This window comes from Plecotus auritus, assembly GCF_963455305.1.
Source record: "Plecotus auritus genome assembly, chromosome: 7".
In the NCBI taxonomy this organism is placed as follows: Eukaryota; Metazoa; Chordata; class Mammalia; order Chiroptera; family Vespertilionidae; genus Plecotus; species Plecotus auritus.
Window position 1 is genome coordinate 725,280 of NC_137774.1, and position 130,476 is coordinate 855,755.

At 64.2% G+C, this 130,476-nt stretch overlaps 12 protein-coding genes across 21 annotated transcripts; 6 read left to right on the plus strand and 6 right to left on the minus strand.

Annotated features, from left to right (window-relative positions):
• Positions 1-289: 289 nt before the first annotated feature.
• On the minus strand, positions 290-7,767 carry SLC25A10 (solute carrier family 25 member 10). 2 transcript variants are annotated; one of them, XR_013961250.1, is made up of 12 exons: positions 7,550-7,764; positions 5,197-5,316; positions 4,601-4,715; positions 4,469-4,517; positions 4,317-4,358; positions 3,384-3,427; positions 3,086-3,156; positions 2,718-2,810; positions 2,429-2,506; positions 1,325-1,381; positions 542-1,198; positions 291-413 (listed from the first exon to the last, which is right to left on the minus strand). XR_013961250.1 is itself a non-coding variant. In XM_080681238.1 (11 exons), the coding sequence occupies exons 1-11, from the start codon at positions 7,640-7,642 to the stop codon at positions 1,097-1,099; spliced, it is 864 nt and encodes a 287-aa protein (XP_080537364.1). In that variant the 5' UTR covers positions 7,643-7,767; the 3' UTR covers positions 290-1,096. The 2 variants fall into 2 exon arrangements, 1 of the variants encoding a protein (XP_080537364.1); XM_080681238.1 differs by having other exon boundaries at positions 290-1,198; positions 7,550-7,767.
• A 3,349-nt stretch (positions 7,768-11,116) lies between these two features.
• Positions 11,117-14,371, minus strand: MRPL12 (mitochondrial ribosomal protein L12). Its single transcript, XM_080681248.1, has 5 exons — positions 13,902-14,371; positions 13,108-13,294; positions 12,831-12,914; positions 11,595-11,732; positions 11,117-11,508 (listed from the first exon to the last, which is right to left on the minus strand). The coding sequence occupies exons 1-5, from the start codon at positions 13,973-13,975 to the stop codon at positions 11,392-11,394; spliced, it is 600 nt and encodes a 199-aa protein (XP_080537374.1). The 5' UTR covers positions 13,976-14,371; the 3' UTR covers positions 11,117-11,391.
• An 844-nt stretch (positions 14,372-15,215) lies between these two features.
• On the minus strand, positions 15,216-25,915 carry HGS (hepatocyte growth factor-regulated tyrosine kinase substrate). 2 transcript variants are annotated; one of them, XM_080681191.1, is made up of 22 exons: positions 25,794-25,915; positions 24,227-24,311; positions 23,931-24,006; positions 23,442-23,534; positions 22,055-22,178; positions 21,625-21,677; positions 21,243-21,311; positions 20,963-21,087; positions 20,088-20,166; positions 19,922-20,020; positions 19,704-19,799; positions 19,046-19,084; positions 18,834-18,977; positions 18,702-18,761; positions 18,080-18,290; positions 17,747-17,919; positions 17,533-17,673; positions 17,278-17,455; positions 16,509-16,642; positions 16,330-16,419; positions 16,074-16,163; positions 15,216-15,723 (listed from the first exon to the last, which is right to left on the minus strand). In XM_080681191.1, the coding sequence occupies exons 1-22, from the start codon at positions 25,828-25,830 to the stop codon at positions 15,613-15,615; spliced, it is 2,307 nt and encodes a 768-aa protein (XP_080537317.1). In that variant the 5' UTR covers positions 25,831-25,915; the 3' UTR covers positions 15,216-15,612. The 2 variants fall into 2 exon arrangements, with proteins under 2 accessions (XP_080537317.1, XP_080537316.1); XM_080681190.1 differs by having other exon boundaries at positions 18,080-18,293; positions 25,794-25,913.
• A 209-nt stretch (positions 25,916-26,124) lies between these two features.
• ARL16 (ARF like GTPase 16) lies at positions 26,125-28,845 on the plus strand (the record flags this gene model as incomplete). The annotated part of the gene is given in 6 exon segments (XM_080681242.1): positions 26,125-26,349; positions 26,351-26,392; positions 26,394-26,471; positions 26,890-27,003; positions 27,361-27,476; positions 27,630-28,845. Coding segments are annotated over 6 exon segments (747 nt in total). The 3' UTR covers positions 27,802-28,845.
• On the minus strand, positions 28,790-33,280 carry CCDC137 (coiled-coil domain containing 137). Its single transcript, XM_080681239.1, has 6 exons — positions 33,100-33,280; positions 32,657-32,790; positions 31,136-31,355; positions 30,322-30,404; positions 30,104-30,183; positions 28,790-29,970 (listed from the first exon to the last, which is right to left on the minus strand). The coding sequence occupies exons 1-6, from the start codon at positions 33,231-33,233 to the stop codon at positions 29,758-29,760; spliced, it is 864 nt and encodes a 287-aa protein (XP_080537365.1). The 5' UTR covers positions 33,234-33,280; the 3' UTR covers positions 28,790-29,757.
• On the plus strand, positions 33,258-35,584 carry OXLD1 (oxidoreductase like domain containing 1). The gene is made up of 2 exons (XM_080681262.1): positions 33,258-33,505; positions 34,349-35,584. The coding sequence occupies exons 1-2, from the start codon at positions 33,446-33,448 to the stop codon at positions 34,766-34,768; spliced, it is 480 nt and encodes a 159-aa protein (XP_080537388.1). The 5' UTR covers positions 33,258-33,445; the 3' UTR covers positions 34,769-35,584.
• On the plus strand, positions 34,778-40,364 carry PDE6G (phosphodiesterase 6G). 7 transcript variants are annotated; one of them, XM_080681276.1, is made up of 6 exons: positions 34,778-34,899; positions 35,603-35,726; positions 37,040-37,111; positions 37,398-37,603; positions 39,670-39,710; positions 40,051-40,360. In XM_080681276.1, exons 4-6 carry the CDS (start codon positions 37,458-37,460, stop codon positions 40,125-40,127), a joined length of 264 nt encoding a protein of 87 aa, XP_080537402.1. In that variant the 5' UTR covers positions 34,778-34,899; positions 35,603-35,726; positions 37,040-37,111; positions 37,398-37,457; the 3' UTR covers positions 40,128-40,360. The 7 variants fall into 7 exon arrangements, with proteins under 7 accessions (XP_080537402.1, XP_080537401.1, XP_080537400.1 ...); XM_080681275.1 differs by having other exon boundaries at positions 35,864-37,603; positions 40,051-40,363; XM_080681277.1 differs by lacking the exons at positions 34,778-34,899; positions 35,603-35,726 and adding an exon at positions 36,191-36,274.
• Positions 40,365-41,472: 1,108 nt separating this feature from the next.
• TSPAN10 (tetraspanin 10) lies at positions 41,473-44,112 on the minus strand (the record flags this gene model as incomplete). Its single annotated transcript, XM_080680864.1, has 3 exons — positions 44,000-44,112; positions 42,998-43,581; positions 41,473-41,827 (listed from the first exon to the last, which is right to left on the minus strand). Exons 1-3 carry the CDS (start codon positions 44,033-44,035, stop codon positions 41,473-41,475), a joined length of 975 nt encoding a protein of 324 aa, XP_080536990.1. The 5' UTR covers positions 44,036-44,112.
• Positions 44,113-48,173: 4,061 nt separating this feature from the next.
• On the plus strand, positions 48,174-80,000 carry NPLOC4 (NPL4 homolog, ubiquitin recognition factor). The gene is made up of 17 exons (XM_080681222.1): positions 48,174-48,354; positions 51,346-51,426; positions 57,478-57,590; positions 58,916-59,083; positions 60,467-60,515; positions 61,264-61,358; positions 63,024-63,147; positions 65,359-65,538; positions 68,099-68,185; positions 69,756-69,827; positions 70,095-70,221; positions 71,633-71,793; positions 75,321-75,392; positions 77,550-77,645; positions 77,804-77,920; positions 78,952-79,054; positions 79,309-80,000. The coding sequence occupies exons 1-17, from the start codon at positions 48,340-48,342 to the stop codon at positions 79,464-79,466; spliced, it is 1,818 nt and encodes a 605-aa protein (XP_080537348.1). The 5' UTR covers positions 48,174-48,339; the 3' UTR covers positions 79,467-80,000.
• Positions 80,001-83,871: 3,871 nt separating this feature from the next.
• On the plus strand, positions 83,872-89,853 carry FAAP100 (FA core complex associated protein 100). Its single transcript, XM_080681180.1, has 10 exons — positions 83,872-84,088; positions 84,247-84,365; positions 84,446-85,377; positions 86,223-86,379; positions 86,828-87,600; positions 87,723-87,859; positions 88,123-88,239; positions 88,492-88,578; positions 88,894-89,029; positions 89,439-89,853. Exons 1-9 carry the CDS (start codon positions 83,924-83,926, stop codon positions 89,023-89,025), a joined length of 2,619 nt encoding a protein of 872 aa, XP_080537306.1. The 5' UTR covers positions 83,872-83,923; the 3' UTR covers positions 89,026-89,029; positions 89,439-89,853.
• Positions 89,854-91,596: 1,743 nt separating this feature from the next.
• Positions 91,597-96,835, minus strand: FSCN2 (fascin actin-bundling protein 2, retinal; the record flags this gene model as incomplete). 2 transcript variants are annotated; one of them, XM_080681210.1, is made up of 5 exons in its annotated part: positions 91,597-91,802; positions 91,946-92,113; positions 92,437-92,558; positions 93,256-93,412; positions 96,010-96,835. In XM_080681210.1, the coding sequence occupies 5 exons, from the start codon at positions 96,833-96,835 to the stop codon at positions 91,597-91,599; spliced, it is 1,479 nt and encodes a 492-aa protein (XP_080537336.1). The 2 variants fall into 2 exon arrangements, with proteins under 2 accessions (XP_080537336.1, XP_080537335.1); XM_080681209.1 differs by having other exon boundaries at positions 91,946-92,108; positions 92,336-92,558.
• A 10,985-nt stretch (positions 96,836-107,820) lies between these two features.
• ACTG1 (actin gamma 1) lies at positions 107,821-110,604 on the plus strand. The gene is made up of 5 exons (XM_080681499.1): positions 107,821-107,964; positions 108,323-108,691; positions 108,971-109,409; positions 109,489-109,670; positions 109,761-110,604. The coding sequence occupies exons 2-5, from the start codon at positions 108,329-108,331 to the stop codon at positions 109,902-109,904; spliced, it is 1,128 nt and encodes a 375-aa protein (XP_080537625.1). The 5' UTR covers positions 107,821-107,964; positions 108,323-108,328; the 3' UTR covers positions 109,905-110,604.
• The last annotated feature ends 19,872 nt before the right edge of the window (positions 110,605-130,476 follow it).

Genomic DNA, 130,476 nt, shown 5'->3' on the forward strand with positions numbered 1-130,476 from the left:
CCCAACCCCATGCTGGTTTAGGGCTGCATCCCCACATCCCCAACCCCTCACCCACACCCCAGTCCCTCACCCACACCCCAATCCCTCACCCACACCCCAGTCCCTCACCCACACCAACCCCTCACCCACACCCCCAACCCCTCAGCCCACAGGCCTCAAGGCACCAGCCAGGGCTGGGCTTCCCACCCTGGGCCCCCCGTGAGTCTAGGCCTCCTGGGAGGGTGCAGGGGGCCCCGTTGCCCTTGAACAGCAAGGTGACCACAGACCAGCGGGCAGCCTGGACACAGGGACCGGATGAACCAGGGCAGCTCACTGTCCTTTATTGCCGTCCCTGCCACCCCTGCTGGGGGCGCAGCCCCGAGGCCGGGAGCCGAGGGATGGGGCCCCGGCTCGTTTGGGGAGAACAGGCCGCGCTGCAGCAGAGCCTGCGGGTTCTGGCTGACCAGCTGCTGGGGCCTCGGGGCACCGTGTGCAGGGAGGCCCCGAGGACCCCCCAGCCCGCCTCTGCCCGGGAGGGGGCGCAGCGCGGCCAGTGAGGGACGGCTCAGCCCAGGGACAGCAGGGGCCTCTGGGTGCTGCGTGTTGAAGCAGCGGGGGGTTGGCTGGTGTGGGAGGGGCACGGGGCCCCGCACTCGAGCCCGCGGCGCCCGTCCGTCCGCACCTGCGTGTGGTCCGCTGACCTCAGCTGTGGGCTCAGCTCGCTGTGCGCATCGTGGAGGCCGCAGCCCCGGGGCAAGGGTGCAGCGCCCGCTGTCCGAGGGACGTGCTGAGGGCCCCTGGGGCCAGAGGGCAGGGACCCCAGGAAACCGGACAGCCCAGCGCACCCACCTCGTGTTAACCGCCCGCTGGGGAGGGGAGCGGGGCCTGGACGCCTGCCTCTGCGTGTGGCCCGTGTGCAGGGCAGGGAGTGGGGGCGGGTGGGGGAGGTGCAGCTACGGGGTGGGGGCCACGCTGCTGGAAGGCGCTCTGACCAGGCAGGAGGCCAGGTGGCCAGCGGGGAGGAGGGGCGGCCGAGCCCGGTGGCAGGTGCGGGCTCAGGGCAGCGCAGGCCGCGTGGCCTCGGGAAGGAGCAGGCAGGGCCGGCGCTCCACGCCCCTCAGGACGGCACTTTGACGCCGAAGTGCTTGCGAAGCTGCTCCAGGAACACGAAGGTGAGCACGGTGTGCGGCATGAGGCGGATGCCGGCCGGCACGAGGCCCTGGGTGGGGGTGGGGGGGCGGAGTGAGGAGCTAGGGGACCCCAGCCCCCACCCACTGCGCGCCCCGACCCCCGGCACCACCACCCTCCCCACCACTGTGCCACCCGTGCCCCCGCTCGCCCGAACCTTGTAAAAGGCCAGCGGCCCGAGCTTCGCGGTCTCCATGGTGCAGTGCAGCACGCCCTGCGGGGGCGAGGGAGGCAGACGGAGCGCTCTTTCCGCGCGGGGCACCCCCTCCCACAGCCCGGCCACAGCGCCCCTTCCGCGCGGGGCACCCCCTCCCACAGTGCCCCTTCCGCGCGGAGCACCCCCTCCCACAGCGCCCCTTCCGCGCGGGGCACCCCCTCCCACAGTGCCCCTTCCGCGCGGAGCACCCCCTCCCACAGTGCCCCTTCCGCGCGGGGCACCCCCTCCCACAGCGCCCCTTCCGCACGGAGCACCCCCTCCCACAGCCCGGCCACAGCGCCCCTTCCGCACGGAGCACCCCCTCCCACAGCGCCCCTTCCGCGCGGAGCACCCCCTCCCACAGCCCGGCCACAGCGCCCCTTCCGCACGGAGCACCCCCTCCCACAGCCCGGCCACAGCGCCCCTTCCGCGCGGGGCACCCCCTCCCACAGCCCGGCCACAGCGCCCCTTCCGCGCGGAGCACCCCCTCCCACAGCCCGGCCACAGCGCCCCTTCTGCGCGGGGCACCCCCTCCCACAGCCCGGCCACAGCGCCCCTTCCGCGCGGAGCACCCCCTCCCACAGCCGGGCTGCAGGCCAACAGCTGCGTGCAGTGACCCGTGGCCAGTGCACAGCGCGGCCGGACTTTCAAACAGGGGACAACGTGTGAGCCAAAAGGTCACGGCTGCCCGGCCGACTGCTGATGCGGCAGAACCAGAGCCCTGAGGGCGGGGAGGGGGTGGGGGGGCGCCGACTGGGGTGGGGAGAGCGGGGGCAGGGCCGCAGGCACCTCGAAGACACAGAAGTGGGCACAGGCGGGTTGGGTGATGGCCATGGGCACCGTGGAGCCCAGGCCGTGCTCCCGGGTGGGCACCGGGCCCTGCCTGTCAGTACGTCAGACTCTGACTCAGGGCCACAGGGGGCCAGGGCTGCTTGGAGGCAGCGGGGCAGCAGCTGGGAGGGACCGGGGCGGGGGCGGGGGTGGGGGGGGGAGGAGAAGAACAGCTGTCGGCCACCCCAGGGCCAGGACCTGGGCACAGGGCAGGGACCCCCGGGCCCCGCTCACCTGGTACTCGCCCTTGGAATTCATCAGGCGGGTCTTCAGCACGTCCAGGGGCTGGCACAGGACCGTGGCGCATCCGCCCTGGGGGCGGGGGGGGAACGTCACCAACGGGTCGGCCACATACGATGCCTGGGTGCCCCTCAGCCCTGCCCAGACCCCTGGGAGGCGACCCGGGGCTGCAGGGGCACTGACCACTCCAGCCTGGGCCGGGGTGCCCTCTCCTGGCCTGGCACCCCCAGTCTGAGGGGGCCGTCCAGCGCCCCCGCCCTGCCCCGCCCCGCCCGGCACTCACGGCGATGAAGCTGGCGATGAAGTGCGTGAAGATGCCGTCCGACAGGTACCCCGTGCTCAGGACCAGCTGCTTTGCCTGATCGTAGCAGGACAGCTGTGGGGTGCAGGGAGGTCAGGGAATGCCGAGGGGGCCCACGGGGACACCACCCAGGTCACCCAGCACCTGCGGGCGTCACCTGGAGCACTGGAGCCGCTGGGCAGGTGGGACCCAGGCCGCGAGGGGCTGCCCACGGCCATCACCCGACCCGCCTGTGCCCACTTCCCAGTGCCCACCTGTGGCCCCACCTTCCTCTGTGGTCTCTGGGGGGGGCTAGGCAGGGCAGGACCCCGGAGGCTCCCCAAGCCCCCCTTCCCCCGTAGAAGGCCTACCTGGCCCACAGTGACCAGCATCCCCCGACTGGAGGCCATGGTTGCACCCGAGAACAGCTTCCTCAGACCCTCTGCGGGGGGAGAAGGTGGGGCACCGGCCACGTCCGTCAGGTTGCCCCAGCTCTGGACGATGCTGCCTTCCCCTCTGCCTCCGCGGGGCTCTGGGCTCCCGGCTGGGGCTGCCTGGCTCCTGCCCGGGTCCTGCTCCAGCTCCTGCCCCTGCCCCGGCCCCTGCCCCAGCCCCTGCCCCGGCCCAGCCCCGGCCCCAGCCCCTGCCCCACCAGGGCCTGCTCCTCACCTTCACGGGCCACGCGATACAGGCCGTCCAGGGCGTGGGCGTAGCTGCCGGGACACAGAACGGGCCCACGTGAGGCACCCCCGACCACAGCTCCCTGGGGGGGTTCCCCAGGACGAGCCCTGAGACCCTCAAGGAAGCATAGGGGAAGCCAAGGAGCCAGGGCCTGTTCCGGAGCTCAGAGCAGTCTCCTCCCTCGGGGACCTCGGCCCCAAGACTCCAGAGACCCACAGGAACACACCTGGGCACTGGCCCGGGAGCTGCCCGCCCTGAGGCTGGCCCTGCTGATACCAGGACAGGAGGACGGGGCGCCCTGGTCCCGTCACCAGGTCCCCTCCCGCACGCTCTGCCCGGCCGGAGGGTGCACAACAGGCTGGCTCGGAGCCACCTTCCCCCTGAGCTGACGCCCGTGACGGAATTCACCTGGGCGTCTGCCCACACACAGGCCTCAGCGCTGACAGTGCCTTAGACGTCATGAAACGGTGCTTTTATCACCAAAAAAAGTCCCAGCTCCTAACCCCTTTGAAAAGCCCAACGCAGCCCTGGCCGGTTTGGCTCAGTGGATAGAGCATCGGCCTGCGGACTGAAGGGTCCCAGGTTCGATTCTGGCCAAGGGCACATGCCCGGGTTGTAGGCTCGATCCCCAATAGGGGGCATGCAGGAGGCAGCCGATCAATGATTCTCTCTCATCATTGATGTTTCTCTCTCTCCCTCTCCCTTCCTCTCTGAAATCAATAAAGAAATATATTTTTAAAAAAAAAAAAAAAAGCCCAACGCAGGCTTCTAGGCCATCCTCCGGGGAACCATGGGCGAGGTGCCGACGGGAAGCAGACCGCCATCAGCCCTGGTCCCAGACCCCCCAGGAAAGCCCCAGCTGAGTCCCCGCACAGCGCCCACCAGCCACACCCCAAGGGCAGAACTCAGCCCACGACTCACTTCCGGCGCTGGCTCTGGGGCAGCTTCATGTCATTCTGCATCCTGAAACGAGGACGCGGCTCAGGGGGTGGCGGGGCTCCCTCGGCTTGCCCCACGGGCTCGGCCGGACCCATCGGGGGACAGCAGAGACCCTGACCTTAGGGGCCACTGACCTGACGTTGACCATGTCGGCGGGAGTCCCCACAAAGCCTCCGATGCAACCTGGCAACAGACGCAGACCCAGCACGTGACCCGCAGTGTCCCTGCTGCCCCGCGGCCCTCTAGCACCCCGCCGCCCCACTCACCGCTGACAGCACCCAGCAGCACCTTCTTGTAGAAGGGCAGGGGCCCCTCGCTGCCCTTGGCCACTCGGTCCCGCACTGTCTCGTAGATGGCGAACCGAGTCAGGGAGTAGGTCATCTGGGGGGGAGGGGCCGGCTCAGAGAGTGCAGGGGGAGGGGCAGGACAGGGCAGGCACCACGTGGACCCCTGGGCCCTCCCCACCAGCTGGCTGGGCACACGGGCATCACCCTGACCACGGGGACAACGAGGAGCCCTCCCAAGGCAGCACGGCCAACAGCTGGCTGAGCCCCTTTGCAACCCCTGCCCCTGCCCAGGCCTCAGTTTCCCCATCTGGAAGTGGCAGTGTCCAGCCGGCTGTGAGGGTGGGAGCAGCACACCCCACGCCCCACGCCCCGCGCCCACCCAGGGGCGCCAGCTCCCCAGGCCCTGGGGTTCCTCCCTCCTGAGCAGCCTCAAAAAGGAGAAAGCGGCTTCGATGCCCACGGGTGCCCACAGTGGGCAGGAGGCACAGCACGTCTGAGCCAGCCCTGCCCTCTGCCCCGTGGGCTGCTCAGCGCGTGGGCTCCGGGGCCCAGACCCGCGGGAGCCCGGCAGGCACCTGTCGGCACAGCGAGGCGCTCAGGCCGTTGTAAAGCGCCAGCACGCCGTCGGAGCGCACCACCTGCAGCGCCATGCCCGTCATGCGCATCCTCACCTCCTGCTGCGTCTGCAGGTGCACCTGCGGGGCAGGGACACACCGGCTGAGTCCTTTGCCACAGCCTACGCTGCTCCCCTCCCCGACACAACCCTGTGGGCCACAAGCTACCACCTCCCCGTGGAGAGACGGGAAACTGAGGCACAGGGGAGCAAAGGGGATGGCGCTGGGACACATGCCACGCCTGCCACCAACCTACTGTCTTACAAGCGACAGCCCCAGGGAGCTGGTGCACCCACCAGGCACGTGAGCGTCCTCTGGGCACCTGCTGTGGGTGGGGATCATCAGCCCCATTTTACAGACGAGGAGACCGAGGCAGGACCCAGCAGGGTGACTCCAGAGCCCCACTGTTCAGCCTACCTCACTTCTCAGGGGACAAGATTATGGGGACTCAGAAGCATGGGGCCTGGGAGAGGCAGGTGGGGCCCGGGCGGGGCAGAAGGGAAAGGCCGCCTCAGGCGGTCACACCCTGCGGGGCAGGGCCGGCGTGGGCAGGTCACGGAGCCGTGCCTGTTTCTCTCGTTGAGCTGTGAGGATGAAGGGACTCAGTGGGTACACCCTCCCCCCGCTTCAGGCTCTTCCCGGGGCGTCCGGGTGGTGGAGCAGCAAAGGTGGGGATGGAGAGGGCTTGTGCCCAGCTCAGGGACACAAGCCGTGTCCTCCTGCTGCCCGCGCCAAGCTGGGCAGGACAGTGGGCACTGGGCCTGCGGTCAGGGCGGCCACGCGGGCAGCGGCTCCCGTCCAGGCAGGAAGAGGCTGAGGATCAAGTCAGGACATGAGACAGAGAAAGATCCAGGAGCTTTAAAATCATTTCCCCAATGACCACGCTGAGAGGTAAAAACCGAGCCCGGGCCTCCTCCAAGGCCGGCCTCCACCCCTGGCACGAGGCCACATGCTCCCCGGGCTCATCCTGGCAGCAAAACAGCACCCGGGGGCGGGCGGGAAGGGCAAGGGGCAGAGATGCCCGAAGGGGCCTTGGACACTGGACGGGGGGCTAGGCCAGCCCGGGCTGGGAGGACTCTGCAGCCTTTGGAGGCTGTGCCTGCTCCTGGTCAGAGCCTGACCCTCGGGGGGGCCCCCTGTGGTAGGGGTGGGGACCCGCGTGGGCATCCAGAAAGCAAATAACCAGGGTGAGGGAGGGCTCTTCACTCCAAACCAAGGTGCACCTTCCAGCTCACCACCGTGCCCTCTGGTGGTCAGTGCACCCTCCAGGCCCGGGGGCGACTCCCAGGCCAGCCAGGTCTCAGGCCCGGCAACTGGGCTGCCAACCTCAGCTTCTGCTACCCGCAGGGCAGGCACCCTCAGGTCCCTGCTCACCTGATACTCGCCCTTGGAATTCATCAGGTGGCATTTTCACTAATGAGAGAGGCAATCCCCTCCCTTTCGGAGAAGGGCTGCTGAGAGAAGCATGCTCACAGGCAGGGGACGCCCGGGGTTGCCGGGTCAGCCCCGCCCCAGGAGTCCATTCCTCCCAGGGAGCCACGTGGGCACAGACAGCTGTGGGCACAGACAGCTGGGGGTGGGGGCGAGAAAGGGGGTGGCCGGGTGGCCGTCCCTTGCCCACAGCCCCACGTGACACGGTGACCATTCCCTGGGCGGCCTGCGGTTTGTGTCTCGGCCCTTTCTCCTTTGTTCTTTGTGGTGAGACAGGGCAGAAAACAACCCTCGTGGCTGGCCCTGGAGACAAGGAAGTTTTATCTTATTCTGCCCCATAAGCAGGGCAGCACCTGTGTGTACACGGGGCCACCCAGGCTCCCGCACCCGTGGGCACCGGCCAGGCACCCACCAGTCCAGGAGGAAGCAGCCCAAAGCGGGGGCGCCTGTGCCACTCGCCCAGGCCACATCCCTCCTTCCCCTCCCTCCGCCGTGCCAGGCCCCCGCCGGGCAGGGGGGGCAGCTGGGTCCGTGCCCTGGGTGCGCGGGAACCACCCCTCAACTGTCATCGGGAGGGACAACGTCCTCGGAGGAGCGGGGGGAACTGGCGCGGCGAGGCCAAGTGGCTGCCGAAGGTCACAGGTAGCGAAGCGCAGGGCTGGGAGGGACAGGCCTCCGGGGGCCGGGACACCGGGGCGCCCACCCCCCGCGGGGACAGGCCTGGGGCCTCCCTCCATCCCGCTCTCGGCGGCGTCGGCGGGCGGGGCAGCGAGCCCGTAGGCTGCGGTCCTCGGGGCAGGGCCAGGCCGGCCGGTGCCCGCGGGTGCGGGAGCCTGGGTGGCGCGGAGCCCGGCCCCGCTGCCGCCCGCCCGGCCGCCCTCACCTTGAGCAGGTCCAGCGGGTGCGTGCAGCAGGCGGCCCCGGACGAGGCCAAGCCCCCGAAGTACCAGCGCGACACGCGCGCCTCGGCCGCCATGCCCGCGGCAGCGCCGGTTGCCCGGCCTGACCCGACCCCGCCCGGACCCCGAGCCCGACCCGGACCGGCCGCGCCGCCCCAGCGCCGGGCTCAAAGCGCGTCTGCCACCCGCGCCCCGCGCAGCCAATACGCCCGCGCGGCGCGGGGCGGGACCGTATCCGGGGCGGGGCCGACGAGACCACGCCCCTGAGTCTTAAAGGGACCGCGGTCGCACGGACGGGCGGCGGAGCCGTGGATTCCATTGCCCCGTTCTGCAGGCCGCGCGGACTTCTGAGCCTGCTGCGTGGGCCGCCCCGATGCCCCCAGGTCCACCCCACGCCTAGGGCACGTGGCTCTGCCAGCCTCCGCCTCCGCAAGCACCCGCCCCGCAGGTTGGGGTCCTCCCTGGACACGTGCAGTTGCAAGAAGCAGCAGAATCCCCTGGGACCAGCCGTGGTTTCAGTAAAACTAGGGGCGAAAGGCAATTCCGAGACCAGACACCGCCTCAACCCGGACTTCCCAGCCAAGTCCGGCCTCAGGCCTCCCTCTGACCAGGCAGCCCCGGACTGGAGTCCTGGGAGACAGGCCCGGGTTCCAGGGCCAGGCTCGGGCCCCCAGGCGACCATCAGCAGGGTGCCTGCCCCAGCCTGGCCCAGGGGGAGGCACCCACCTGCCTGTAGGCTCCCACGCTCATCCACCCCCCAGCCAACAGTAGGAAGTGCAGGCGGGCCCCTAGCCCAGAGGGAAGCCCAAGTCCCCGGGCCACTTTCAGGCAGGATCTTGGGGACCCAGGCGTTCTCTGCCGGAGCAGCCTCCACTCAGAGGGGGCACAGCCAGACCCCTTCCCCAAGGCAGGACCTACTTGCTCGACCACTGCAGCCCCCAGCCCAAGGGAGAAGGGGGAGGGGCACTGGGGAAACCACTCCTGGTCCCCTGAACCCGCAAAGCCTGGCCTCATGGCCTCTGGGCACCAGCCAGTGTCCAGGATGTGAGCAAACCCGCCATTTATTGAACTGAAGTGGCCACTTGGGAGACTCTGGAGCCAGGTCTTCCGGAGCACCGCGGCCTCTGACCCTGAGGTCATCCGCTGGGAAGTGAAGAGCCGGATGGTGTCCGGCCCAGAGATGCTGGGATCCTGGGGGCAGGGGGAGGGGCAGGTTGGCCACAGGGCAGCTGCCGGGTCTGAAGGGGGAGGAGGGCTTAAGAAAGATGTCCGCGCGGAGGCGCTCAGCTGGTTGCTGGTTGGATTCCTGGTCAGGGCGTATATGGAAGGCAGCCCATCGGGGTTCCTCACGTTGATGCTTCCCTCTTTCCCTTCCTCTCTCTAAGCATGTCCTGGGGTGTGGATTTATTTTTAGAGATGTCAGATGCAAACTAGGTAAGAACACCACCCAGGGGCTCGCTGGGGGAGGAGGGAACCAGAGGGGAGGGTGGGGGCTCACAGGAAGCCCCACCAGGAAACGGAGTGGCTCTCACAGCTGACCCACAGGCTCGGAGATGACAAGCCAGAGCTGCCCTGGCCCGGAGGGGGCTGTGGGTGGATGCCCTTTGGCGCACCTACAGGGCCAGCCAGCGAATGCACAGGTGGGTGGGAGCAGTCAATGTTCCTCTCTAAATCAATGTTTAGCAAACAGAACACCAGAACGAACAGCCTGGGAGGCAGGAGACGTGGCCCCTGGCAGGTAACCCAGGGAAGTGAGGTGCCGGCCAGCCCACTCCCTGCCCCACACCTGCCCCATTCGCCGTGGGATCAGCCCCGGTGAGGTGCTCAGGCCCTGACTACGGAGAAGCAAACAAGCTGATGAGTAGGGGCCTCTGAAGTGGGAGTGAGAGACCTCCGGGGTCCCTCACGATGACAGCCCAGGAAGCAAGGGGCCAGGGCCCGAGGGGTGTGAGGGCTAGACTGGGTCCTGCCGGCAGGGACCCCCCAGTGCTCACTCTGGGGACCGTCCTCCAATTGGGAAGGGCTGGCAGGAGGCTCAGCAGCCTGGACACTTTAAGAATAAAAATGCAAAGAGCAGCATCTGAAATGCAGTTCCTGGAAAAGACCGGTCAGAATCCGGGAGGTGGGGAATGCGCTATGACTGCGGGTCAGGGACCGAGAACGGCCGAGCGGGCTGCTCAGATGGATCCCAGCCCGGGGCTGACGGGCAGCGACAGGCAAGTCTGAGGACAGGGCCGCCAGCCAGGCCGGGCTCTCGGGTGGGGCCTGGGGTCTGTTCTGGGGCATCTGCACTTTCTCCTGGAGCCCGGCAGGGAGGATGGAGCCACGTGGGTGGCCTGGCAGACACCAGGGTCCCTGGAACGGCCGGTGGGGGCAGGAAGCACGAGTCGGCTCCAGCTCCCTCTCAGCTGTGTGCCGTGACCTTTTCACCGGGCTGGGCGAAGAGCAGGAATGCTAATAATTCCTACTGGGATCTCATGGGGCACAGCTGGGGTGATGGGGCCTCTGCTTCATCCTGTGGCAGCTGTGTGGGCACCGGCGGGGAACTCGGGACCCACCCACAGATCCCCCTCCCAGCGCAGAGCCCAAGGCCAAGGCCAGGTGGCCCCAGGGCCAGGGCCATCCCTCGGAGCACAGGCCACAGGGGCCCCCAGGTCTGACACTGCTATCCGGCCACCTGCAGCACGTCCGGGGGGAGCCAGGAGGGTGGGCAGGACCCTGACTGTGAGGTCGGCTGCAGGGCACCAGGTAGACACAGGTGCTGGCCTCGCCTGGGGTACAGAAGGCACTTGGCTAGAGCGCCCCTGACTGCAGGGTCACTCCCTTTGAGCAGCTGCCACAGGATGAAGCAGAGGCCCCATCACCCCGGCTGTGCCCCTGCTTCCCTGGGAAAGTAGGACGAGGGTCCCTGAGCTCAGCCCACTTCCTTCCCCCAGCCCCCCAGAGGCAGGCAGCTCAGCAGGCCCTGCCCGGCCCGAGGTGGCCCAGCAGCCACTTCCGGGGGGGGGGGGGGAGGCACACCCAGAGATCTGCTGATGGAGAATCATTAACCCTGTGGGGCCGCCAGGGAAGCTCTTCCGGTCAGGGGCAGCCTTCCCGCCTCCTTAGACCTACAAGGTTCAGTGGGAGCACATGGGGGGGAGCCGGTCCCCGGGCTTGGGGACCACTGGGAACACCCACCCAGGAGCTGTCCCACCAGAGGCCCCTCTGGTCCCACAGAACTTGCAGGTCATTCTTCCAACAGGCAAAGGGGGGGGGGTCCCCGCCCTCCCACTCTGCCCAAGGCCCAGGGAGCTCCGGCCAAGGGCAGGGAAGGTAGGCTCCTGGGAGCAAGGCCCCACGCCGTCTTCACTCTGCGGCTGGCGCTCTCCAAGGGCCCAGGGCACAGCCTCACCCCTGCCGGCCGGGGCGGGAGCTGCACACCCAGCTCCTGGGTGAGGATCTGGTATCAGCCAGGCGGCTGCCGCTGGCCAGGCTGTGGGGTCTCAGGACCCAGATGATCGCCTGCAGACCCTCCCCTCCCGCTGCCCAGGACACAGAAGCAGCGCGCGCTCGGCCCAAACCATGTATTTTCTCAGCGGCCACCAGGGGGCGCGTGGTAAACCTGGGGGCGGTCCAGCGTCAGGCCCCGTGCCCACAGGCAGCGCTGCCCCCTGCCCACTCCGTAGGTCCATGCCTGTCCCAGGGCCCGGCTGCCGCGCAGTGGCGGGTGGATGTGGCCTTCTGCTCCGAGGAGGAGGCGCCGGGCAGCTGAGCCTGGGTGCTGGGCGGGGCGGCCGGGCCTCTCCCGGGTCCCAGGGACCCCTGTCCACAGTTCTCGGGGAGCCTACTCCAAGACCACGGTGCCCCCCACCGCCTCCAGCGCGGCCTTGATCTTCTCCGCCTCGGCCTTGGCGACGTTGGCTTTGATCTCCTGGGGCAGCGATTCCACCAGCTTCTTCGCCTGCCGAGAGCCAAGTCAACCAAGTCAAACGCCGCCCGCCCGGGCTCCCTGCACCCCGCCTGCCCGCAGGGGCTGCCCACACTCACCTGCACGAGGTTTATGCCCTGGATGTAGTTCTTGATCTCCTTGATCAGCTTCACCTTGTCCACGGGCTTCGCCTCCGTCAGGCGGACGGTGAAATGTGTCTGCTCCTTTTGCTTGGGGATGTCTTCCTCCTCCACCGCCTGGGGAGGGGGAGGGGGAGGGGCTGGGTGAGCAAGGAGCGGGGAGCAGGCACCTTTGCTCCTGGGCTGCGGGTCCTGCAACCCCAGAGGCAAGCCCCCCCCCGCCCCCCCGATTCTGGCAGGAGGGACGCCCAGCAGGCCGCCCTCCCACTCGGTGCCTCCCCTACCTAGTCCACTCCTGGGTCAGACTGCCTCCCTCCCCGGCCCCCAAAACTCATCCTTTTAAAACTGTAGCTTAGGAGACAAGGCAGAGCGACCCCAAAAGTGCTTTGTGGGCGAAACGACGTGATAGAGAAGCAGTGGGTTCCAACCCCACCAAGTGGCTGGCGGGGGCGGCGGAGCCCCCCGAGATGGGAGGAGTTGGGATCCGAGTCAAGGCCAATGCCCTCCGCTGTGCAAATGGCGCCTGGCTACCTGTGCTTTTGGAGGGGTGCGCAGGGCCCCGCGGAGAGAGGACAGGCCAGAGACCTGCCTCCAGCTTAAGGGAAGGAGACACAAAGGTGGCAAAGCCTTAGTTACTTCTAAGGCTGGTGAGGGTGTGATTATTTCTGCTGGTGGGTCACTTGAGATTTTAAAAGATGACGAATATTGAAAAACACACACATACAGAAAAGCAACAACAAAACCCCACAGATTAGCGTGTGGCTTCATGTCTGCTGGTTTCCTCGCAGACACCCAAACCCAAACCCGTGGAGCTGCCCACCACCTCCTCTCCAGCCTGGACACGCTCCCGGCCTCGTGCCTGGGAATGCCTTGCTCTCTCCCTCAACTCCTCACCCCTCCTCTCCTCACGGCCTTCCTTGAACCTGTAACCCTCCCCTCCCCCAAGCTTCTTCCCTACTTCCCCCCACAGAACTTAGGAAGCCCTACTATTCAACCTAACTTCTTTGTGTCCTTTTCCTCCCATCGGCTCAGGGTTCCCCTCCCCTGGAAACACGGTCCCCAGTGGGCAAGGAGGAGGCCCAGGGAGGCCGAGCAGAGCCTCAGCCGGAGGCACACAGAAGTGCGGGTGTGTTGACTGGTGCAGGACGGAGATGAGGAGGGACAAAGAGAGAAATCAGGACGTGAGGGAAGCTGGGAACTGGGCGCCTGGCTCACCTCGGGGGCTGCAGCGGCAGGGGCAGCAGCAGGCATGGCGCCACCCATGGGCATGAGCCCCACGTCCTGGATCTTGAGCGTTTTCTGCAGGGACAGAGGAGAGCAGTCTCAGAAGCTGGCGGTCACACACAAACACGCACAGGGACGAGGGACGAACCTGGCACATCCTTGCACCCAGGGAACACACTTTCCACAACGGACCAAACCCTCCCCCCCAAATACACCAGGAGCAAGACACAAGCCCCAGACCCCACTGCCCAGGCCCGGCCGGGGATACCTTCAGGAGCTCATTGAGGTCTGAGATCTCCAGGAGCGTGAGGCTGGCAATGTCCTGGACCAGCTGCTGGATCTTGGGGGGGTACTCCTTGGGGGCATTATCTAGGGGTGCACCGGCGAGGGCCTCTCCCCTTCGATGGCTGCTGCATCGCATCAGCCGCACGGTGCTGATGCGTGGAACCTGTTGCCTGGACCCCATGCAAACAGAGCTGTCAGCCCGGCACAGGGGGGTGACAGGCAGTCCAGGCAGGTGGGTGCCATGAACTCAGGTCTAGCCCCTCGGTCCCAACCCAGGTTCTCAGACTCCAGGGTCCACGTCGAGAGCAAGGGGGTTTCCCAGCTACTTTATATTTTGTCCTCTTCACAAGCCTGAGAAACCCACATCATCATCATCATCATTATTATTGCAGGATGTTGCCCTTCACAACTTCCTGGTTTGAATGAACCGTAGCAGCTCACGGGGAAATGCAATCACGTAAGTGCATTTTGCTGCACAAAGCTTTCAGAACCCGGAGCGCCGGATGCAATGTTGGGGGTCCTACACGTCACTGGGCTGCGGGGGAAACTGAGGCCCCGGCAAAGGCGGGAACCCTTCCCATGTGATCTGAGGCCACCCTGGCACTCTCTGCGGCCCGCACGGGGGTGGGGGGTGGAGGGGTGGGTGTCTCCACGCCCAGCTTCCCCTTTGGGACCCGCCGGGCTTGGGTGGCCTCCCGCCCGCTGCCCCGACCTGAACCATCGGTGTCCGGTTGAGGACTCCCCTCTGCCCACCCGGCCCTCGGCAGCCCGCGGTACCTGGCGAAGCGGAGCGCGGCGCCCCTAAGCCCTAGACACGGCCCCCATAGGGGGCGAGCAGCCGCCGGCAGCATCGCTCCACCGGCGGGAAGGTCACACGAGGCTCCCAGGAGGAGGGACGCTCTAGCTGCCAGAGCAGCCGAGTACACCCGCTGGGGAGGACGCTCTAGCCGCCAGGGCCGCCGAGCATATGAGCTGAGAAGGACGCTCTAGCCGCCAGGGCCGCCGAGCATATGAGCTGAGAAGGACGCTCTAGCTGTCCGGGCCGCCGAGCATACGAGCTGGGGGAGGGCGCTCTAGCCGCCAGGGCCGCCGAGCATATGAGTTGGGACGGACGCTCTAGCCGCACCTCGCGCTTGCCTCCTCTCGCTCGCCGAGATTACCCACAAGGGACCGGGGCCAAGGGAGGCCAGTGGAGGCCGAGGGTTAGCGCGGGCTCCGTCCGAGTCGGAGGCGGACCCGGTCCGTGTAGCGCAGCGCGGTGACCCCTGCGGGAGCCTCGCGTCAGCCGACCGCGGCTTCCGGCTCGTGCCGTTTGCTCGGCATCCGTGGTCACCACGCGCGGAGGGCTCGCTGCGCTCTGGCCCGCACGGCTGCCTCTCCCGCCGGCCCGGGAGGGAAGGAGCATGTTTTGTCCTGCGGTGCAGCCGCCCGGGGAGCGAGGACGCCTCCCTCCGCGGGACCGAGCGCGCGTAACGGGCAGCGTGTGCTGGGCTGTGATAGCCCGGAAGGGGAACCGGGCGGCGGGCTAGCAGGTCCCGGGAGAAGAGGATTTATAAGCCCTGGTTCTGTCTCCAGACACCGGACCCTCCGCGCCCTTCCCGCCTCCTGGTCCAGCTCCCGGACACCGGCTGCAGCGCCTGCCGGAGGGTCTTGGCGTTGCTCTTCAGATGCAGCCAGAGGAAAGGCGGGTTCCAATCCCGCTGCCCTGGTGATGCTTAGAGCCAGCGCGGAGCGGACTTGGTCACACGAGGTGCTGCCCCTCCGCCCCGCACTTCCTTGTCCTGACCCTGCCTTGGCTGCGCTCCAGGAGCCTCTGGGCCCATTAACTAGTCCAGCCCCTCCGAGAGGAGCCAGGGCCGCAGTCACCTCGGAGGTTTGGGTGTTTCAGGGGTTGAACTCTGGATGCAAGCGGCGAACTCTAACATTGAACATTTTCCAACTACAGCTACTGGCGTTGCAGTTGGACCGCAGCTGCAGGCCCTGCGAGTCCGTCCCAGGACTCGGGGGCGGGGGCAGGGGCAGGGGCCAGGCTGGCCTGCGGGGATGCCCACACACTCCTGCCCAGCACCTTTCCCCTGAGCAGACACGTGGTACTTGTTTAAGAGAGTTTATTATGGCCGATCCATTCCATCTACTGGGGCACTGGGTGACATGACAGCTCAGAAGCAGAGAAGCTGGAGACTAGCCCCCCTTCCTGTGGGGGCCAGGAGCCCCTGCTGACAGCTCTGGGGGGGTCCTAGAGGGCTCTGGGGGGCGGCGCAGAGGGACCTAACACCCAGGCTGGGGCTCCCCCGCGCCCCCAGGCCCGGCCATGGGGAAGGAGGCCAACTCAGGGACAGGAGGGTGGAGCCTGAGGGGTGAGGACAGATAGGCGGGCTGGGGGCAGGGGCACTACGTGGACGAGGGGAGCGCCAGGAGGGGACAGGACGCTGGTCAGACGGAGGCGTCTCGGGGACGTAGTGTCACTGGGCAGCGCTGGCCGGTCAGGTCAGTCGAAGGAGATGAGCTGGGCTTCGCTGCCCTGCACCTGCAGCCCCTGCGCGGGCGGCTGCTGGGCCCCGGGCGGAGGCTGCTGGGGAGGGCCGCCAGCAGGTGCCATCTGGGGGACCAGAGGCCATTGGTGCTCCTCCCCAGGCCTAGCTCCCCTTGACTGGCTGCTCTAGGACACCCCGCCCCAGCCGTGACCCTGGTCACCTCCAGCCCAGGGTGCACCTCCCACCCTCCCCCGGCTTGTCATGGGCTCTGAGCTTCGTGCCCCAGCAGGGCCCACGCCTAGAATCCCGACAGCTGAGCTTTAAATCAACGTGGTTTGCTCCCCCGCCCCGGCCCTGACGCTGCGTGCACCCAGGGTCTGTGGGCCGAGTGGCATTCCCAGCCGGACTGCCTGTCTTCCCAGGACAGCCCCCTGCAGAGGGCTGGGGCCCAGGTGGTGGCCCGGGAGGGGCTCACCTGCTGGTACATGGGCTGCTGCCCCGAGATGTAGGGTTGCGGTGGGGGCTGCAGAGATGCGTCCTGGCTGGGGAGGGCGGTCATGAGATTCTGTGAAGGAAAGGAACCCCGACACTGAGAAAGGAGCCCTGTAACCAGACCAGCTGGGGAGCCCAGTGTGGGCGAAGGGGGTGGGATCAGAAGGGCTGGGCCTGGCCAGCATGCCCCCAGCCTCCCCCCGGGGACCTGCCTGTCTGGACGCCCCGTGTGGTCTCACCTGCATGCCGTAGGGCTGGTAGCCCATGGACACTGCCTGGCTCCCCATGTAGCCCACGCTGGCGGGTTGCGGGGGCTGCGAGGGCACCGTCTGTAGAGGGAAGGCCTGTGAGGAGCTGGGAGGAGGGCTGGGCTGAGCACCTCACAGAGCCTCTTGGGGAGGGAGCAGCCTCGCCCTACCGGATAGCCCTGGGTTGGGGTGGGCTGGTAGGAGGAGTAGGCTGGGCTGGCGGCGGGTCCTGCTGGGCCCTGGGGGGCCGTCTGTGCTCCAGTGACCCCTGCTGGGTACATGTAGGTGCTCACCACGCTGGGATCTGCAGGAAGAGGAGTGAGGGGGAGACCCCGGAGTTGGGGAGCATTTCTCTGAATTTTCCTTTTTGTTGTGAGACTTGGAACCAAGTTCACGTTTCACCTTCTCACCAAAGGGAAATAAGGACATCAACACAGATGGGAGGGGACCCCCAGCGATGAGTGGTCAGGAATGAACCCAACCGTATCCCAGCTGAGTAAGGACACTGCAGGGCGGGGCAGCTCCGCCTCTTCCTCCTGAACCCAGAGCCGGATCAGGACGGCAAAGAGCCTGTCACAGGCCTGGGCTGGCATTCCTAAACTTTCTGAGTCCTGGGACCCAACAAGTAAGTCAGCACAGGGGACGGGAGGGGGCGGGGGGATGAAAGGGGGAAGCCAGAGCCTCCAGACCGGAAGGTGTCGGAGTGAACACACTTTAGTGTGCGCAGTAGAGGCGTGTGTGTGTGTGTGTGTGTGTGTGCGCGCGTGCGCGCGCGCGCGCGTACAGAGAGCAAACGTGGTAGAACATTAACATTTGGGGAATCTCTCTGCACCATTCATTCTCTCAGCTATTCTGTAAAACAAGCCAAAATAAAAACAAACAAAAAGTAATGGTCTGGGTCTCATGTTGGCTGCTCAGCTCGTCCGCCCACCCAGTTACCTGCTCCGGCCCCGGGCACGGTGGGGTAGGGGCTGCCGGTGGCCGCGGCCGGCTGGCTCATGTACACGGTGTGCATGGGGGAGCCCTCCACCGAGCCTGCCGGGCTGTAGGTCCCTGGGAAGCTTGTGGGGCCAGAGGGCTGGTACAGCACGCCACCCGCCGTGGGCATGGCCTGGAGCTGGGGACAGAGAGACGGCTGTCAAGGGGCTCCCGGCGGCTGCAGGGCAGCGGGAGCGGGAGGGGCAGGGCGCCTGCCTGGGCGTAGGGAAGAGAGAAGGCGGGCATCTGGGCGCGCATCTGGATGGTCTGCTTCTGCTGCTCCAGGCGCAGCTGCCGCTCCTTCTCCTGCTCCTGCAGGCGCTGGATGGCCAGCTGCCTCTGCACCTCCAGGTACTCCTGTGGGCACAGGGAGCTGTCAGCACTGGTCATGGGGGTGCCCGCCGCCCGGCCGCCAGGCCGCCCACCGCACCTGCTTCTTCTGCCGCATGGTCTCCAGCTTCTGGGCCAGCTGGATCTGGCGCTGGCGCTCCGCCTCCTCCGCCGCCCTGCGCAGCTTCTCCCGGTGCTCCTCCCGCAAGGCGCTCAGCGCCCCCCGGGCGTCTCGGATCTGCGCCAGCTTGTCCTGCAGCCCCTCGTAGTACACTGTGGGGGAGGGGGGGCAGAGCGGCGTGGCTGGGGGACGCCTCCTTCAGCTGCCGGTCCCACGCTTGGTGGGCTATTTCCCGTCCCTGGGACCACCCCCTGGAGCCCGGGGCCGCCCTGCCCAGCGCCCACCGCCCGGCAGCGTGGAGGCGGGACGCACGCCGGCGCTCGTCCAGCTGGTTGAGCAGCTCCAGCAGCTGGGGGTGCATGCTGTTGATGGACTGGAAGAGGGACAGCACGGCCGAGTCGTTGGTGATGCTGCGGCCTCGCACGTGGTTGCTCTTCATGCGGTTGACGAAGGTGCTGACGGCGTTCTGCAGGGCCTTCAGGAACTGCGCGTGGCTCTCCTCCGACTCCCCGTTCTGGAACTGCTGCTGGGGACGGGCACACTGTGGGGTCCCCGGGCTCCCGAGTCAGGATCTGCCTCCGTGGGCAGGGCCTCTGCCCGGGGCCTCAGCAGCCCCGCCTGCACCAGCCCGACCCGAGGCAAGCACCTCAGGCTCCGGTCCTTCAATGAGGACAGAGCCGGCTGCAGCCCCGTGGCCGCCCACAAGCACCCTCCCCCCCACCCTCCCCCGGTGACACGGACGGGCCGCCCCTGAAAAGGCCTGGCATCTACCCCAGTGGCAACAAGGCCAGGAGCCCCAGGACAGACAGCTGGGCGGCTCTGGGCACTGGTCTGCTCGGTAGGCAGCCAGGCCCAGCCGCCTCCGGTCATTGTGGGCAGCGGGGCCTGCACGCTGCACCCAGAGGCTGTTCCGTGGTCCGAGGAGGGCGCTTACCTCGCTGAAGAGGCCTCCGGAGGAGGTTAGGGGCTGAGGGTCCGTCTCCGGGAGGGAAGTCTGGAAGACACCAGAGGGTGAGTGGCCGGCCAGTCCCCCGGGCCCTCCCAGGGGCACGGAGAGCGGCCTCACCTCCACCGAGGCCGCAGGGGCTGCGTGCGCCTCCACGGGCTGGGCGGCGGGCTCCGCCAGGGGCGCGGGGGCCGAGGGCGTGGGGCTCTTCCGAGCCTCCTCCTGCTTCTTCTCCCAGTAGTTCCGGTTGAGGTACCGGGCGAGCTGCGGGGGCAACAGGAGGTCATCCAAGGGCCAGGGCTCGGGGGGAGCCCCGTGCACAGGACACTCACCTCGGGGTCCATGTCCTCAGCCAGCGGCGCCGACGAGTTCTGGGGAGAGAGGGGAGGGGCCGAGGGTCACAGGCCACAGCACAGCGCCCCCACAGCTGTCACTCAGGGGCCCGAGGAGCCCACGGGGCTCCATAACGGCTGACAAGATGCCAGGGGGCACCTGCCCACCCTCCCAACCGTACAAATGGCCCCCAATGGGCAGCCGGCAGGGCTACTCTCGGCCTGGGCCTGGCTGGCCCCACCCCTAGTCACTGCGGGACTCGGCCGACCCCCAGGAAGTCAGTCCTGTCCTGGCCAAGGTGAGGCTAGAAAGGGGTAGCCACCCTGGCCTAGGCCCCACCTGCTCCCGCCTGGGACAGACAGGCGGACAGCACAGGCCCCTGCACCCGCACACGGGGGACGGGCCTCCCTCCTGGTCCCACCAGGAACTTCAAGCCCAAACTGAGAGGCGTGGAAGAGCCGGGGCTCTCACCAATGGGGCTCCCAGCCTTCCCGGGGTTCTCCCCCTGGGGACCCCTGGCCGGGAGCTGAGCAGGGATGGGGGTGGGTGGGGAGGGAGGCCGGGGGCAAGGCGCCGTCCTTGCTGGGCAGCCCTCCCGCCCTCCCACGGGAGCAGTCCAGCCAGTGTGTGGGCCACGGGGGGCGCAGGGGGACTCACCACGGGTGACGCGTACAGGCTGCTGGCGGGGGGTGCGGACGAGGTCACAGGCGCGGGCTCCGCCTTGGGGTACGCTGTGTATCCCGACTTCTGTCTCTGCGGGAGGACCAGGAAGAGTGAGTGTGTCCCGCAGGGAGCATGGGCACGGCAGGCCCAGCCTCCACACTCGGCCCCCAGCACCCCGGCTCGGTGCAGCCTCGGTCCCCCTCCCCACTCACCATCCTCTCCTTCTCCTCGGCCTCCGACTGGGACAGCGCCAGGGCCAGCTGCAGCTCCTCCTCCTCCTGTAGGGCCGTCTCGTCCCGCTTGGGGGGCAGCTGGGGGCAGACAGGCTGGTGAGCGGGGCCCGGGGGGAAGGGCAGGGGGCGGGCCGTGCGGGCGTACCTGGGACTGCTGCGACAGGGGGCTGGTCAGGTACTCCGGGGGCAGCTCCGTCGTAGGGGGGGCCTTGCCATCCGCTTTCCTGGACAACAGGGTGCTGTGGGGGACTGGGCACCGCACCCGGCCCCCAAGGATTCCCCCAGCGTCACCACAGTGATCACCGTGGTCACAGCCGCACCCGAGAAAAACTGAACCTCAGGCTAGCGGGCGCGTCCAGGCGGGGGACCCTGGTGACTCACCGGCCTGAGCCACAGCCTGTCTCCAGGAAGTGAGGCTCAGACACCACCTGGGACAGATGGACAGCACGGGCCTCTGCACCCACACACTGGGGACACGGCCTCCCTCCTGGTCCCCCAGGAGCACAGCCCTGACCCGAACCATAAGGGACCTCAAGCCCAAACTGAGGGCCACGTGGTAAGGGTCTGGACGCATCGGGAAAGACAGAGGAGGGGACACCCGGGGGAGCTGAGACGAACAGGCCCTGACGTCACTGGGACGCGCGGGACCAGAACAAGGTGCAGAGGACACGTCAGCGCCATGCGTGGGCTCCGGAGCAGAGCGTTCCTCTTCTGGGGCACGCACACGAAGGTCCAGGACCAAACACGTGTGTGAACACACATGCAGGGGAGCCACTGTCAAGGTCAACACCAAGGGACCAGGCAGAGGGCACCCTGCACCTTGTCACGCCCGTGTCTTTCCTGGAGTTTTACCTCCAAACCAAACAGTTAAGAGGCAGACAGCAGCTCCCCGCGGCCCAGGCTCCCCGCAGGCCCGGCCCTGGGTACCTGCCTGGCTCTGCCCTGGGTCTGGGTGGCTGGTGCTGGGAAGGGGGCAGGGCTGCAGGGAGCGCGGGGAGCAGGCCGGTGCCGGGGACTCACTTGTTGAGCTGTTCGTAGCAGGGCTCGCACACACGCACCTCCTTCTCGATGCCGAACTTGGGGATGGTGGAGTACCGGGACGAGCACTTGCCGCAGAAGATCTGGCCGCAGGCCCGGCAGTGGTGCTGTGACACAGGGCGGGAGGCGGCTGCAGGCGGGCCACTGACCCCCGCCACTCCACCCAGCAGCACCCACCGGAAGCTGCCAGGCTGGCCTCCGGGGGGGGGGGGGGTGCACCCAAGGGCGGGCGGAAGGCAGGCCCTCCTGACGGTGCACTCACCTTGCGGGTCACCACCCCAAACTGCACCCTGCAGCGGTGGCACTCCTCGGCGTCCACCCAGTCGGGGGCCTGTGGGTGGCAGAGTCAGGACCCAGCCCCGCCCTCCCTCTGCTCCCGCTCCCCGCAGAGGCCCGGCCGGGAGGAGCCCTCTCCAGAGGACTTTCCTCCTGAGGCCGGACACAAGGCACAGTGGCCTCGGGGACAGGCCAGTGCCATTTAACCGCGAGCCCGCCAGCCACAGCCTGCTCACTCCACTGGGCAATGCTGAGCGCCTCACTTTCAACGCAGACAGCAGCTCACGGCGGCCAGGCTCCCAGCAGGCCTGTCCCCGGCCCCCTCCGCCCCAGAGCAGCCCACCCCTCGCCCGGCACCAGACACTCACCCTCTCCGCGGCGAACATGGCATCGCTCTCCTTGAACTCCGGGAAGACGTGTCCTGGAGAAAGAAGGCTGCAGTCACCACGGGCCGCCAGGAGCACGAGGCCCCAGGCTCACCTGCCCCCAGCCTGCCCTGCCCCCCTAGGACCACGACCGAGGCTCAGCACCGGTCTCCACAGGCCTCCAGGGGCACCACCGGGGCCGCCCTTCTCTGTTCCCGTGCCCGTGTGAGCTGCTTGGCCCCACCCCGGCCCCAAGGGGGTTGAAGTCTGGAAAGGCAGGGGCTCGCGTGCCCGGAGCTGGGCTGACCCACGCACCGCCTTGGGGATACCCGCTCCGTGTGCCACTGCTGGTTTGGGGGTGCTGTCCCCGCCCGCCCAGAATGAACACAGCCCTCAGGTCACCCCGGATGCAGGCACTGTCCCGCTGACTCACCCTCCACCTTCATGATCTGGTAGGTGTCCTGGACCACCTTGTACTTGGGCTCGTTCCGGAAGGCGTGCGCCCAGGCCTGGATCAGGTACAGGATCTTGTTTCGGACACTGACTTCCGACTGCCTCTGCAGAGCAGAGGAGGAAGGCATGAGGAGGGACACGGACACGCATGTGCAAGGGGTGTCTCAGCCTGGCCAAGTGGTTGGGAGGGCCCACTGCTCGGGCAGAGGTGGGCAGGTCCCCAAGTGGGGCGCAGGGGCCACCCTCTCCCCAGGGCCAGCTGCCCTCCATGGAACCCCAACCCTGAGGAGAACCCCTTGCATCTGTCCGCCCACGAGGCCTGCACGGTAACCCCAGATCCCGTAACAAGACCGGACTGGGAACCCTCAGCCTGTAACCTGCCTGACGCTGGGCCCTCCTTCCGGTTACAGCCAGGCCCACACACAGAGCACCCTCTCCACCAGCCGGGAGCACCCAGCTACACTTCTAGGGCCTCGGGCGCCACCCACCCAGGAGGACGCGGGCGGAGCAGGCGGCCTCGGAGGGGCAGCCACAGCTCAGCGCTGGCTTCTGGGCCTTTCCTGTGACCTGTGAGCCTCGGTGGAGGCCCTCTTATGTCCACAGGGCCTGATGGCCTTAGGCCGTGATCTGCCGAACCCCTCCCCCTCTCCCCAAGGGCTCTCGGCCCCATGGGCCCAAGAACTCCTCCCCCTCTCCCCAACGGGCTCGGCCCCATGGGCCCAAGGCACCGGCAGGACCAGGAAATGGTTGGAGCCTGGGGCTGCGCTCCCCAGAGCACCCAGGCAGCCTCAACTCCGTGGGGTGCCCTTTCACTCCAAAGAATGTCTGCCCACCCAGCTCTGCATCACACAGCCTCGGGGTCACTGCCCACGTCACAATCCCTGCAGGGGCAGCGCAGGCCCGGGGCTGCAGGCCGGGGCCCCTCTGGACAGTGTTTCGGGCTCAGCAGGACAGTCCCTCCTCTGCCAAAGGAGGGCATCGCCCCTCTCCCCTCCAAAACGCATTAGCCCACGTGCACCCTGCTCAGGGTGCCGGGGCGCCCAGCTGCCCTCGGGGCTCCCCCGGGCTCTGCTCACACACACGCAGCTCCTCCCTCCACCTTCCCCCGCTCAGTGAGTGCCCCGCCTTCACGGCTGGGCTCCGCCCCGTGTGTCAGTGTCAGGTGGGACAGGTGAGGCCCCCTGCACCCAGACATCACCGGGTGAGACTGGCCTGGCGCAGGGACCACCCACACTCACCCTGTGGCCTCTGCCACACCTGGTGCTGCTCCTGCCACAGATGCCTGCAACACCCGAACAGCAAAGGCCTGGCAGCAGGCGACACCCCCTCTTCCCCCTGGACCCCGGCTCCCGAGGAGGAGCGCTCACCTTCAGCAGCTCCTTCAGCTCCTCCATGGTCTGCTTGTTGGCCACCTCGTCGTGGACGGTCTGGCCACAGTTCTTCACCACGGACTCCATGACCTGCAGACCCCAAGGAGGGGAAGGGACAGGCTGCTGGTCAGCGCAGGGACCCCTCCTGGACGGCCCACCTCCTGCAGAAGGCCGCTCTCCACAGGCTCTGGGGCTCCCAGCCCGTCAGGAGAGCCCCCCGGAGCCTGCGCTACCCAGTCTCCACCTAACTCCACGTGCCACCACCACATCGGAGGCCAGAGCCACCCTCCCTGCCCGAAGTGTCAGTGTCGGGGGGGCAGGGCAGGCCGGCCCCGGCTCTGCGGGGCTGCTCACACCTGCCTCCCGCCCGATGCCTGCACTGTGCTGGCGCTGCCCTGGGCCGTGGGAAGACCGCGGGCCACTCCTCTGCCACCCTGACCGCTCGGGACGGGGCCCTGAGAGGGTGGGGTGCAGGCGTCCAGTCACCTCTAGGGCATACAGGGCCACGTGGGGGTTCTTGTCGCTGACTTTCTTCTTGATGGAACTCACAGCATATTTTGCCCTGAAAGGAAAGGGTGTTGGTAGGAGCGCAAAGAGACGGGGGGAAGAAAACCGTCACAGCAACTAAGACGCCCAGCTGCCGTCTGGCCCTTGAGGTCCCCAAGCTGGACGGAGCGTCCTTGGGCTGTGCCCAGATCTCAAAACCCCAGCACCCGGGCCACGCAGCTCCGCCAGGGTCGCGGGGCCCTGAGGGTAGTGGGCACACGTGTCCTCGCACTTACTGCGTGTCCCCCTGGCGGATCAGGTCACAGATCTGCAGGATGGACTCCCAGTCGGTCTCCAGCAGAAGCTGGCTGGTCGCTTTGTCTGAGACAGGAACGTACCGTTAGGGGGGCCCCCAGCTCAGCAGCGGGGAGGAGCTGCCTCCATCCCATTTTAAACACTTGGACGCAATGGGAAACCCCACGAGGATGCTCCCGGCGCAGTGCTGGCCTGACCTAATGAGGCAAGCCGCTGGGGAAAGAGCAGCGAGCGCGGCCTGCGTGGCGCAGTGGCTCAGCGTCCACCTGTGAACGAGGAGGTCAGGGCCCAATCCCACAACCTGGGCAGCAGGCAAGTGATTTTCCTCTCATCGTTGATGTTTTTCTCTCTCTCTCCCTTTCCCTTCCTCTCTGAAGACGATAGGAATGTTCAAAAAACATAACAACAGAGAAATCCTGGTGTGTGCTGGTTACAAACCTCTTCCCAACGCTCTCCACGACCTCGCTCCTTGCACAGCCTTACACGAGCTAGGTCCTACTTCCACCCCCTTGCCGATAAACCACAGCAGAGAGGGGAGGTCACTTCCAGGGGTCACACAGCTTGCTGGGGACGCAGCCAGGACTCGACACTGTGCTGGCTGACGCGCGTCCCCGAGCCCCTGGTTTTCGGAAGTTTGACCTCGTTGGTGGGATTGCCGCTGGGGCCAGGCTTAAGAGAAGCACCTGGACTCCTGTCCTCTGCTTCAAGGGACTGACCTCCGAGGATTCTCCAACGAATCCCTCGCTCTCCCCGTCATGTGCGAGGCTCCGGCCCTGCTGGCACCCTCTTCCCTGGAGACTGCGAATAACCTAGCAAGGCCTGCCCGCCTCCACACTGATCTGCTGGTAACTTCTGGATTGATCCTCGAGAGGCTGAGCCACCCCAGGTGGCTGGGTCCCTCGCCTGCACCTCCCAAGACCAAGAATGATGCCTGGCCTGAGGGTGGGCTCCGGCTGACTGGTGGAGACCCAGAGCGCCTGTCGGCACACGCCGTTTCATCGGAGGGAGGGGGGCCTTGCCCAGGAACATTTATTTTCCTTCCCAAAATGCGTGACTTCCAGGAGGCTTAGAAGGGATGGGCCACAGCCCCCGACAGACGGGGAAACGCCTTCCCGAACCACCCGAGCCAGTGGGGACGGGGGGCTGGCCTGGTCCGCAGGGAAGCAGGCCTCAGAGGAGCGTGGCAGGTCCCAGAAAGGTGTCCTCTTTTGGGGGTGCTCATGTTTGGGTCAAAAGCCCTAACCCTACGCAACCTAGGCTTTTTGCGGGGAGGACGTCCACTGAGATTTGCTATTCGGTCGAGTCACCCATCTTGATGACTCAGAATCTCGAGCTCGCTCGGTCAGGCGCCCGTGGTCGGCTCCCGGAGACCTGCCGGCTCCGGGCCCGGCTCTCCGCGGACCCTCACCCGCCCGGCCAGCGCCCGCGCCTGGCACTGCCAACCCCCGCTCGCGGCGCGCCCACCCAGGGCCCGAGCCGCGTGGAGGCCGCTCCGCTCGGATCCGCTCGGGGCCGCGGGCCGGCGGGGAGGGGCAGGGGCCGCGTTACCTAGGAGACGCTCGAAGGTGCCGCTACCGCGCCCCATGGCGACCCGGACCCGACCCGACGCCGAGGCCTCCTTTGCTGCGAGCCAGCGCGTCCCCGACTTCCGCTTCCGCCTTCCCCCGCGGGCGCGCGCACGTACACGTCGCCCGCCTCAATCCGCGAGGGGGCGGCCTTTCCGCTCGCTCCAGACTCTGCGCGCCGATTGGGCCGCGGCTGCTGGAAGACCAATGAGCAGCCCAGGAGGCGAGGCTTGTCCAATGAAAGCGGAGCCGAGGGCGGGCCTTGCGTCCCCGCGGGGCGGAGCTACGGGGGCCAAGCGGCGCGAGTGGTGGGGATGTGTCTGCTGTTGGGGGCCGCCGGCGTGGGCAAGTCGCTGTTGGTGAAACGACTGCAGACTATCCTTCCGGCCGGGCGAGGGGCACCGGGGAGGCGGGGGGCGCCCGGGAGTGGGCGCGGCTGTGGGGGGCGCCTGGGGTGGCCGGGGTGGGCGACGCGGGACTCTCCGGAGGCGGTCGGGGTCGGGGTCGCCTTGGGGGCTGGGAGGGATCCAGGGGGGGGTCGGGGGCGGCCCTGGCGGAGTCCCGCCTCCGGTGTCCAGCTTGGGTCCTTGACCGCCTCGCACAGCTGAGCTCTCAGGATGGGAAGGGCGACCTGGGCGATCCTCCCTCGACGCGACCCACGGTAGGCGTCGCGCTCCCGCACGTGTAGGAGAGACGGTACCCCTTTTGCCAAGTGCTTTGGCCTCTTAAGCGGACACGAATCCCGCCGGTCGATGCGCTCAGTGCACCCCAGGGGAAGCGAGGGGGGAGTGTAGGGGGGAGCCGGGCCCACGAGGACACCGCGCTGTAAGGTGGGATGCCTGTCGCGGGGTCGCCCACAGAGCGCACCCCCGGTGGGCGCTGACTCTGGCCACAGCCAGCGGGAGGGGGAGGGCCCAGAACCGGAAGCCCCTCTTCCTTACGGTTCTGCTTTAGGGCCTACGGCCTCGACAAGGGCCTTTTGAATTTGGGTCACAGTGTGAAGGACCTCGCGCGTTGCTCTGCGGGGGTCCCAGTGGGAAAGAGCTGTGCTGGTCTCTGCACCCTGTTTCTCCCCGCAGGTGGGCACCAACCTAACGGACATCGTGGCCCACAGAAAGATCACCATCCGGGAGCTGGGCGGGTGCATGGGCCCCATATGGTCCAGTTACTATGGAGACTGCCGTTCCCTCCTGGTGGGTCGCAGCCTTTGAACTCTTTTAGGGGAGTATGTCCCCAAGTCCGTATTGTCCAGTCCCGGCCCTGACTTTGTATAACAGGATGGAGTTGGGCTTCCTGAGCGGCTGTGCTAGTGGAGGGAACGGGGCCCACGCTCCTGTTTGCCTCTGGGAACCCGGTCTGACCCTGGCAGCTCAGTAAAAGCTCGGGTGGGGTTGCTGAGGGGTGTTCTTGCTCAGCACAGCCCTCCCCCAGCCCTTCCTTTCGAAGGCATCCAGCTCGTCTCAGGCCGGGTCTGTGGTGCCCAGGGGAGGAGGTTTGGCAGAGGCTGCCTCCATCACAGAGCGGCCCTGAGCTTTGCCCCTTCTCCCCAGTTTATGATGGATGCCTCCAACCCCACCCAGCTCTCCGCATCCTGCATGCAGCTCCTGGGCCTCCTCTCTGCAGAGCCCCTCGCAGCAGCACAGGTCCTGATCCTCTTCAATAAAACGTACGGGTCCGTGAGCCGAGAGGGAGCACAGAGGGTTCCCGGGGAAGGGGTCCCTTGGAATGTAGCCAGGAGGGTGGCCCCTTAGGGAGGGGTGCAGTGGGGGTTGGGGTGGGCTTGTGGGGCCACTTTAACAAGGCGCCCCTTTTGCTGCAGTGACCTGTCCTGTTATATGACCGTGGAGGAGATGAAATCGTTAATCAGGCTCCCAGACATCATTGCTTGTGCCAAGCAGAACATCACCGTGGTAGACATCAGTGCCCGGACGGGCACGGGCTTGACCAAGGTGCTGCGCTGGCTCCAGGACACCCACGGAGCCGGCCGGTGACCATTGGGTGGGGGACGTGGCTGGACCGCTCTATGGGGAGGAGGCAGAGGGCAACCCTGCTTGGCCTCCGGAGGTTTGTGCTTAGGAAGAGGGGACCCAGCGTAAACCTCGAAGGGGAGCTTCAGTGCCGAGGTGCAGTGATCGGTAAGCTGAGGCACCCAGTCCTGACGGCCGACATTGGAATGAAGACTGTCCAGGGCTGGGGGAGCAGCACTGGCCTCCAGATCTGAGCACCCGGAGCAGCATGCAGGCAGGGCTCCGGCAGCAGGGAGGGCTCTGGGGGAGCGCTCAGCGAAGGCCCGTTCACGTTGGCACGTCCTGGGGGTTACGCTTGAACGTACCTCTTTGGGCCACTATTCAACCTCCTGTAATTAGTAAGGAGCCATCTGCTGAGTGTGGTGTGGCACCTCAGGCCTTGCAGTGCTTCCGGCTCTTTGCTGTGCACGGCCCGTGCCACCTCCCCAGACGCCACCGGGCAGCCCGGGACGCGGGCCATCTCCACTCCTCAGTGGGGTCCCCGTTGATTTCACAGGCACCTTGAGACCCAAAGGGCTTTCAGATATCCCCCCGTTTCAGAGGACTTTAGCAAAGCCTGGTTAAAAACGTGAAGTGCTACAACTCTCTGGGCTGTAAATCATCAATCCTTCAGCTAAGAGTGCGACTCCCAGAAGGGGCAGCACCCGTGAGCTCTAGGGCCGCAGCAGGCAGGAAGCCCCCTTTCTCACTGTAAACTTTTGAATTCTGTAAACCACGTTCTCTGTATTCAAAGAACAGCAAAGCAAAAATGTCAACTTAAAGCCTGAAGACACGAAAGATCTTAACTGTATATCCAGTTGGCACCAAGGTGGCAATCCAACACCATTGGCCTGGCTAGTTGGATGAGAAAACCGGAATCTTAAACCTCGTTCTGTACATTTACGTTAGCACTGTTCATATTAGAGCTATTTTATGTCTGTTGGAGGATAAAGCATATTTGTGAAACGTTCTCAGTATAAGATACAAAGAAGTAAAACATTAAAATTTAATAGCAAGTATCAATACAAATTCAGAACTTTAGTTGCATATGTATATATATATATACACATTTAAAAAATATTCCTAAGACCTGTCTGCAAAAATGGTCTAGAAACAATGACATCTCAGCATCAGTGAACATTCCTAGAACCCAGATGTTGGTCTGTAAGCACCACACCCCCCACCAGAGGGAACGGTGGTCTCAGACAGAAATGACTGCATCGCAGGCAGGGGGAGGGCACCTTGCACCTGAGAGCTGGGAACCCAAGTCGGGTCAGTGTCGAAAGGTGCCAGGTCTTGTTTGGAGGACTGACAACTGCCCAGGTGGCTCTCCCCAAGGACCGCTCCCGGTGAGAAATGCTGCCTGCTGCCACGCCCCTTGGTGTGGTGCTGTCATTGGTCTCCACGTCAGAACTAAGGCTGTGGGGACTGAGCTGGCACTGGGAGCCAGTGGTGTAGGTGCCGGCACCCCTGGTGGGTCCTGCCCCCACCCTCCCCACACTGGCTGCCCTGCCTCCAGTCCAGCCGTACTGCTCAGGTGAATCCCGGAGCCTGTGATGGATGCGGTTCAGTGTCTACAATCAACTGGCGCTTAGGGATGGGATTATGGGATGGGCCTGCGGTTGTCTCAGCCTGGACCTGTGTGTGCAGTACAGGTGAGGGCGATGCTAGGCTCGGGGACAGTGCCACGTGTGACTGGCTGTGACTCAACCAGGCGCTGGCCCTGCTATGGGGCTCGGCACAGGTGATGTCCATGGGACGGGCCTGGCGGACGGTCTCGCCTGAAAGAGTGTTTAGGGAGGAAAAAATGAGCCAAGACTAGAGCCCTTTCCGAACTCGGAGCTGGTGCACCAGGCTGTGTTCGGGGGTGCGTCCAGGGAAAGGGCTTTGATCTGGGGACCCCCTGCCCCCCACCCCACCCAGTGCAGGAACCCTAGTCTCTCAAAGGCAGGTCTCTGGCTTCTTCCTGGGAGGGAGGTGGGCTGACGGAGGCCCCTGTGGCTGCCGCTGCAGCTTCTTCACGGCCCTGTAGGCCTGCACAGCCCGCTCTCTCTCCTCCGCCACGATCCGCTGTCGGGCCATGGAGGAGGGTGGAGGCCGGGACACACCGCCAGGGCTCAAAAGCATCGTCAGCATCAGCGATTTCTTGCCAGGCTGAGGACCGGACAGAAGGTGGGGCACAGGGTCAGGAAGAGGGGCGGTGACAAAGCCTGGTCCCAGAGCCGCTAGGCCAGGCCCCGTGAGAGCCGCACTCCCGGTGGCACCAGGGAAGCCCCGCCCTCCTTACCTGGCCGGTGCTCACACTCTTCCTGGGCTGGGCCGTCAGCTCGGGGGGCTGCAGGGCGACCTCACCAAACTTCACCGTGTCTAGAGGGGCAGAGGAGCCCGCCTGAGGCCTGGCGCCACCTGAGCCGTGGGGTGCCCACCCACCCACCAACCTGGGGGCACATCGGTGCCGCAGGCCCCAACCCCTCCCAGGCCGACAGTCCCCTCAGGATGAGCCACCTCGGAGCAGCTCCTGCTCCAGCCGCTCCGCTGCCTTTTCCTCTCTTTTCTTCCGTACTCTGTCCCGCCGCCGCTTCTGGAACCTGGGGAAGAGAGCACGACACTGCAGGCTCCCAGCTCTCGTTCCACTGGACTCGGGAGGCCTGAGGGTCACCCTGCCCTCGAGCGATGCCCAGGCGGCTGCCTCCAGTCCCCAATCCTTCACCTCCCCACAGCTGTCCTCCAGAGGGGGTCTGAACCCTGCCAGCCAACTGCTGTAAGACGGAGACACTGGCGCCCCCTCTTCACAAGGAGGAACTGAGGCTAATGGGGTCACTGCTAAGGGCTCTCACATCTCCTCTGGAAGGAAAGGAGACACTGGGAACAACCCCAGTCCTGGTCCAGGGAGAGACGGCGGCACCCGCTGACCAGAGGGGGAACCCAGTGCTGCATGTCAGCCTCACCCAGACCCCCACCCACAGTCCTGATTCCTACGGGGGTGGGCATGGTCCCTGGCAGCCAGCAAGCCCTCCTGGGGGGACACGGAGCCTCATCCTTTCTCCACCTCCCGACAGCAACCAGCCTGGCTGGACAGCTGGCCCTGACCTGCGCTGGCTCTTGGACCCCCTTGATGACTTTCCAGAGAAACACAGAGACATAGCTGGGCCCTCAGAGTTCCTGGGTCAGAGCCTCCCTCCCCCGCCCCGCCCCCCGCCTCCCCACCCACCCCCAGGTGACCAGGGTTTTCAACTTCTTTCCGTGAATCACGGGGTGGGGTTGCCCCTGGCAACAGAAAACCACCATGGGACCCCAAGCCCCTCCAGCCCCCACTCACGCTTTCTTCCCCTCGGACTTCTTCTTGGGAGCCACCTGCGCTTCGGGCTGCTGGTCGGCCTGGTTTTTGCTGAGGAACAGCACGTGCTGGGCCTCCTGCTCCATGCGCTGGATGTAGGCCCCGTCAGACTCCCACTTCCTCTGCTTGAACTTGGGGACCGCGATGTCTGGAGCCACTCCCCTTGCCTCCTTCTCCAACGTCCTTCTGAAGGCCGCCTGGGCTGAGGGTAAAGGGAGCTAAGGCACGAGGGGCCGGAAGGAGTGGTCCCAGGCTGGCTGCCACGGCCGTTCCCCTCCCAAGGCCACAGGAAGGGAAGACCAGGCTCAAGAGGGAGCGGCCTGAAGGGGATGTACGATGCCCTCTTGGGGCACCCACAGGGCGGGGTCACCCCAGACCACTGGTACATGTCGGAGAGATCACTGCAGCTCAGCCGAGAAAGGAAACAGGAAGCCACCTAAATGTCCATCAGCAGGAGAGTGCTGAGTGAGTCCCTGTGCTCCCTGCCCAGGTCAGAGGAGAGCACAGTGGAGCTCCACACACGGGTGTGGACAGACCCTTAAGCCCACTGCACGTGACGTGTAGAAGGCAGGCTCAGCCCTATGTCACACGGGCCAGGAGGCGTGTGCAGGCTTCTCCTGGAAGGCACGAAGCGTGGACAGTGGTTTCCTTAGGGGGAGGAGGCCGCCCCTCACCTCACACCCTTCAGAGCGGCCTGATTTTACCACACGTGAGTTTACCTTCTTTTTTTTTTTTTTTTAAATATATTTTATTGATTTTTTACAGAGAGGAAGAGAGAGGGATAGAAAGTTAGAAACATCGATGAGAGAGAGACATCGATCAGCTGCCTCCTGCACGCCCCCTACTGGGGATGTGCCCGCAACCCAGGTACATGCCCTTGACCGGAATCGAACCTGGGACCCTTTAGTCCGCAGGCCGACGCTCTACCCTCTGAGCCAAACCAGTTAGGGCGAGTTTACCTTCTTTATAAAGAGCCTGGGTTTAGGTTAAATTACCCAACAGCAGCGCTGCAAAACCAGGCCGGCGTTTGGGAGAACAAACACATCTCCACAAAACAGGCTCCACTCCCCAACATGTGCCAAGGGCCACCTCAGGCAGAAGCTGATGGAGGGCACTGGCCTGGCCTGGGGGAGGGGTGTGATCGGTCAGTTTGTCAGAGTGAGCCTCATCAATGCCTTCTTTAACCCCAGAAACCCGCCCCCCCACTTCTCCCCACCATCCTCTCTCACAAGAGACTCGCTGGCTAGCCCTGTCCACTCTCCCTCCCTAGCTTGCTACACAGTGATCTCCCGTCGGATGGATCTCCACTGCTCTTGGGGGAAATCAATGCTTCTTACACCAGGCCCCGGGCTCCCTTGGAGCCTCTTCTGAAACCAGAGGCGGCTGTGGCCCTGGAGACCCCGCCTTGGGTCAGTCCTCACCCCCGACCCTCGGACCACTGGCACACCCTTGGATATTTGGACAATTTCGCTCTATTGCCACCCACACGGGCCCGCACGTTACCCTCTTTCTTCCTCTTCTTGTTACTGACGGGGTTTTTCATCTCCTGGCGGCTTCTCATAATCTCCCGGAGACGGAAAGGGATTTCCTGTTCATCCTGGTTCTTGGGCTTGCAATTCACTTTCTTCTTTTCTTGGCTAAGAAGGAGAACACGGGGGTGAGATGTGTCCTACGTCCAGCAGAAGCAGAGTCGGAGAAAACGAAGCTTCGCAGGCCGCCCTAGCTGCGGTGGGGCACGCGGGTCGAGGCGGCATCCTCCCCCTGAGGCTGTCCCTGACCCGGGTTCTCGCAGAACGCTCCGAGCGCCCCAGGGGCCGCCGCTCCCTGACCTCGCCCAGGATGGCCAAGACGCACCCTGGAAGGTGGCAAGCGTCCCCTCCTTCGCGCCTCCACGCGCGGCACGGACAGGGCAGAACGCGAGGGGCCCGGCAGGGGGAGAGACCCACCTGCGCGGCCTGGGCCGCGGCGCCGACTGCTTCCCCAGCAGCAGCTGCTGCCGCCGCCCCCCCTGCGGCCGCTCCAGGCCCCTAGACCCCCCTATCTGCGGGGGACCCGCTGCTCGGAGTCTGGCTCCCCCCATCTGCACGCGCCGGGGTCCGGGGAGAAGCCACTTCCTCTCTCGCGGGCGGTCCTGCCCCCACGACCGCCACTTCCGCTTCCTGCACCGAGCCCCACGCTCATTGGGGCGGGGCAGCTCCTGGCCGAGTCGCGATTGGCTAAGGAGGCCGCCGCTCACGGCCCGGAAGGGGCGGAGACTGGAGCCCGCGTGCGCAATGGGTCGTGCCGCGGGCGATGCTGCTGCGGAGCGTAGCCGCGGGCGGCCGGGCGGCGGCCTCAGCTTCCCTGTGCTCGGTGAGTACCTGGCGGGGAAGGCGTGATGGGGCTGGGCCGGGAGGCTGGGGCGGCACGGACCGGGGAAATCCCGGCCTCCCCGTTTCCCAGGGACCGCGGCTGCAGCCCGCGCCGCCGGCAGACAGGGCAGCCTTGGACGCCGCTTGTCCGTGCTGCTCCCGCTGGGCCCGCTCCCTGTCTGCGAGGAGGGCTGTTTCGCTTCTGGGCCGAGCCCCGGAATTGGGCCAGCGGGTTCTGGCTCGTCCACCCGTCCGGCCATATCTAGGAGCGCCTGCTGCATGCGCGCCCTTTGGGGAGGCCGCAGTGAACAGGGAGCTCGTGCTCCCCAGGACCTGGAGACATGAGCTCGGGCTGAGTGTGTCGGTTTTCAGTGCCCTGGAGACACGTGGAGCTGGGAAGGGGCCCCAGGGCGAGGCCGGGGCTGGAGGAGGCTGGGAGGCTGCCCACGGGCTGTGCGGGGACCCGGGCCGCCTGGGCTTCTCCTGCGACTGAAACAGGACGAAGGGGTGATGCGGGCAGTCAGATGGTCAGCGGGGACGGGCCCTCTGTACTGGTTAGAGGGAGAGGTGGCGTGGCTGGGGGTGCCAAACTTCCCACCACCCGCCATCTGCTGGAATGCGTTCCCAGTGACAGGCCCTGAAACCAGCACTTCTCATACCAACCATCACATCCGGTTACAGAGGGAAACCGAGTCTACACTTGTTTAAGGTCACACGGGAGTGAGGAAGCGGAGAAGGCCGCGGAGCCCTCTGCCATTGCCCACTGGCTGAGATTCCCCTGGAGCTGGGGCGGGCCAGGCCTGACCAGCTTCCTGGAGACTCATAGGCCTGTTTCCGTTCTTAGGGGCCAGGCCGACTGGCCAGCTGGGAGTGGTGCCGCGGGCTTCCTGGAGGCGGCAGCACTCTGCACAGGTACCGCGCCTGGATCCTGGTCTGGGAAGGCCGTAGAGAGTTCGGGAAGGACCATGGGGAGCAGGGCTCCCAAGCAGGTGCAGACGGCACCAGGCCTCCCAAGTCCTCCCCGCCCGGCGGGAGCACCTCCGAGGCCCCGTACCCGCCGCCCCCTGAGCTGCAGCCCCCCACAAACTGCTGCATGAGCGGCTGCCCCAACTGCGTGTGGGTGGACTACGCAGACGCACTGCTGCAGCACTACCAGGACGGCGGGGAGCGGGCCCTGGCCGCCCTGCAGGAGCACGTGACCGACGAGAACCTCAAGGCCTTCCTCAGGATGGAGATCCAGCTGCGCATGAGGAGCAGAGGCTGAGCGGGGCCTGGCCCACACGCTCACCCGCGGGGAGCCCGGAGCGCCTGCCCAGCAGCACACGACCTCTCTGACCCCTCTGTCCTGGGCGCTTCATGAGGCCTGCATCGGGTGGGAATCGACTTCACCCGAAAGTAAATAAACTCTCTGCTGCTGAGACAGAGGCTTCTTTGCTGTGGTCTGAGAGGCCTCGTCAGAGAGCAGGTGTCCTCAGATGGTCACCGAGCACCTGCAGCCTGTACCAGCCTGTGCGGGTGAAATAAGACTCCTTTGCTTGAACATTCAAATGACACCCCAGGGCCCCCTTCCATGTCCCAGCAACTGGGGAGTCCTGCGGGAAGGTCAGCTGTGGTTACTCAGCAGGGGGGCAGAGGGAGGAGGGCTATCTGGTCCCATGAAGTTGCCCTTGGCAAAGCCCTTGGCAGCCTGGGAAGTTCCCTGTTTGTCCAGCTGCGGCTTGTCCTTGAGGAGACACCCATCTGCCAGCCAAGTAGCCGGCTGCCGATCAGCCTGCAGGGGCCTGAGCGCCGGGAGCCACCGGTCCTTCCAGCCCACTTAGGCAGGTGGCCAGGGGAAGGACCAGGAGGCCTCAGGCATTAACCGGAGAACCAGCGTCCCCACACCGGCCTCGTCCTGGCCTGCAGACCTGGCCATGGGACCATCGGCCCAAGTGGGACTTTATCTCGGGGCCCTCGCTGCCCGTCCCTGCCTTTCCTCATCCTCGTCCATGGAAACGTCCCACCTCATCCCCGACCCCAGCAATCCCAAGCTCCGATGCTGGTGGCCCGGGCAGGGCAGGATTAAAAGAATTTATGCCGGTTTATTTCCTCACTTAAGGGAAAAGCTAAGGTTGTGACACGACTTCACGAGGGATTTGAGCTGACAAACGGGCCTCCCCTTCGATGTGAAGCTGAGAACGGGCAATGCTAATTCCTACTGGGATCCGATGGGATCTTGTAAGGTGCTGTGTGGGCCCCAGCCGGGAACTCGGGACGCACGCCAAGGCCAGGTGGGCCCCAGGGCCAGAGCCACCCCTGGGGCACAGCCCATAGGGACCCCCAGGTCTGACACTGCTGTGTGGGCGTGGGCCACCTGCAGGCTGCAGTGTGTCCGGGGCATGCAGGCGGTTTTCTGGAAGTCGGTCGGGACCGGACTGAGGTGGGGAGGCCCAGGACAGCAGCGTTTCGTCTTTGTCTCAAAGAAGAGCTGCTTCAGGAGAGCCCTGCCGGGCTCGCTGTTCCTGACACACTCCCCCCTCCCTCCCCCCGCCCCATCCTGGCCCGTCCCTAGCTCCCTAGCTCGCCCTCCCTTCAGGCCCTGACCGCACCCGAGCCCCTTCCCATCCCCTGGAGTCCTGGGTGGTGCCCGCCCCTGCGGCCCCGTCAGGCTCATTAGTGTGGCATCGGGGGCAGTGTAATCGGCTTACCCGTCAGCAGGATAAATGCCCGCTGGCCCCTGGTGAGGGAGGCCGCCTCTCACACCGTGCCCCTGAGACCTGCCCAGTGCCTGGTGAGTAGTGACCGCCCCCCTTGCCTTTTCTGGCAGCCACTCACTCAAGGGTGTTAGTGGGCGTCTGTGCAGAGGGTGGGGAGCGGGCGGCGGTGTTTCACCACCACGCTGAGGCCTGGGTCTGAGAGGATGCACAGCTGATCACTCCTCTGCTCCCCCAAGTCAAACGGAGGTGCAGGCCATCCCCAGGCCAGCGATGCTCTGGGAGTCTCACGCCCAGTCACCTTGAGGGGCACCAGCCGGGAGCCTGGCTGGGGCCGCGGCAGCTCAGACAGCGGTTTCCATGGGGACAGCATCTGCTGGTGGAGCTCCTTCAGGGCACAGCTGTCCACGCCAGGCCCGGGGCCCAGGACGGGAAAGGACCCGGCCAGGCCTGCTGCCGTCCACCTCGGATCCTGCTGGGCTGGTTCTGGTCCCAGCACAGAGGCTGAATCTTAGGGAGGGAAGGTCCAGGGCGGGGCCACCCAATCCCCAGCACCCACCACTGAGCCTTCCTTGCCAGTGGGACCACCTGTCCTTGCATTGCAGCCCATCAGACGGGGGACAAGAAGGGTACCCAAGGGATGGCGTCTGGGGCCTGCGGTGTGGGCACAGCACTCCTGTCTGTCATGCTGGCCCCAGTGGCCCGGGGATTAGTCTCCCTCCGCTGCCAATAGGCTTAGAGGAAGCCGAGCTGCCCTCGTTCTTGGCCAAGGTCACTGGGGCTTAGGGCTCTGGGGGAGAGGAGAGGAGGTCACCTGGTCAGTGTTGCGCAGACACCAACAGGCGACACTGGTGCCCAGAGGGAGCTCCAAACCCAGTGAGCGGCAAGGAAGACACAGCCACAGCGCAGCCCCTGTGAGACGCCCCTTCCCTGCCGGCATCCCGCCCCCTCCCCGGGTCCCCTTCACTGGCACTGCTGGGTGAATGAGACAGTATGTCCCAGCCTCAGGGAGGAGGGGCGCACGTTGGGGGGCCTCCAGCCCTGTCATTCCCCGGTGTGGCCCCAGTGGAGTCCTGAGTGGAGGTGGCAGGGGCTGCTGTCTGGGCCATGCTGAGGGCCCCTAGGTCTCACACTTCGGGGTTCCCTCTGGTGGGTTGGAAGCAGGAGGCTGACGGGGGTCCCCACCTGGTCTGCCCCCAGCGCCCAGCCTGAGGGAGTCCAGAAGCCCAAGGTCGCCACAGGGTCTCTGCCAGCCTGGCCATGAACCTGGAGCCACCCAAGGCCGAGATCCGCTCGGCCACCAGGGTGACGGGGGGCCCCGTCACTCCCAGGAAAGGGCCCCCCAAATTTAAGCAGCGGCAAACCAGGCAGTTCAAGAGCAAGCCCCCCAAGAAAGGTGTCCAAGGGTAAGCAGAGCTGGGGAAGGGGTGCCTCTTCAAGGGGTGGAGGGGCCCAGCAGGGAGGCGGGGCTGGGGGCTCAGCCATCCTTGGCTGGTTGAGGTGGTCCCATTGTCCTCTAACGGGGTTCTGGAGAGCCCGAGCAGGGCCTGTCTCAGGGCCCCCACTCCCAGCAGGAGGGGAGAGGAGCAGGGGGGAGGGGGACTCCTGTCACCGTCTCCAGTCGTTATAGCCAAACAGGCCCGGAAAGCACGCTCACCGTCATCTATACGCCATCACAGCCACCGGCGTGGGCCCCTGCACGCACACACACACGCACACGCACACACACACAGCCCACGGTGCACACGCAAGGCACACCCACACTCCGCACTCAGACACCTACGCACCCACACACTCCGCACTCAGACACCTGCTCACACACACTCCATACTCAGACACCTGCACACCCACACTCAGACACCTGCACACCCACACACTCCGCACTCAGACACCTGCTCACCCACACACTCCGCACTCAGACACCTGCACATCCACACTCAGACACCTGCACACCCACACTCAGACACCTGCACACCCACACACTCCGCACTCAGACACCTGCTCACCCACACACTCCACACTCAGACACCTGCACACCCACACTCAGACACCTGCACACCCACACACTCCACACTCAGACACCTGCACACCCACACCCACACTCAGACACCTGCACACCCACACACTCCACACTCAGACACCTGCACACCCACACACTCCACACTCAGACACCTGCTCACCCACACACTCCACACTCAGACACCTGCTCACCCACACACTCCACACTCAGACACCTGCTCACCCACACCCACACTCAGACACCTGCACACCCACACACTCCACACTCAGGCACCTGCTCACCCACACACTCCACACTCAGACACCTGCTCACCCACACCCACACTCAGACACCTGCACACCCACACACTCCGCACTCAGACACCTGCTCACCCACACACTCCGCACTCAGACACCTGCACACCCACACACTCCGCACTCAGACACCTGCTCACCCACACACTCCGCACTCAGGCACCTGCTCACCCACACACTCCGCACTCAGACACCTGTTCACCCACACTCAGACACCTGCACACCCACACTCCGACACCTGTTCACCCACACACACACACTCAGACACCTGCTCACCCACACACTCCGCACTCAGACACCTGCTCACCCACACACTCCGCACTCAGACACCTGCTCACCCACACACTCCGCACTCAGACACCTGCTCACCCACACACTCCGCACTCCGACACCTGTTCACCCACACACACACACTCAGACACCTGCTCACCCACACACTCCGCACTCAGACACCTGCTCACCCACACACTCCGCACTCAGACACCTGCTCACCCACACACTCCACACTCTGACACCTGCTCACCCACACCCACACTCAGACACCTGCACACCCACACACTCCGCACTCAGACACCTGCTCACCCACACACTCCACACTCAGACACCTGCTCACCCACACCCACACTCAGACACCTGCTCACCCACACCCACACTCAGACACCTGCACACCCACACACTCCACACTCAGACACCTGCACACCCACACCCACACTCAGACACCTGCACACCCACACACTCCGCACTCAGACACCTGCTCACCCACACACTCCACACTCAGACACCTGTTCACCCACACACTCCGCACTCAGACACCTGCACACCCACACACTCCGCACTCCGACACCTGTTCACCCACACACACACACTCAGACACCTGCTCACCCACACCCACACTCAGACACCTGCTCACCCACACCCACACTCAGACACCTGCACACCCACACACTCCACACTCAGACACCTGCTCACCCACACACTCCACACTCAGACACCTGCTCACCCACACACCCACACACAGGCACCTGCTCACCCACACACCCACACTCAGACACCTGCTCACCCACACACTCCGCACTCAGACACCTGCATTCGAGGGCAGACATACCCCCCACCCCATTCCACTCTCGTGGCCACCATCCTGACTTCTGTGTGCTTGCAGGTTTGGGGACGACATCCCTGGAATGGAAGGCCTGGGGACAGGTATGACCATGCTGGGTCCCGCCAAGTTCTCCCCTCTCACCTGCCCACAGCAGGCAGGGTCCCAGCCTCCTCTGGCTTCCCCAGGCCAAGACTCACTTAGGGACGTCCCCAGCCTGTCCTTCATTTTCTCCCCAACATCAAAGGTGAGGTCCCCCTGGAGGGGCTGGGAGAGGAGGAGGAGACCTTGCTGCCTCTCCCTGGGGCCTGCTGCACCCACCGTCTTCCTGGGCGGGGTGTCCACTCGACACCCCAAAGCTGGTGTGTCCTGGGAGGAGGGTCTTGCCCATTTGAGGTGTGGACAGCAGGGCCCTGAGGGGACGGCGGGGCCCCTTCTCCGCAGACATCACGGTCATCTGCCCGTGGGAGGCCTTCAACCACCTGGAGCTGCACGAGCTGGCCCAGTACGGCATCATCTAGCTGCACCTGCCAACCCGACCCCCCGCGGCTCCCCAGCCCACACAGCGGCAGCCAGGGCGTCAGGATTGCGAGATGGAGTCTGAAGACCTCAGAGGGCCCCTGCCCGACCTCCCGGGAGACTGGCCCACACCCCCTCTTCTCCTGCAGCTGGAAAACCAGGGCTGGTGCCGCGGGGTCAGCGCGGTGGGTGGCCACGCTCACTGTCGCTGTTTCAAAATAAAATGATCCTCCTCATCGCTGGCTCGTCTGGGGGTGTTGGCAGGAGGGAACGGATGAAGGCACAGGGCGGGGGGGGGGGGGGGGGCAGCAGCGGCCTGGCCAAGCAGAGCGGGAAGAAAATCCACTGGCCGCCGAGCCTGGACCTGTGATGGCTGGGCACGTGCGGCCAGGCCAGGGCGGGTGGCCAAACGCACTCTCGGCGGCCAGAGCAGGAGGTGGCCTGGGCGAGGCCCAGCAGGAGGGAACTCCTATCCCCACCTCCCAGGGCGGGAAGCAGGTGCAGAGACGGTGGGCAACTCACCCAGTGGCCCAGCCAGCCGGGCCTCAGTGTCCCCTCGAGCCGGACAGGCTGGCACCTGGGACCCAGCAGTGCCACTCCTGACACCACCCCCAGGAGAAGCAGGTGCCCCCCGGGGACCTGTGCGAACGGCAAGTGCATGTCCGCGTGGCCAGGTGCAGTGGCCAGACGACGACTCGGAAAGGCCCTCTGGTGCCCACTCATGTGACAGCCAGAAAAGACCACCCTAAAGAAGGGGGTGAGCATACAGGCATGGCCGCAGGGGGGTCGAGGGAGCCTGCTGGGGCTGGGGCTGGGGCTGGGGCTGGAGAAGGCGTGTCCGCAGGAGTTTAGGTGCTAAGAACTCCTCACACTGCCCACTTGAGATCAGTGCAATTTACTGCATGAATGACGCATCCCGAGAATGTACTCCCTCCCCAAGCAAGCCCTTCAGAGGGAGAGGCTGGGGGGTCAGGGGTCGCAGCTGGCGGTGTTGGGGTGAGGGTCTGAGGGTGCCCTCAGGGTGTCAGACGTGAGGTTTGGGTCAGAGGTGGGCGCGGGTGGTGGGACTCGCAGGTGGGGGCTGGGGAACAGTATTTCATTCAGCCCCCACCCCTGGGCTGGGTGGCCTCGTGGCCTGTACTCTGACCAGAGCAGGTTTCAGGGAGGGGCACTGCCAGGGGGTGGTCCCGGGGACAAAAGCCTCTAAGAAAAATCAGGCGGCGGGCGGGTTCGGGGTACTAGCAGGACCCGGCAGGCGGCGGGTGGGCACCCAGGGAAGGGGAGCCCGGGGGCAGAGGCGCAGCAGGTGGAGGAGGCGGTTGTCGGAGGCGCGTCCACAGCCCCAGGTCAGCAGGAGCCTGGCGCGGACAGGGCCCCGGCGCGGGGTCCGCAGCTCCCCGCCGCCCCCTTGCGGCCGGCCAGGGCCCGCAGCAGGTGCGCGGCCACCAGCAGCTCCGCGCCCTGCGCTAGCGCCGCCCCGATCGCCACGCCGCCCGCCACCCGCACCGCCCCGCGCAGCCACCGGCGGAGCGGCGCGCTGCAGCCCTGCACGTGCACCCGCCTCCGAGCCGCGTCCTCCTCCAGGCGCAGCGCCCCGAAGCCGCACTGTTCGTTGACCGAGGCTCCGTCCTCGCGGGGGTCGAGGCAGCAGGAGGCGGGCAGGCTGCAGGCCTGGACGCCCGGGGCGCTGCAGTTAAAGTACCTGCGGGGGGCGGGGGGCCGCGTCAGTGTGCAGGGCGGGGCCCAAGGTTCCGGGGCCCCCACGCTGTACGGGACATCTCCTCCCACCTCCACACCTTTCCAGGGCCACACACAGGCATAGGCACATGCGTGCACACACTCAGGCCTGAATGCACACGCATGAGGCACACAGGGGTGAGTCCACACATGTGCACAGGCACAGACACAGACACAGACACAGACACAGACACAGACACAGACACGCACACACGGTGGCGGGAGAACAGCCTGAATTAACCTAAAGGCCATTTTCATTGGACACTGAGCTGTTCCATGTGCGCCCTTATTAAAAAACGCCCGCAAGTGACTTCCCAAGTCTGCTGGCTGAGCTCGGCATGGCCACCTGACTGCACGCGGGCGTGTGTATGTGTGTCCGTGTGGGTGTGTGAGGAAGTGAGTGCATGTGGGTGGGTGTAGGAATGAGTGTGCACGTGGGCGTGTGTAGGAGTGTGTCCACATGGGCCTGTGTAGGAGTGTGTCCACGTGGGAGTGTGTCCATGTGGGAGTATGTATGAGTGTGTCCACATGGGTGTGTGTATGTGTGTCCACGTGGGCGTGTGTAGGAGTGTGTCCACGTGGGCGTGTGCAGGAGTGTGTCCACATGGGCGTGTGTAGGAGTGTGTCCACGTGGGCGTGTGTATGAGTGTGTCCCTGTGGTAGTATGTATGAGTGTGTCCACGTGGGCGTGTGTATGAGTGTGTCCCTGTGGTAGTATGTATGAGTGTGTCCACGTGGGCGTGTGTAGGAGTGTGTCCACGTGGTAGTATATATGAGTGTGTCCACATGGGCGTGTGTAGGAGTGTGTCCACGTGGGCGTGTGTATGAGTGTGTCCCCGTGGTAGTATGTATGAGTATGTCCACGTGGGCGTGTGTATGAGTGTGTCCCTGTGGTAGTATGTATGAGTGTGTCCACGTGGGCGTGTGTATGAGTGTGTCCCTGTGGTAGTATGTATGAGTGTGTCCACGTGGTAGTATATATGAGTGTGTCCACATGGGCATGTGTATGAGTGTGTCCCCGTGGTAGTATGTATGAGTATGTCCACGTGGGCGTGTGTAGGAGTGTGTCCACGTGGGCGTGTGAGGAAGTGAGTGCACGTGGGTGGGTGTGCCCCCTCTGGGCATCAGGACTCACAGGTTCCGCTGCCAGTCCTGGTAGGAGGCCACCCCACAGCACTGCAGCCCGAGCTGGACTTGGTCCATGAGGAAGCGCAGGTCAGGGTCGTCCTGGTAGTGGGCGATGGCCACATGCAGGGCGCGCTCCAGGCCGTCCTGCAGGGGGCCCCAGAGGGCCGCCACCAGGGCCCCCGCCAGGGCCTCCAGCACCAGGAAGGCCAGGAGGCCCCCGGAGAAGCAGCGCAGCACGCAGGCGTTCTCACAGAGGGCGCCCAGGCAGCCCGCCAGGCTCACCGCACTGACCGCCAGCCCCCCCAGCACTAGCCCCAGCATGGGGTCTGCAGGCAGGGGCCCCCCCCAGCTGCTCCCCAGAGAGCCCTTGACAGCCAGGCCCCAGAGCCCGATGGCCAGGGCCAGCAGGCCGAGCAGAGAGAAGAGGAAGTTGGACAGAAAGATCAGGCACTGCAGACAGCTGCTCCTCAGCGGGAGGGAGGGCAGGGAGCGGGCCTGGCCTCCCGCCAGGCCCGCCCTCCAGACCCATCCTTCCTGGTTCGCGGGACCCAGGCAGCTGGCAGGGATGGGTAGCTCCTGGCCCCCAGCATCCTGCAGAGGGAGGAGGGACAGGGGTCAGAGCCGGCAGGGCGAGGGAGCCGGTGAGTGGAGGGGGCAGTTCAGAGACCCTAGACAGCCAAGGACATGAGCATGGGGATGGGGCGCTGGGGAGGTGAGGGGGCTGAGGAGTCAGGGTGGTGGAGGGGGATGGGGAGGACACGAGGGAGGCCTGAGGCCCCCGTGGGCACCATCTCCTGGGCCTGTGCTTTCCTGGGGTCCTGGATGCACCCCGTACCGGGTCAAATGCAAGGGCAAGGCTGCGCCACACTCCAGAGACCAAACGGGGTGCGGGGTGAGGTGAAGTGCCTGAAGCCTGACTGGGAACAGCCCACCCCAATCCTAGCCGCTCCTACGGGGCCTTGGGCCTGGGGACACCTCCCCCCGGGGAGGCCTCAGGGCACTGACTTACCTGGGACAGCAGGGGGCTTTTCTCCCCCTCCTCCATGCCCCCTCCCCCAGGACAGGTGTGCTGGTCCCTGCGGCCTCTCTGGCGGGGACACGGACACGGGGCTGGGGCTGCTGTGTGCCGGCCACTCTGGAAGCCGGGAGCTCTGGGCTGGGTGAGCCGGGAGCCCCACCGGGATGCCGCGGTCACGATGGGATCATGTGAGGAATCACATTTTAGGGCTCAGGACAGCCTCTGCTTGTCCAGACGCAGCCGCCTTTCTTCCCGAGACGGTTCTCAGCCTCGCTCTGTGGGCACCACATGGGTGGGGCTGCCCCCATGGCCATCGCTGTGGGGCCCCCGTGTGGGCCTCAGCCTGGCGGTGTCCACGGCTGCTCCCCCTGCTCCCCCAGGGACAGGGAGCCCTGTAAACTGGTCACAGTGACAGTCTCAGGCCACTCGCCCATGGCTAAATGCCCATTTATCCCCTTTACTCCCTGTAGAAATGAGCCAGGCCACATCCTTCCTGGTTACGAGGTACCTGGGACCTGAGCTTCAAAGGGGTAGGACTGCCCCAGCCGGTTTAGGTTTGGCTCAATGGATAGAGAGTCAGCCTGCGGACTGAAGGGTCCCAGGTTTGATTCTGGTCGGGGCACACCCCCTGGTTGTGGGCTCGATCCCCAGTGGAGGGCGTGCAGGAGGCAGCTGTTCAATGATTCTCTCTCATCATTGATGTTTCTATCTCTCTCTCCATCTCCCTTCCTCTCTGAAAAATCAACAAAGAAGCCAAAACCGGTTTGGCTCAGTGGATAGAGCGTCGGCCTGTGGACTGAGGGGTCCCGGGTTCGGTTCCGGTCAGGGGCATGTGGCTTGGTTGCGGGCACATCCCCGGTGGGAGGTGTGCAGGAGGCGGCTGGTCGATGTTTCTCTCTCATCGATGTTTCTGACTATCTATCACTCTTCCTTCCTCTCTGTAAAAAATCAATAAAATATATTAAAAAAAAAATCAACAAAGAAAATAAAGAAATATTAGGTGTGCCGGTAAATAATGCGGATTTTGTTTCACTAGATGGGGTTACACGTATGTTGATATATATGTGATGTGATATGTGTGCTATTTTGTGGTGTTGCTCCTTCAGATGACCACTTGTTCCGATCGATGGCACACGCACTTTCTGAGCAGCACTTCAAGACGTACAAAGTGGAAAATTGGGTCTCTGAATGGTCAGGTTAACTATTAACCAGTTAATAATACGGGTTAACTATTAACCGGTTAATAATGCGGGTTTTGTGATCCAAAGAAAACCCGATAATTTCAAGAGAAACATCAAAAGTGCTTTATTCAAAGTAATGTCGCTCTGACCAGTGTGGCTCAGTGGGTAGCGTGTCGGCCTGCGGACTGAAGGGTCCCAGGTTCGATTCCGGTCAAGGGCATGTACCTTGGTGGCAGGCACATCCCCAGTGGGAGGTGTGCAGGAGGCAGCTGATCAATGTTTCTCTCTCATCAATGTTTCTCTCTCTCCCTCTCCCTTCCTCTCTGTAAAAAAAAAAAAATCAATAAAAATATTTGAAAAAAAACAAAAAAACAAAAACAAAGTAATGTCCATTGCTAGCTACACATTTCCCCCATCTTTCAGGTAATTTGTGGATTCTGTCCCAATAGAACTTGTCTTGTTTTGAGGCAGACCATTCAGAGACCCAATTGTCCACTTTGTACGTTTTGAAGTGCTGCTCAGAAAGTGCGTGTGCCATCCATTGGAACAAGTGGTCATCTGAAGGAGCAACACCACAAAATAGCACACATATCAAATCGCACATATATCAACATATGTGTAACTCCATCTAGTGCAGTGGTTCTCAACCTTCCTAATGCCGCGACCCTTTAATACAGTTCCTCCTGTTGTGGCGACCCCCAACCATAAAATTATTTTCGTTGCTACTTCATAACTGTAATTTTGCTACTGTTATGAATCGTAATGTGAATATCCGTGTTTTCCAATGGTCTTAGGCTCTACAGCAGTGGTTCTCAACCTGTGGGTCATGATGGCACACGCACTTTCTGAGAACCGCTAGCAGGGTCGCCTAAGACCATCGGAAAACACAGATATTTACATGACGATTCATTAACAGTAGCAAAATTACAGTTAGGAAGTAGCAACGAAAATAATTTTATGGTTGGGGGTCACCACACCATAAGGAACTGTATTAAAGGGTCGCGGCATTAGAAAGGTTGAGAACCACTGATGTAGTGAAAGAAAATCTGCATTATTAACCGGTACACCTAGTATATATTAAAAAAAAACAAAAACAGCCGAAACTGGTTTGGCTCAGTGGATAGAGTGTCGGCCTGGGGACTGAAGGGTCCCGGGTTCGATTCCGGTTAAGGGCATGTACCTTGCTTGCGGGTGCATCCCCAGTGGGGGGTGTGCAGGGGGCAGCTGATCGATGTTTCTCTCTCATCGATGTTTCTGGCTCTCTATCCCTCTCCCTTCCTCTCTGTAAAATATCAATAAAATATATTAAAAAAAACAAAACCAAAAACAAAAAAAAAAAACACCAAGGGGTAGGACTTTGTCATGGTCACCATTGCGCCTGGTGCCTAATATACCTTAAGGAAAATCAGTGTAGCCCTGGTCGGTGTGGCTCAGTTGGTTGGATTGTTGTCCCATAAACTGAAGGTTCATGGGTTCGATTCCCGGTCAGGACACATACCCAGGTAGTGGGTTTGATCTTGGTTGGGGCGCTTCCGGAGGCAGCAGATCAACGTTTCCCTCACATCAATGTTTCTCTCTGTCTCTCCCTCTCCCTTCCTCTCTGAAATCAATAAAAACATGTGAGAGATGGAACCAATCCTTAAAAAAAAAAAAAAAAAAAGTATTTGGTGATGAAATAAGTCAGTGGAACAGAATGTGTCCCAAACACTGACATTGTAACAGTAACAACAAAATCAGGGGGAGGGGCGGGACGCGGGAGCAGCAAGTTCCTGACTCTTTTCCAAATAAATACAATTTGAAAGTGAACCGCAGGCGTTAAAAAACATAGATTTTCGCCTCTTGGATGTTTTCGTAACTTTTTTTTTTTTTTTTACAATCAAGGGCAAGGTCAGCTACAACATTTGCAGGGCCCAATGCAACATGAAAACGTGGGGCTCCTTGTTCAAAATTACTAAGAATTTTAAGACAGTGCGTCGGGCGGAGCTTGGAGCCTTTGGGGTCCGAGGTGGGGAAGCGGCCCTTGGGGGCACGCGGGAGGACGTGTCTCCGTAGGCAGAGAGACATTCACCTAAAGGCAGCCGAGCCCCAGCCGGCGCGGCTCAGAGGACAGAGCGTCAGCCCGGGACTGAAGGGCCCGCTTCCCTTCCCGGTCAGGGCACACGCCCGTTGGTGCGGGGCGTAGCCCATCCGTGATGCTCTCTTGTCATGGATGTTTTCCTCTCCCTTCCTCTCCCTCTCCCTTCCTCTCTGAAATCAAGAAAGATACATAATTTTTTTCTTTTTTTAAAAAATATATTTTAGCCCTAACCGGTTTGGCTCAGTGGATAGAGCGTCGGCCTGCGGACTCAAGGGTCCCAGGTTCGATTCCGGCCAAGGGCATGTACCTTGGTTGCAGGCACATACCCAGTGGGGAGTGTGCAGAAGGCAGCTGATCGATGTTTCTGACTCTCTATCCTTCTCCCTTCCTCTCTGTAAAAAATCAATAAAATATATTAAAAAAAATATATATATATTTTATTGATTTTTTACAGAGAGGAAGGAAGAGGGATAGAGAGTTAGAAACATCGATGAGAGAGAAACGTCGATCAGCTGCCTCCTGCACACCGCCCACCAGGGATGTGCCCGCAACCAAGGTACATGCCCTTGACCGGAATCGAACCCGGGACCCTTCAGTCCGCAGGCCGACGCTCTATCCACTGAGCCACACCGGTTTTGGCCATAATTTTTTTCAATTGCAGCTCACACTCACTAGTACTTTACATCAGCTCCAGGTGCACACACTCCCACCTCCCCCAGGGTTTCCCGCGGGGCCAGGTCCTGGCTCCTGGCAGCGCGCCGGGCTCCAAGGGGCGGGGCGCCGCGAGGGGCGGGGGCGGGCGCGGGCGCAGGGCCGCCGTGCGCATGCGCGGCCGTTGGTGCAGCCGGAACCCGGCTTCGGGGGCTGCGCGGCCTGGGGAGCGCGTTGCGCGAGGCACCGGACGTCGCGGCTGTGGCTGTCCGGGGGCGGCGAAGCTGGAGCGGCGGTGGCGGCGGCGGCGGGAGGCCGGGGCCGGGGCTGAGGCCGGGGCTGGGACTGCGAGGCCCGCGGGGCGGCAGGCGGCGGCGGCGGCGGCGGCCCGGGCGTCGAGCCCGGAGGCGGGAGCGGCCGCCATGGCCGAGAGCATCGTGAGTGGGGCGCCGGGCGGGAGCGGGCGCCGGGATGAGGCAGCAGATTTGCCGGCGCGGCCTGTGGCGGCCCCCGCGGCCCGCCTGCCCTCCGCTCCGGGCTGGCTGCGGGGCGGGCCCCGGCCTCCCCCTCGGCCCCTCCCGGTCCCCGACCCTCGCCCTCACCCTCACCCGCGGGCCTCCCCGCGGCGGGGCTGCCGGGCGTGCCTGGCGGGGCGCTGTCCCTCTCGTCGCTCCGTCCTGCCCCACACCCGCCCCAGTCGGTGCCGTGTCACGACTCACGGAGGCAGGCGCTGCCTCCACGCGGGGACCTGGCAGACCCCTCCCCGGGGAGGCGCGGGCAGGAGCCGGAGCCCGACCGGCTCGCTCCCGGAGGCCGGGGAGGGTGACAGCCTCCTGTCGAGGCAGGGGCCCTATGGAAGTTGCTTTCCTGAAGTTGGGACTCGGCACCCTCTTCGTTTTACCCCTTAAAGGACAAAAAAAAAAAAAGTCCCTGAAAATCAGAAAACCGGTCCGCGTGAACTCGTGGAAAGTTTTCCCTCCAAAGTCAACATGGCAGGGAGCAAAGTCAACAGACCAGGTGGACCGAGGCACCCTGGGGCCTTTAGGACTTGGGGATCCCCCGGCGGCCGGGCAGCACGGGGGGGCAGGGAGCGGGGGAGCGGCCTGGTCTGCGGGCTCCAGGCCCAGGCCCGGGCCTCCCTGCGCCGCCTCCTTCCCTTCCCGGCGCCCAGCAGGGGCCCAGCCTGGAGGGGACCCAGAGAAACTCGACTCCTGGGAGAATAAAGCTCTCCCATGGGTGGGTGCTGGCTGCTTCTAGAAACAGGCCGAGAGCTCTCAGACCGGCTTCCCAACTCCCCCTCCCCCCCCCCAGCCGCGCCCTCAGATTGTGGGGGAGAACAGGGGAGTCCCCGGCCCGTTCCCCAGATTGTGGGGTACAACAGGGGTCTTCTTCCTTCTCCTGAAATTGATTCAAAGGTTTTTTTGTTTTTGTTTTTTAATACTTTTATTGATTTCAGAGAGGAAGAGAGAGATAGAAATATCCATGATGCGAGAGAATCATGGACCGGCTGCCTCCGCCCGCCCCCCACTGGAGATGGAGCCTGAAACCTGGGCCTGTGCCTTGACCAGGAATCGAACGGTGACCCCCTGGTTCATAGGTCGATGCTCAGCCCCGGAGCCATGCCAGCCGGGCAGGTGGTTGTTTTGAAAGTTGAGAGAGCCCTGACCGGTGTTGTTCAGTGGATAGAGCGTCAGCCTGCGGACTGAAGGGTCCCGGGTTCGATTCCGGTCAAGGGCATGTACCTTGGTTGAGGGCACGTCCCCAGTGGGAGGTGTGCAAGAGGCAGCTGATCGATGTTTCTCTCTCATCGATGTTTCTAACTCTCTATCCCTCTCCCTTCCTCTCTGTAAAAAATCAATAAAATATATGTAAAAAAAAAAAAGTTGAGAGGTCTTCTAAGAACTTCTGTGGGTATAACTGACGTTCATCTCGTCAATTCTTAGACCTCCCCACGGAGCTTTCTGAGCTCATTTACTTAGAAACAGGGAAAGCTCAGCGACCCAGGGCTGTGTCCCTGGTGCAGGTCTGCCCTGGTGCAGGTGTGTGTTTTATTGGGGGCCATGTCAGAGGCCCGGCAAGAGCTCCCCTGGGGCAAGTTACATGCTGGGCTCAGCCCAGAGGGGCGCCACGCCCTGCCCCTGCGGTAGCCAGGCCAGTGGAGTGACTTCCTAGGCGTCGGCGCTGTCCCCACGCCGGTGAACCTGACCTTGGGCTCCTCACGCGACGGAGGGTCAAAGGGAGGCGCTGCCCCAGCCCGGAGCATGTTCCCAGGCGGGGAATCGGTGGAGGCAGCGCGAGGCAAAGGCCAAACGCCTCTGTGTTTGCGCTCCACACGGATGAGGGAGGGAGTTGCACAGAGAGTCAGACGCAGGAAGGTGGAGAATATTCCATGCTCCTAGCCATTGGGACTTCAGAGGGAGTATTGAAAACAAAATGGTAAAAATTGAGGAGAATATGGGGCAAAGCCTCTTCAGGGAAGTGAAAGCTAACAGAATATGAGGACAGTCGAGCTATTGTAGGACGATCTGGATTATTCGTTGTTTGATAAGAGCAGATAGTAGTAGATTGAAGCTGTTGTGGCATTTTGTCGTGTCAGTGAATCTTTTTTTAAAACAATGGCTTCTGACATTTGTCGTCCGTGTAGTGTTTCCGACAGGGCAGGCCGTGGTTGCTGAGGGGAATGTTCTGGCATGTTCCTGTCTGGGCGGCAGGGCATGCTGTCCCCTGCCCCCGCACTTGCCAGGTAGTCACTCACCTTCCAAAGGGCTTTGATCAGCATGAAATCAAGTCCTGGAAAATGGTGCTGTTTTACATTTTCTTAAAATCCTGCTGAGTTTTGCCACCATGTCACACACATTTCTTTTAGTCACACAAGCCAGTGATTTCAGAGAGGAATGGAGAGGGAGAGAGAGAGAGAGAAACATTGATGATGAGAATTATCGATCGGCTGCCTCCTGCACGCCCCCTGCTGGGGATCAAGCCCGAAACTCGGGCATGTGCCCTGACGGGGAATCGAACCCAGGACCCTTCAGTCCGCAGGCCGATGCTCTATCCACTGAGCCACACCGGCCAGGCTGGTGCTTTTAAGTCAGTCTAATGTGTGTACAGATCCTGGAACAAAGTTTGGTCTTTTTAAGGAACCCAGTCATTCATGATTCATGGTGGCTCTTTTCCTTCCCGTTTTTGGAATCTGAAGATACACATGTCAGTGTTTCAGATACACGCTTTGTAGGTGACGGCTAAGAACTGAAGTGGTGTGTTTCTGAGTGAACCAGTAAGCTGAGAATCAGCGGACTCCGCCCTGAGCTTCACCTGGGCACATGGGTGGGCACCGCCGGGGGGAGGGGCTCCGAGAGACGGCACACGTTCCCGGGGATGGAGCCAGCCCTTCCCAGCCTGTAGTGACCGTCTTGTTTCATTTACCACAGATAATCCGCGTTCAGTCCCCGGACGGGGTGAAGCGGATCACAGCGACAAAGAGGGAGACGGCGGCAGCGTTTCTGAAAAAGGTACCTGTGCTGCGGCTCCTCGCTGAGCTCCTGCTCCTGCTCCTGCGCGGGCGGGGACTCCCTTTGGGTTCTCCCCTCCTCCTCTCGGCCCTCCCACTCCCGGGTCAGTCTCGGCCCCTCCCACTCCCGGTCAGTCTCTGCTCTGCTTTCCCGTGTGACGGGTTGGGTTGATCGAGGATCAGATGGTGGCACAGCGTACAGTTAGTTGTAGGACCGAAGTCCCAAGGATTTAGAGAGAGGGAGGGAAACATGGATGTGAGAGAGACATCCATTGGCTGCTCCCAGAAGCATGTCCCCTCCAGGGCCGGGCTTGAACCTGTCGCCCAGGTATTTGCCCTTGACCAGAAGTCGAACCCGAGACCATTTGGTACGTGGGCCAGTGCTCCAGCCACTGAGCTGCTGGCCAGGCAAAGGGCTGTGTTCATTTTTAACTGAATAACGTGGCTGCACGTATGTGCCCTGTGGGGGCTTTGAGATGGCCGCTGCCCTCACAGACTGGCCGGCGGGGGGGGGGGGGCGGTGTCGTCCGCTGTGGCACTCTGGCTCCAGCTCGCTGCCCTGCGGTTGGCGGTCTTGGTCCTTGTCGACGTGGCCGCGCCCTCTGAGGGAATGGAGGTTGGCAGGCGCTGACATCGTGTGCGTTGCAGTTGCCTCACAGAATCTCAGTCCTCGGTTCCCTCGGGAGCACCCGCTGCTCCTCTCGCAGCTCCCTCCCAGCCTCTCTGCATCTCAGCCGCACCCAGGCCGGTTCCTCAGGCCGCCACTTGCCAGGCCCGCGCCCTGTCTGCCTTCTGCCGTCCCTCCTGAAACGGCCCCTGTTGAGTCACCCCAGGTCCGGCCTGTTCTTTCTCGGGGGCAGTTCCTAGTCCGGTCATAATTGGCCGTTCAGCAGCATGTGACACAGTCCCTTCTTTTAACACTTGGGAACTTTTTTTTTTTTTAATAAATCTTTATTCAGATTATTACAATTGTTTCTCCTTTTCCCCCCATAGCTCCCCTCCACCCGGTTCCCACCCCACCCTCTGCCCTTACCTCCCCCCACTGTCCTCATCCATAGGTGTACGATTTTTGTCCAGTCTCTTCCTGAACCCCTTTCCCCCTGAGAATTATCAGTCCACTCCCTTTCTATGCCCCCAATTCTATTATATTCACCGGATTATTCTGTTCCTCAGGTTTTTAATTCACTTGATTTTTAGGTTCACTTGTTGATAGATATGTATTTGTTGTTCATAATTTTTATCTTTACTTTTTTCTTCTTCCTCTTCTTTAAGAATACCTTTCAGCATTTCATATAATACTGGTTTGGTGGTGATGAACTCCTTTAGCTTTTTCTTGTCTGTGAAGCTCTTTATCTGACCTTCAATTCTGAATGATAGCTTTGCTGGGTAGAGTAATCTTGGTTGTAGGTTCTTGCTATTCATCACTTTGAATATTTCTTGCCACTCCCGTCTGGCCTGCATAGTTTCTGTTGAGAAATCAGCTGACAATCGTATGGGTGCTCCCTTGTAGGTAATTAACTGTTTTTCTCTTGTTGCTTTTAATATTCTCTCTTTGTCTTTTGCTCTTGGCATTTTAATTATGATGTGTCTTGGTGTGGTCCTCTTTGGATTCCTTTTGTTTGGGGTTCTGTGCGCTTCTGGACTTGTAAGTCTATTTCTTTCACCAGGTGGGGGAAGTTTTCGGTCATTATTTCTTCAAATAGTTTTTCAGTATCTTGCTCTCTCTCTTCTTCTGGCACCCCCATAATTCGGATGTTGGTATGCTTGAAGTTGTCCCAGAGGCTTCTTACACTATCTTCAACTTTTTGGGGTATTTTTTCTTTTTGCTTTTTCGGTTGAGTGTTTTTTGCTTCTTTGTATTTCAATTCTTTGACTTGATTCTTGTGTTCCTCTAGTCTGTTGTTGGGTCTCTGTATAATATTTTTTATTTCAGTCAGTGTATGTTTAATTTCTAGTTGGTCCTTTTTCATATCTTCGGGGGTCTTGTTATATTTATCGACCTTTTCTAGGATATTCTTGAAAAGCCTTATAACCAGGGTTTTGAATTCTATATCCAGTCGTTTGTTTTCCTCCATTTCTTTTCGTTTGTGATCTGTTTTTTTGACGCCACATTTTCGCTGTTTCCCTGAGTTGGTAAGGTAGATTTGTGTGCTAGGTGTCCTATATGGCCCAGTGGCTCAGCCTCCCCAGTTACCTGAGGTGGACACTCTTGGGGCACCCCTTTGTGGGCTGTATGTACAGCCTTGTAGTTAAGTCTTGATTGTTGTTGGTATCACTGGGAGGAATTGACCTCCATGCCAGTTGGCTGTGAGGATCAGCTGTGTCTACACTGGGAGAAGTTCGGTGCTGGAGACAGCCTTATAGGATTAGACTTGCCAAATTGCAATAGCCTCTGTGCTCAGCTTGGATGGGGTGGAGTCTCAGTCTTGGCTTCCCGTCAGCCTTGCCCTTGCATGCGCCGCGCCTCCAGACCTCTGCCTTCCCTGGCTCCCGAGTCTCCGCCCGAGAGTCCAGATTCCCCCCGTAAGAGCGTGGGTCCCCAGGGGTTCGCCTGGAACTGGGGTTCAGTGCAGTCAGAGCTGGGGTTCAGTGCGGTCGGGGGCTTCCTTCCCCCTTCCGCCAGAGAAAGTCAGCCAGGCTCTCAGCTGCCCTTCCCTCTGCGCGCACAAAGACCCTTTGCCGTACCTCCAATTCTCTGTGAGCTTTTCTCTTTCCTTCTAGTTGTAGAATTTCCACTCAGCCAGCTTTCCTGTGGTTCTGGATGGTGTCCGTTCTGTCTTTTAGTTGTAGTTTTTTTTTTATAACTTTTTTTTTTTTTTATAACTTTTTTTTTCTTTATTGATTTCAGAGAGGAAGGGAGAAGGAGAGAGAGATAGAAACATCAATGATGAAAGAGAATCATTGATTGGCTGCCTCCTGCACGCCCCCCACTGGGGATCGAGCCCGCAACCCGGGCATGTGCCCTTGGCCGGAATCGAACCTGGGACCCTTCGGTCCGCAGACTGAGGCTCTATCCACTGAGCCAAGCCGGCTAGGGCTTTTAGTTGTAGTTTTGAAATTGTTGTGCGAGGCAGCAGTTTAGGTGCTTACCTATGCCGCCATCTTGGTTTCTCTCAACACTTGGGAACTTCTTAAAACCATGAAATCGATACATCCTGAGAAATGCTTGGAAAACGATGACGCAAAGGCCCAGGGCGCAGTGGGGGTGGTGCCCGCGTTCCGGAAGCCATGGGGCAGCCTTCCGCGCTCCTCCCCCCGGCACCCCTCCTGGCCCGACGGGAAGTGCCCCTTCTGTGCCGCCTCCCCAGCGTGCGTTCCTGAGCCCTGAGTTTTCATGCTGCTGCTTTGAGTTTAACTTAGATGGCGTCACGCTGCGCACCCTCTTTTGTTGCCTCCGGGGTAAGTGTTTGCAGTGCCTTCGTTCCATACCGTGTCCCCGGTTATCCGTGTCCCCGGTTATCTGTGTTGTGTTCCCGGTTATCCGCGTCCCCGGTTATCCGCGTCCCCGGTTATCCGTGTTGTGTCCCCGGTTATCCGCGTCCCCGGTTATCCGCGTCCCCGGTTATCCGCGTCCCCGGTTATCCGTGTTGTGTCCCCGGTTATCCGCGTCCCCGGTTATCCGCGTCCCCGGTTATCCGTGTCCCCTGTTATCCGTGTCCCCGGTTATCCGTGTTGTGTCCCCGGTTATCCGTGTCCCCTGTTATCCGTGTCCCCGGTTATCCGTGTTGTGTCCCCGGTTATCCGCGTCCCCGGTCATCCGCGTCCCCGGTTATCCGTGTCCCCGGTTATCCGTGTCCCCGGTTATCCGCGTCCCCGGTTATCCGTGTCACGGCGGCGGACCTCAGGCGCGCTGTGAGGCTCCGCTGAGCTTGTGCCGAGAGGCTCAGCGCTCACGTTAGGTTTGGCCTCTTCAGGTGCAGCACTCGGCCTCCCCAGGGCAGTGGCTCACAGGAGTCCTGGGAACACACCCACATGCCCGCGCCTCCCCGAGCCAGCACGCGTGCGGGGCTGCCGCAGCTGCCCCCCGGCATCGCTGCGTCCGTGCTGACCGGAGCAGACGCCCCGTGGCGTGCTCAACCTGTCCGCAGCCACCTTCACTCCGAGGGCTGGTCTCGCGGCTCCCCCCGGAGTGTTTACGTCGGGAGTGCTACGTCCCCACGGCTAACACCCTGCGAGGAGTTCGCACTCCGGGAGGTAGCTGGCAGTGCTTTGTCTGCAGAATCGGTGAAATGCCACAGTTAGTTCATCTCCGTTTATATCGGAGCAGTTTCAGAGGAGAGTCAAAGCTATTGTTTTTAGTCTCGAGTCCTAATTTTTTTGCAGTTGGGGACACAAAATTTCACAGTCTTAATTTCCTGATGCTTTATTTTATGAATGCCGCTTTTAGCTTGGGGAAAAACTACGTGGTATCAAATACTTGTTACAGTATGTCTGATGTAAAATCGTAACTTTGTCTTAAAGATCACTTTGATCACTTTTAGAATTTCAGAACGACAAGGTGATTTGGAGTTAGTTGTAATCCATTTTTTAAATCAGTAGGAAATAGGTTAGCACGTAAAGTTAATTATTAAGTCCTTTCCTGTAGTAAGTCGGTGCTGGCTCTGTCCGTGATCCCTGTGAGGGTAGCTCCCTCGTTGGTAAAAGGACCGGGTAGAGCGCGCGGGAGGTGAGGGGCTCGTGCGGGTCTCGGACAAGCTCCGCGCTGGCCTGCTCGCACCTGCCTGTCTCCTCAGGCTTCTCGGGGTCCGTGACGTTTCCTGTGTGTGACTCGTCGTCTCCTTAGGTCTGAGTTCGCTCTGGGCCGTGGTTCTGCAGCCTGTAGAGCAGGCGTCCTCAAACTACGGCCCGCGGGCCACATGCGGCCCGCCGAGGACATGGATCCGGCCCGCCGGGTGCCGCTGCCTGTCCTGCTTAGCAGCCGACGCGTCCCGGGCCCGCAGTGCGCATAGGAATTTGTTCATAGTTTGTTTTTTTAAACGATAGTCCGGCCCTCCCGCGGTCTGAGGGACAGGGAACTGGCCCCGTTTAAAAGGTTTGAGGACCCCTGGCAGAGCGTCCACGAGCACTTCTGTGCCGCAGCCCCTGCGTGTGGCCGACCTGAAACCGGTTTCCTCCGACCCGCGTGTGCGGGTTCCCAGCGGGGATGCGGGCTGACAGTCTTGGCCCCGCGCGCCTGAGGCTGTCACTCCGTTGTCTTCTGGTCCCGGATCCCCGTCCAGCGCGGGCCCACCATGGGCCTGGGACAGCTTCCTTCTTTCTCGTTCTCGGACCCTCTTCCTGAGGGCCCTCTGACACGTCCCCGCGGTTCCGGGGCTGTTCCTCTCTCGGGCTGTCGTTTCTGTTCACCTGCTGTTACGTTAATCGGCTCCTTCGGTCCTCCTCCTCCTGCGGAAGCCATCCGGTGGCTCTCCCAGTCAGCTCTCGGATAGCTCAGGGTGGGTGAGGTCCACTCTTTCCCGGCTCTGCCCGTGCGGCTCTCCGCTCAGGCCTTGCTCAGGCTCCTCACTCTTCCTTCCCTGCCCTGGGGTCTCCGTCTTCGTTGACTTTGTGTCCCTTGTTGGTATTAAGGCCCTCGATGGCAGGAGCCTTGTCTGTGTCACCCACTGCGCGGGCACCAGAGTGGAGCCAGCACGAGGACTGCTTGCTGTGTGCGGGGCGCCCGTGTGCGTGGCCCGGCCCCGGCCCAGCGGCGTTCAGCGCTGATGCACAGGCGTCTTTCGCTGCTTCGTTCTGCTCTTAGGGTCAGCATGGAATTGGGTTTTCACACTTGATTTCAGCGGAAGTTGCACCTCCAGACAGTCATGGCTCTGAAGTGTGCTGCTCCTTCTCAGTGCTACGTGGCGCTTTGTTCTTTTGGCCACTTTCCTCACTTTGCTTGACAGCTGTGTAAGCGGCACTCACGTCCTCAGGAGAGTGAAGGTGACAGGGGCAATGTGGTAGCAGGGAGCCGTTTCTGAACCGAGGGAGTGTCCTAGGAGCGCCCACAGGGCGTGCGTGCAGTCAGAGGACTCTATGAGGTATTTCACCAAATCTGTTGTTTGGGCTCTTTCAGGTCGCAAAGGAGTTTGGCTTCCAGAATAACGGCTTCTCGGTTTACGTCAATAGAAACAGGACTGGCGAGATAACGGCGTCCTCCAACAAGTCCCTCAGCCTGCTGAAAATCAAGTGAGCACCGCTGGGGGGGCGGGGGGGGGGTGGGGGGACGGTGGCTGCTTGTCTTCGCCTTCTCTTCTGTGGCGTTCCTGGTGGCAGGGGCCACAGCCCACGCTCAGTGTGGGCGCCGCAGGGCGTCCTGAGGCGCTTCCCTGGGGAGCGTCGTGCGGCCACCAGAGGTGACGGTTGGACGAGGCTGTGTTGGGGTGGTTTGTGAAGCGTCCCATGAGCAAAGCAAATGCAGCCCCCGTGTGGCTGAGTGGTGAGCGCCGACCTACGGACCAGGACCTCAGGGTGTGCTTCTTGGTCAGGGGGCGTGCAGGAGGCAGCTGATCAATGATTCGTTCTCATCATTGATGTCTGTCTCCCTTTCTCTTCCGCTCTCTGAAATCAATGAAAATATATTGAACAACAACCTGGGACCTGGGCAGAAATTCCTGATTAAAAAAAAAAAAAAAAAAAGCAGGCCCCGGCCCGGGTTTGATTCCGGTCAAAGGCACGTACCTCGGTTGCAGGCTCCTCCCCGCCTGGGCCCTGGTGGGGGCTCACGCAGGAGGCATCCAATCAGTGTGTTTCTCTCAAGATATTTCTCTGTTTTTCCCTCTTCCATTCTCTCTAAAAAGCAATGGGAAAATATCCTCAGGTGACGATTAAAAAAAAAAGCAGATGCAGACAGTATGTCTTTGAGACTCGTTTTCGTCCAGCAGGGACGTGTGTGCGCACCCCTGCGTGTGCAGGAACGGGAGGAAGAAATGGAAGGGTGTGTCCAAAGCAGATAGGATGGGGGACTGAATAGGGGGCTTAGGAGCGAATGAAGGAAAGTGGGGGCCAGGCCGAGAATGAGACGGAGAGGAGCTGCCTGCCCCCCAGTCTGTGTTGTGACTACAGCTGACCCTTGACCGATGAGGGTCTGCGCTGCGCAGATATTTCCCAATAAATACACAGCCTCAACCAACCGCAGATTGAAAGCAGTATTTTCAGCCCGCAGCTGGAAATCCGAGGGGGTGGAGGGTCGACGGCGTGATCAGAGCACCTTGTATGAGGGTGTCCTAGCGCGCATTCCCGGGACCGCTGGGTGTCCTGTGTGTGTCCTCTGGGTGAAGCTGGACAGGCCCCCGTGCTCACATGCAGTTGGCAGGAAAGCGCCTTGCGGAGACGCTGCTGCCGGCCTTTCTGCGGGAAGCGGAGGGGGCCGGGGGAGAGCCTCTGGTCTGTTCAGAGCGGAAGCCCCGGGTTGAGCTCTCCGCACGGTCGGCCTGATTCTCACGTCCAGGTGGTGTGTGTGCAGCTCGGGTGCTGGAGGAAGATGGGCCCGACTGACGTTTGTCGTTGAACAGGCATGGCGACCTGTTGTTCCTGTTTCCCTCGAGCCTGGCCGGACCCTCGTCAGAGATGGAGACCTCCGCCATGATGAACCTGAAGGCTCCCAACGTGGTGGAGGATGAGATCGACCAGTACCTGAGCAGACAGGACGGCAAGATATACCGGAGCCGCGACCCGCAGCTGTGAGTGCCGGGCTCGGGCTGCGGGCTGCCGGGTCGGGACCGTGTGTAAAGCGTCTGCTTGTGGCGAGGGTCCGAGGAAGAACCTAGCTTGACGCTGACGTGCCAGAGAGACCTGAGTGCCCGTGGCAGGGGGTAGGAAGTGTGACGGGCGGGAGGAGGGAGGGAGAAGGGGTGACGTCCGGTGCCCGCGTGCAGGGTGCTCGTCCCTGCCCCCTCGTGTAGTGAGGGTGGAGCGGCTTCAGCGTCACACGCACGGACGTGCTTCTGTTCCTCAGTGAACACCTCGTTTGCTGGAGACGGGCCCTCGGAACGTGCGCTTTTCTCCCGGGATCACGTCAACGCCTGTGGCGTGTGCTTCCCTTTGGACCTCGCAGTCCTCTTAAGGACAGCAGTTAGAACCCCGAGTCTGCGCTCGGGGAGCAGAGCCGCCCGAGTGACGGTCCTGCCTGCAGCCGAGTCTTGCTGACGGCGTCCTCCCGGGCTGGAGGTGCCAACACCCAGACTCGGGGGCTTGTCGGTCTCGGGTCCAAGAGCCCGGGTGGTGCTCTGCTGCCGTCAGCACAGAGCCTCTTCCGCGCCCTTTCCTCCTGGCCGCCCGCCCCCGCCCACCCCGCAGTGCCTGTGCGGCTTCAGGAGCAGCGTGTGCATGTGCACGCTGACCTCTCGTCTGGCCATAGAGCCTGCCTGTTGGAGACCAGCCTCTGCTCAGAAACGCAGGACTCACGGCACCTAAGACATGGCCCCGTTTGGAACAGGCTCAGAGCGTCAGCCCGCACGCCAGTCTCAGTTGGCAGGAGAGCGCCCTGCAGAGACCGTGCTGCTGACCTCTCTAAGCTGGAAGCGGAGAGACTGGAGAAGGGGTTCTGGCTCTTTTAAAAGTGGAAACCTCGTATTTAGCTTTCAAGGGCACCCTGCCTGGGGCGTACAGGAGCCAAGCAATCAATGTGTCTCTCACTGATGTCTCTCTCTCCCTCCCCCCCCCCCATTGTCTCTGAAAAAGCAATGCAAAACACCAGGTAAGGATTCACAACAACAAAAAGGGTTCTGTTTGAGCCAGAGCGAGCGGCTCTCCCATCAGCCCTCCTGCCCTCGTGCCCGGGGGACGTGTCCTCCGTGGCTGGTGCGCAGAGCCCCGCGGTTTCTCTGCCCGAAGTGTCGGGCCCGAGCCAGGCTCCCCTGCGGGCTTTTCCAATCGGAGTGGTTCACCTCCCTGTGCGGGCTCTGCCGTACCCAGGGGCCCCTTGCTAGGACTTGCTTAAGACTTTATCTGTTTAAGTGACTTCAAGTCCCTTCACTTTGACTGTGTCAGTGTGAGCAGCGCCGGGCGGCGGCAGCAGGAAGCAGGCACGCTAACCACTGTGCGTCTGCCTCTGCCCTTCGCAGGTGCCGCCACGGGCCGCTGGGGAAGTGCGTGCACTGCGTTCCGCTGGAGGTGAGTCTGCAGCAGCTCCTGCTTCCCCGGCCGTCTCGGCTCTCCCTGAGCCCTGCTCTGTGCTCGGGGTTAGAGGAACTCGTCTCTTTACGGCCCTGGGCCTCGTCGTCCCTCCAGAGCGGGCTGCACGGAGGCGAGCCCTTATTTATGGCGGCGGCCTTCTGGGTGGATTGTGGGCGGCTCAGCATTTGTGTTGCTGTGATGAAGGGCCGTGCTTACCGGGCTCCCGGGACCATCCTTTAGCCCCGACACACAGCTGCGCCAGGCACTTCGTGCTCCTCGTCTTTTAGATTTGCTTCGCCCGAGTCCCACGTCTGCTGATCCGTCTGGTGAGATGGAGCGTTACCGTGGTCATGCTGACGGGGACTGGCCGGGCTGAATTACGGCAGACGCAGCCCATCGCCACGAGGCTTCTCTTTCTTGCTTCATCTTGTGACTTTTTTGGGGAAAAATTTCCCCAGTACTAATTTGACTTAGGGCGTTTTATATTTATTTATTTATTTATTTTTTCACCGCCCTCCCCCTCCCCAGGGCGTTTTATATTTAATAGGGACCCATTTTCCATTTTCATCTTGAAAAGATAGGGACCCAAAGAAAGGTGGGTTCTGACCTGGAGTGGTAGAGACCAGTCCCAGCTCCCCCTGCCTGTGGGCCTGGCCCTCCTGCCGCACCCGTCCTCCCGCGCCAGCCTGCGGCCCCAGCAGGTGGGAGCAGCGGGGGTGTGACCGCTCTGACCGTGTCTCGGCAGCCGTTCGACGAGGACTACCTAAACCACCTCGAGCCACCCGTGAAGCACATGTCCTTCCACGCCTACATCCGGAAGCTGACCGGGGGCGCTGACAAGTGAGTGACCTGCGTGCGGTCAGCACCGTTGGTTGTGCGTGTGGGTGGGTGCTGCTCGAAGACACTGGGCAGGTGAATGAGAAAGCAAAGATGGCATCTGGGCCCGAAGCACTTGGACTCGGGTTTTTCCTGATGGTAGAGAAGAAACGGGGAAACTGATGCCTGGAGTGTTGGGCAGGTGCCGGGCTGGCGATGCCACTGTGGAGGCCCCAGGGACTTCCAAACCTTCCTGGGTGTGCGGTGCCCTGGCCACTTGGTCCGTGAAGGTGGATGAGATAGGTGTGATGGTGGCCATAGTGGCGGGTGTCTGAGTTTTTGCTCTGCTTTCTGGAGAAACAGAACCACCCCAGGGTCATGTCGGACTGCCTCCGTCGGCCCCCTGCCCGGAGCCCGGTGCGGAGCAGCCCTGTGGGTTTGGGGCAGTGGCGCTGGCACGGGCTGGCGTGTCTGCAGGCTCAGCTGGGCGGGCACGGGTGGCGGCAGCGGGCGGCTCTTCCCTTAAGTGCAGGCCGTGATGGTGGCCAGAGACCGACCGTTTTGATGTCTTTGAAACCATGTCAAGCCCTTGCCTGTGTGAGCCTTCTGTTGACCACAGAGTCACTTACCAGAAAGGGACAGACTTCCCGCTGTGATGTCTCATTCCTGCCGGTTCAGCAGGAGATGGCGAACCCGCGTCAGCAGCATCGTGGGGCCTGGCGGTCGTTTTTCTCTGACAGCCCGCTGACACCCTAAAACGGCTTTTAAAAGTGTCTGACCAGGAGAAAAATCGCACCAGAAACCCCTCCTTGCCTGTCAGTGGGATGAGCTGTGGAGCTTTCTGGACCAGGGGCATGACTGTCAGCCTTTCTCCCGTCTGTCCAGGACCTTGGGATCTGGGGACACATTTGTAGCTGTCACCGACCTGTGACCGCCGTGGCGGCAGCCGCTTCCGCACGCCCTCCGAGCGAGGCCTGTGGCCTGGGAGATGAGGCCGAGTGTTGGGGCCACTCTGTGGGCAGGACAGGGCAGAGAGGCTCGCCCCGTGTCCAGAGCAGGGCCAGTGCTTCCTCGCTGGCAGGCTGCTAGCCACAGTTTTGTTTTTGGCCAAAAGCAGAGTGAAGCTGTCTTTGTTGTGTATCCTTATCAGTTTTTTCCTGAGAAAAAGCCATTTTCACAAACCTCGAGGTGTGCGTCTCACAGTGTGAGTGTCGCTGATAAATTAATGGAACTTAGAAAGCACTGCATTTCCCTTCGGGGCACGGGGTAGATCAACAGATACTCAGCAGCACCCTTTTGAAAAAATACGTATTTTTATTGATTCCAGAGAGGAAGGGAGAGGGAAGGAGAAATAGAAACATCAGTGATGGAGGGTCATTGATTGGCCGCCTCCTGCACGCCCCCATGGGGATCGAGCCCTGAACCTTTCTGTGTGCGGGATGAGCTGCGCCGGCCAGGCCTCCCCAGTCTCCTTGAGCCTCCGTGGGCGTTAGAGCTGGGCGGGACCATCACACGGCTTGTGTGGGGACCGCGAGGCGGCCCGGAGCCCAGGTGCCCGAGGCCGGGCCGCCCTCCCCTTGGCTCCTCCCCGGGCGCGCAGAGCTCTGTTCAGAGCGGACCGTGTTGGAACGTGTTGCCAGTCGCCCGCCGGTCTTGTTGTCACGTCTGATCCCGTTGGCTCTTCTCCAGGGGGAAGTTCGTTGCCCTGGAGAACATCAGCTGCAAGATTAAGTCGGGGTGTGAGGGACACCTCCCGTGGCCCAACGGGATCTGCACCAAGTGCCAGCCCAGTGCCATCACGCTGAACAGACAGGTGCGTGACGCCGGGGAGCGGGGTTTCGTGGCTGAGAGCGGACGTGGCCCGAGTGGAGCGCCGCTCGCAGAGCGTCAGGCGGCAGGTCCCAGGGGTTGGCCGAGAAGGACCGCTCGGACTCGCACCCGGAAGACGTGCTTTGTGCGGTCGGAGCTCTGCCAGCAGGGTGGCGCCAGTTTCCTTTCTGCCAGCCTGTGTGGAGGCACCGCTTCCCCCGTGGCTGCTCCTGCTGCTCGTGCTGGTGGCTCGGCCTTTCGAGACCTCGTGTCTCCGGAGCCTTGTGAAGCGCTGTCGGGACCAGCTCGGGCACCTGCCCAGGGCTCGGGGCAGCGGGGCTGAAGCCGCAGGAAAAGAACCAGGAAAACGGGTTCTTCTGGCCTTTGCCGCTGAGGCCCTGCCCCGAGACAGCCCGCTGCAGCCGCGCTTGCTCCTCAGGGAACCCCTGTCCGTCTGGAAACCGTTCTCCTCTCCCCCCTCCCCCTCCCCCTCCTCCCCTCGTTCTTTCTTTTTGAGAACTATTCTTTACTCTAGAGCAGTGGTTCTCAACCTTCCTAATGCCACGACCCTTTAATACAGTTCCTCATGTTGTGGTGACCCCCAACCATAAAATTATTTTTGTTGCTACTTCATAACTGTCATTTTGCTACTGTTAATGAATCGTAATGTGAATATCTGTGTTTTCCGATGGTCTTAGGCTCTACAGCAGAAAAGATCATCGGAAAACACAGATATTTACATTACGATTCATAACAGTAGCAAAATGACAGTTATGAAGTAGCAACGAAAATAATTTTACGGTTGGGGGTCACCACAACATGAGGAACTGTATTAAAGGGTCGTGGCATTAGGAAGGTTGAGAACCACTGTTCTAGAGACTTTGAACACCTCCACTTTAGGTGAAATCCCAGCAGGGTTCGTTTGAATTAACTTATCGAGGAACCCCTCTCCCCCATCTCTCCCCGCCTCTCCCCCGCCTCTCCCCCGCCTCTCCCCCGCCTCTCCCCCGCCTCTCCCCCATCTCTCCCCGCCTCTCCCCCATCTCTCCCCGCCTCTCCCCGCCTCTCCCCGCCTCTCCCCCATCTCTCCCCGCCTCTCCCCCGCCTCTCCCCGCCTCTCCCCCATCTCTCCCCCATCTCTCCCCTGCCTCTCCCCCATCTCTCCCCCGCCTCTCCCCCATCTCTCCCCGCCTCTCCCCCATCTCTCCCCCGCCTCTCCCCCATCTCTCCCCCGCCTCTCCCCCATCTCTCCCCGCCTCTCCCCCATCTCTCCCCGCCTCTCCCCCGCCTCTCCCCCGCCTCTCCCCCGCCTCTCCCCCCATCTCTCCCCGCCTCTCCCCCGCCTCTCCCCCGCCTCTCCCCCACCTCTCCCCCATCTCTCCCCGCCTCTCCCCCGCCTCTCCCCCGCCTCTCCCCCATCTCTCCCCGCCTCTCCCCCGCCTCTCCCCCGCCTCTCCCCCATCTCTCCCCGCCTCTCCCCCATCTCTCCCCGCCTCTCCCCCGCCTCTCCCCCATCTCTCCCCGCCTCTCCCCCATCTCTCCCCGCCTCTCCCCCGCCTCTCCCCCGCCTCTCCCCCATCTCTCCCCGCCTCTCCCCCGCCTCTCCCCCGCCTCTCCCCGCCTCTCCCCCGCCTCTCCCCCGCCTCTCCCCCATCTCTCCCCGCCTCTCCCCCGCCTCTCCCCCGCCTCTCCCCCGCCTCTCCCCCATCTCTCCCCGCCTCTCCCCCGCCTCTCCCCCATCTCTCCCCGCCTCTCCCCCATCTCTCCCCGCCTCTCCCCCATCTCTCCCCGCCTCTCCCCCGCCTCTCCCCCATCTCTCCCCGCCTCTCCCCCATCTCTCCCCGCCTCTCCCCCATCTCTCCCCGCCTCTCCCCCATCTCTCCCCGCCTCTCCCCCATCTCTCCCCGCCTTTCCCCCCGCCTCTCCCCCGCCTCTCCCCCGCGTACCCACCAGAGCCTGAAGTGGTCCTGAGGCGTGTTCTGAAGTGGCACATTCTAAAGCAGTGGTCGCCACCGGTGGTCCGCGAGGTCTGAAAGGTTGGCGGCCACTGTCCTGAAGTGTGCGCGCGCGCGCGCGTGTGTGTGTGTGTGTGTGTGTGTGTGTGTGTGTGTGAAGAGCCAGGTCAAAGCTATTCATTTTTAATTTTCATTTCATTTTAAAAAGGCTCCTTATTTTTATGGATTTTTTTCTTAGCCCAGTGTTGTTAATTCTGCAGAAATACAGACACGTGGACAATATCATGTTTGAGAATCACACAGTTGCTGACCGCTTCCTCGACTTCTGGAGGAAGACGGGGAACCAGCATTTCGGGTACTTGTACGGGCGGTACACGGAGCACAAGGACATTCCTCTGGGCATCCGGGCCGAGGTGGCCGCCATTTACGAGCCCCCTCAGGTGGGTGTGCGGGCCTCTCGGGGTGTAGCTGCTTTTGTTTCGTCCTTTGCCCTGTGTCTGTTTGCACACGTATACACACACACACACACACACACACACACGATGCTTATTTTCTGAATCACTGGAGAGGAAGATCGTGGCTCCTCAGTGCTTCAGTGTGTGTCCCCTGAAGGACACACGAGAGCATCAGGACCTCCTCTCACATGACGAGTACATTTGTCAACGTAAGTAAACTGGACGTCGACAGTGTCCTCTCACCTGCCGTCAGCAGTCCCCTTGCCTCAGCCGCGCCCAGAGTGTCTGCAGTCCTTCCCTCTGCTCTTACCACCGTGCGCCTCCCCTGGCTCGGCTCTCCAGGCATAGCCCCCCCCACCCCCCCCACACACACACGGCTCAGAACACGGCCCGGCATTGCCGCTGGTGAGGGACTGAAACAGGAGAAGGCTTTTCTGGTGGGAGGGGAGCGCCTTAGGGTGCCTCTGTTACTGTGTGTGTGTTTTTTAAGATTTTGGTTTTTAGAGAGCAGAAATATCGATGTGAGAGAGACCTCAGTTGGTGCCTCCTGCACGCCCCCCGTTGGGGATGGAGCCCTCCCTCCGTCCAGGCGTGTGCCCCGACCAGGCACCGAACTGGCCATCTTTTGGTGCAGGGATGATGCCCAGCTGACGGAGCCACCCGGCCAGGGCCGTCACTGCCTTAGCGTTACATGGGCCCTCGCTGTGTGCTGAGTCCGTTGGAGTGCGGTCCCATCCACCGGAAGGGGTGGTTCCCTGTCGGGCCACATGCTAGGTTGCGGTTTGATCCCTGGTCGGGGTGCGTGTGGGAAGGACACTGATGGGTGTTTCTCTCTCACATGGATGTTCTTCTCCCTTTCCCCTCTAAAATCAATAAGCATGTCTTCGGGTAAGGTTTAAAAAATAAATAATTAAAATTAAAAAGGAAAAGGAAAGTCACTGGGAAGATCCTTCTGCGTGACGATGCGACCGGTCAGTTATGGCTCACGCTCATTGGTGGTTTTATTTTGAGGCTGAAGGGTTGCTTTCACATGTTGTGGACATGAGTTCCAGGGAGCAGTGCCCGCTGACACGGGAGGTGCACTCGGGTCTGCACTTGGTCATGAGATGTGACAGAGATGAGATGGGCGGGGCTGGCTAGGGCGCGGGACGGTAGAGCACAGCACAGGGGCAGCGGAGCTGGGTGCTGGCCCGCGGTGTTCTGGTGACGTCGCTCTGTATTTGGGGAAATCGCCCATTTCTAAAGTCAGACCTGCAAACAAGGCGTTTCCCTCTGAACCCCTCCCCCGCAGGTAGTGCCACCTGTGGCAGTTTCTAGTCTAGCTGCCGGAGTCTGGCTGCTGTAGTGTAAGCAGACACCCACGGGCTCCCTGTTCCCAGCCTCGGTCCGGTGGGCCCATCTGCCCTGGAGAGCGCGCCACGACCGCCTCCTTTACACACGGACCAGGGTCTGACGGCCGGCCTGGGCTGCCCCCCGTGCCAGGGCCCCCGGCTGTGTCTGTGAGTGGGTTTAAGTGCAGTCTCCCTCCTCCCTCCCTCCCTCCCGTTGGCATTTGCAGTGTTTACCATGAGGTGCGCGGCCATGTCTGTGTGGTTCCCTGACGAGGGGACACTAGGTGGCAGCAGAGACCCCTCTAGAAGAGCCTGGTGTTCTCCCCCCATCCCCCAGGCACTGGGCTCGGCTCAGGAGGCTCCTGGGGAGGCCCAGGGGCTCCTGCCCAGTGTGAGGATGTGAGGAGTCTTATTCCGGAGGACCCCGCGTTCCGGTGGAGTGACACTGAGCAAGAAGTCGGGACAGAAACCTCTGGCGCCCAGACTGCTCACGGCACCCTCAGCCCCACCGGTGACCCTGCACCTCCCTCTCATTAGGGGCTGAAGCTCATACTGCACGTGTCGCGGACAGGGTCCTCGGGTTTGTCCTGAGTGTGACTGGTCTCTGCTCTGAGGGATTAATGGTCCTGGATGGGGACACCAGCAGCAGGCGGCTCTGTGGCTCTCCAGGCGTGGCTGGTGGGCAGGTGCAGGCAGGGAGCTCGGGCTGGGCTTGCTCGCTGTCCTGGCTCTGCGGCCGCGCTTCTGCTCAGCACGACACTTCTTCCTGCTGACCCACAGCTGCCTTCCAGTGCGGGTCAAGGCCGCCGAGCATCGCCCACTGCAGGCAGTTGGGGCCGGTGGCCAGTAGGCTGGGCGTGAACCAGCAGAGTGAAACTGTTTACCACGGGCGCTGTGAAACCAGCCTCGTCCCACAAAGGACCCTTAGCCCGTGGAGACCTTCCTGAGCCCGACAGCCCGCGCTGGCGCTGCCGCTGCGGCATCGGATCTCCATGCTCTGAGTCTGGACTGGAAGCACACGCAGCCGAGGGACGCGGAAACGGCTCGGGCTGTGTGTGCTCTGGCGGCCTGGCGTTCCCTCCGCTGCTGTCCCCCTCCCCCTCCGCTAGGCCAGGGCGCCCAGCGCTCCTTCGTGACAGCGAGCCAGGGTGGAGTGGGGACCCGCGCTCTGCTGAGCCACTCTCTAAATTCTCTCTCTCTCCAATGCCCGACAGATTGGGACACAGAACAGCTTGGAGCTTCTTGAAGACCCAAAAGCCGAGGTGGTGGATGAAATCGCTGCCAAACTCGGCCTGAGGAAGGTACTGGTGGAGCCGGGCTCTGTGGGGTCACCCAGGAGGGCGCGCGGCCAGGCCCGGGCAGGACGGGGCCCTCAGCTGCTCGCAGCCAGCGGCCCGCCGTCGGTGCAGGCGGCAGTTCTGAAGCCTCGCCGTGTTGACTGGGTGCCGATCGCTTTTATGTTTCTCTGCTTCAGCGTGATGAACAGAAGGAACGACCCCAGCGCAGGGCTGTGACACTTACATCCGCCAGACACCCTTCTTGGGGACTGCTGCATGGGGGGACCCCGTCCTCCTGCCTGGCCGTGTCCTCCCGCCCTGCTGCGCACACCCCAGGCGGCACCGCTCCGCCCTGCACCGTGGCTGCCACGTGCTCACGCTGCACTCGGGCTGGAGGGGTGTGCCCTCTCCTGGGGGCCCTGAGCCCATCACAGTGGGGGCGGGAGCACTTAGGAGGCGGAGCTGCCTGCCGACCGGCCCATCTCATCACACCCTTGTAAGGCGGCCAGGGCCTTGAAGGTGGGGTCGACAGCTACACGTTGAGCTGTGGGTCTGAGCACAGCTTCGAGGCTCACTATCAGTCCCTTTGCTGCCAGATCCGTGTAGACCGTGAAAACACGCCCTGCGGTCGGTACGGGAACCCCTGGAAACGGGCTTTCTAACCCAGCAGTGTCAGGGCGAAGGCACTGGACTGTTGTCAGAAAGGCATCCGTGGTTTCTGCGGGTCAGCACCTCCGGTTAGGGCCACGTTTCTGTTTAGTCCTGGGAGTTTTTGTCGGTCTGACTTTTTAACCTGTGTTGGTTGCACGCATGGAGTTCATGGTCACGGTGACTACAGCGGGGGGTTTGGAGTTACCTCAATGCCTTTCGGCAGACACCGTCTCCCCAGCCTGGTCACCTCGGGCTGGTTGTGGATCTGCCCCCTTTGCTGCTTCCTCAGCTGTCCCTGGAGGCTCGTTCTCCTCATTGCCGCCCTCCTGTTCTTCCTTCGTTTGGGCGTTTTAAGGAAAATGACAGGCTCCGAGTTTGCCTGGGTGTGCACAGCCGCCCGATTTGAAGAGTTCTGTGCCAGGGTTGTGCAGGCGCGGCCTGGGCACCAGCTCGCTCCCCCAGGGCACGGGGTGGGTGTGGGCCGGATCCAGCCCGTGGACTCGCAGCCAGTCGGGTCATGGAGGCTGGAGGCTCGCGGGCGGCAGGACGCACCTCGGAGGCCACCCCGGCGAGAACTCGGGGACTGGCTGGGGTGCCTGGGCGCCGGGAGGGTCTCGCCCTGCAGCCTCAGGGGCTCCCTCCCTTCAGCCGCAGCCCCGAGGTGCTGCTCCTGTCCTGCCCTCTCCAGGCCTGGCTTCCTGCCAGCACCGGGACACGCCGGGTGCTTGTTTCCAGGGACGGTCTGTCCCCTTGCTGACAGGGGGCCCCTGCTCCTGGCACAGTGCTGGGCGTGCACTTGGCTGGCGGGTCAGGGAGTTTGGCTTGTTCACCAGGAGGGTGGCCGCCTGCAGCTGAGCAGGGTGGGAGCCCAGGCGTGGCCGGCTGCTCGGAGGCCCGTGGCCGCCTGCTCAGGGGAGGCTCAGGCCCTGTCCTTGTCGCGCAGGTCGGCTGGATCTTCACAGACCTCGTCTCGGAAGACACCCGCAAGGGCACCGTCCGGTACAGTCGGAACAAGGTGAGGGCGGCTCTCGCTGACCACAGCGGGGTCCACACTCACGTCTGGGTGAAGTGAGGCTGGTCTGTCTCGTGGAGCACCCCCCCCTCCTGCCCCCCCCTCCTGCCCCCCCGCCGCCCACAGACCAGCCTTCGGAGGGCGGCTGGGGCGGGAGGGTCGTGAGGCCAGGCGCCGTGGGCACGGGTCCCGCCCTAGCTCCTGGCGCGCTGCAGTCCAGGCCTCGGTGTCTCAGGGCGTGGAGGCCTAGCTGACCTGCTCTCTCCGCAGGACACGTACTTCCTGAGTGCGGAGGAGTGCATCACCGCGGGGGACTTCCAGAACAAGCACCCCAACATGTGCCGGCTCTCTCCGGACGGGCACTTCGGGTCCAAGTTCGTCACTGCCGTGGCCACAGGTAGGGTCAAGACCGTGACGCTGTGAACGTCGCTTGTTCCCTGTCGTCCTTCACGGACAGCTTCTGAGGCGCTAAGCTCTGAGCTGAGCTGAGAGGGACCCTCCCTCGGCTCCCACTCGTCCTCCTGGGAGCTTGTCCTGATGAGGCTGCATGCTTGCTTCTGTAGCTCCACATTGATCCGCTCCACCTAAATCTCGTCATCAAAACGGGTTGTCACCCTGGCTGGTGCGGCTCAGTGGATAGAGCGTTGGCCTGCGGACTGAAGGGTCCCGGGTTTGATTCTGTCAAGGGCACATACCTCGGTTGCAGGATCAATCCCTGGGTCCTGGTCAGGGCCCGTGGGGGAGGCAACGAATTGATGTGCCTCTCCTCCTCTTTCCCTCTCCCACCCCCTCTCCCTCTCCCCCTCTCTCCTCTCCTTCTCTCCCTCCTTCCCCTTCCCTTCCGCTTTCTCTAAAAATCAATGGAAAAATATCCTTGGGTTTTGTCTGCCCAAGTGTGCGGGTCCATTCAAGGCCATGCTGGCTATGAATAGTTGTGTGTGTGTGGGACTCCTGAACTCAGCAATGTCTGCGTCTTTTACTACATTTGACTACAGCTGCTAACCCTTCCCCCTGCTGAGCAACCAGCACCTTCCAGATTTTCAGAGCACACACACCCCCCCCCCCCCCCCCAACAACGTGCTCTTTTCGGTTCCCACGGGCTCGGGGCACCCTGCCCCTTCAGTGACTGTTTCTGTAGGGAATTACTCGGTGGCCAAAGGTGTCTGTAGAATGACGGCTCCTCTTGGTCTCACTGGCTGCCTCACTCCCACCCAGCAGCTGTTCACACTCGGTCTCCGCCTTCACTGGAGCTCTCACTGGAGGTTGATGGATGGGGACTGAGGGGCGGAAGAGTGCGTGTGGGCGATGCAGGTGCAGGGAGGGCGGCGCCCCGGGCAGGGCCATGCAGGCTTCTCGAAGGCAGAGGCCGCGCAGTGCGATGCAAGTGCGGTCGATGCTTCCGCTGCAGTGGCCCGGCCTGCTCTTCTCTCCCGCTTCGCGCCTCCTGCCTCCAGCTGAACCTCCCCCCGGCCCCCGCCCCCCCCCCCCACTGGAACGAAAGCTTGCTGGCACGCAGCCTCTGAACCAGTAGCCCAGGCTTTGGCTCTGAGCCGGGTTTGGGCGGATGTTGGGGAGTGCTTGCCGCCTCCTTCCCCGATTCCGAGAGAGGGTGCCCTGGGTGGGGCTGCCGGAGGCGCTGGGTGGCGGCTCCAAGCCCTGGTTCTAGGTGCTCGGGCCGCTCGGGAAGATGCTGCGGGCGGCCCGACGTCGCGGCTACAACAGGCTCCTGTCGGCTGCCCGCTCTGTGGTCTGAGGAGGGGCACACGGCTGCCTGCCTGCCTTGGGTGCTCACGGAGCCTCTCTCGTAGGCGGCCCGGACAACCAGGTCCACTTCGAAGGCTACCAGGTGTCCAACCAGTGCATGGCGCTGGTGCGGGACGAGTGCCTGCTGCCCTGCAAGGACGCGCCCGAGCTCGGCTACGCCAAGGAGTCCAGCAGCGAGCAGTACGCGCCGGACGTGTTCTATAAGGTAAACGGCTCCCAGCTGACGAGGCCGTGGGGACCCTGGCCGGCCGGCCCCGCCCGTTCTGCTGCTTTCTGGCCACTGGTCAGCGGCAGTGGTTTAGTCTCGGCTGTGGATGAAGGCGTCCGGGGCATGGTAGGGCCTGTGACGAAGTGGGCGTGGCCTGCCTGGTCTGGCGTTTAGGCACCAAATCAAACCAGGCTTCACCAAAGGCTCGGTCTCTGGAAACGAGACGACGTGCGTGTGGGCCTCCCCGGGAGGGCGCTGGAGCTGTGCTCAGTGCGGGCTCTCCTGAGGCGCCGGCGCTTTAGGCAAACGGCGGTCCCCCCGGGCCTGGGCTTCCCGGGGAGCCGTCACCCTTCGCATTGAAGGCGCGTCCGGTCGCCCGTGAGGAGTGGGACAGACCCTCACGCTCAGCTTGGACTTGTTCCTGGTCGTGACCGGCCCTGCCCTCCCCGCTGCGGGCAGCCTGGGGCTCGCCTGGCACCGCCTGCGCCGGCAGGACTGTCTTTCTCGGAGCGCGGGGCAGTGCGGCTCTTCCCGCTGCTGAGCCGTCCTCCCAGGTCAGGGTTTGTGCGGTCTGATTGGCATGTGCCGGGCCCTGGCACTGTGTCCTGTCCGGGGTTTGTTGAGCCGCTTGGGTCTGGGTCGAGGGTGGTGTTCTGGGCCCGAGTGTTCGTTCCTGTTGCCGCCCTAACACGCTGCAGCTGGTGGTTGTCACACCCGACACCTGTGACTCCCCTGACAGTTGCGTGCGCAGGAGTCTGGGCAAGGCCTGGCCACAGCGGGTGTGGGTCTCGCCTGCTTCACCTGGGGTGGCAGCACCGGCTCCCGGTGCCCGCCCAGGCGGCTCCCAGACTGGCAGCTCCCAGTCTCGGAGGCCAGCGTGGCCTTGAGGGGCTCCTGTCGTTCACTGGGCGTCCAGGTGACCCCAGGTCATGTCCTGATCTTGAGGTCAGCTGGGTAGCAACCTTTGCTACACCTGCACAGCCCTGGCTTGTGGGGTCTGCGTGTACATGTGATAACGTCTCCATGTTACATGTGATAACGTCTCAGTGTTACATGTTATAACGTCTACATGTTACATGTGATAACGTCTACATGTACATGTTATAACGTCTCCGTGTTACAAAGAACACCTAAAGCAAGTTTCCAAACTGCGGCTGTTGGAAGCTGGTACGCTTTTGTATCGAGCACCTTTGCTGTTCCTGCCCCTTAATTCCCATGAGGGTCCTGCCGGGGTTTCCAGGACCGCACCGCACCCCCGCCCCCCTGCCCCCCCCCCCCCCCGTCCGTCCCCGTGCGGCCAGGCTTCCGGGGCAGCACCCAGTGCCCACTCCCTCGTCCTGTGTTTCGCCGTAAAGGGTGCGTGTCGGGACCTCTCTGTTAGCTGTGAGCTGCTGTGGGTGTGGCTGGCATTTGCGGGCAACGTGTTTCCCGGGTCGCGCTGTGCCTGCTTGCACGTGGCCGCGGGGCCGTGCTCCCTCCGGGTCCCGCCGCGGTTTCCACGGGTTGTTAGCTGCCCGGGAGCGGGAGCAGCCGAGCGCGCTGCCCGGCGTGCGTGTAGCCCCGGAGGGTGGGGGCCGAGAAGGCAGGCCTGGCAGCCACGGTCCTGGACGCGGGTCGGGTTAGCAGTGAGCGGACGTGCTGCCGCGTTTGTCTGAGGGGCCGGAGGGGACGTCCTGCTCCAGCCTGTGCCGTCGCGGGTGAAGCTGCTCGTGCCGTTTGCTGCCTCTTGTCTGTTCTCCAGGGGAGAGCAGGCATTCAGGGCTCCGCCGCCTTTCCAGAGCAGCGCGGTGCCACCGATGGCCGGGGGGGGGGGGGGGGCGCTGCTGTCCCAGCACCAGGCCCGGAGCCCTAAACGCTCACGCAGGCAGAGGCCCTGGGCTTCCCGCTGTCTCCGTGCTGGTGCCCTGGGTCCAGATGTGGCCGTGGCAGGGAGGGAGGCAGTAGGGACCACGATCTCTGACTTCGTGTCTTGCCAAGGAGGAGACAAAACTGCCGGCACTTGGGCAGCTGCCGAACTGGGAGTGAAGTTCTCCCCCAGCTGCTGCACCGACAGCGCCGACGCCTGTGGGTGGTGGGCGGGCTCGGCCCCGGCAAAACCATTGAGGGGAGGCACGCGGGGCAGGGAAGGGGTGCAGCACCTTTGTCTTCTTGGGGGGCAGAGGTGTGGTTGGGTGGTTAAATTTGAGAGAGAAGAGCAAGACACGGAGGGGCAGTAACAAGAGCCCCCTGGAGGGGCCCCAGCGAGCAGGTGCTGGACTGCTGCTGCGGGCGGCGCTTCGTTAGATCGAAATGAGTTCCAGATGGCTCGTCACGTGTGCGTCGTTGCAGGTTAGGTCTTGTAGGGGCGAGCGTGCGTTTTCGGAAATGGTGGTTTAGTTGGATTGGATTCGACTCCTGCCTCCTAGTCTCCTCCATCGAGAATCTGCCGCTTCCGGGGCCCCCGGGCCCCCAGCAGGCGCCCACCTCTGGCTGCCTGTGGAACCCGGTGAGCTGGCCCAGCTTGACCACCAAGGAAACCAGCGCAGGGCACTCGTCCCCTCCAGGCCGAGGGGAGGGTCATTCGGCTTCAGGGGTGCAGACAGACAGACAGACAGCTGTGAGTGGTCTCCAGGGAGGTGTCCTCTGACGGCCGATGCTCGTGTAGGTAGCTGGTCAGGTGGAGCTCGGACACGTGCTTGTTGGCAGCCGCCGGTTGTGCACAGAGAAGGTGGGGAAGGTGTGGGTACGGGCGCCAGGTGTGGAGCCAGGAATTTCCGTTTCTAAACGGAGCAAGGCCGGGGGCAGCGGGCTTGGTCTGACCGGACTCTGCGTCCTGGAGGTGGGGGCACCAGGTGGCCCTGCTCGCACCCGGCGGGTCCTCGAGCTTACTAAGCGGAAACTTTTTCGTAAGAGCCGCAATTGGAAAGGACAGATGTGTAACTTACACATGGCCCCGTGCGTGAGTCATACGTGTTCAGTGAGGGGTTCGGTAGGAAATAGGAGCCCCTGCGGAATCTCTGTGAGAAGCATCGGCTCTCACGAGTTTATGTCTGGAGCTCTGGTTGAACTCGGCATGTCGGACATACATGGGGTTTAATTGCCACTTCAGGATTAATGACCCTGTGCTGGCCGCTTCCCCGTAATTAAACTTCATGTTCTGCGCATGTGACAAAGCAAAACAGCGTGGACTTGGGCAGGTTGGCGGTGGGTTCGTGTCTGTGTCCTTGTGTGCATGTGGGCTCACTTGTGCCTTTTCTTAGAAACGTGTACGTATTCAGGTCCATCAAGAGGGGTTTCTGAGGTGTGAGCGTGGAGACAGCACTCAGCCCTGCTGTGGAGGAGGGGCAGGGGCAGCGGGGGCGGGGCTCCGGGGTGGAGGCTGTTTCCCTGTTGAGGCGGCCCTAAGAGCTCCTAGGACGGAAGGCGGGGCCGGCCTGAAAAGGCTGCTCCCTTCCTGCTTTTCACGCACCATTTCCCAGGGAGGCAGCACGCGAGGGAGAAAGGCCGCTGGTCAGCACACCGCCCTCACCTTGTTTCCGTTTCAGGACATCGACAAATTTGGCAACGAGATCACCCAGCTGGCCCGCCCGCTGCCCGTGGAGTATCTGATCATAGACGTAAGTGTGCCCGGCCCGGAGGGCTCCTGGCTGCCCTGGGGAGCCCTCAATTTTAAGGGCTTTTTTTTTTTCTTTTAGTTTTTTTCCCCTTAGAAACAATTAGTTGTTAGCTTCTCCCAAACCAGAGGTCGGCAAACTGCGGCTCGCGAGCTGCGGTTTGCCGCTCTGTTGACGAATGGATTTGTCGACCACTGTCCCAAACCAGAGTGCAACAGAGGACCGCCAACCGGTCCACGCGTGGCGGCTGCAGGTGCTGCCCTGGTCACAGCTGCTGCCACGGTCCGTCCTCGGGGACCCAGCTGTCATGGCCTTGGGTGGGGGCCGTGGGGTTTCCTGGGTGGAGTTCCAGGAGCCAAGAGGGCACCGGCTCCCGTGCATCCGCCCAGGATCTCAGCTCTGCTCTGGCCTCAGGCCCTGGTCACAGAGGAGGCCCCAGGCCAAGGCGGTGACTGTTAGCTGACGACGGCCCGGCAGTTGGCAGCAGGCCGGGCCCTGCCCGCCGGGCCCTGAGGGCTGCGCTGGGCTCGGGACGGCATGTGAGGCAGGCCTGCAGTGGAGGGGCGGGCCCAGGAGCCGAGCCGTCGGTGCTGCATCCGGTTGACGGCTCCCGAGAACATAGCGCTCACCCAGGTCGTAGGCATCTGGTTTCAGACCGCCGGGTGTGACAGGGAGGCAGGCAGGCTGCGGGGTACACTCGGGAGGAGTCGGCGCACCTCCCAGAGGCCGCCCGCCCGCCCGCCCGCCCTGAGTTCTTGCCTCGCACATGGTTCCAGTTGTATTTGGTAGAGGAGGGGGTCCCTGTGACACCCCGGTTCCTGTGGAGGTCCTCGGAGGGGCCCACGCATCAGCTGGTCGGCCCCGAGAAGGGCCGGAGGGAGAGGGTTGAAGCACAGGACCGGTGCCTGGTGGCCTGTGCCCGCCCCCCGGGCGCCCCGGATTAGTTCTGGGCTCTCCAGGGGCAAGTGCACGTCGAACAAGCACCTCCCTTCGCTCCACTCGCCCTCACTAGCAGGTGCTCTGCTTCCCAAAGGGAGGGCCGAGCTGTCCACGGGCTTTGTCTCAGCCACACGGGCCGCCCTGCCACCATCTTTCGAACCGTGACAGCGGCTAAAACTGAGTCCCGTGTGTGGCCATCCTGCAGGCTTTACAAAGTGTCGGAGCGTTTAACCCTCTGAGCAGCCTTAGGTGCAGGCGCCGGCTCACCCTCATCTTGCAGATGAGCAGAGAGGCCGAGGTTGTGTGGCCGACAAGCCACACCGCTGGGACGGGCCTGTGGCTCAGGTCCCGCCCTCCGCCGTGACCCGCCTGCCTGGTCAGCGAGGCACAGCCCAGCCCGGCGCTGCCTTCCCCTCCCGGCCTTTGAGAATGGCCCCGAGGACCCAGAAGAGCTGGCCTGCGGGCTGCTGCCTCTGGTGCTGAACTGCAGACGGAGCGCCGGGGCCACCGCAAGGGGCAGGCAGGCCACCCTCGTGCCTCTGAGGGGAGAGGACATCCGCCGGGAGGCGGGGGAACCCTGTGGTTCCCAGACACGGGCGTGCCGCGCGGCTCCCGTGGTTACCTCCGCTGGGTCCCGCGTGCCCTTCGTCGCCGCCCGAGCACGTCTGAGCCGAACGAGGGTGCGGCTCCCTTTGGACACGGGCTCTTGACTCCAGCTGTTCTGGGGGGACAACGGGGCTGCGCCCCATCTCGGCCCGACTCCCTCCCGCCTGGCTCCGGAGCAGGCCCCTGGACTTAAGGGCTCGCTGCGGCTCTCCGACCCTCGGGCTGGTCTGCAGGGCCCGCAGACCCAGCGGTAGAACAGAGTCCACTCCTGAGGTGCCTCCTCGGCCTCCGGGCTGTGCCCGTGGCTCACCCTTGAGGTCGTCCCGGCCACAGAGAGCAGCTGGGGGCTCGTTGGATGGAAGCCGCCCCTCGGCTGACCCCGTCGGGCTGTTGTACCCTAGAGACGCAGACAGCAGCTGCGGGGGGCGGGCCATCCTCAGCACGCTTCCCAGGGTCAGGTCCGGCGTTGCGCTCAGGGTGCCCAGAGGTGCCCGTCCTCGTGGGCAGCGAGGCCTCTGGCTCTGAGTGCTCGAGGCTCGGGCTGCTTTGTCCTTGAGGGTCGCCCACACCCTGTTCACACAGGTCGCTGACGCGGTCTGTCTGTTTGTTCCTTAGATCACAACAACGTTCCCCAAGGATCCAGTTTATACCTTTTCTATTTCACAAAATCCGTTTCCTATCGAAAACCGGGACGTTTTAGGGGAAACACAGGTGAGCTCTTCGCTTTAACAGCCGACTTTGAAGTACCTGCTGCCTGTTTGTCTACTGCCAGGGTCCTGGTCCCGTCAGGGGGACGGGCAGGGGGAGAGGAGGGCTCCTGGGGCCTGGAACGACCCGTGTTTATGTCTTCCCTCCGCCCGCCGGTCCAGGACTTCCATAGTTTGGCCACCTACCTGTCGCAGAACACCTCCGCCATGTTCTTGGACACCATCTCGGATTTCCACCTCCTGCTCTTCCTGGTCACCAACGAAGTCATGCCTCTGCAGGTGGGGAGCGCGTGTGCCGGGGCGGTGTGCCGGGGCGGTGTGCTTTGTGTGTGCGAACCACGAGGGACGCAGAGCGGTTAGCTCGGTCCCCGGCTGAGCCCTGTCCCAGCAGCTCCAGAACCACAGCCGCTCCTTCCCTGTCCTCCCTCCCGAGCCAGCTGCTGTGGCCGTCGGCGGGCGGGCGGGCCCAGGCCCCGCGCAGCTGCGGTTGGCGCCCGTGAGGCACACGGAGGGAGGAGCGGGCACGTGCACGGCGGCAGTTGCTTTCCGAGCAGTGCGGGCCCAGGGTGCGGCAGCGTCCAGCCGAGGAGCCCCCGCAGGCACCGGGGTGTGGGTGGCCTTTCTGCCCAAGACCCCAGGAAGCTGAGAGAGGAAGGGGCGGTTTCTCCAGAGCCTCTGATGCTGGCTCAGCGTGTCCCCAGGAAACCACTAGTGGAGGGAGCAGAGGGGCCCCCCAGGGAGCCCAGGCTTCTCTGTCAGCTGGCCCGTGGCTGCTCTGCATGTTACTGACTTGGTCTGCCATCTCACACCAGGCCCGACTCACCCAGAGGTGCAGCTCCGGGCCAGGCTCAGCGCCACCGTCGGTGGGAGGGGTGGTGCTGGGCGGCAGGGACCATCTGCGGTCACTGCCAGACATCACTCCTGTGGGGCTGTGTGAGCCCCGGGGCCTGGGCTGGGTGAGCCCCGGGGCCTGGGCTGTAGCGTGTATTGGAAGGCGGGCTTGAGAAGGTAAAGAACCTGAGCGGGGAAGGGGGACGCAGGCCCTTGACTCCAGCCCGTCCACCTCAGCCCAGGAGCCTGTCATGTGGGTGCTGGCAGATGGCTCAGCGGCAACGCGGAGCGTGGGAGGAATGTAAGTGCTGGCTCAGTTTGGCTCCGTGTCTCCACGGGAGTGTGTGGCCGTGTGCGTTTCGTAGTGACAGCCTGTGAGGGCCCCCCATCCCCTCTGAGCTGTGAGATGCTGGGGGAGAAGCCGACGGGCAGGAGCCGTCCACGCAGGCAGCGCACGAACCCTCCTGTTCGCTCCGCAGGACAGCATCAGCTTGCTGCTGGAGGCCGTGCGGACCCGGAACGAGGAGCTCGCCCAGACCTGGAAGAAGTCGGAGCAGTGGGCCACCATCGAGCAGCTCTGCAGTAAGTGCTCCCTCTCCTCAGCCCAGGACACCCTCGGGCTCCCGGGACCAGCGCTCCCAGCTCCTTGGGCCCCGGCGGCCTCTGCCAGGGCACGGGCTCTCGGGCTGTGAGGTGCGCGCTGTGGACCGGCTCAGCTGCTCTGGACCCTGGAGCAGTCGCTTGGGGTGCACTTTGACGCCGATGGGAGTGATGCAGAGCTTAGCCGCGGGCGTCCTCCCTGTGAGCAATGACGAGCGCCTCTTTTCCCTCTGCAGGCACAGTTGGGGTGCAGCTTCCGGGCCTCCAGGAGTACGGAGCCGTCGGGGGCCCCTCGCATGCCACCACGGCCGCCATGTGGGCCTGTGAGCACTGCACCTTCATGAACCAGCCGGGCACCGGCCACTGCGAGATGTGCAGCCTCCCCAGGACCTAGGGCTTCGGCCCTGCTGGCAGGACTGGGCCCCCGCCCGCTCTGAAGCCAGGGACGTGGAGCCGGCCGCACCTCGTGGAGGGCGGGGGCTGCCCTGGGGTCTCCGGCCCACGAAGCCTCTCGGCACCAGGCTTCCCTGGAGGATGGAGCCCCTCCCAGCAGAGGGGCAGGTGGCCGAGGACGCCTCTCCGGGGGAGGACTGGCGCCCCGACATCTCCGCCTGCAGAGGGGGGTGTGCTTGCTGCTGCCCCAGCCTCCTCCCGTCCTCTCCGGACGCTGTTCGCTCTCGCCCCTTCCCGGTTGTGGTAGGGCTCTTGCTGGCTTCTGTAGCCTCTTCTCTGGGGCAGACCCTGCTGGGGGGCCACTTCTCCCCGCCCGGCAGCCATTGTCTGGTGGGAACGCAAGTGGCCATGGGCTCGCGGCCTCCCGTCTGCTTGGCCTCAGGTCACTTTGCTGCCCTCCCCTTCTCCCGGCTCTCACCCGACCTCCAGGTGGGATTTTAAAGTTGGCATTGGTTGTAATAACAGTTATCAGTAATTCTTGCCCCGAAGACTTTTATTTATTTTTCTAAAGATAAAAACTGCATAAAAGGGGAGTGAGAGACTAGCTTCCCCTTCCTTCCCTCCAGGGAGTCCCTGTGGGAGCGTGCAGGGCGGTGCGTGCAGACGGGGAGCCACGTCCCTTCTCCTCGGGAGTAACCTCAGTGCCTGAGACTTCTGCCGGGTGCACTGCGGCGGCAGCCGAGGCCCGGGCCATCCGAGCAGGGGCACAGCTTGGCCCCCACCAGGCAGGGCCTCCAGATGCCGAGGCAGCTGACCAGGCTGCTGGGGTGAACGAGGTGCCCAGGACGGGGCGCTCTGGTCCCCTTTGCCCCCATACTCCTTCCTGGGGCCTCGCCCGGCTCTGGCCTCTGACACAGTGATGTGGCCATTGAGACAGGCCCGGGGGAGGGAGGGGCCTGGCCTGTTGTAAAACCACGTGCGTCTGCCAAGGGCGTTGGAAGGTTGCTGCTGTGCTGATGGTGCGAGGTCTGGGCCATCCCACGTGTGCTCTGGGGTCCCCGCACGTCCTCGGTGGCTCCCTGCCCCAGGAACCTACGGGCACTCCGATGCCTCTTTGCCTTAACAAGAGCCACCAACTCTGAGCTGCTCTGCACCCACCGGGGAGGCCAGTCCAGGCACAGCCTGCTTAGGAACCCCACATCTGCCCTGGGGGCCGGCCTGTGGGCTCCGCCCCACCCACCCAGTGCAAGGAGGCGCTTGGTGTTGGCTGTGGTGGGAACGGCCCTGTCTGGCACCTCGAGGTGCACAGCACGGACTTGTCTGCTTGGCGGCGGGGCTGATCGGGTGGGTCTGGCCAGGGCAGAGGGCTGCTCTGGGGGCAGGAGGGGCCGAGTAGCCGCCCACAGCATAGCTACCTGCACGGACCGTTGGTCGCCCTCCCTGCAGCCCTGGCCTCTGGTCCCTGTGACCAGATGGAGGCTGCAGGTGGGCCCACACCCGACCTCACTCAGACCTCGCCGCCCCAGGGTCTCCGTCTGCCCAGCTAGCTTCTCACCAGCATTCTCACTCCCGTCTGGCATCACGGAATTCACTTGTTCCTGTGTCTTTTAGCTAAAGAAAAAGCATTGTGATTCTCTGCTTCTGGTTTTGAGTCACTCTTTGTTCAGTAATGCACTTTATTGTCCACAGTGAGTCAGAGCTCAACGTTAGGGTGGGAGGGGCGCCTTGGTGGGCTTGACCCAGGCAGCTCAGCCGCCGCCTCCTGCACAGGGAGGGCCCCAGCCCCCTGCGTCCCACCTGCCCTCGTGTGAGCACAACCCTCCTCTGCTACCAGGCCCCCCGCGGAGGGGTGACTGTGTGAACTCTGCCGGCCGCCTCCCCCTCGGGGCTCCCCCCGGCCTGCAGCGCACTTTCCGTCAGCAGGGCCAGTTCACGTGGCCCCTGTCAGGTGGGGACCATTGGAGCGGAGGGACCCTTGCCCGGGCTCTGCTCCCAGCAGGTGGGAGGTGGGGGAGGAAGAGGGGAGCCTGGTCTCCCTGGGTGCCCTTCCTGACGGTCACCCGGGTGTCACTCCTGGGCCTGCGTGCCGTGACAGGTGCATGTGGCCAGCAGCAGGTGAAGGAGGGAGTCAGGAGCCCCTGAGCTGCAGGGAACAGGCCAGAGGGACACGCTGCTGTCCTGAGCGACCGTCCCTCTGGGTGCGGTGCCAGCCTCACACACCGTTCAGCACTTTCCTCCGGGTGACTGCTCCCTGAACAGGCGTGTAAGACAGCATGGCTGCTGGGCAGGCCGCCAGGCCCCCCCCCCCCCCCCCCCCGAGATGAGGCTGTCGCCAGCAGTGGCTCACAGCTGACAGCTCCCGTGTCCAGGTGTGGCCGCTGTGCTGGCCGAGGGCGCCTGAGGCCGCTGAACGTGGTTCTGGGAGTGAGAAGGTTTGTGGACCTCCCCCAAGTAACCAAGCAGATGGAGTGCGCTACTTGGCAACGATCTCGGGGCCACCCCCCTACCCTGGCACGTGTGCCCCATTATGGCTGTGTGCCTGTGAGCAGCGCCTGGCACAGCCTGAACCTGACCCACCCCCCCGTCACCTCCCCCGAGTCCGGGGCTGTGATCTGTCCTTCGGAAGATGGCACTGCCTGCAGATTGGGCGTAGAGACCACTGGCTGTCCCAGGCTTCCGGCCGGGAGCACGGAGGGTCCTCGGTGTCCCCCTCAGGGGTCCGAGCCGACTAGAGCCCTTTGCTCGTGCTTGACCTCCACAATCGGCACTCGAGGCCCCTTGGAGTTCGGATGGGCAGGTGATGCTCATAAATCCTCGAGTCACAGGTGTGGGCCGGCCTGGGCTTGGGGCCAGGAGCCTGCTAGCCGAGCAGAAGGTCTTGGGCCGGAGGGGCCACCCACATCAGTGTTGGAAAACTCACAGGCTTGCTGAGCAGGGCAGTTCCAAGCACTCGGGTGTGTGTGGGGGGGGGGGGGGGGGGAGGCTAGGAAGGAGCATGGCACAATTAGAAGGCCGAGGGGAGCTTGTCTTCCTTGTGCCCCGTGGCCGCCCTCCCAGCGTCCAGGACAGCAGGGAGCAGAAGGGGCTCCCGCTGTCCACAGCACCCGAGACAGGAGGACTGGCTGGCTGCTGCCCGGGGCTGCATGCCCGCCTCCACCTCAAGGGCAGTGAGAACTTTCGCTGCTGGCTCTGTTTTGGCAGGATCGCCAGCCTCCCTGGTGCCAGCTTAACTTCCAAGCCAGAGAACATTGGGCAGCGAGGCCCCTTCACATGCCATGCCTGCCGTGCCCCCCATGTGCCTCTCACGGGTGGCCTTGGACATTGTCCCATTCGCTTTTTAAAAAAATAGAGTTTTATTTCAGAGAGAAAGGGAGAGAGAGGGATAGAAACATCAGTGATGAGAAAGAATCATTGATTGGCTGCCTCCTGCACATCCCACACTGGGGATCGAGCCCGCAGCCTGGGCATGTGCCCTGATGGGGAATCGAACCGTGACCTCCTGGTTCATAGGTCGGTGCTCAACCCCTGAGCCACACCTGCTGGGCCCATTGGCTTAAGGAGAGGGTGTGGTTGATGTCTGCGGGCACCTCTCAGGGTGCTCTGGTCTCCGTTTCTCATCCAGAGGAAAGCTCGGGCCCCTCTGGTCAGCACTTCTCCAGCCCTGGAGGGAGGAGGGCAGCCCTGTCCACTCTCAGCCCCAGGGTGATTGCTGGTGATCCCCCTCGTTTTCTTTACGGCCCTGCCCCCAACCCAGAATTCCTCTGGCTTACCCCACTGTCCGTGCAAACCAACACACCCACACCCAGTTCGTGTCCAGGCACGGAGGGGGCACGTCTGTCCACGTTTGGCTCAGCAGGTCAGAGGGATGGGACCCATCACTAGGCTGTGACGCGGCCACCCCGCTCCTGGACCCCACAGCATCCAGGCGCTTCCCAAACCCTAGCAAATGGCTGTAGGAGTGCCCGCCTGCTCCGAGGGGAGCGCGGGAGGGCGCTGGCCTGGCTCCAGGACGCACGAGGGGAGCGGGACTTGGTGCCGGGCCGTGTGCCCCTGCACGGGCGAGGGAGATGCTGCGGACCCGCAGGGCACCCCCAAGAAGCGCCTCGGGCCGCGCAGAGGACGGACGGGGTGGGCGAGGACAGACCACCGGGTTTCCCGCGTTTGCTAAACGGCTCGGTGTCCCCTAACTGTACCGCAGCCCCGTCACCTCCCCGCCTGCGGGCCCGGCTGCAGCCCAGACCCAGGACCCTGGCCCGCCCCTGTTCCATCTAGGCCCCGCCCCCGTCTCGGCCCCGCCCCGTTCCTGTATTGGCCACGCCCCCGCCGCGCTGTTTTACGGCGGAGGCCGCGCCGCAACGTGGGCGGCCGTACAGCGCCCCCGCCGCCTCCTCAGCCTGCCTCCCAGGCGGAGCGGCCTCCCCCGCGCCACCCGCGCTTCCCGGGCGGCGGGCCCGCACTATGGCCGGGCCGGCGCCGCGCGTGCACTACCTGGCGGGCTTCAGCTGCCCGGTCGGGGGCCTGACGGCGGGCGGGCCCCGCGTGCTGCACCTCGGCGCGGAGGTCTTCCTGGCCGCCGGGCGGGAGCTGGTCTACGTCTACGACCGGGAGGCGCGGCAGCTGACCGTGAGCGGCGGGGGCGGGGTCCCGGGCCCGAGGGGCTGCGCGCCCGGGGGGCGGGGCTCCCGGGTCGTCGGGGCAGGAGGTCGGGGTGGGGAGGGGGGCGCGTCCGAGGAGCTTGTTCCGAACTGGAGCCTCCGCCCGTCCCCTGCCCCGCCGGCCAGGCGGTGTACAGGTTTCCCGGGCAGGTGTGGCACCTGGAGGTCCTGGCCCTTCGCAGGGCGCTCCTCGTCCTGTGCGCCCGGAGCGGCATCTATTGCTTGTCTTTGGACCAGGCCCGCAGGTAAGGAGGGGTCGCTGTGGCAGGTTGCCATGGAGACAGCAGGTGCATCTCGGCAGTGACACTTCCCTGTGTTCCCAAAGGTCTGTGAGCCAGAGTGATGGGGACGACGAGGACGGCGAGTCCCCGTCCCCCGTGACCCCTGTGGACCCAGACACCTGTGTGCTCCCCGATGCCACGCTGTGCGCGTTCACGGTGCTGGGCGACCTGCTCATCGCGCTGGCGCAGGGCCCCGCCCAGTGGAAGGTGCAGCTGTTTGAGTGCCCGTGTCCCGGGGAGCACCCCGGGCCCGGAGGCCAGATCGGGGAGGTGGAGCTGTCTACCCACACACCCCCAGCGGGGAGCCCGGGGAAACCCCAGGCCCCCCACTTCCTCCCGGTGCTGTGCTGTGTGTCCCTGCCCAGCTCCAGGGCTCGGCCCGGCCCCCCACAGGGCCACAGGGCCCTCACGCTGGAGGGGTCCCTCTTCGGGCTCCTCTTTGGAGCCGACGCCGCCCTCCTGGATTCGCCCGTGATCCTCTGTGGTCTCCCTGACGGCCAGCTCTGCTCTGTGGTCCTGCAGACCCTGGTCACCTCCAGGTCGGCCCCCGGTGACCCCAAGGCCCTAGTCAGGATCCTCCATCACCTGGAAGAGCCCATCGTCTTCATCGGGGCCTTGAGGACGGAGCCCTCGGCTGAGGGCCCAGAGGGTGCGGACTTGGACTGCCTGGTGGCGCTCGGCCGCCACGGCCGGACCCTGGCCATCAAGGCCAGCTGGGACGAGGCAGGGAGTCTGGTGCCAGAGCTGCGGGAGTACTGCCTGCCGGGGCCCGTGCTCTGCGCGGCCTGCGGCGGGGACAGCCGCGTCTACCACAGCACCCCGTCCGGCCTCTGCGTGGTGGACCTGGCTCGAGGAGGCACCCCCGGGGACCCCGTGCAGCCCGACGGCCCGGGAGGCCTGCCCCCTCTGCTGTGTCCCACCAGCTTGGGTGTCTGCAGCGTCGTCACCCTCTCGGCGGCGTCCAGGTCGCCTGAAGGTATGAGCTGCTGTGGAAACCCGAAACCCGAAGCTGGGGGATGGGGGACCCCCCTCGGCAGGCTTCTCCCCAGGAGCTGGCCTCCTCCCTGCCTTCCTCGGCTGCTGTAGCCCTGCAGGCGGCCCGTCCCGCCGGGCAGCCTCGTGGTGGACCGGCCTCTCTCGGGGTCAGGGGCTGCCCGTGTCCTGGGTGGGGGTTAGGAGTGGGAGGTGCCGCTCTGCCTCGGGGGGCGGGGGGGTCTGCGCTCGGTGACCACGTTCTGCCTCGCGGGCAGTCAGGGGAGAGTTGGCCTTGACGTTTCTCCGCTCACCGCATGGCCACCAGCGAGCCCACTCTGCACGGGAGGCGGTGGCTTCCTGAGCTCTGAACCTGTGTTCTGTCCCGTGTTGGGGGACAGCAGTCTGCCCGGGGCACGTTCCTGGTGGGTGGCCCACGCGTCGGCCTGAGGCCTGCCACGCAGAGTTCTAACGTGAAGAGGCGCTTTGACGGGAAAGGCCGCCTTCCACGCAGGGAAAGAGGGTCCCGGGGAGGCGGGGCGTGGGGGAGCACGCAGGAGCCCGACAGACACGGTGACCCCCGAGGGTCCTGGTTTGGCCCCTTTCGGTCCAGTCCACATACCCCGTGCCACGCCCGCTGTGCCGACGTCCCCTCCCGGGGAGGGCCCTGGGGAATGTGTGGCAGGGACACGGGCAGCTCTGTCAGCCCCTGGCGCATGCCCGGCTCTCCCGTCGTCCTGGGTCCTCCTTCGGTGCCGGCTTCCTGCCCGCGCTTGTCTGGAGTCTGGGTAGCTGCCCCAGCGGCCGCCCTCCTCCCGCCGACTGGGCCCGGCCCGTGTCCATCTGCAGGGGGCACCGAGCTCCTGGCCCTGTCGGCCAAAGGCCGCCTGATGACCTGTCGCCTGGATCTGAGCCCCGAGCCCCCTCAGCCCACCCGGGTGACCGCGGCGGACACGGGCCGGAAAATCAAGGACCTGCTCTGTGGGATCGGCACCGTCTCCGAGCGGTGAGCAGAGGCTGGGTCCGCGGGAGGCGGCCTGGTGCGGCCAGTGGTCCCCAGCGGAGCCCCAGGGGTGGAGCTGCCTGCAGAGGGGCTTCCTCCCGCCGTTTTCTCAGGCTGCCCCCCCCCTTCCTGGGTAGGGGATGTGGGAGACTCTCCTCAGAGGCCTGCTCCGCTCTGTGCTCAGTGATGCCACCAGCAGCCCCTCCTCTGGCCCACCCTCACCTGCCCGCCTGTGCCCCAAGGAGCGTCCCTAGGCTGCGGGCCTCTCTGTGGGGGCGGCAGGCTCCCTGGCCTGGTGGCCGAGGCCTGGGCATCGGGGCGGCGTGGGCGGGACAAGCAGAGCTGCTCCCCGAGGAGGCAGGGGCTCCGCGATGGGTTGTCGGAACAGAGTCCTGGTCCCTTCTGACCCCGCTCCCTGCTCCTCCTCCCTGGTGCCGTCTGCCCGCCCCAGAGTGTCCTCCCTGAAGAAGGCCGTGGACCAGCGCAACAGGGCCCTGACGTGTCTGAACGAGGCCATGAACGTGAGCTGCGCCCTGCTGGCCAGCCGGGAGGGCGCCCGGCCCGTCTCGTGCACCACGACCGCAGCCTGGAGCCGCCGGGAGCTGCGGGACGTGCTGACCGCCACCTGCCTGCTGGAGAACAGCAGCGGCTTCCGCCTGGACCGCGGCTGGGCCTTGTGCGTCCAGGTGCTGCCCGGCTCCCACGCCTCGGACTCGGAGCCGGCGGGCTCGGCCGTGACCTACACCGTCCCCGTGGACCAGCTGGGCCCCGGCGATCGGCGGGAGGTGACGCTGCTCCTGGGCCCCGGGGAGGACGGCGCGCTGGACCTGCCCGTGACCGTGTCCTGCGCGCTCTTCCTCAGCCTCAGGGAGGTCGTGGGCGGGGCCCTGGCCCCCTCGGACCCTTTCCAGGACCCCTCCTTGGACGGGTGCCCCCCCGATGTCCTGCCCGAGCAGGAGGGTATCTGCCTGCCCCTGAGCGAGCACACAGTGGACATGCTGCAGGGCCTGCGCTTCCCGGGCCTGGCCGCGCCCCCCGCGCCGGCCCCCGCGCCCTGCCCCCCTCCCGGCGACCCCGTGAGCACCTTCCTGGGGACCTGCTGGCGGCCGGGCAGCGAGCCCGTGGGGCCCGAGTCCCTGCGCGCCAAGTACCTGCCGCCGTCCGTGGCCGCCATCCGGGTGTCGGCAGAGCTGCTCAGAGCTGCCCTGGGGGACAGCGACTCAGGTTGGTGGCGCTGGTGACTTGGCTCTGGCCGCGGGGCCGCGTGGACTCGCCGAGGCTGTGGACGTGGGCTCCTCAGGCCCCAGGGCCCGTCCACGCTCACGGCCGGCGCCTCCGTCCCACAGGCGCGTCCCTGTGCTGCGCCACCCTGCAGTGGCTGCTGGCCCAGAACGCCGCCGTGGACGCTGTGCGGGCCCGAGCCCTGACCTCTGTCCAGGCCCTGGCCCCGGACGGCGCCGAGATCCGCCTCATCGTCCAGGAGGCAAGCAGAGTCGGCTCCCCTGTCTCCCTGAAGCCGCCTCGCTGGCGGTGCCCTGGTGCCCGGGGCTGTCCCGTGTGGGCCACGGCCGTCACCTCGTTCTAGAGCGAGTGCCCCGGAGCAGGTTCTTCCCGCCAGGGGAGCAGACACTGGTGGTCGGTGGCCGGTTCTCGGGGGGCGGCTGCCGGTGGCAGAGACCCAGCTTTGCCCGGGACGGGGAGGGGCAGCCGGGCCGGAGCTGGCGCGAGGCTCTTCCCGTGCGGCAGGTGGCGGTGGCCGGCCTGTGCCCAGCGGGGCCCGTCCAGGCCGTGGAGATCCAGGTGGAGAGCTCCTCGCTGGCCAACATGTGCAGGGCCCACCACGCCGTTGTCGGGCGCATGCAGGTACGTCCGCGCTGGGGGACGCGCCCTGGGGGCTGGGGCTCCCTTGTGGGGTTGCGGGCCAGTCCCCACCTCCTCTCTGCCTCCAAGCACACGCATCTTGCAGGTGAGTGGCGGGGGGCGGGCTTGCTGCTGACCCTCTGGCGGCAGCCCCCGGTGGGCACCCAGGACCTGCCTGGCCAAGAGGTGAAGGGGAGACGTCCCTGCTTATCGCCCGCTGAGGGCAGCTGGTTCTTTATGCCCCGTGTCCCCCAGAGGATGGTGGTGGAGCAGGCCGCCCGGGGCTCCAGCCCACCCGACCTCCGCGTGCAGTATCTCCACCAGATGCAGGCCAACCACGAGGTGAGCCCCGGTCCCGGCCCCACGTCTCCCCGCAGCCCGGCCCCGGAGGACTCGGGGCAGGCGAGTGTGTGACCTGCGGACCTCCCAGCCCGCAGGACCGGCTGAGGCAGAGTGGGCTCGGGCCTCCTGCCCCTGGCCCTGCTCCGACCTGTGGGCCAGGGCCCTCCTGTCCTGAGGCAGGTTGTCCCACGCTTAGAGGCCACAGAGGAAAGATTTTCTGGGCTGCCCCTCACATCTTCAGTGGGGTTTGTGGGTGACTTGGGGGCGTGCAGGCCGGGAGGGTGGGGGGCCTAGCTGTTGTTACTCCCCCCGCAGACGCTGCTGCGGGAGGTGCAGGCCCTGCGGGACCGGCTGTGCACAGAGGACGAGGCCAGCTCCCAGGCCACGGCCGAGCGTCTCCTGCAGGTGTACCAGCAGCTCCGCAGCCCCAGCCTCCTCCTGCTGTGAGCAGGTGCGCCCCGCCCCGCCCCGCCCACCCCCAGCCCCCCAGCCACCGTGCTGTGCTCTCATGGAGAAAGATCAGGACACAAAAGGCTACTTCCAGCTGCTTAGCTGGGGCAGGTGCCGCCTGCGTGTGGCTGTGGAAGGTCAGGGGGAGCCTGGCTGCCGACAGCAGGACGCAGACCCCTGGCCCGATGGCCACCTGGCCTCCCTGTGGGCGTGCTCGGAGACGGGGTCACGGAGCGACTTCTCGGGGTAGCCGAGTGGACGCTGGCCTGCCCCTGCTGGCCGCCCCCTCCCCTGCCTGCCCGGCCCATCCCTCCTCTCCCTCCACAGCCACCGTGGGCTCGCCCTCAGCCCTCACTGCTGGCAGCCTCCCCAGACGCAGGGGCTGGGTCAGCGTCGTCCCCTCCACGCAGGTCCAGCGCAGGACGAGGCCGGCCCGGAGCAGGAGCGGCACTGCCTGGGCGGCTGTCGGAGGCCACGGAGCCGGCTCAGGACCAGGAGGGGCGGGCTGTCTGGCTGTCGCTGTTCCTGGGGGCACTGCCCGTCCACCTGCCTTGTCGCCCACCCGGGGGCCCTGCCCCTGCACCATTGGGGTCCCCAGGTGTAGGGGGGGGGGACTCCTTGTGACCAAAGCACAAAGACTGGGGCTGCTCCCAGGTGGCCAGTGGCCTGGACACCTGTCACCTGGTGCCCATGGCTGGGGCCGCCCCGGCGCCCAGCTCTGCACTCCGGGGTGCTCAGGGTGGGGAGGTGACTCCGGGTGTCACTTGGTGCTTCTCTGTGGGCCGAGGGCCCTGCTGCTGCCACAACAGCCTTCCTGTGAGCCACCTCGACTCCGCCCGTTTGTTACCCGCCCCCCGGCGTCGGCTGGGGCTCTGACCGGGTCCTGGCACCCCCATTCCGCACCCGGTGAGCCGGGCACCGGCCTCTTTGTGCCCTCGGGTTGTACATGTGGGATGAAGGGGAGAAACAACACCTCCGAGGAGGCGGGACACTCGGGACAGTGGGCGAAGCCGCAGGTGGTCTCAGCCCGGCCGTGATCGTGAGCTTTGAGCCCAAGACCTGCGGGTCGGGACCACCCAGAAAGGCGCAGGCACAGGGTGGGTGCGGCCGCACAGCCAGGAAACGTGACGCTGCTCAGGAGCCACCTGGACCGAGGCCCCCCCCCCCCCCCCCCCCCCCCCCGTCTGGGCCCCTCAGCTCCCTGGGCCACTGTGACCTCCACACGGAGTGGCTGTGAGGCCCTGGCTGGCCACCACGGTGATGTCCCTGCTGCAGCTCCCGCCCCGGCCCTAACGGCTTTCCACCCAGTCCCAGCCTCGACCCAGGGAAGCCAGGCCGTCCTCACTGCCCCCCAGCCACCCTCTTCCTGCCTCCCATCCAGCAGCTGCCCCAGGCCGCGGGGCCAAGCACACTGTGGCTGAGGGCGGAGGCGGGCAGCACACTGGGATCCGGGCCCAGTGCCACCTTCCAGGCCACCAGGGGGCAGCACAGGCTGCAGCTGGGCAGCTCCGTCCCTGCCTGCTGGGCACAGTCTCCCTCAGTTAACGGCCCTGCTTTGTCCCTAACTAGGGAAGTAGGCCCAGAGGGTCCTTGGATAGGGGGCCAGGGGTGACGTAGCAAGTCTTCTGTCGCCAGGACTCCCCCCAGCCTGCCCTGTCCTTCCCTTCTCCCTGGCGCCCACTCTGCACCCCCTCCCCCAGGGGAAGGGCAGCGAGAGCATCTGGCAGGTGAAGTCACCTGTCAGGGTCTTGTCCTCCCTCTGGGCTCTGGGCCTTGCCTCAGGCTGTCTCCCCCTTCCCTGGCCCCCCAGCCCCCATCCTCAAGGTCCTGACCAACCCCAGGGGCAAGCCTCCCACCTGCACCCACCTCGGAAGTCCCAGGTCACCCAGGTCGATGCCTGGGGCAGGGGGCGGGGGTCCTTGTGAGCTGGGAGCTCTGGGTGACGGCTGCTGTGGGGGGCGCACAGGTGGGCCGTGGATCATCCACCTGGGCCACAGGGCAGCCAGCTGCGGGGCGAGGCAGGTGGGGGCTTCTGCACAGGTTGGGATGGGCTTGACCCGAGAGCCCCTTTCCTGGATTGGGGGTGACTGGGTGGCAATGAGGGAGCTTCCGGAACTGAGGGGGCCTTCCATCTACAGCACCTTCGGGAGGGTGGGTGTCGCTTGTCCATCAAATGTTCCCGGGATCCCTAACCCCGCCCAGCCTGGGAGCAGTAATGCTCTGGAGACATGCTCACCCCCAGGACCCCTCACTGGCTGCCTTGTCGGGGCCTCCCAGCTGCTCAGACCCGAGGGCGTCTTCTCCCCGCGTTTTGGGGGGAGAGAGCAGGACAGGCGGAGACCCTGGGCTGTGGCTGTGCTGGATGGTGTGGGTGCCGGCTGGAGGCCCAGACACTGCGTTTCCGGAGTGACGGCGGGGGGGGGGGGGGGTTAGGGCCAGGCGCACAGCCACCAGGGGGGGGCGGGGCCCAGGGCAGACCCTCCCGCCCATCCCAGCCGCTGCCTCGAGCCACCAGCCGCTGGACAGAAGGTTTAATGGGGACACGGGCGTGCTCAGCGCCCCCAGAGCTCAGTACTCCCAGAGTGCGAAGCCCGCAGGCGCGTCCGCGTCCGCGCGCAGCAGCCCCGAGGCGCCGCCGCGCAGGTACTTGCCGCTCCGGGCGCGGATGGCCAGGCGGCCGCGCTCGCGGAACTCGAAGAGGAAGTCCTCGGGCCGCTCGCCGTCGCTGCACACGCTGCCGTGGCTGCCCGTGTGCCAGAACCCGCCGCCGCGGCCTGGGGGCGAGCGCGCGTGGGCGGGGCGCTCCGGGTCCACGCGCCCCCCACGCCCCTCCTGGCCCCCCCGGCTCCGGCCTCACGCGCGCCCCCCCCCCGGCCCCGCCTCGCGCCCCAGCTCCCTGCCCCGCCCGGCGCCGCACCTCGGATGTGGTAGGCGCCGTCGCTGAAGCTCAGGTGGAAGACGTCGTAGACCGAGCGGTTGGTGTCCAGCTGGTGGGAGCCGCGCCGGTGGCACACGAAGCCGTCCAGGCCGCGCAGCACCAGGATGGGCCGGTTGATGAGCTTGAGGACGAACTCCTCGTCCTGGCCTGCGGGGAGCCGTCCTGTCCTGCTGGCCGCTCGGGCCCAAGGGCTCCCCCAGCAGACTCGGGCTCCCCTTCATGGGCCCAGATCTGCTGTCCCACGTGACCTCGCGAGGGGCCTGCGCCCCCGGCTTCCCGCAGGTGCCGCGGGGATAAGGGTGCTGTGATGCCAGCAGCCATGATCTGGGCCAGCAGGGGTGGCAGGTGCCAGGGACAGCACCGGCCCACGGGAGGGGGAGGCCGGCTCATGGTGGACACAGGGCCTCCGGGCAGGCGCTGTCCGGGGCAGAGGGCCCAGCCCGGCATCCCAGCAGGCGGGGAGCGCTCACCCACGAAGTCGCTGATGGCCGCCAGCTGTCCATTCTTCTTCATGCACACGTAGCGCCCATTGTTGGCCTTGAGGGCCACCCGCCGGCCACGCCACTCCACCTCAAACATGGTGCTGGCTGAACTGAGGGGCAGGACAAGGTCCTTCAGAGCAGCAGGACACGGGGCTCAGGGCTCCCCAGCCCCCTCAAGTCCAGTACCACCCCCCAGGGGGAGGGACAGGCACTTGCCTTCCACTAATATGCCCACCCTGTTCCATTAAGAGCTGTCCCTCACCCCAGTAGGCATTCCTCCCTGGCTGGGCTGCTACAATATCCTGGTGATGGAGGTGGAGGTGATGGAGGTGAAGTGGAGGTGGTGGTGGTGATGGAGGTGGAGATGAAGATGGAGGTGGTGGTGGTGATGGAGGTGGAGATGGAGGTGGTGGAGATGGTGGTGGTGGTGGTGGTTATGGAGGTGGGTGATGGAGGTGGAGGTGGTGGTGGTGGTCATGGAGGTGGAGATGGAGGTGGTGGTAGTGGTGATAGAGGTGGAGATGGAGGTGGTGGTGATGGAGGTGGAGATGGAGGTGGTGGTGATGGAGGTGGAGATGGAGGTGGTGATGGAGGTGGAGGAGGAGGTGGTGGTGGTGATGGAGGTGGAGGAGGAGGAGGTTGTGGTGGTGATGGAGGTGGAGATGGAGGTGGTGGTGGTGGTGATGGAGGTGGAGGTGGTGGTGGTGGAGATGGAGGTGGTGGTGGTGGTGATGGAGATGAAGATGGAGGAGGTGGTGGTGGTGATGGAGGTGGTGGTGGACGTGGGGATGGGGATGGTGCCCTCACACTTGTGTGGCTGTGGCCTGGATGCCCCCGTGGGTGACCAGGGCCCAGTAGCCCCCGGTGCAGGCATAGAAGGTGCACTTCTTTGTCTCCCGGTCAATTTGCATTAGGAAGGTCTCGTGATCCAGCTCTTCGTCTTGGTTGGCTGAGACGTTGACCCCTGGAGGGAGGAGATGGGAAGCCCCTCACGCCTCTCCCTGGGCGGGTGGGGAGCAGACGTGGGGAAGCATGCTCTTGGGGCAACCCCGAAGCCAGAGCGGGCTCATCGAGAACCTGAGAGGGTTTAGAAGGCACCTCTCAAGGGTCCGGGAGCTCTGCCCCAGGGCCACATGGGCACGTGGAGCCCACACACCTCCGACCGCAGCCCAGGAGCCAGGCCCTTCCGTGCTGGCAAATCCCAGGCCTTGCTAATCCGCAGGTAATCTGCTTCCCCCTCGGCCAGCACTGACAGCGGCCTCTATTTATATCTCGGCCCTAAGCTGCTATGTGGGCCCCGTGGGGTCCCTGTCCTTCCCAGTGCCACAGCCAAGGTCTGGGGTTTACGCCTGGGCACTGGGCAGGGGCTGAACCCATGTTGCCTCCCAAGCCCCCCATTCACATGTGGGGTCTCCCAGGAGTCCCAGGGGAGGACAAGGCTACCCGAAGCCGTGCCTGGGGTTCAGATCAAGGGTGGCCAGTGGATGGAAAATGGCCCACTCCTCACCACCACCATCCTCAGCACCTCCAACACCACTGCCAACCTCGTCACCACCACTACCACCATCATCCTCAGCATCTCCAACACCACCGCCATCATCACCATCTCCAACTCCACTGCCAACCTCGTCACCACCACCACCACCGCCATCATCACCAACACCAACACCACTGCCAACCTCGTCACCACCACCACCACCGCCATCATCACCATCACTACCAACACCACCCCATCATCACCATCACTACTAACATCACCACCACCAATGCCATCATCAACACCAACATCACCACCAACACTACCATCAACGCCATCACCATCACTACTAACATCACCACGATCAACATCACTACCAACACCACCACCATCAATGCCATCATCACTACCAACATCACCACCATCACCACCATCAACGCCATCATCACTATTACTACTAACAACACCAACACCAACACCATCATCACTACCAACATCGCCATCAACGCCATCACCATCACTACCAACACCAACGCCATCATCAACACCACCACCACCATCAGTGCCATCATCACTACCAACACCAGCATCATCACCATCACTACCAACACCAACACCACCAACACCACCATCACTACCAACACCACCACCAACGCCATCATCACTACCAACACCAGCATCACCAGAATTGCTGGTAGGACCCCCAGCACCATCTCTGTCACCGCGGCCACCCTCACCACCAGCGCGGCCACCTCCCCTCTCATGTCCCACGAGGCTGGCTCACAGCTAGACAGGTGCAAGTGCTGTGCCAGCATCTCCTTTGACCCAGCAGCAGCTTGTTTGCACCCTAACCTGCATTTCGCTGACAAACCAAGTGTCTGGGCCCGGCCCGGGCCGGATGCTGGGGTAGCTGGACCCCAGGGCCTGTGGTGGGAGGGACAGGGCTGTGCACCCTCCATTGGAGCCAGGACCCGCCGCTGCCAGGACCATGCTCAGGGAATTTACGGGATCCCCCTTCCCCCCCCGCCGCTGGGTGGGCTGAGAACCCTGACTACAGGCAGGGCCCCTATAGCCAGAGTGGGCACCCTCCCAGGCGCTCATGCTAGGCCTCTGCCCTCCAGACAGGGGTGGCATTGGGCCAGGTCAGGGTGTGTCAGCCACTCCTGGGTGCACAGAGCCAGGAGCCCAACCCACTGGGAAGCAGCTGAGACCGCTGGCCTGGGGCCTGGCCCGGGGGCCCGGGCAGCGTGGGGCCCCTCGATACCTCAGCTTCCACTGCCGTGTCCACCCACAGGCTGGGGTTGCATGTGAAAGGGCCCACTGGTCATGTGAAGCCGCTGGCCATGACCCAGGAGGCACGGGGAGCCTAGCCACACGGACCAGGCAAAGACCGTGCCTTCCCCCGAGGAGCCCAGGCCGGGAGGGGCCATCAGCTCCCTGCGTCCCCCAGACTGGAAGGACCCCAGGCTCCCACCCTCCCCACTCCTGGGGCTGGACGAGGACCGCTGGTCAGCCAGACGGGGGCCTGGGACCCGCCGGTCTGCCTCACTCTGGTCCTGCTGGCCCCCTGCCCCGGCCTCGGCCCCTCCCCAACCTCCTTTAAAGTTCAGAAAGTGGGGTGATGAGCGGGCAGGGGGCCTTGCCCACACCCCGCTGGGCACTGCCCACGTGGCTCTCAGCAGCTGCCCCGCTGTCCTGAGACAGAGCCCCTTGCTTCTTTTTTAAATATATATTTTTTATTGATTTCAGAGACGGGGAGAGAGAGAGAGAAACATCAGTGATGACAGAGAATCATGGACCGGCTGCCTCCTGCACGCCCCACACTGGGGATGGAGCCTGCCACCCGGGCCTGTGCCCTGCCCGGGAATCAAACCCTGACCTCCTCGTTCCTAGGTGGACGCTCAATCCCTGAGCCACGCCGGCCGGTCCAGAGCTCCTTCCTTCTGACCCCAAAGCCAGCAGCCCTCCACGGGGACCCCAGACACGGCCCACAGCCCATGCAGCACCACACACGTGTTCCCCACTAGACGCGAGCCCCCCCTCCCCTGTCCCCCCACACGACCCCCTGGCGGAGCCGCCCTCACCTTGCCTCACGGACACGTAGCGGCGGTTGGCGGCCACCAGCACCACCTGCGGGTGACTCTCCTCCAGGTCGAACAGCTCATCCTTGCCGGGCCGGGTGTTACGCCCCGCCCTGAGCATGCCGGTGGGCCCCACGGGCGCCAGGTAGCGGCCGTCGCAGTCCTTGAAGGCCAGCTTGCCCGCCTTGAACTCCAGCGTGTAGCGGGCGCGGGCCTCGGGCTCCCAGACCAGGCGGCCGTCGCTGCGCAGGTAGCGGCTGTCACAGGACTTGAGGCAGTACCGCCGGTTCTGGAAGATGAGGGTGACGAGCGCGTCCACGCCCCATGGCGTGTTGCTGTCGGCCGCCATCTCGTCCTCCTGCGGGCACAGGTGCACGTAGCGCCGCCGGCTCACGCTCAGCAGGTGCGCCTGCGGGTGGATGGCCAGGTGCACGGTCCACAGCTCGGCCGGGGAGACGGCGGTGGCGAAGCAAGACAGCCGGTCCTCGGTGCCGCCGAAGAAGCGGCCGTGCGGCTCGGACTGCAGCGCCCAGCGCCCGTCGGGCTGCGGCAGGACCAGGAAGCGGCAGTCGCGGCCCGGTCGCTCTGCCTCGCAGGCCACGCGCCCGTCCTCCTCGGCCGACAGGTAGCGGCCCAGGTGGCTGCTGCGGAACAGCACGGCGGGGCCCTGCCCGGGGTCCGGCTCCAGCACCCAGATCTGCTTCCGCTTGAGGCTGGGCGCCGAGGCGTTGACCTTGAAGCCGAAGCTCTCGGCGGTCAGGTAGCGGTCCGTGTCGTTGACGAGGCCAAACTGGATCTTCAGCACCTGGTGGAGGCCGTTGGTGGGCATCTTGGACGGGTACAGCCCGATCGGGGCCTGGGCAGCGCGTTGCGTGTTCACGAACCCCGACGGCCCCCAGGTGCCCGGCGCGACTGGGCTGGCCCGTGGCCCTCGGGCCCTGCCAGCGTCATGGACCCGCTGCCTGCTCGGGTGCTGCCTCCGACCAGCGGCCGTGGCCCCGGGCAGCTCTTACATGGCCAGCGGGCAGCAGAGGGCGGGTGGGAGGCGGATCAGAGCTGGGCCGGCGTAGGGACAGCGGCTGCCTGTCGCTCCCCCAGCTTGGATTTCAGCCACTCCCGGGCTGCACGGGCCGGAGTGGGGCCCTGGGGCTGGGGGTGCCCCCGCCAAAGCCCTGACCCCCTTCGTGCCCCCCCACCCCGCCGCCGCCCTGGGTCTGCCGGGGTCCAGGCTCCGGCCTGTGTCCTGCCTCGTGGCCTCTCCTCCTGGCCCCACCTCGGGCCCCCGACCCCCAGCACGGCCTCTCGCCCAGCACAGCTCGCTCCGCGTAGAACAGGCCGCGGGTGGAAACCCGATCACAGCCGCCCGCGCCCCCAGATCCAGTTACCGCGTCTCTGATTCCCACGCCAGGAGCCGGGGCCCCGTGCAGCCTGCGGTCGGTCAGCGCCCCGAACCGCCCCTCAGTGGGGCCTGCGGCCTGCGGCCTGGTGCTTCCCCGAGGCGGGCCGGGCTGGAGAGTGGCAGGCGGGGGTGTTGGTGCCCGTGAGCGGGCCGGGCGCCCCGTCCTGGCACCTGAGGCACCCGGACCTGAGCCGTGCAGACCCGAGGCAGCTGCTCACTGTCCCCGCGGGCCGGGCAGCTGGCTGTGTGGGCCCTGGGGCGATGCAGCTGTGACGGAGACAGTGACGCCTGCTAGCAGGCTGCGCAGGGGAGGGTGACACGGGAAGGCGGCCGGCGGGACCCGGGTCAGGGCCCAGCTCCCAGCTGACTCTGCACCCCAAGCGCTGCAGGGGCCCCAGGCTTCCCCCCCCACCTGTCCCTCCTCCGTGGGTGAGCTCTGGTCAGGCCAGCCTTGCTGGACGGCCTTGGGGACCCCGAGCTGCTGTCCACGTGGCCGGAGAAACTGGCCTGACTGTGGGGTCTTTATGGGCCCAGGTGCAGGGGGCCAGATAGGGATGAGCCAGCTACAAGAGGGCACCCCACACCGGTCCCTCCCAGTCCCAGCGGCCGGGGCCTCCCCTGCACCCCTCCCTGTGGAGCCCCCGGGCGTCCTTGGGGACCTGCAGGGCCTGCCGCCCGGCCTGCCTGCCTGTCTCCTGCACCTGCCTCGGGGGCTGGGAGCCAAGGAGTGAAACCAGAGCTGCCAGCCTGGGCCTGGGCCAGCTCCTGTCCTCCTCCCCTTCCCCGTGCGTGACCCTCAGGGCTCCCCGAGGACCCCCCTGGAACACGGGCACTTCGAGCCACGGCCTCCGGAGTCTCGCTCCATCGCGGGGGCCTGAGGCCTGCGCCCCTCCAAGGCCGTGACGGGCCCCGTGACAGGGGTCCAGCGGATTGAAATGGACGTGGGCTGAGCATGTGTGAGCCTGGGGGGCGGGCGGGCAGGTGGCACAGGGGGGCACAGTCAGGAGTGGACCAGGGTCGGGAGTCCCTCCGTCCCCCAGCTCGTGGCAGCCATCAAGCCTGGCGCGTGCAGACTGAGGGGCAGACCAGGGACCCAGCCGGGCCTCGTGCAGAGGGAGGCCCCTGGTCGTGGGTACGAGCTGCGGTGCTGTCCGAGCCCGTCTGTGTGCGGGGCCGCGGGGTAGCGGTGCCCACGGCCCCTCCTCGCACCCTGACCCCTGCTAGGCACGGGAGGGGTGCCTGGGGAGGGGTAGCGGTGCCTGGGGAGCGGGGAGGGGCGCCTGGGGAGGGGGAGGGGCCCCTGGGGAGGAGGAGGGACACCTGAGGAGGGGGAGGGACACCTGAGGAGGGGGAGGGGCGCCTGGGGAGGGGGAGGGGCCCCTGAGAAGGGGGAGGGGCGCCTGGGGAGGGGGAAGGGCCCCTGAGGAGGGGGAGGGGTGCCTGGGGAGGGGGAGGGGCACCTGGGGAGAGGGAAGGGCACCTGGGGAGGGGGAGGGGCGCCTGAGGAGGGGGAGGGGGAGGGGCCCTGGGGAGCGGGGCCTCATTAGCGTGACTGGCGCTGGCAGGTGCCGAGGCAGCAGGTGTTCTGGGAGGGAGCAGCCGCCAGGCGCTAAGCGGGCCTGGCTCCGGGCAGCCTCTCCGTGGCAGAGCCAAGTGGCTGTGGCCTCTCCATCCTGGGCCCCCATCCCGGCGGAGGCGGGCGGCTCCTGGGGTGGCCTTTCGGGCCCCGGGACCCTGGGAGGTGGGCCTCTTTCTCGGGACCGGAGGCCCTTGCCCAGCTGCCTGGGACCCCTTACTGGGACCTCCCAGGTTCTGGCGCACAGTAGGTGCCTAAGTCCCTGTGAATGTTTGACGTGGGGGCTCTTGTGTGATGGGCTGGGCCCCACAGGTCCCCAAGGATGGCCCTCTGTGCGTGTGTGTGTGTGCGCGCGCATGTGTGTGTACGTGTGTACATGTGTGTACATGCCTGTGTGAGTACATACGGACAGGCCATGAACCGCACTGGGGGGTCTGCTGCAGGGCCCCCCGATGCACACACTGCTTCCCATGGCTGCACCCTGCCCCTCGGCATCTCCCTGAGGCCACGTGGGGCACCCACTCGTGGGACCTCGCGAACCCCTGGCTCTGGCCCAGGAGCCCCCATGGCCGCTCCCTCGGGCACACACACATGCCGCCCGCGTCCGGTCCACCTGCCACTCGGGAGTCCATTCACCCAGCCCCGCTGACCTCTGAACTGACAGTCCCCTCCCGGGGGCCGGACGTGGAACCAGCGTGTGCCCACTGCCCGGGCTGCCACCCTCAGCTGCTGGGCCCGACGTCAGGCCCCGAGGCCCCGAGAGGCCATCTGAGTGAGCAGCGCCCTGGCCTCTGCCCCAGGGAGTGGCCCCTGTGGACGGACACGGCCAGGGGGACCCTCATGGCCACACTGCACCCCGGAGGCAGGGCTTCTCTCAGCTGTTGGAAGCCCCCAGCAGACAAGGCCGGGCTGGCCCTCGGCCCCGGCCCCTCTTAGGAGCACCCAGCGGGGCCGGGAGCGGAGAGGGTCCCCGGCCCCTGGCCGCATCCTGGGGCTCTGGGGAAACAACTACTTTCCCGGAAGCTGGGGGAGGGGCAGGCCTGGCCCCCCAAAGCGTCCCCCTCCTGCTCCCCCCAAGCAGGCCCCTCTGGCCACCAGAGAAAGGACCCCCGCTTGGCTGGTCTAGACCACCCGCCCTGGACGCCAGCGCCGGCACTGGGCTCCTGCCAGCATGCTGCTTGCTGCCATGGCGACCGGCGCGTGCGCTGGGCTGGGTGCCCGGGCAACGCCGATGCCGGTGGTGTGAGCTGGCACAGGCCTGGGCGTGCGGTGGGGGCGGGGCGGGGGGGCTCCCCGCCTCGGCTGGCCCGGGGCCCTGGAAACTGGGAAGTGGCCCAGGACAGCCCAGGTGGCCACAGGCGGAGGGGCCTCCACAGGCCTCAGCTCCCCTGACCCGGGTCGTGGCCCCGCTCTGGGCGCCCCCAGCAGCACAAGCCCAATGCCCACCCCCTGCCCAGCCCCTCAGCCCCGGCCCCGGCACCTCCGGGGCCCACAGGTGCCACCCTGCCCGGCACTCTGCCCCCCAGGGTCAGGCTTCCTGGCCAACACCCCCTGTGCCTCTGCCCCCCCGAGGCCAGGGCCCTTACGCCAGGAGCTGATGTCCTGGGTCCTGAGCCAGGCCCTGCTCCCGGGTCCCCCCTGGCCGGTGCCCAGGCCCCACCTCCTGCATTGTTCCTGCGCGGCCTGCTGGGTTACCTCATGATTTTTTCATGGCGAGCTCACCGCCCAGTTCCACTTACACGCGGGCGGGCGGGGCGCCTTCTCGTACTCCAGCCCGGTGGGTTGGTTTACGGGAGGCCTGCGGGGCGGTTTAGGGTAACAGCTCCCCTCGGCGGGTGGGGGGCAGTGCTGTGTGGGGAGGGGCCCCAGGCCTCAGTGGGCACAAACCCTGGGCGTGCTCAGCCTGCACCTCCTGCCTGCTCCACGTGACCCCCCCCCCAATCCCCAGGACCCTACGTCCCACCCCCTTCCCTCACTCGGCAGGGCAGCCCCTTGAAATACTCCTGCCTTGGACAGACAGCACCGTGGCTGGGCTGGGAGGCAGCCCGGGCTGTCAGGGCAGGAAGCTGGGGCCGGCTCCTGGCTTTCGTCTTCTGTAAAACCATCAGGGGGGACCCTGTCTGGTGGGGGAGGGGCACCTGGTAGGTGACAGAGAGGCCACAGGCTTCGAAAGACGAGAACAGGCCCGAGGCATCTGAGCAATCAGAGGCTCTGTGGACATTGGGCAGTGGTTCAGCACCCAAACCCCAGGACCTTTGCACATACCGAGGACCCGGGAATGCCTCCGGGCACATGCCCGGCTTGTGGGCTCGATCCCTAGTGGGGTGCGTGCAGGAGGCAGCCGATCCATGATTCTCTCGCATCACTGATGGTTCTCTCCCTCTCCCTTCCTCCCTGAAATCAATAATATATACACTGAGGGGCCAGATTATTATGATCTCTGAACGCATCATAATCGGGCCACTCGGTGTGTATGCATGTAAAAATCCCGCTGACAGCCCAGGCCTGTCCTTCCCGGCTGGATGCCCCCAGCTCAGCCAGCCCGGGGGGAGGTGCTGCGGGGCCTGGGAAGGGGACCAGCACAGCTAAGCCCGGGCTCCGGCCCCGCCCCCCCACCCGTGGGTGTGGGTGGGGCTGCTCCCGGGGTCGCTCCCTGTGCTGATTCACGCCCACAGTCCCCGGTGGACACGGGTGGAGGCTGACTCACCTGTCACCCAGGCAGGTGGGGTTCTGCCTGGCCACCTGCCCAGGGGCGTCTCCTGTGCTTCCTCAGCAGGCCCCGACCCCCCTGGCTCCCTCCACCCCTGGTGGCTCCTGCCCTCTGCTCCTCCCCCCATCCCCCCCCCCAGGGCCTCCCGAGGCCCCCCACAACCCTGGTGCAACACCGCAGGACCCCTGAGGCTACCCTGACGGTGCCCCCCCCCCTCTGTCCCCCGACCCTGCGTCCCACAGCCAGGGGGGTTGCACAGCGGGGGTGGTGGGGGCCCTCACAGTCCCACCCCCACCTCTGGCTGCACCTTCCTGCTGTGTGACCCGGAACCTGCCGCCACCTCCCAGCCCCCTTTGCTTCTCTCTGAATTACTGGGGCGCTGCCCGGTACTGGACAGACACACATCAGGCCAGGAGCAGGCCCAGCTTGGGGTGCTGTGGGTGCTGTCCGCCCTGCACAGAAGGGGTTCCACACAGTGGGGGGGGGCTGGCTCTCCGGTCCCGTGGCCCTGAGTGCGGGCTGAACCGGGTCCCACCTTCCCTCCCTGCGTCAGCGCCGCCTGAGGTCACCGGCCACGCCCAGGCTGCCCTGCGTCACCTGGGGGGGCGGTGACTCACCGGAGGCGGGCGGCCCGGCACCTCCCCAGCCTCAGCAACCCCCCCAGTTCGGGGTGAGGGGCAGGCAGGTGCGGCCGGACTCCCCGCTGGGCCCAGGGACAGCGGGACCCCCCTGGCGGCCCACCTGGGCATGACACCGGCCTGACCGGGCGCAGGGCGCCACCTCCCGGCCCGGCCTCCAAGGTCGCTGCCCGGGTGCCGGCGGAGAGGTGCGCGCCTGGCAGACCCTTCGCCCTCCTTCCCCGTCCCCCAGGCTCCTGGCCGTGCCTGGCGGGGCAGAGGAGATGGGGGTGCGGTGGAGGGCAGGGGGCGCTGGCGCCAGGTCTGAAACCAGCTGATATTGGGGGTGCAGAATGGCCGCGGGGGGCAGGGTGTCCCCGGCCCCAAGGTGTGCTGCTTGGGGGCCGCCAGCTGGTTTCCCCGCCTGGGCCCACCCGGTCCCTCGCGACCCTGCCTCTCCCGGAGGCGTCGGCGCGGTCCCCGAAGGGCGCAGGACCAGCCGGCGCTGGGACAGGTCCGGGGCGGGGCCTGGCAGTGAGTGCCCAGCGGGTTCACCCCGCGCTCCGAGGTCAGGCTGCTCCCGGGCCGGTGACTCCCCGACCTGAGGGGGCGGGGCCGAGTGCAGCCACGCCCCTCAGGCCCCGCCCCCGAGGGGCACCTTCCCACGGAGTCTGCGCCCCGGAACAAGGGCGGCTGAGGCCAGGATGACTGGGGGGCAGTGGCGGGGACAGAGCGCCCAGAGAAGCAGCCTCCCGCCCTATCCCTCTCGGACCCGCCCTCTGGCCCTCGCGTGGGACTCGGTCACGGTCACAGCCCCAGACCTGGTCCAGCTCAGGAACGCTTGGCTGCGTGCCCTCCCCACAGGCCGGGAGGCGCAGGCGGGTTACTGTGCACCTGCTAGGTGCCGCCTCAGGGACCTACCTGTCCGGCCCTGGAACCTGTCAGCTGGGGGGGAGAGGGTCCTTGGACAGTGGGGTCCATCCTCTGGGCCTGGGGCCTATCCCCCTGGGCACGCTGGGGTCAGGGTTGGGTGACAGCGGCCCTTCTGCCTCTCCGCCCCTCCACCCCCCTCCATCCTTTCTGGGGGAGCTGGTCCCAGGCGCTGCCCAGGTTCCCATGCTTCCCCATTACGCTGGGGAACCGGACCCTGAGAGGTCGGGGACGACAGTGTTCAGGGGGGAAGAGGGTGGCCTGGAACCCTTCCTGGAGGAGGCAGCTTTCCAGGCAGAGGGCCACCAGGTACTGGCCGGCGGCTGGAGGCAGGGCCACAGGCACGGGGGCTGCAGAGGGGGAGGGTGGGCCCAGAGACCCACAGCCCAGGCAAGGGGCCGGGTGGCACTGGTTTGCAACGTAATTGTGGGGAGGCAGGAGGTGGGTGGACGAGGGGGGGACCCCACAGCAGGCCAGGGGTGCGCCGGGCGGGCTGAGGCCTGGTGGGCACCTGGCTCTGGCTTTGGCCACGCGTGGAGGCACAGGACTGTCGGCCAGTCCAGTCCGAACCACGGAGGGGAGGGGACAGAAGGTCAGGCCCAGGCAGTGGCTGTCCGCTGCCAGGGGGTGTGGCCTGGGAGTCCTCCCAGGAGGCTGACCCCCGGGCTGGGCTGGGTGAGTGCTTCCGAACCATCACCAACACCGGGCAGCTGGGGACAGCGAGGCCAGAGGCCTGGACCCCTCTGGGTGAGGCCGGGAGGAAAGGGTGGCTGGGCCACCAGCCTCAGAGCCTCACTGAGCTGAGCTTGGGGATGGGGGTGGGGGAGCTGGGGCCTGACGCCCTGCCCAGCGCTCTTCCAGGGCCCCCCTGGGTCCTGCTGCCCCACAGTCGGGACATGGGAACCTCACAAACCCCAACAGGGCCCGTCTTCCAGTCTTCCAGAGGCCTGAGCCCCCGTGGCCCCGGGCAGAAGGCAGGAGGGGAGGGGCTCAGGGACCCTGGGCCTGGGTGTCTCTGTGCACCTGACCCCCCAAACTCCACGTGGGGGTGCACAGTGAGCCTCAGTTTCCCTGTTGTGAAGGGGGGTGGTCCTGGGTGTCCCAGGGCAGTGAGACTGGACAACACGAGGTTCCTCCCACTGAATGCTGGCCCAGGACACAGGCCCCGCCTCCCTCCTCACAGGCGAGGGGCTGGGGGCAGGAAGGGGCTCCAGCCGCGACAGCGGACCCCAACAGTGGACTCCTGTGCCCCAGGCTGAGCTGAGCTGAGCTGGAGAACAAGTCCCCACTGGGCCCCAGACCAGAGACAGAAGGGTGTGGCCCTGACCTTGTCCTCTGACCTGAAACTGAGGCAGGCAGGCCACGTTGGGGTGGGGGTGCCTGGCCTTGACTCCCCGGGGTGGCCCTCAGGGTCACCACTGCAGACAGCCAGTCCGGGGGCTGCCCGCCCCCGGAGCCCACCCCACACCCTGGAGGGGCTGAGGGGGCATCTGACCTGCCACAGGCCAGGGAGACAGGGCAGTGCGCTGAGGGCAGGGGACCTCTCTGAGGTAAAGCCTTGATGATGAGGTGACTTCAGACTTGCAGCGTGCAACCTCAGTGTGGGCATTCCTGCAGCTTCCCCCCCACCAACCTCATTGGGGGGCAGCGGCCACTCGGGGACCGAGCGAGCTCGGTGCTCAATGTTCATTAAACGCCACACGTAGCCTGTTTGTCCACTCTCGGCCTGCTTTCTGTTCCAGGACCCAGCCCGCGGGAGGAAAGGCACTGCTGGCAGGTGGAATGGAAGAGGCAAAGTCCAGGCGGGGCCTCTGCCCGGGGGGAGGGGTGCGGGAAGGTGGGCTTCGCCCTCTGCTGCCGGGCGCAGAGGTGACCCAGATCGGGAGCACCCCTGAGGCTGGAGCGGGGTGGTGACGGGGTGTCCGAGGGAGGAAGAAGGGCAGGACCCTGAGCTGGGTAGCCGAGACCGGCCTTGGCTCCCAGCCCCGCCAGACTTCCTCGCCAGGGGCGCCACCGCCCTGCGCCGCAGTTCCTCCGCCTTTAAATGGATGGAGACGGAACGAGACGCACCGAGATCACAACACACCCACCGCCGGCGGCCCTGCGCTAGGAAAGCCGCCGGCTCCGGAGCCCAGGCATCGGTCCTCCGGAGGGAAGGTCACGCCGCCTCGGGCAGGAGGGAGCCGCGAGCCCCCCACCCCCGCCAGGGCCCACGCCGCCCGCCCCTCCCCAGCTCCAGGAGGGCGGGTCGCCCTGCGCTTCCAGGACCACAGCCCTCCGCGATCTTGGGCGAGGCCTCGCGCCGCCCGGCAGCAGAGCAATCTCGGTGCAGAAGGCGGTGCTCCCGCCCCTCCCGAGGGCCTCGCTCCACCGGGCCCGGCCCACCGCGTCCCCTCCTCCCGGCTCCGCGCGGTGCTTCCCCGGCGGCCGGGCACCCGGCGCCGCACCTCCCCACCGTGGCCCCCTGACCCTAGGGGTCAGACACCCTATCCTGCCCCTCGGCCGGGCCTGGAGCTGCGGCTCCCCTGCCCCGCCTCCCATCAGCCGGCCGCCCGCCACCGCCCCTTTGTCCGCAGGCCAATCGGCGGCCTCCGTGACTAAATAAGGCGAGGAGCGCGCCCGGCGCCCCCGTCCGTTACTTCCGTCCCCTCCCGGCCAGTGACTCAGGCCGGCGACGGCGGGCGGGGACGGGGCGGCCGGGACGCGGTTTCCCGGGCGGCGCCGAAATCGCCAAATATGGCCGAGCCGCGCACCGCCCGCCCGCAGGTGCCCCGCCCGCCGCTCACCTGCGGCCGCACCTGGACCCCCGCACCGCCCCCGCCGGGGACACAGCCACGTGCAGGGAACTAGCTCCCCTGCCCGCCCCCCCCCCCGCATCCCAGCCCTGCGGGTGGGGGATCCGCGAACTACCGAGCGGGGCCGGGGGGGGAGGGTGCGGAATCCCGGTCCCGGCCCACCTCCCCGCGACTCTAGCCGCGCACCCGGCGGCCAAGGTGGAGAAGGGAGGTGGGAGGCGGAGACCGGCCCCGCGCCTCGGCCCCCTCCGTCTGTCCCCCAAGCAGCCGGGCCGAGGCCACTGTGCACCTGGCCTCACCAGACAAAGGAGGGCTGGAGTGGATGGCAGGCGCGCCCCCAAGTCAGGGGGCCTGGGCGGAGTGTGAGAGGCGGACAGGGTGAGGGGCCTTAGCAAGTGTCCACCTCCTCCGCCTCCACCTGGCGCCCCACGCGGGGTGAGTGAGGGTGGGCAGGTACCTGGCGGACAGCAGCCTTGCCTGCACCTCGGAAGTCTGGGGCGGGGGGTGACCTAGCGAGGCCCAGGGGCAGGGGCAGGGGCAGGGGCAAGGCCTCCGCATCTGGGAACCGCAGTCGCAGGCGAGCCGGCAGCTGTGGTCACCAGCTGCCCTTACAGGGTTCCTGGGGCGCCCCCCCCCTCCCCGCCTGCCCTCAGACACCTGCCCCTGTCAAGCTGCGTGTGGGGACAATGGTCCTGCCTCCCTCCCGACAAGGGCTCCCCCGCGCGCCCCGGTTTTACACTGGCAGCTCCCTAAGTTCCACATAAGCCTGAACGAGGTCCAGGGCCGCTCCCCCGAAGCCCTGGCACCAGCAGGTGCGGCCAGGCCCACGCAAGGCCGCCCAGCGCCGGCTCCTGGGGAAGGGCGCCCCGACCAGGGAGAACCCAGGGCCCCCCAGGCAGCGTGGCCAGGGCAGGGCGCTCAGACCCCCCAGGCCTGGGCCCCTCCTAGCGCACAGAGGGGCCCCCTCAGTCCAGTGGGGAGGTCACCTGGGGGCAGTCAGGACCCCTTCCCTGCCTGTGTCCCTGCAATGCCCACGAGTGACTGGGAAGGAGACAAAGCCCGCACCCCCTAGCGGGTGAGGGGGGCAGATCCGGAGTGGAGCCGCGATTGGGGACAATCAGGGCTGCGGTTTGAGGAGGATGTGTCGTGTGGGAAGCACGGGCTCTGTCTGCGCCGTGCACCCCGGGGGCCCTGCAGGGCGCCCCTCCTCGGGCGGAGGGACGTGCGCGGCCCCAGCTGCCGGTGGGACGGTGACAGGGGCGAGCTCACGGCTCCCCGAGGTTCCCGGGCCGCGCGCGGGCCATAGGACGGCCTTTGGGGACCCACCTCCCCAGCCCGACACCGGCTCCGGAACCGCCATTGCGGCCCAGCCTCCGCGGGAGCTCGCAGGGGCGCGCGGGGCCAGGCCAAGGTGACACAACACGACTTGGGGCGCGACCCAGCCCCGGGCCAGGCAGTTTCGGGGTGCAGCCGGGCCCTCCCCCACGACGCGCGGCAGTCCCGGGGCGGGGCCGGCCGGTGGGCCCCTCGAGATCCTCCCCCCCAATCCCTGGCAGCCCCGGGGGCTCCCGCCGGCCCCACCCGAGCGGGCGGCGCGGGGGTTTCGGGCGCGGGGTCCCCGGAGCCGAGCGGGCGCGGGCGGGGCCGTTGGGGGCGGTGCGGGCTGGGGGCGGGGCCCGGCCAGGGACCCCACGTGCCCCTGCCGGGCCAGCCAATGAGCGCCCGGCGTTCGGAAAGATCGCCATATATGGACATGTTCTGGGGCCGCGCGCGCCGCCGCCCCACGCGCGCGCCCCGCTCCACTTAAATAGCGGCGGGGGAGGCCGCGCTCGGTCTCAGTCGCTGCAGCCGCCAGCTCCCCGCTCCTCTCCGCTCCGCTCGCTCTCGCTCTCGCTCTCGCTCTCGCTCTCTGCGCCCCGCCGCCCTCCCAGGTAAACGGCCGGTTCTGCGCGCCCCGGCCCCGCTCCGAGTCCCCGCGCCCTCCTGCAGGCCTAGGCGCTCCCGGCTCGGGAAGCCCGGGCGCGGCGTCCCCGGAACAAAGGGTGGCAGGCCGGGCGGCTGCCAGGCCGGCGCCGAGGTGGGGGGAGGGGAGCAGGGCGGGGCCGGCCGCAGTGCGGGGAGCCCGGGCGCGCCGCCGCGGGGGAACCTGGGGGTCGTTACTGCAGAGCCCGGCGGGGTTCCAGGCGGTTGCTCCGGCCGGCGGCGGGCTGGGGTCGGGGAAGGTGGGACTGGACGTTGAGGCCGGTCTGGGCCCCGGGGCCCGCCTGAGCCGGTCGCCTCTGCACGCAGGTCGCCATGGAAGAGGAGATCGCCGCGCTGGTCATCGACAATGGCTCCGGCATGTGCAAGGCCGGCTTCGCGGGGGATGACGCCCCCCGGGCCGTGTTCCCGTCCATCGTGGGGCGCCCCCGGCACCAGGGCGTCATGGTGGGCATGGGGCAGAAGGACAGCTACGTGGGCGACGAGGCCCAGAGCAAGCGCGGCATCCTGACCCTCAAGTACCCCATCGAGCACGGCATCGTCACCAACTGGGACGACATGGAGAAGATCTGGCACCACACCTTCTACAACGAGCTGCGCGTGGCCCCCGAGGAGCACCCGGTGCTGCTGACCGAGGCCCCTCTGAACCCCAAGGCCAACCGTGAGAAGATGACCCAGGTCAGTGCCCGGCGCCTCCGCCCGCCCAGCCGTTGCACAAGTCATTTTCTGTTCAGCTTTGTTTTCTGAAATTCAAGTATTTCTTTCGGTATTTCCAGGGTTCTGTTCCTCTCCTGGCATTTCCTCCCTGAAGTCTCAAGGTTTCTCGTTGTGTTTTTGCCTGCTTTCTTTTCTTTCTCCACACATCACATTTGTGGCATGCTGGCATGCGGGGTGTGAGCATGGGGGGGCCCTGGGTCCCCCGCCCACCTCTGAGGGGAGCCCTTGCCTCTTGTCCAGATCATGTTCGAGACCTTCAACACCCCCGCCATGTACGTGGCCATCCAGGCCGTGCTGTCCCTGTACGCCTCTGGCCGCACCACGGGCATCGTCATGGACTCTGGGGACGGGGTCACGCACACGGTGCCCATCTACGAGGGCTACGCCCTCCCCCACGCCATCCTGCGTCTGGACCTGGCGGGCCGGGACCTGACCGACTACCTCATGAAGATCCTCACGGAGCGGGGCTACAGCTTCACCACCACGGCCGAGCGGGAGATCGTGCGCGACATCAAGGAGAAGCTGTGCTACGTTGCCCTGGACTTCGAGCAGGAGATGGCCACCGCGGCCTCCAGCTCCTCCCTGGAGAAGAGCTACGAGCTGCCCGACGGGCAGGTGATCACCATCGGCAACGAGCGGTTCCGGTGTCCGGAGGCCCTCTTCCAGCCCTCCTTCCTGGGTAGGTGGCCGCGGCCCGGCGGAGGCGGTGCCCGTGGCCTCGAGCCGGAGGCCCGGGCTGAGAGCGCTTTGTCCCATAGGCATGGAGTCCTGCGGCATCCACGAGACCACCTTCAACTCCATCATGAAGTGTGACGTGGACATCCGGAAGGACCTCTACGCCAACACGGTGCTGTCTGGCGGGACCACCATGTACCCGGGCATCGCGGACAGGATGCAGAAGGAGATCACGGCCCTGGCCCCCAGCACGATGAAGATCAAGGTGAGTCCGGTGTGGCGGGGCCTCGGCGGGGGCCTGGGCGGGCCTTGCTGGGAAGAAGGTGGCAGGAGCTAAGTCCACTTGTCTTTTCAGATCATCGCCCCGCCGGAGCGCAAGTACTCGGTGTGGATCGGCGGCTCCATCCTGGCCTCGCTGTCCACCTTCCAGCAGATGTGGATCAGCAAACAGGAGTACGACGAGTCGGGCCCCTCCATCGTCCACCGCAAATGCTTCTAAGCGGACTGCGGGCAGATGCGTAGCGTTTGCTGCATGAGTGGATGAGTCTCCGGGTGCCCCGCACAGGCACACCTCATGCCGGCCCGAAACTGGAACGCCTTCGAAAAGAAATCGTCCTTGAAGCCTGTATCTGAGCTCAGCACTGGACTGTAGGCCTGGTTGCTGACGTTGACCTGTATTCAAGTTACCTGTTCCCTTGGTACATGTTTAATGCCCTGTACATACCTTTCATTTAAACCCCTGTACACGCGTCGGTCGGTCACTTGGTGGCCGAGACGAGAACGTGTTTCTGCAGGAGAAACCCAGTGGCCCCAGGAGCCCGCAGGGCCTCGTGTGTGCGGGGCACTGGCCTGTGGGAGCCGCCCTTTCTAGGGGCTCTGAGTTTGGCACGCCCCCCCGCACTGTTACCGTTCTGCCCTGCCGTCGGGGTGGGGTGGGGTGGGGTTGGGAGGGTCGGAGCGCTGGGGCCCACTTTCCTTTCTTAGTTGATGTTCCTGCCAGAACACCTGGGCTGTTACTTGCCTTGAGTTGGAAAACGGTTTGCATTTCCACCTGTAAATCTCCGTCCTTTAATTTATGTAAGGTTTTTGTACGCGATTCTCGAAGAAATGACAAATTTTGGTTTTCTACTGTCACGTGAGCCCATTAGGCCCCAGCAACACGTCCTTGTGAGGAAAATAAAGTGCTGCAGTAAAGCGTGCCGCCTGCCGGTGGTCCCTGTCTCTCCTCTCCCGCCAGCCTGGGGGTCGGTCTGGGAGGGGTCCTGGGTGCGGCTGCCTCGGGTGCACGAGGTGGGCCCCAGGGGTGGTGGGGAGGCGCAGGTCCTGCCTTCACACCCAGGGCGTGGGGGTGGCTGGCAGGCTGGGCTGGCGCTGGGTCAGGAAGGGGGAGGTGAGGTGGCTGTGGTTGGGGAACGCCCCAGCGGGCCGGTTCCCCCCCCCCCCCCCCCCGGCCCTGGTGGGAGGGCGCGGTCAGGAGCACGGGCTCCGCCACAAGAGGGTGTGGAGTGGGGAGTCCTTTCTGCAGAAAGTGGACCCTGCCCAGCTCAGGCCTCCACCTGCCCTGCCCTTTGCCCTGGACTGAACCCAGGGTGTGTGCAGGGGGGCAGGGCTGGGGGCTGGTGAGTGTCCACAGGGACCTTGGACTCTGGTGAGGCCCCTGGGTGCCGCCCGCACATGTAGGGGTCACACGGCCCTCCCCCCATTTCGGAGGGTAGCTAGAAGACACTGGCCCTTCTGTGGCTCCTGGGGCAGGAAGCGGATGCCACAGCCAATCACTGCGGCATTCATGGCGGAAGTCCTGTGGGCGCTGCTCCAGGCGCTGCTCCAGCCGCGCACCTTGCCCTGGGCTTGTGCCCGCCAAAGGCTTTGCTGCCAGAAGAGGCCCCTGCAGTGACCCCTGCAGCCCAGCCGTGGGGAACCCCACCCGCCCCAGCAGCCCAGCCGACTCAGAAACGCTGACTGGACCCAGGAGGGGGGTGGGGCTCGGGTTGAGTATTGACCCCTGAACCAGGAGGTCACAGTTGGATTCCCGCCAGGGCACACGCCTGGGTTACGGGCTTGATCCCCAGTGTGGGGCGTGCGGGAGGCAGGTGACCCATGATTCTCTCTCCTCATGGGTGTTTCTCTCCCTCTCCCTTCCTCTCTGAAGTCAATAAAAACATTAAAAAAAAGAAGACCAGCTGGAGCCACCGTGACTTGGGAACTGAACTTGCTCAAGACCTGGCTGGTGTGGCCGCTCCTCTGCAGGGGCGCGCGGCCCCCATAGCCCACGGGACTTGGGGCGCAGGCCCCCCATGGGAAAGTGGTTTGGGCCCCAGACTAAGAACCAAAGGTCAAGAAACAGGAAACTGGCCAAGTGACAGGAAAGCAGACACCGGCGTCCACAGACGGGCCCTCCAAGGCTGCCAGGGTCGCAAGTACCACTTAGCTTAGCCCACGGAAGCTTCCGGAAGCCGTGCCTCTGCAGAGACGTGTCCTGGGGACTGGGGTCTCTACCACCCCCACGGCCACCAGCCTTCCCAATGGTGGGGGTGAGTGAGGGGCGGCTCGGCCAGCAACCCGCCAACACGCAGTTGGAGCCCCCAAGCGGGGGTGGGGGGGCATTGTGTTCAGTGCCCAGGCGGGGGGGGGGGGCATTGTGTTCAGTTCCCCGGGGGGGGGGGCATTGTGTTCAATGCTGCCCTGCCTCCTGGTTCCCCCACCTTTCCTGGGGGCTTCCCTCCCTTTCAGCTCCTGCTGGGCCCCCCCCCCGCCCCGGGGGCCCTCCAGGGAGACCACTAGGGGGCACGGTGGGTTGGCCATGGGACGAGGTTTAGACCATGAAGTCGGAGGGGACCACGCCTTCCCTCCTCGCAGGGACCACTGTGTTCAAGAGGGGCTTCCCCTCCAGCGGAGGCCCAAGCGGCCATCAGAGCGGCCAGGGCGACGCAGGCCTGAGCAAGAAGGAAGTCCCGCTGGCTCTGGCTCAGGTTGAGCGTTGACCTATGAACCAGGAGGTCAGGGTTCGATTCCCGGTCAGGACACAGGCCTGGGTTGTGGGCTCCATCCCCAGTGGGGGGTGTGCAGGAGGCAGCCGATCCACCATTCTCTCTCATCATCGATGTTTCTCTCTCTCCCTCTCTGAAATCAAAAATACTTAAAAACAAAACACACACAACGCATCACGTCTGCCGGCCAAGGCAGGACCGGGGAGAAGACAGGCAAATGGGAAAGGAAGGAGGACCGCGTCCGCCAGGTCACACCGTGGCCTTGGTAACGGCTTCATTTCCCCTGTGCTCCGTGCTCCCCGAGTTCACATGGCTTTCTCCCCCTCCTCCCTCCTCCCTCCTCCCTCCCTGCCTGCCTTCTTTTTTTTTTTTTTAAATATATTTTATTGACATTTTACAGAGAGGAAGGGAGAGGGATAGAGAGTTAGAAACATCGATGAGAGAGAAACATCGATCAGCTGCCTCCTGCACACCTCCCACTGGGGATGTGCCCGCAACCAAGGTACATGCCCTTGACTGGAATCAAACCCGGGACCCTTCAGTCCGCAGGCCGACACTCTATCCACTGAGCCAAACCAGTTTCGGCAGTTTTTTTTTTTTTTTTTTTTTTTTTTAAATTTTTTTAAATATATTTTATTGATTTTTTACAGAGAGGAAGGGAGAGGGATAGAGAGTTAGAAACATCGATGAGAGAGAAACATGGATCAGCTGCCTCCTGCACACCTCCCACTGGGGATGTGCCCGCAACCAAGGTACATGCCCTTGACCGGAATCGAACCCGGGACCCTTCAGTCCGCAGGCCGACGCTCTATCCACTGAGCCAAACCGGTTTCGGCAGTTTCGGCAGTTTTTAACCTCTTGTTCCTTTCCTGCTCCAGAATCTCGCAGGGCATTTAGCCTCTGGCTCTGCAGCCCCCTCAGGCTGTGGCTGCCTCTCACTCTGCCCTGGTTTCGGGGTGACCTTGCCAGCGCCGAGGGCGGGGCGGGAGCGTGCAGGCCGGCCCTCTGCTGGGGTTCGTGTGGCCTTTCTCTCATTGTTATCTGGCCTCGTGGGTTTGGGGGAGGAAAACCACTCCCCGAAGGCAAAGTGCCCTTCTCACCAGTCAGGTCAAGGGTCATGCTCTTAAGGTGACTCACGGTGGTGTGCCCCTGGTCACCTGGCTCAGGTGTGTCTCCCAGGTGTCCCCACTGTAGAGTTTCTAGAAGCAGGTGTCCTACATGCAGGGTCACACCCTGTGGGTCGGAAACGCTTTACCTCTCTCTCCTATATCTTCACCTTTATTTTTTATTTTTTAAAATATATTTTATTGATTTTTTACAGAGAGGAAGGGAGAGGGAGAGAGAGTTAGAAACATCGATGAGAGAGAAACATCGATCAGCTGCCTCCTGCACACCCCCCACTGGAGATGTGCCTGCAACCAAGGTACATGCCCTTGACCGGAATCCAACCTGGGACCCTTCAGACAGCAGGCTGACGCTCTATCCACTGAGCCACACCGGTCAGGGCTGTATCTTTGCCTTTAACGTCAGCCTCAGGTTGGCCTTGCACCGGCGTCTCCGGCGCGGGCGGGCCCTGCAGCCTGTCGGCAAAGCAGCGGCTGTGGCGGTGCCAGACTCCTTATCAGGGTCAGGGGTGTCCTTCTGTTTCTATTTCGCTGAGTTTTTAAAAAATCATAAATGGGTGTTAAATTTTGTCATGTTTTCTCTGCATCATTGAGATCATGTGTGTTTTCGTTTCTTTTTTTTAAATTGATTTTTACTAAATGTGTTTTTATTGATTTTTTTAGATACAGAGGAAGGGAGAGGGTGGCTCAGTGGATGGAGCGTCGACTTGTGGACCGAAGGGTCCCGGGTTCGAGTCTGGTCAAGGGCATGTACCTCGGTTGCAGGCTCCTCCCCAGCCCGGGCCCTGGTCGGGACACGTGCAGGAGGCGACCCATCGATGTGTTTCTCTGACATGGATGTTTCTCTGCCTTTCTCTCTCTCTTCCCCTCTCTCTGAAAAAAGATCAGTGGGAAATGTCCTGGGTGAGGATTGGAACAATAAAAAGTAAGTTTCACCGAAAGCCTCCAGGGGCCTCTGTGGACGGGGGGGCTTGCCTCCCCCGGGCCTCAGCCTCCCACACGCTGGGGTCCGCTCAGGGACCCTGTTCGGTGCCTCCGCCCGGGAAGGGCCTCCCCACAGAAAGCCGGGTGCCTGCAGGCTCGGGTCCGAGGCTTCCCCTCGGGGCCGCAGGCCTGGGCTGCCCGGGCCCGCAGTCTAAGCACGGGGGCATCGTGTCTTTCCTGCCCGTTTCCAGGTGCTATGGCTGGCGGGCAGTTCCGTATCTCGATGGCCAGAAGCCGATGTCCCTCTGTACTGTGGCAGGGGTCCTCAAACTTTTTAAACAGGGGGCCAGGTCCCTGTCCCTCAGAGCGTGGGAGGGCCGGACTATAGTTAAAAAAAAAAAACTATGGCCGAAACCGGTTTGGCTCAGTGGATAGAGGGTCGGCCTGCGGATTGAGGGGTCCTGGGTTCGATTCCGGTCAAGGGCATGTACCTTGGTTGTGGGCACATCCCCAGTGGGGGGTGTGCAGGAGGCAGCTGGTCGATGTTTCTCTCTCATCGATGTTTCTGGCTCTCTATCCCTCTCCCTTCCTCTCTGTAAAATATCAATAAAAATATATTAAAAACAAAACAAAACAAAACAAAAAAACTATGAACAAATTCCTATGCGCACTGCGGGCCCGGGACGAGTCGGCTGCTAAGCAGGACAGGCAGCGGCCCCCGGCGGGCCGGATCCATGTCCTCGGCGGGCCGCATGTGGCCCGCGGGCCGTAGTTTGAGGACGCCTGGTGTAGTGTATATAATGACATATGTTTACACGTAAAGGATATGATGGATGTGAGGTGTTTATTTTTTTTATTTTATTTTTTTTAAAATATATTTTATTGATTTTTTACAGAGAGGAAGGGAGAGGGATAGAGAGTTAGAAACATCGATCAGCTGCCTCCTGCACACCCCCCACTGGGGATGTGCCCGCAACCAAGGTACATGCCCTTGACCGGAATCGAACCCGGGACCCTTCAGTCCTCAGGCCGACGCTCTATCCACTGAGCTAAACCGGTTAGGGCTGTTTATTTTTTTTTAATCGACATGTTAGTGACATATTTCCACGTGAATACAGTCAATCCCGTGCCACAAAAGAACATTTGGGTCCGTGACCAATCGCATATACAACATGGTGGTGCATCAGATGATAACGAAGCTGAAAGCAATCTTTTCGCCTCGTGACGTCATAGCCACCGTAAGGCCGCAGCGACGTGTGCTCGTAGGAAATGCACCAGGCGGGTCCTTAGCGTCCCACAGCACGGGCTGCCCGGGCTGGGGCCCCGGAACTGGAGGGGAAACACCCCACGACGCATCTCTTGGGCACAAGCACGGCTGCAGGCGGTTCACGCTGAGCAGCAGCTCTGAACACCAGGCCCAGGCTCTCCTCGGCCAAGGACATTCCGTGTGAGGGCCGCGCGTCTGCCGGGTCCCCGCCTGGGCGGGAGGAGGACGGCCTCACCGGGGGCTCCTCTGCGTGCGGAAGGGAGGATTGAAATCTGCAGGATGACCGGCCCCGTGGACAGCGCTGCTCCTGGCTCTCCCCCCCGCCCCCCCCCCCCCCCGCCCATAGCTGACTCCCCAGGTCCTGCACCGGTTTCTGTCTTCCGTGGAAGCTGGCGTTCAGGGGGGCTTCAGCCGTCTGGTCGAGTTGGTTTGCTGGGTCTCTCCCAGCTATTCCTGGCTCCGCAGGAGTACGTGTGACTCAGCTTTTGTTCGTTCTCCTTTTAAAAAATCCTCAGCTGAGGCCCTAGCCGGCTTGGCTCAGTGGATAGAGCGTCGGTCTGCGGACCGGGGGGTCCCAGGTTCAATTCCGGCCAAGGGCACATGCCCGGGTTGCGGGCTTGATCCCCAGTGGGGGGCGTGCAGGAGGCAGCCGATCAATGATTCTCTCTCATCATTGATGTTTCTATCTCTCTCTCCTTCTCCCTTCCTCTCTGAAATCAATAAATATATTTTTAAAAAAATAAAACAACAACAAACTTTCTAAAAAAAAAAAAATCCTCAGCTGAGGATATGTTTCCATTGATTTTTTAAAAATATTTTTTTTTTATTGATTTCAGAGAGGAAGGGAGAGGGAGAGAGAGATAGAAACATTAATGATGAGAATCATTGATCATCGGCTGCCTCCTGCACACCCCCTACTGGGGATCGAGCCCACAACCCGGGCATGTGCCCTGACTGGGACTCCGACCCGGGACCCTTCAGTCCGCAGGCCCATGTTCTGTCCACGGAGCCACACCGGCTAGGGCTCCATTAATTCTTAAAATTTTTTTTAGAGAGAGTGGAAGGGAGAAGGGAGGGAGAGAGAAACGTTGATGTGAGAGACACACAATGATGGGTTGCCTCCCACATGTGCCCTGGCCCAGGCCCGGGGATCAAGCCTGCAACCGAGGTAAGTGCCCTTGACAGGGAATCGAACCCGTGACCCTGGGGTCCACGCGCCAACACTCTAACCACTGAGCCGCCCGCCAGGCTGTTTTCCCCCTGTTGCTCTGTCCTCCATTTCAGCGTCTGTGCCCGGAACCCCGAAAGGGCAGAGGGAATGGCATTCTGCTCCCCCCCGCCCCCCCGGCTGAGTGGTGGGCTCCGTGTGCAGGCAGCCTTGAGGCGAGCGTGCCTCTGCGGCCTTGGGCACAATGACATCAACAAGGACGCCTTTCTCCTGCAGGGGCCCTGCTCCGCCTGCTGCTTCCTCCGTGGCTCGCTGCTTGTGCGCAGGGCCTGCCTGCGTGGGCCTGGCTCAGGGTCTCCCACGCCACCACGGTCACGTTGTGGGCTGGGCTGTGGTCTCCCGTGGCAGCTCAGGAGGCCTCGGTCCCCGGGCGGGAGAGGAAGTGAGAGGCACAGCTCTTACCACCTAATCTCGGAAGTGCCCTCGCTCCGCCCTACGTCATTGGTCACACTGCCCATACATGGGGGGAGGGGACCCCAGGGCACGGGACGGGGGGCGGCGCATCGGTGGTGTGTCTGCCCAGCTGTGTTCATTTGACAAGCTGATGGCCAGTGTGTCACTAAGGGCCTCGGGTCCACCCAGAGCCGGTGCAGCCACACCTGAGGGGCGGGGTTGATGTGCTGGGGCTCCCGGAACCCTTTCTCCAGGGCCGGGGGCTCAGCTGGGTTGGATACCCCTCCCATCCCCCTTGCGAAGACCATTCTCTCTCCCCTCCGGCCCTTCCCAGGATCTGGGCCTGCAGAGAGAATTCTCCGCCAGAAAAAGCCGCCTCGAGTCCTTTATTTTTATTTTATTTTTAAAATATATTTTATTGATTTTCTACAGAGAGGAAGGGAGAGGGATAGAGAGTTAGAAACATCAATGAGAGAGAAACATCGATCAGCTGCCTCCTGCACACCCCCTACTGCTGGGGATGTGCCCCCAACCAAGGTACATGCCCTTGACCGGAATCGAACCTGGGACCCTTCAGTCCGCAGGCCGACGCTCTATCCACTGAGCCACACCAGTGAGGGCGCCACCTCAAGTCCTTTAAAACCTCCAACTCCCTCTCCCTGGGGGCTCAGCCCCTCTGGTCCCCAGATGACCTAATACATCCATAATCCCTCGCCACTCTGGCCTCGGGGGTTCTCCTTGGGAGACCCCACCACAGAGGCACGATCCCCATGGATACTTCCATTCCTTTTTGTTGTTATTCATCCTCACCCGAGGATATTTTCCATTGATTTTTAGGGAGAGGGGGAGAGAGAGGGGAACACAGAGAAATACTGACGTGAGAGAGAAACATGGTTGGGTTGCCTCCTGCGTGAGCCCCGACCAGGACCCAGGCTGGGGAGGAGCCTGCCACCGAGGTACGTGCCCTTGACCAGAATCGAACCCGGGACCCTTCAGTCCACAGGCTGACACTCTTCCCACTGAGGCGAACCGGCCGGGGCTCCCACTGTTTTTGCTGAAAAGACTCCTTGACTGCACAGAAGTCTCTGCACGAGGCTCACAGATCTCGCCTTTATGGGCAATTCAGGCAAAGGAAGCACCCTCGCTGTCCCCACAGCCTTGTCCCGGGAGAGTTCAGCGCCACCCTGCCCTGGCCCAGCCCTCCTGTCCCGGGAGGCATGGACAAAAGGCCCGGGGCCAGGGCCTGTCACCTGCCGGGCGCCTGGACCGCTGGGTGTCCCCGGCTGCGGGCCAACAAGCCAGCCGCCAAGGACAGCCTCAACTCTGATGTCATCGCACCGGCAGTGGCCCGGAGCCAAACCCGGGGAATGGGAAACAGGACAGGGCCTGCAGCGGGCGTGGGGGTGCACACCAGCCCTCCAGTTGGCACTTCCTCCGCACTCTGCTCCACGCGGCTCCCGTGGAAAACACACACACACACACACACACGGTACACACACACAGTACACACACACACGGTACACACACACACAGTACACACACACACAGTACACACACACACACACACACACACGGTCCTGCCCGTTTTCAGAGAGAATTTAACGCATCAGGCGGTGCGGAGGGAGGGAGGGGCGAGCTGTGACTCACTGGCTCTTCGATAAGCATTTCTAGGGCTGCGTCTGCTGCCCCGCACCCACTGCCTGGCGCCCCTGGGACCCGCCACTGAGGGCCTGGGTGGAGCCACACGCAACTGGGCACCCGCCCGCCAGGGCCGCTGCTGCTTCCGAAGCATCAGATTACACTGCACTGGGAGAGACCAGGAAGGGGCCGCAGGCCGAGGGAGGGTCTATCCACTGAGCCACACCGGCCGGGGCTTGAAGCCTTTTCTCTTAACCTCGCAGCGGGGCTGCGGGCGGGGACGGGGTGTGGGGAGGGGCAGGGGAGCCAGCGGCCCGCGGCCCAGAGCCCAGAGCCCCGCCCCCGCCGCAGGGGCCCACCGGGACCCCGCCGCTGCGGCCTCGCGGGCCCGGGCGCCTTTGTCTCGGGATAAAGGGACCCGCTCGCCGGACGCCGCAGCCAGATGTCGCCGCCGGGCCCGGGGGCCGCCGCGTAAATCCGCGCGTCGCTTCCGTCCTGAGCGTTTGTTCTGCAAAAAGGACCGTTCCCGGCGAGGCCGTGAGTCCCCCCCGCCCCCACCGGTGAGAGGTTCGGGCCCCGGGGGTCCCCGCTCGGCCTCCCTTCCCTCACTGAAGGTTCAAGGAGGGGCCCCGGCAGACGGCACCGCGGGCGGACTCCACTCGCAGAGCCGGCCACCCGGGCACCCGCAGGCCGGGACCCGGGGGACCCCCGCCGCTGCCCGCAGGGAGCCGGCTCCGGGCCAGTGCGCACGCGCACGCCTGCCTCGCTCCCATTGGTCGCTGGGCCTCTGCCCTCCGTGATTGGCCCGGGCGGCCGCGCTTATAGCCAATGGGTGCGCGGCTCCTGGCGAGCCTGGCTGCTGAGGGGATCCGCCTGGCGGCGGGGGTCCGAGTGGGGTCCGAGGGGGGCCGCCTGCGCCCAAGTCGCCTGGTCCCTCCTTGAACCTTCCGGGAGGGAAGTGAGGCCGCGAGCCTGGTCGCCCCGCAGCGCAGATCCGCAGGCCCCCGACGTGGTGCCCCGTCCTTTGTGGGGGACCCCCCACCCCACGTGGCTGGGGGCTGCCCTGGTGACCCTCGCAGGTTTCACAGGCGTCCGCGCCTGCTCCACTCCCCGCTCGCTGGGGTCCTCTCCAAGACACACGGCTTAGGAAGCCAGCAAACCGCCATTCGTGAAAACCCACATCACCCCAAGGGAGTGAAGATCCTCGCCCTGTAGGTGGTGAGGTCGCAGGGAAATACAGTGTTTTTCTCCTCTGCAGTTGGTACATCCTTTCCAACGACTATATCGCTTGTAACGAAAATACGACTTCTTAAACATTAATGTTCTGTGAGATACTAATCGTAATGAAAGGAACACGTGTTGGGGAGGATGTAGAGAACTTGGACGCCTCGTGCAATGCCAGTGCCGCCATCATGGGAAAGGTGGTCGGCTCCACTGGCACAGAGCTAAAGATAGAATGACTTTCCCCTCCTAGGAACACACCCAAAGCAATCCAGGGCCAGGGCTCCAAAGCCAGTGATCATCGTGACATCGTTCACAGGGCCCAGGTGCAGACAGCCCAAATGTCCACCAGCGATGACGGATGAACACCAGGTGGTCCGTCCACACAGTGGGAAATTCGCCATGAAAAGGGATGGAGTCGTGACACGTGCTACAGGGTAGGGCCCCAGAAGACAGGATGCTGAGTGACACAGACAGACACCAAAGGACCCATATGGCATGATTCCACTTAGGTGAAGCTAGAGGCCTGGTGCACAAAATTCGTGTGGGGGTGGGGGTGGGGGTGGGGGTGGGGGTGGGGGTGGCCCCTCAGCCCAGCCTGCACCCTCTTGCAATCCGGGACCTTTCGGGGGATGTCTGACTGCGGGATCGGGTCTAAACCGGCAGTCGGACATCCCTCTCGCAATCCGGGACCGCTGGCTCCTAACCGCTCACCTGCCTGCCGGATGGCCCCTAAAACTCAAGCTTCTTCTTTTTTTATTTTTAATATTTATACTTCTTTATTTTTTATTTTAAAATTCAAGCTTCTTAAGAACATGAGGCTTTTTAAAAAATATATATTTTTATTGATTTCAGAGAGGAAGGGAGTAGGAAAGAAGAGATAGAAACATCAGTGATGAGAGGGAATCATTGATCGGCTGCCCCTGCACGCCCCACACTGGGGATTGAGTCTGTAACCCAGGCAAGTGCCCTTGGCTGGAGTCGAACCTGGGACCCTTCAGTCCATAGGCCGATGCTCCCAGGGGTCCTCAAACTTTTTAAACAGGGGGCCAGTTCACTGTCCCTCAGACCGTGGGAGGGCCGGACTATAGTTTAAAAAAAACCAACTATGAACAAATTCCTATGCGCACTGCGGGCCCGGGACGCGTCAGCTGCTAAGCAGGACAGGCAGCGGCACCCGGCGGGCCGGATAAATGTCCTCGGCGGGCCGCATGTGGCCAGCGGGCCGTAGTTTGAGGACCCCTGCCACTGAGCCAAACCAGGTAGGGTGAGGCGTTTAACATTATTCCGTATTCTTTACCGAGAGCTAAGCATGGTAAACTCCAGCAAATACTTAATACGTATGGGCTTCCCTACAAACACTTTCCCACAGGAATGTTTCCAGAGGCGGTCTCCAAAGGCTTGAACTGGAACACCTAAACGCAGAGAGCTCAGGTTTCAGGCACCAGGTGCTGTTAGCAGGGTTTCTGTCCCAATTGAACTCTGATTCTGAGCTCTCAGCAGTCCGGACAAACTGCCCTTCGCCGCCTCCAAAGTTTCTTTCTTTCTTTTTTTTTTTTTTTAAATATATTTTTATTGAATTCAGAGAGGAAGGGAGAGGGAGAGAGAAACAGAAACATCCATGATGAGAGAAAATCATGGGTCCGCTGCCTCCTGCACACCCCCTACTGGGGATCAAGCCCGCAATCTGGGCACGTGCCCTTGACTGGAATCGAACCCGGGACCCTTCAGTCCCCAGGCAGGCGCTCTATCCAGTGAGCCAAACCGGCTAGGGCTCCAAAGTCTCTTATTCGTCACCATCCCCTTTTCCTCCGCTTCAAACCAAGGTAACAAACGAAACCTTTAATTCTGATCTTCCTCGCCGCCGCAAGGGAACAGCAAACCTCCATCGAAACCATTTCCCGCCAGAAGTCACCTCCCAATACTGCGAGACCGGGGGCTCTAGGGCTGACTGTGCGCGTGCGCAACAACAGCAGGCTGGCGGTCCAGCCGAGGCGCCCAGGCGTCCCACCCAATCCCACGCTCCTCTGGCCGCACACTTCCGGTTCCTCTAGCGCCTCCCGAAGTGGTGTCTCCTTCCGTGGCGTTGGGACGTCCAGGGCCTCTGGTTGGAGAGGGTTTTTCTGTTCTTTGGCGTTGATGGCTGTTCACTATCTGGAATCAGTGAGGTTTCGGGAGCATCTGCCATGAACACGGCGGTCACAAGCACACTCGTGAAACAGCCGCCCGTCCAGTCCACCTCCGGGTTTGCCAGGGGAAAGGTAGGCGCTGAGCCTTTTCCAATCGGATCTTCCTCTTCCTTCCCCAGCGCACGCCAAACCTACTCCGGGCGCCCACCCCAACCCCGCAGACCCTTAAGACCTTCCCCCCTGTTTCTTCGACTTTCCCCCATCCAACTCGCACCCTATCGCGTTGCCTAGGGGCACCCCTAACCGCTCCCTGGGGGACGGGGCCAGCCTGGGCGAGGGGCCGTGGTGTTCTGGTTGTTACAGTGTTCCGGTCGCTGGCTTTTTATATATATAGATAGAGATTTAGAATACAGACAGGAGGTAGACTAGAGATTACTAAGAGCTGCGGGCGGGGGGGGGGGGGTAGAGGAATGCAACATTGTTGCTTGATGATACAAGGTTTCTGTTTGGGGTGAAAAGTTCTGGAAATGGGTGGTGATGATGGAAGAACATTGTGACTGTACTCAGTGCCCCTGACCTGCATAGAAAATGGTTTTAAAAGTGGCAAGTTTTGCCCTAACTGGTTTGGCTCGGTGGATAGCGCGTCGGCCTGCAGACTGAAAGGTCCCGGGTTCGATTCTGGTCAAGGGCATGTACCTTGGTTGCGGGCACATCCCCAGTAGGGAGTGTGCAGGAGGCAGCTGATCGATGTTTCTCTCTTTTCAATGTTTCTAACTCTCTATCCCTCTCCCTTCCTCTCTGTAAAAAATCAATAAAATATATTTAAAAAAAAAAAGTGGCAAGTTTTGCCCCAGCGTGTGGCTCAGTTGGCAGGTTCGGTTCCAGGTGAGGGCACACACCTAGGTTGCAGGTTCGGTTCCTGACACCAAACCTGCAGTGTTTCTCATGTGGATGTCTCTCTCTCTCTCTCTCTCTCTCTCTCTCTCTCTCTCTAAATAAATGAATGAAAATGTCCTCGGCCGAGGATTTAGGAAAAATTGGCAAAGTCTGTTGTATATATTTTGCCACAAAAACAAAAACAAAAACGAATGCCATGGAATTGTGCACTTGAAAGGGGATACCTGTATGGTAGTGAAATAGGTCTCAACAAAGCTGGTAAAGCATTTAAAGCCAAAAGGTTGGACATGGCACCTGCCTGTCCTCTCTGCTCCCAAGGTGTGGAGAGCGGCCACAGCGTTCGGACAGGTTCAAGCCTGGAGCTAAGGAGAGGGCACGGTCCTCTCGTGGCAAAGCCACGTGCAAGTCCCAGCACAGTTACAGCCAAAGGCTATGGCTGTACGCTTGACCTTATGGTCCGAACCTGCAGGCCCACGTGGCTGAGTGATGTGGGCTGCGGGAGGTGCAGCCAGTAAACAAAGCTTGACCAGGTTCGTGTAATGGAGTGGATTCCAAACCCTCGAGAACGTTGTAAACATCTCGGCCACGCCCTTCCTTTGCTTGGCGGACTCGGACTATAAAATAAATAAAGACTCCGCTTGCAGGCTGTGGCGCTGTCTCTCCGTCAGAGAGCAGCGTCCCACCCGGCCCCAACTTTATTGTCTGTCTTCTTTAATCCTTCACCGCCCCCCTCAGGTTCACCCATGGCCGTGCTGGCTCCGCACACCCACCGAGGTGCTCTGGGCAGAGGGAGGCATGGATTACTCCTGAGGGCGTCCCCTCCTCCATCCCACCCGGTGAGCTGGCAGGCGTCCCACCCTGGAGGCGGTGCCCGGTAGAGATGTGGACCTGTGGGGAATAAAAGCAGACACAGCTCCTGATCCAGGGGTGGGCAAACTTTTTTGCCTCAAGGGCCACCATGGGTTCTTAAACTGGACCGGAGGGCCGGAACAAAAGCATGGATGGAGTGTTTGTGTGAACTAATATAAATTCAAAGTAAAGGAGCGGAGGGGAGAGCAAGAGAACCCTCCGCTCTTTCAGCTCCGCGGGCCGGATAGAACAGGTGGGCCGTAGTTTGCCTACGGCTGTGCCCCTCCCTCTACTCCTCCCCAGCTCCGCCCCCCTCTGCCCCCCCCCCCAGCAGGAGCCCAGCAGGGTCACTGTAAGAGGCATCTTGCTTTTTTAAAAAAATATGTTTTTATTGATTTCAGAGAGGAAGGGAGAGGGAGAGAGAGATAGAAACATCAATGACAGAAACAGCAATGCTGAGAGAGAATCATGGATCGGCTGCCTCCTGCACGCCCCCCACTGGGGATCGAGCCCACAACCCCGGCATTACCACTGGAATCGAACCCGGGACCCTTCTGTCCGCAGGCCGAGGTTCTATCCCCTGAGCCACACCAGCCAGGGCGGCATCTTGCTTTTTCCTCTCACGGGGCAGCTCCCTTTTTGGTTCCCAAGTTACCTGCGATCCAATCAGGAACACGGGCCGGCGAGGGGCGCGGCCAGCCCTCCCGCCCAGCTGGTGCGCTCTCCGCCAGCACCGCCCGTGCTTCCGGCTCCTGCAAGTCGGCCGCCCTCCCAGCCGCGGCCGCTGGAGGGCGCCCCTGCACCGCCTCTGCCGCCGGCTCCACGCCGAGGGCCCGAGGTGGAGCCAAAGGTTGATCTCCTGGTTCACGCCTCCCGGTGGACCCAGGATGGGCGCGGGAGGCTGCCGAGGCGGCTCTAGACCCGGTTCCCCCAAGCCCATCGGGGGCGACTTCCCGCCCCAAGGCTGCGTGTGCCGCAGCTCAGGACGCCGGGCGAACGTGCAGCAAGAGCTCAGCGGGCGGGGTACCGCCGTTCCTTCCTCCCAGGGCCCTGGGCCCCCTGCTGCCTGCTTGGTGCTCCGCGCACCTGGACTAACCCACCTCCCGGAAGGCTGGCGGCCGGCCTGAGCACGCAGGTCCTTTAAGACAGCCCTAGGAGACCCAAGACCTCGCGTGCATCCGGGTCCATCCCAACACCACAGTGCCTCAGAGCTACCCAAGGGCGGGCGGGGCCTCAGCAGGTGACATGGGAGCCAGAACAAGGGGAGAGCGTGTCACTCTCTGTCCCCCCCACCCCCCAACAACGGGCCTCCCATGGCCACCCAGGCTAACGTCTGGAGGCGGGACCCTCCGCCATCCTGGCCCCAGTGCCTTTCCCAGCCTCGGCCCCGTGGCCCCGAGTGCTGGCAGATGGAGGCCTCCCGCTGACCACCGTGTCCCTCCTCGGGCCTGTGCTGAGGAGACCTCTGTCCGCCTCAGGTGGCCCGGTGACAGCTGACAGCCAGGGACAGGCGTGGTCTGGCTGTCCAGGGCAACGCAGGTCACGGCGTGGCCCGCGATGGGCACTTTAGTGAGCGCCTGGCCAGGGCAGTGGCTGGGTGGGGAGCTGGGCCTGACTCCCCGAAACCCTGCAGCAGCCCCAGGTCCCCGGGGAGGGGGCATCCTTGCTGGAGCCGGGGAACGGGCCGCCTCTTGGGCAGCGGGGTGTTTCTGCGGCTGCTGGGCCCCTAAGAAGTGGCCGCCCCGGGTACGCTGGGTCACAGAGCAGCCGGCCCCTGAATCACTCCGGTTGGCCCAGGCGGAGGCTTCCGCCCCAGGTGGTGACCGGTGCCCTGGCCATCACCTCGGCCTGTTTCCTCTTTCCTCCCCGCGGCCCGGACAGCCTCCTCTCCCGGGGGGAGCCTCCCGGCTTCCGTTGGCCTCCTGTGGGAGCCACCAAGTGCCTTTGAAAGGAGGCTCGGTGTCGGGGGGCTCCGGCCCCAGAGCTGCAGGGCCGGCTGAGAAGCCTGGCTGCCTGCGTCTTGGATGGAAAAGAGTTTCGGTGGCCAAGGGGGTTTCCTCCTCGTCAACCCCAGGAACTGGCCCTCGGGGCGGTCAGCACAGGGGGTCCCTGCCCCCAACAGCAGGGAGAGGGGCGTGTCCTGTGCCTCTTCACCCTGAACCCTCGTGGGGAGACACCCCCTTGGCTCTGCTCCCCTCCTCCTTCCTGTTCACTGGGCTCCCAGCCACCCCGATGGGGCCTGTTTAATTGATTCAATTTGTCCAACAGTAAAAACACTCCACAGATGTCAGCCTCCGGCTCCCCACCCCCAGGGAGCCAGCAGACACCTGCCAAGGACAGCGGCTGGGAGCCCTTCCAGGGACCACTGCAGGCTGCAGGGAGGCCTCTGACCCTGGGTGGCTGGGTGGGAGCTGGAGCGGGCGGGCCGGGCCGTGTGCGGGACCCCGGGCGCCACCCATGGCTGAGGGTCCGCTCCACGGACTCCGTGCCGAGAGGCACTCGGAATGCTGATCAGACTAGACTCTCAGGGACAGGCCCCCAGGTCTGGGCGGTGACCTGGGAGATGACTCCCATTTGGTCCTGCTGCTGTCCTCCAGCCAGTGTCCAGGCTCGCCTTCCCCCTCCACACCCTCTCCACCCACACCCTCCCCATCAGCACTAGCTGGGGGTTCTAGGTCCCTGGGGTCTGGGAGGGGCCCTGAGGGTCCCCTGGGGTCTGATGCCCAGTCTGGGTGGCTTTGTTTGGGTGTCTCCTTGGTGGCCACCTGGTGGCAGGGAAGGAGCTGAGCCTGGGGCACCCGCCAGGAAGGGACCTCAGGCCCCAGCCTGTCACCCACCGTCTGGGCAGCACTGCAGCCGTCTGCCTTCGGAGGGTGTGTACAGTCACCGCTCACTGGGCAATGCTTCCAGGAGCGGGGGGAGAGGGGAAAGGCAGGGGGCTGGGAGGGAGACCAGACCTGACCCCCTAGTCCCGCCCTGAGCCCTCTGTCTTTCTGAGGGGCCCTGATTCCTGTGGCCACCACTTTCCACCCAGAGGGGGCCGCTGAGAAGAGGGGTTGAGGAGAGAGGGGGCCAGGCTGAGGCAGGGGCTCTGTCCCACCCTCCACCCACCCCATCTGGGCACAGCCCCCAGCCGTGATTAGCCCCTCCCGGGCGACCCCCCACGTGCCCTCTCCGGAAGAATCAGAGCCTTCCTGCCACTGATTGGCTGTTGTAGAGAGAGCCCCGCGGTTTTCCGCGGCTCTTCCCCGCACAACCCGAGGAGGCGGGAGGCAGCAAGGGTCAGGGGGCCGAGGGACAGGAACTGAACGGCGCGCCAGAGGCCAGCCCTGCGCAGCCGCCTTCCAGCTGGTGGGTTCTTCTCCCGGGTGTGAGCGAGGTGGGCGCGGGGGCGCGAAGGGCCGGTCCGGAGCGGCCGCCGGCGAGGAGCGCGCCCGCCGCAGCCCGCAGCCACCCACCGGCTCCGGCGGCCCAGACCCGGGCTCAGGGCTCGGGGTGGGGGCGCCCGCGGCGTCCAGGAGCAAAGAACAAAAGGGAGCCCCGCCCCCTCCCGAGGCCGGCTGCGGCCAATCGGCGCTGCCGCTGCCCACGACGCCCTCTGATTGGCTGCGCGGAGGCCAATCGGGCACCAGGGCCGCGAGCCTGTGCGGTCCCACGTGGGGCGGTTCGCTGGCGGCAGCGGCGGCGGGTGGGGCGCCCACATCCCGGCGCGCCCCGGAGACCAGAGCGCCGCGCGCTCCCGGGACCCCCCCCCCCCGGGGACCCAGCCGGCCCTGAGGGTCCCTTTGCGCACGAAGGTCTTTGGTGCGTCACCGCGGTCTTGGCTGTGTTGGGGCCTGAGTCGTGGCTGCCTCCACGGCACACGCGGAGGTGAAGTGACGGCCCCACAGCCCCCAGCCTGTGCGCGTGGAGGCCGTGGGGGCCGGGGTCTCGCCTCCCCGGGGTTTGGGTGCAGGGCTTCGCCGCCCTCTCTGTACCCTAGGGGGCTGGGCCCGGGGCACCAGGAGGATCTCCTGCGAGATCAGTCCTTCATTGATTGGGTTACTGACATTTCCCACTCCAGTGTCCTGGGGGTCCAAACAGCGGGGCCACAGGGGAGGCCTGGGTTAGCCTGCCCGGCGTTTCCAGGAGTCTCCAAGGGGAACATACAAGCATGTTCTTGGGTATGGGTGATTGACATGGCCTTCCATGGTTATGGCGCCCTCAGACAGGGTGTCTGAGCAGAGCTGGGTAAGTGGAAGGTGAGTGAATTAAGGAGGGAGGGGACAGGACCCAGGGCCAGCAGCAAAGGGGAGCTGTGACCACCCCAGGCCTGGAGGGGAGGGCAGCTGCAGGAGAGGCCCAGCAGCAGGAGCTGTGACCTTGGGGAGAGGGACACAGCGACCTGGCAGGGCAGGGCAGGGCCGGTGATGGATTCGGTGACCTCGCCTTCCTCGCCTGCTCATCTCTCTGCGGGCTCCTGGTTGGCTGAGGGCAAAGGAGTCCCGTTGATCCTGTGCTTACGGGTCAGCTGCAGCCGCGGCAGGGCGGCCAGGGCAGGGGGCAGGGACAGGCGGCCGGGAGAGGGGGCTGGGGCAGGGCGGCCGGGGCAGGGGAGCTGGGGCAGGGGGCCAGGGCAGGACGGCCGGGGCAGGGGGCAGGGGGGCCGGGGCGGGGTGGCCGAGACAGGGGGCCAGGGCAGGACGGCCGGGGCAGGGTGGCTGGGGCAGGGGGGCTGGGGCAGGGGGCAGGGGGGCCGGGGCAGGGCGGCCGGGGCAGCAGCAGCACCTGTCCTGAAGTGTGAATAAAAGCATCTTGGAGACCTTGCTGTTTTGCGGGCGCTGACATACAATGTGAGTGAAGCCATGTCCATCCCATGCAGAGGCCGCCTGCAAGGGGGCGGGGGGCAGGGCTTGGCAGGGGCCTCCCTCCTGCAGAGCGCTTCAGAGCCCCCCCCCTCGGGAACCACAGATGTCCTGCAGGTGAAGGGTCAGCAGGAGGCCGAGCAGGGCGTCAACCGTCTGCCTGTCAGTGCACCTGGCTGACCAAGTTCAGGCGCTGCCGCCTCCAGGAGGCCCTCCCGAATGCTCCATTTTCATCAGCCTTGTCCCAGGGCACAGCCTGGCAGACGCAGGCACCCCTGGAGGACGAGTGGACCGGGTGCTCGGCCTGGGCATTTCTCCCCTGTCGGGGGTGGGGGTGGGTGTTGGGCTTCCTCCAGGCCGGGGCTCAGCCCCAGGGAGCCCTGAGGAGGAAGGGATGTTCTCCAGGGTGAGGTTCCTGGTTCAGCAGCTCAGCAGGGGGGGCCCCCCGCCTGAGCCACGGACGCTGGAGGTTCAGGAGGGAGCGGCTCCTTGCAGACGGGGACCGAGAAGGGGGCGCACGTGGGCGGCTTTGGAGGGCGGGTAGGAGTTGGAGCCGTGGAAACGGCAAGAGCCCCGGTTCGAGGCTGCGGCCCCGGGGAGCCGGGTCTGGGCACCCCGTCCCCTCCTGTCCTGCCAGGCAGGTGAGAGGGTGGAGTGACCTGCTTGGCCCGGTCTGGCACCGGGTAATTCCGGGCTCAGCGCACACACGTGAGCTGTGGTTATAACATTCAGGGGGGCAGTGGGGGGCTTGGCGGGGTTCGAGGAGCCTGGTGGGGGAAGGGGGCGAGTGAGGGGGCTCTCGGGGACAGCGAGGCTGCCCCTGCCTCCTCCCTCACACGGGGCAGTTGTCACGAACCACCAGCCCCTCTTCCCTGCAGGGCCCAGAGGCGGCCTCAGCCCTCCGCACCCATGTGCGCCCCTGTGCCACCCCAACTCGGCCGGCTCAGGAGCTGGGACCTGACGGCCTGGAATTAGAAGTGCCAGCTCCAGACCCGCCTCTCTGAGCCCAAAGCACCCCCGACCGGACGGACGGACCATTTCCCACGGGAAGGCGGAGGGGATGGTGTCTAGGAGGGGGGAGGGCGCGGGGGTGGGTCGGCAGGTACCCTGGGCTCTGCTGGAGCAGCCGCCACCCAAGGCCGGGGGAGCCTCTGGGCGGTGCCTGTCCTCCAGGCGGATGCGGCTCAGGGGCCGAGCATGGCCCTGGGAACCAGGAGGTCCCTGTTCGATTCCCCGTCAGGGCACGGGCCTAGGCTGCGGGCTCCGTCCCCAGGGTGGGGCGTGCGGGAGGCAGCCGGTCCATGATTCTCTCTCATCGTGGATGTTTTTCTCTCACCCCTTCTCTCTTCCTCTCTGGAAAAAAAATTAAAAACAAAACAAAACACCCCCAAACCAAAAAACATAAGCTCTGCGACCCGTGGCGTGGCGGCTGTCTGCCCCGTCCCGGGAGCCGTGCTGAAGGCTGGGTGCACACGGACTGTTTGCACCCGCGTGGCTCCCAGGCGCACGAGGGTCTGCCGCCGGGGCTGCTGGGAGGCAGAGCCTGAGCTTCGGTCGACGTGACCGCAGC

Excerpts from the sequence above, each read along its gene's own strand:
- CCDC137 (XM_080681239.1), bottom strand. The coding sequence starts at position 33,233 with ATGGGGGGAGCCAGACTCCGAGCAGCGGGTCCCCCGCAGATAGGGGGG. Across the intron at positions 31,356-32,656 it reads CAAGAAGAGGAAGAAAGAGG|CCCAGGCGGCCTTCAGAAGG; the intron begins GTAACGTGCGGG and ends CTTTACCCTCAG. Across the intron at positions 29,971-30,103 it reads AGAGTGTGAGCACCGGCCAG|CCTGGCAAGAAATCGCTGAT; the intron begins GTAAGGAGGGCG and ends TCCGGTCCTCAG.
- HGS (XM_080681190.1), bottom strand. The coding sequence starts at position 25,830 with ATGGGGCGCGGTAGCGGCACCTTCGAGCGTCTCCTAG. Across the intron at positions 21,088-21,242 it reads TTGGGGTGGTGACCCGCAAG|CACCACTGCCGGGCCTGCGG; the intron begins GTGAGTGCACCG and ends CCTGTGTCACAG. Across the intron at positions 19,085-19,703 it reads GCCTGTACGCGTCACCCGTG|AACTCGTCGGCGCCGCTGGC; the intron begins GTGAGTCCCCCT and ends CTCTCTCCCCAG.
- PDE6G (XM_080681275.1), top strand. The coding sequence starts at position 37,458 with ATGAACCTGGAGCCACCCAAGGCCGAGATCCGCTCGGCCACCAGGGTG. Across the intron at positions 37,604-39,669 it reads CCCAAGAAAGGTGTCCAAGG|GTTTGGGGACGACATCCCTG; the intron begins GTAAGCAGAGCT and ends GTGTGCTTGCAG. Across the intron at positions 39,711-40,050 it reads AATGGAAGGCCTGGGGACAG|ACATCACGGTCATCTGCCCG; the intron begins GTATGACCATGC and ends CCTTCTCCGCAG.
- ACTG1 (XM_080681499.1), top strand. The coding sequence starts at position 108,329 with ATGGAAGAGGAGATCGCCGCGCTGGTCATCGACAATGGCTCCGGCATG. Across the intron at positions 108,692-108,970 it reads ACCGTGAGAAGATGACCCAG|ATCATGTTCGAGACCTTCAA; the intron begins GTCAGTGCCCGG and ends CCTCTTGTCCAG. Across the intron at positions 109,671-109,760 it reads CCAGCACGATGAAGATCAAG|ATCATCGCCCCGCCGGAGCG; the intron begins GTGAGTCCGGTG and ends TTGTCTTTTCAG.
- OXLD1 (XM_080681262.1), top strand. The coding sequence starts at position 33,446 with ATGCTGCTGCGGAGCGTAGCCGCGGGCGGCCGGGCGGCGGCCTCAGCT. Across the intron at positions 33,506-34,348 it reads CCTCAGCTTCCCTGTGCTCG|GGGCCAGGCCGACTGGCCAG; the intron begins GTGAGTACCTGG and ends TTCCGTTCTTAG.
- FAAP100 (XM_080681180.1), top strand. The coding sequence starts at position 83,924 with ATGGCCGGGCCGGCGCCGCGCGTGCACTACCTGGCGGGCTTCAGCTGC. Across the intron at positions 84,089-84,246 it reads GGGAGGCGCGGCAGCTGACC|GCGGTGTACAGGTTTCCCGG; the intron begins GTGAGCGGCGGG and ends CCCGCCGGCCAG. Across the intron at positions 84,366-84,445 it reads TCTTTGGACCAGGCCCGCAG|GTCTGTGAGCCAGAGTGATG; the intron begins GTAAGGAGGGGT and ends GTGTTCCCAAAG.
- MRPL12 (XM_080681248.1), bottom strand. The coding sequence starts at position 13,975 with ATGCTGCCGGCGGCTGCTCGCCCCCTATGGGGGCCGTGTCTAGGGCTT. Across the intron at positions 12,915-13,107 it reads ACCTCAATGAGCTCCTGAAG|AAAACGCTCAAGATCCAGGA; the intron begins GTATCCCCGGCC and ends CTGTCCCTGCAG. Across the intron at positions 11,733-12,830 it reads CTGCCGCTGCAGCCCCCGAG|GCGGTGGAGGAGGAAGACAT; the intron begins GTGAGCCAGGCG and ends CCCCCTCCCCAG.
- NPLOC4 (XM_080681222.1), top strand. Across the intron at positions 59,084-60,466 it reads CGGAGCCGCGACCCGCAGCT|GTGCCGCCACGGGCCGCTGG; the intron begins GTGAGTGCCGGG and ends TGCCCTTCGCAG. Across the intron at positions 71,794-75,320 it reads CGCCGGACGTGTTCTATAAG|GACATCGACAAATTTGGCAA; the intron begins GTAAACGGCTCC and ends TTTCCGTTTCAG.
- SLC25A10 (XM_080681238.1), bottom strand. The coding sequence starts at position 7,642 with ATGGCGGCCGAGGCGCGCGTGTCGCGCTGGTACTTCGGGGGCTTGGCC. Across the intron at positions 4,716-5,196 it reads GCGCCTCGCTGTGCCGACAG|ATGACCTACTCCCTGACTCG; the intron begins GTGCCTGCCGGG and ends CCTCCCCCCCAG. Across the intron at positions 3,157-3,383 it reads GTATCGCGTGGCCCGTGAAG|AGGGTCTGAGGAAGCTGTTC; the intron begins GTGAGGAGCAGG and ends CTCCCCCCGCAG.